This window comes from Talpa occidentalis, unplaced genomic scaffold (genome assembly GCF_014898055.3).
Source record: "Talpa occidentalis isolate TD23 unplaced genomic scaffold, MPIMG_talOcc4v2.1 talOcc4.8, whole genome shotgun sequence".
Classification (NCBI taxonomy): Eukaryota; Metazoa; Chordata; class Mammalia; order Eulipotyphla; family Talpidae; genus Talpa; species Talpa occidentalis.
This window is the reverse complement of record NW_023605194.1, coordinates 240,147-370,231: the sequence shown is the minus strand read 5'-3', so window position 1 is coordinate 370,231 and position 130,085 is coordinate 240,147. Positions and strand designations below refer to the sequence as shown.

The following is a 130,085-nucleotide window of genomic DNA, read 5'->3' as shown; positions in this document are numbered from 1 at the left end:
CGCGGACAGACTCCCGCCCGCGAGCCGTGCGCAGCCAGGGCCGGGCGCCTGCGCCGCACCTGCGGGTCTGCGGGGCTGTTCCCAGCCCGGGGGCAGCTGCTGCCCGCACGTCCGGGCCCGGGGGGCTCCGGCCGCCCCTGCACGGCCCCCCGGCCAGCTCTGCTCCAGGGGCAACAGGCGGCCGCGGCGCCGGGGCGGGGGTGCCGGGGAGCCTGCTGGCTGGGGCAGCCCTGCCGGGCCCACAGCGCTGGCTTGGCGGGCTGGGGAGCCTGCCCCTGCCCCCACCTGACCCTCCCTCTCTCTGCAGGTGGGCGCCGGAGCGGACTCAGCCTCCCTGAGGCCCGAGGTGCCGGACCCGCCCCCGCCCACCGCTGGGGTGCTGACCTTCTGCATGGCCATGGAGGCTGGCAGTGAGCAGGGTGCAACATAGCTGGCCCCGGGCCCCCCGCCGCTCCCTGCTCATGTCTGCACCTGGGCAGGGCTCATGGTGAGTCCCAGGCGCGCCGGCAGGGAGGGTCAGGGGCCGGCAAGCACGGTCGGGCCCGCCAGGGTGGCCGGGTGGCCGGGTGGCCGGCTTGCGGCTCCTGCGCTGACTGTGGGCCACGCTGACCAGCTGCGGGAGTGCTGCAGCGCTGAGTCACCTCCCGGGGACACAGCGTCCTGGGCCCCCAGCTGGACCACGGCTGCGCCACCGCCCTGAGCCTGTCCCCCGCGCTCCCCGGCCTCCCGCAGCTGCCCTCCCCTCCCCATCGGAAAGTTGGCGGACGCGCAGTGGGACGGCGTGGTCCTCTGGGCGTTGGGCGAGCAGGGGTGGCTGCTTCTCTCGCCAGGAGAGGGGCCCAGCGGCGGGGTCGTCCTGGAGACACCCCGCCTTTTCCTCGTGGCGCTGCCAGCCTGCGTGTGGCCGAGGCGGTCGGCGGAGTCCAGAAGGGTTGTGCGGGCGGGGGTCAGCAGGGTGCGTGCGGGGTGCGGGCGAGTTCAGGTAGGGGTAGGTGCGGGCTCGGGCAGGAGTGCTGCTGGCCCAGTGGCTGCGTCCCGTGGCGGTCTGCCCGCGGGGCCTCTGGGGCCAGGCCAGGACTGGAGGTGTCTGCCGTCCACCAGCCCGGGATCGGGCACCTCAGCCCCCGGCCAGTCGTGCCCCTGAGGGCCACCAGCAGGGCCTCCTCGGCGTCCGCATTCCACGCGCAGACCCAGGTGTTGTTTGCCACGCGGGAGCCGTGGCAGAGGGAGGGGAGCAGGGTGGGGGGGCGATGGGCGAGGGGCGGGTCAGCTCGCCCCATGTGCCGGGCTGGAAGGGGCCCCCAGGGAGAGGCAGCATCTCTGCTGACCCCCACAATGGGGAGGCCACGGGCCACGCTGGGGCCGCCGTGGCATCAGCATCTTGAGGTGTTTCATTCTAACAAAACACTTCTGACTGGAGACACGTGACCCGGCGGGAAGAACCTGCGGGGGCTGCTGGCCCTCGTGCCTGGGCCTGGGGGGGCCTGGCCGGCCCACCCACCCCACTGGCCACACACACAGGAGCCGCCCGCCCACCGAGGCGGTGAGGATGGTGACCCTGGAGGCGGCTCTGCCAGGTTTGCTGCCCTCTCGCCCGGCGCCCGGCCACCCTGGGGCACGCCTCCACATGGGGGCTGCCCCCGTTTCGCTGTCAGCAGGGCTGGGGACCCGGGGTTTCCTTGGCCTCACAGCTCGGGGCTGTTCCTCAGCGGACAAAGTGACAGGCCGGGAATTAAAGATTGTCCAGGACACCCTGCTGGCTACGAAGAGGAGGCCACTGGCCCTGGGGAGCTGCAGCCCAGAACCTGGCCCCGAGGCCTCCACGCTGATCCCTGGGGCCACCGCGCAGGCAGGCCGGAGGCACTCAGCGGCTGGCGTCCAGGGCCAGGGGCGCCAAGCCCCGCGGCACCCCAGCTCCGGCGACCCACACGACCTCATGAGGCCCTGGCTGGGGGGTGACGGCAGAGCAGTCCCTCGGAGGAGCATGGACACAGGCCAGCTTTCAAAGAGGAGATATTGCTCTGCTTTGAATTTTAAGCGTCGGCTCTAGAGACGCAGACGTGCCAGGCTGGCATACCCAGAGCAGGCAGGGGCAGTGGTCTGTGGCACCTTGGGCATGCACGCAGCTGTGCCCCGGTCGGGGGCCAGCTCTGACGGCTCCGCTGGGCTCACGTCCAGGCGTTTGTTGGTGTGAACAGGCCCCACGGAGAAGACACATCTGGACATGAGCCCTGCCTCAGCTGGGGCTGGCCCCCCGGGCAGCAGGGCCCACTGCTGTCCTCGCCAGCCCCCCACGGGATCTGAGATCAAGGCCCCAAACCCACGCTCCCCCACCAGTGAGAGTCCAGAAGGGCTCCGGGGTCCCTCCATCAGGATTCCAGCAACCTGCTGACGAGGACACCGGTCCCGGAGGGCCAGAGAAAGCGCTGGACACAGACACTGGACACAGACGCTGGGCACCATGTGCAGCCACGGTCCCACGGGGGCTGAGCTCGGGACAACCGCATGGCTCCCACGGGCAGCGGGGCTGTCCAGGTCCCACGAGGGTCATGGGCCTCACACGCGAGGGTCAGGGCCCAGGGCCCGGGGTGCCCCATCGGGAGCCACGGCCGCCACTCCAGAAGGAGCCCGTGGAAAGCCCCCGACAGGCCTGAACAACATGTGCCTCCAGCTGAGCTGGGCCTGGACTTCCCAGGCTTTGAGGAGCCCGCGGGTTCAGGGTGCCCAGGAGGGCATGGGGTGATCCCACACTCCAGGTGGGTTCACGACTTCTGCTCCCCTTCCCTGCAGACCTCTGCACGTCACCAAGAGGTGACCCCACTGTTCAAGAAAACATCCTTACACTGCAAGCTGGAGGGGCCGCAGGCCTGAGCCCCAGACCCGGGAGGGCCGGGCCGGCAGACCCTCCCCAGGACCCCGGGGCCCAGCCCAGTGTGCGCAGCCCTTCCGCCAGGCTGGCGTGGGCCGGACCTCAGCAGCCGTGAGGGGCCGTCACCTGGGCGGGCCTTGGCCAACACTCCGAGTTCAGGATCCAAGGCTCCTGGGCCATGTGTGTCCTGCTGAAACCCATGTCGTCCGGCCAGGCCGCTGTAGCCCATGTGTCCACAGCTGTCCTTGAGTCTCTGGCCGTGAGTCAGGCCTGGGGTGGGGGCCGAGCGGGTGCCGAACTGCTCTAGTCACGTCAGCCGCCTGCTTGCCCTGGGCCAGCGCCCAGCTCCTGGCCTCCTCTTGCTCCCCCCGGGCTCAGCGCCTTCCCGGGAGCGGCTTCCACCCATGTTGCTGGACCACTCACAAAAGCAGGCAAAGTCGGGGTGCAGAGGCTGAGGGGCACAGGCGCCCCACTCTGGCTGAGCCACACGGAGCACCATTGCCTGGCTTGCCCCAGCCTTGCCCTGCTGGACAGGGGCGGTCCTGCAGGAGCTCAATGCCCTCCCCTGGGTCGCCGCGGCCACCTTCTGCCCACCTGCCTCAGGGGGGCAAGCACCCCCCCACGCGGGAGGCCCCGGATGGCAAGGCCGTCTCCCGAGGCCCCGCACCCTGGTGTCCACGGGGGCTGGCTGCACACGAGGCCTTCAGCCCACGCGGAGCACCTGAGCCGTGCGGCCAGACGGAGCCCAGCGGTGGGGCCAGAGGGGCACGGGGCCACCGAGGCCCAGGCCTGGCTGCAGTGGGTGCGGGGCCACGGCCCTGCTCCTCGTCTCCCTGCCCCGCGGCGCACCTGGGCTAGCAGCTCCCGGCAGGTGAGCTTTGGGGCTGCCCCCAGGGGCCTTCGCCACTGCGTGCCCCACGGTGGCTCCGTCCTTCCAGTCCCGCCTCTGGGGCCGCGCGGCGCACGGGGCTGGAGGGGAAGCTGGGGGAGGCTCGGCGGGCACCACTGCCCCACGGTAGCAGACCGGAGCTTCCACGGAGCCCCTCCCGGCTGAGGCTCTGGGGCGCGGGCCTGCGGTGGTCCAACTCCTGCTGCTCACGCACCCCTGTCTCCGCAGGATCTGAAGACTGAGCTGGCCCGGCCCCAGCACCCAGGGGAGCTCCTGCACCCCGTGGTGTACGCCTGCACCGCGGTCATGCTGCTCTGCCTGCTGGCCTCAGCCGTCACCTACCTCGTGCACCGCAGGTGAGGCCCGCCGCCCGCCGCCCTGTCCTGCCCGCCCGCACCCCGTGGCCACCCCGTCCCGCCCAGCCCAGTGGGGTCTCCTCGCAGCCCCAGCTCCCAGCAGAGCCGGTGAGGGGCCCAGACAGGCCCAGTCAGCGCGGGCGCCCGTGAGCTGCCTCCTGCCGCCTCAGCAGGAGTCGGGCTGCCTTGGAGACACACTGGGCACTGTGAGGAAGGTCCTGGCCACGGTCAGTGCAGGCCCAGGATCAAGGGCATGGCCAGGGCTAGTGCTTTGGACACGTCCAAGGCCACTGAGCTGCTGTGGCCAGCACAGCGAGCGGCGGGAGCAGCAGACTCAGCAGCAGCCACATCCAGGGCAGGGGCGGGCAGGAGCGCGGGGAGGGCAGGAGTGGGGAGGGTCAGGGAGGGCTGGGGAGGCCAGGGGAGGCCGGGAGGCCCACCCCCACGAGTGGCCCTGCCAGCGGGCTCGGGGCTGTCATGCTCGGCCGGGTCGCAGCCCCCGCTCCAGGTGCCCGGCCGGCCTGGGCTCCGGGGCTGAGCGGTGCTGTCCGGCCCCCACCTGCAGCGCCATCCGGATCAGCAGGAAGGGCCGGCACGCGCTGCTGAACCTCTGCCTGCACGCGGCGCTGACCTTCACGGTGTTTGCCGGCGGCGTCAACCGCACCAAGTACCCGACCCTGTGCCAGGCGGTGAGTGCTGCGGTTGGGCCCTGGGAGTCCATGGTCAGCCCCCCAGGCCAAGGGTGCAGGCGCCGCCCGCGGAGACGTGGGGACGGCCCTCCGGCCAGGGCCGCACCCTGGGGGGAGGCTGGTGCACCACCTTGAGAACAGGCCCCGGGGCCTCCATCCCGCCCACGACTGCACTGGCCTTTCCTTGACAAGCTGCAAAGTGTGAGTGACCTGGGCCATGACAGTCGGGGAGCCCGCAGCAGTGACCCCCAGGCCAGACCCCTCCCTGCCCACTCTCTCAGGCCCCCGCCCAGCTGCCTGCCCTGGCCTCACCCAGCCGTTCAGAGTCACTCAGGTGGGCAGTAAGCCCGGGGGGTGGTGACCGTGGGTGGGTGGTGACCGTGGGTGGGCGGTGACCTTGGTGAGCAGTGACCTTGGGGGTCGGCAGTGACCCCAGATGGGTGGTGACCCCGGGTGGGCAGTGACCCCACGTGGGTGGTGACCATGGTGGCCACCTCCATGCCCAGGCACAGGTGGGTGGAGCTGCTTACAGAGCAGATCCCTGGCCAGCACCAGCCCTGGGCTGGCACTCGCAGGGTGTCCCGGCCGCCCTCTCCCTTTGCTGCTGTGAGTTGGGATGTTGACTGGGCCTCACTCCCGCGTGCCTGGGCCGGCGCGGCCTGCATGGCGCTGTCCATGGGGCCTTCCTCCTGCCCAAGTGGCGGCTGGCCTCGTGTGCTGGGACGGGGCGGGGCAGACATGCTGGGCTGCTTCACCGACGCCCACCCCTGCCGCCTCCGCAGGGAGCCAGGAGCCAGGCTGGCCTCCCCGCCCGGCCTGCGGCAGCCACTGTCAGAGCCAGCAGGACGTAGCCCCGACAAGTGGAGGGGACTTGCTTCCTTGAGCCGTGGGGGCGTGAGGGCCACCCAAGGGCCGGAGGGCAACTGTTGTGGTGCCCGTGGGCACGCAGGGCCGGCAGCAGACAGACCGAGCCTCAGTGTCCTGTTGCCCAGATGCTGGTGCTGGGGAGCCTCACACCCCCAAGCCTGGCACTGCCCCTGTCTGCAGCCCAGACACAAGCTCCTGGGGCCGGACCCTTGAGGCCAGCTCAGCGGGTGGACGTGGTGTGGGGGGAGGGTCGGCCCCGCGGCGCCTGCACACGTGGCTGGGCAGCGGCTGGGCCAAGGCCCTGGGTCCCAGGAGGGGCGAGCCCCACCGCCCGAGAAGAGACCCTGGCAGGCAGGCACAGACCTAGCGAGCACGTGGGGGTGGCTGGCCTGCCCTTCGAGCTGACTGGCCTCCACCCAGCGTTTGGTCGGATATGATTCCGGGGCATCCAAGGGTGTTCAGAGGTCCCAGCAACCCCATGGGTCTCTGCGAGCAATGAGGGCTGGGCCCCCAGGCCGCGTGGGGAGGAACCCCGGGGTCACGTGGGGAGGAACCCCACCCATCTGGCGCCAGCGTCCACCTGCGCCTGGACCAACCCCCGGCGCACCACAGGGGCCAGCGCCCCAGGTGACCGCGTCCTGCTCGCCTCCACCTGGCATCTGCGCCCCGCAGCCCCCCAGGGCCCCTCGGCCTGGCTGTGAAGGCCCGGGGCTGGCGCCAGCTGATGGTCATAATGACAACAGTGAAAAGATGACTGCGCCCCGCGAAAGTGCGCAGTGACATGGGGGCACCGGCATGTGACTCATGCATGGGCGCTGCTCTACCACCACCACTCTGGGTCTGCAGAGGACATGAGCGGCAGGGCCCACCCTGGCCCCCGTCCTGGCCACTGCAGCCCACCCCTCGGGCTGGCCGGGCCAGGCCAGTGCCCCTGGGGGTCTGAGGGCCGGGCTGGTGCCACGCTGAGCCCCACCCGGGCCGCGGGCTATCCTGCATGGGCGCCCCCACCCCCAGAGTGCCCCGGGCCGCAGCACCTCCCCCAGGCAGGAACTGCGCTGGGGACTGGGCAGCCGCCCCGGATGCGGGTCAGGCGGCTCTGCCCCTCCTCACTTGCGTCTGCAGGTCTCTCTGGCTCCAGCGTACCTGCCCCCTCTGTGGGCGTCCCCTGCCCCCTCTGTGGGTGCCCCGTGCCCCCACTGTGGGCGCCCCCTCCCTGTGCTCGCCCTGCAGGCTCATCCCGGAGCTGCGGCCCTGGGGGGGAGGGGGCCGCTGGGCCCTGCCCGCCGGGTGCAGCAGGCTCTCCCGCAGGTGGGCGTGGCGCTGCACTACTGCACGCTCTGCACCCTGCTCTGGATCGCCGTGGCCGCCAGGAACGTCTACCAGCAGGTCGCCAGGAAGGCCCCCCCGGCTCCGGGTGCAGGCCAGCCCCCGGCCCCCAGGCAGCCCTTGCTCAGGTAGGGGCGCGTCTGGGGCGCGGGGTGAGCTCGCCTGGCCCTGCAGGTGGCTGGGCTGGCGCCAAGAGCAGAGGGTCTGGGGGGCAGGGGAAGGGGCTGTCCAGTGGGGTGCCGGGAAGCACCTCCGCTGGGGAGCCGGGCGGGTGTGGGAGTCAGGTGTGGAGGGCAGGGTGTCAGGAGTAGTGTCCAGGTTGGGGTACAGGGGCAGGGTGCCCCGCTGCTGCTGCGGTGGGGCCGCCCTTTCTCCCTCCTTCCTGCCAGGTGTGCCCCCAAGTGTGTGGGACCCTGCGCCCACCCCTAGGTGCTCTCTCGCGCTCTCCAGTGGGTGGGGACGATCCCAGTGGGGGGGGGGCTCTTGCTGAGCCACGGCTGGCACCCCCACGCCAGAACCCCGCCGGCCGCCGCTGCCCTCCTGGGAGAAGTGTGTGGCCCAGGGGGCTCCGCCTGTCTGTGCGTGGGCCGTGGGGGCCGTCACGTGTCCCGGACACTAGGTATGGTCCAGACGGGAGACCTGAAGATGCCGTGTCTGTGGGTGCGTGACCGTGTCACCCTCTTGGGAACGCCCCCGACACGAGCCGTCGGTGAGGCTGACGCAGTTTTCTCCTTGGTGACTTCAGTGCCACCTCGGACACCTTGGCCCGTCCCCAGGCCGTGATGCCGCCAGCTCCAGGGCTGACCCGCTGGGGTTTCTGTTTTAGTTCAGACACAGGCCGCAGGCCCCGACATGAGGCGTGAGGCAGGGGTCCAGCCCCCCCTCTTCTCTGTGGACTGTCAGTGGGTCCAGCTGAGCGCCCCTGGCCAGCGGTCTTGGGCCCCCTGCTGAGAATGGCCTGGCCACACATTGTTGGGCTCCCCTGACCCCCAGGTCAAGTGCTACCTCTCCTTGGTCACCATGGCTTTGGGCTGAACCCTGAAACTGGAAAGGGTGGCCCCTCCTGGGGCAGCACCCACCCAGCCCACCTCCTCAAGGGCCACGGGGGCCAGGCAGGGTGCCCAGGCCAGGACCCGTTGACTTTTGTCATGCGGCTGTCCACAAGGACGGCTCGGGCAGTTCCTCAGCTGCCCTGGATGTGGGCCCCTCAGCCCCACCCCAGCGGCGGGCAGGGCTGGCCACCCCCTCCTGTCCTCGCTCCAGGGCTCCTCCCGTGCTGGGAGAGGGAGACCCCACAGGCCAGCTGGACCTCTGAGTCCTGCACGGCAAATGCAGAGAGGCTGTGGCCGTGGACAGCAGCGTTAGAGGTCCACGGGGGCCATGGGGCAGGGAGGGCTTGCTGGTCACTAGCTAGAGACACACAGACAAAGCCCCTCTGGCATGGTGCAGCTGCGGTGGGGGGACAGTGCTGTCTGGAGCTAGATGGCCCCTTGGCCCGGCCTCTGTCCATCAAAGGCCGGGCCGCAGCCCCCCTCGCGGTGTTCGAGCCTTTGCCGGCTAAACTGCTCCCACAGCCGCGCCCCCGCCCGGGCCTCCTGAAGGCCACACTGACCCGCCGCCCGCCCTGGCACATCGGTGGCCTTCAGCCTGTCGCCATGTACATTTAGAACAAGTTTGTTCACTAAAAAAGCAATCTGCTGGCTTTATGTCATTGCAGATGGCTTTCTGGTTGTCTAGTGCTTTCTGCTAGTGGACAGAAACATAACTGGCTGGCTCAGGAGGCCGGCAGCCCCGCACGGCGGGTGCTCCCCTTGGCTCCTGGTGCCCCGGGGCCGCGGGGCCGCCTGCTGGTCGACACACGTCCGTCCACTTCGTGGTGCCTCTCTCTTTGCTCGCTGGTGCCCCAGGACACGTCCACGGTGCTGGGGCCACCCCATCTGGTCCTGACCCGCCATCGGTGCCACTGCCGGAGGCTCCAGAGCCTCTTAGCAGCTTGTGGGGGCCCTTCTGCTCCAGTTTGTTGGGGCTTTTTTTTTTTTTAATTTATTTATTTTTATGCAAGAGCTGGGGTACAGGCCAGAGGTGCGGGGGTGAGAGGATTCACCAGAGACAGAGCGGGGAACGGAACAGGTGGATTGACCAAAGTACACGGCCGAGGGGGGCAGCGGGGAGGCAGGAGAGTCTGCCGCGCCTTGTGGGAATCTCCCTGGCTGGCCGGGAATCGAACCCGCGCTGCAGAGGCTGCGGACAGCTTCACAGCGCTGCCCTCAACCCGCTGAGCCACCGGGAAGGCCCTGCTGGGGCTTTTTATGGGGAAAGTGTCGCATTTTGTCAGAAGCTTCTGCTGTGTCTGTCACGCGACCACGTCGCGGGTGCTCCCGGCTGCAGGGTCGGTTTTCAGGGAGACTGTTCCTGGCTGGGATCTTCCTTCCCACAAGCCTGGCTCGCGCTGCAGACGTGCTGGAGGTGCTGGGCCGGGGTCCCAGGGCACGTTGTGAGGCAGCGTGGCCTGGTGCAGTCAGCGGGGCCCCTCAGCGCCCCCGACACAGCCCTGCCACCCCCTTAGACAGGCGACTCACTGGCGAGTCGCGGGGCCTGGAATTCTCTGTTGCGTGTTTGTAAACAGGGAATTCGATTCCTGATCAGGTACGGGGTGTCCAGGTTTCCCGATTCCTCTCGCGCCAGGTCTGGTCACTTCTTTCCTGGAGACCTGCTGCATCTAAGCTGCCCGGCGTCAGACCTGCCGTCGCTGGTGACGTGCTCTTGCGCTTGTACCGGCGGTGGGGGCGATCCTGGCAATTTGCGGCGCTCTCTCGTCCTAGTCTAGCTAGAAGGTTATAGTTTGGTTGATTTTTCAGAAAATTAACTTTTGGCTAGGTAATTTTCACTGCTTTTTTGCTTTCTCCTTCTGCCCTTGTCTTTATGATCTCCTTCCCAGTTACTCTCCTCCCCGTTTCCTTTGTCATTTTGATTTTGTGCCTTTGTGAAGGGGGATCACACCCCTTCCAGGTTTTCTCATGGAAGCATCTACGGCTATGGGTGTCCCTCTGACGCAGCATTAGCTGCAGCGCACACGCGTCACGAGTGTTTTCTTTCCCGTTCTGCTGTAAATATTCCCCAGACTCCCTGGGATGTCTCCTTGGGTCCATGATTGTTTAGAAATCGGTTGTTTCATTGCCAGACACGCGGGCTCTCCTAGCTGTCGTCTTAGTAGTTCGTTTCCCTGCGGGCAGAGACCTTCGCTCCTCTGAACGCGTGGGGACTTGCTTCACGGGGCCTCGGCTCAGCCAGGCAGGCGAGCAGAGGGGCGCGGACGCGCGGCGTGACGGCCCGTGACCCGCAGGCAGGGCACGAGAGGCTCTGGGTGCTCAGACCTTGACCTCACGGCCTTTCCCTTCCCCGCTCGCGGCTGGGAGCAGCGGGTCTCGCCCCCCGGGCCCGGCTCCGGGCTGCCGTCCTCCCGAGGGCGCGCTCGCCCTGCTTCCTCGCAGAGCCCGTCTCGCCGGGGTGCAGGCGGCCGCTGGGCCCGCTCGGCTCAGGGCTCGTGCGGAAGCTTCAGCCACCCAGTTAGTCTCCACAGCGCGTCCCTCTATTTCGGGCGTTGCTCCGTGGCCGTGACCGCTGCCTTCGCGGCGTCTTTCCTGGCAGCTTCTCCCGGAGTTGCAGCGTTGGGTCCCTTCAAATGTAACAGATTTTTGTTTGGTGGAATTTAGGTCTTTTCGCTCTTGCTTCCTGCTTCGTTTCTCCTGTTCCCTCTTTCCTCTTGTTTCCTTCTTTTGAATTATTTTAACATTTTTGAATCCACTTTAACGTATCCTCGTGACTGCCTTCAGGACCACATGAACAGCCTCTCCACCGTCTGCTAGGGTAGAGACCGCGCGACGTGATGTAAGCACTTCTCAGAGCCTCGCGCGCAGACGGCCGCTCCCCTCCCTCCTCGGGGCGCAGGTGCCGGCCCCCCCATCTGCTCTGCAGCCAGAGCGCCGCCCCCAGGGCTGCTTGAAAAGCCGGGCGCCACGAGATCATACATGTTGTCCCCCTTCATCCTTCAAGGGCGTGTTCTCTGGCGTAGAATTCTGGGGACCAGAGTCCCAGGGCCACTGCCCGTGACGGCCAGCACGGTCACTGCCGTCCATGAGCCGGGCCTGCTCCCCCGGCCGGGCGTGACGCTCTCTGGGCGCCCTGGACTGTGGCTGGAGCCGGGTCTGGGGCTGGGCAAGCCCCTCTGTGGGGAGGGCAGAGGCGGGCAGGGGAGGTGGGGAGGGGCAGGGGAGGGGAGGTGGGGGAGGGGGAGAGCTGGGGGCTGTTGGGGGGGCAGGGGAGGTGGGGAGGGGCAGGGGAGGTGGGGAGGGAGGCAGGGAGGGGGAGGGGCAGAGGAGGTGGGGGAGGTAGGGAAGGCGGGAGAGGGGTGGGGAGGGGAGGTGGGGGAGGGGGAGAGCTGGGGGGGCTGTGGGGAGGCGGCAGGGGGCCTCCCGGGCCTGGGTGGTGAGGAGTCCGCCCTCCCACAGGTTCTACCTCGTCAGTGGAGGGGTCCCCTTCATCATCTGTGGGGTCACTGCTGCCACAAACATCCGGAATTATGGGAGGGAGGACGAGAACTCGGGGTAGTGAGTACAGGGCCCGGGGTGGGCGGCCCAGCCCTTCCCGCCCACGGGGGGCCCAGCTCCCCCCACCCACTCAGCGGACCAGAGGCTGAGCCGGCCCCTCCAAGAGCGCTGACCCCTCCTCGCACCACCCACGTCCACGCAGCGACGCACACGCAGCTCGGCCCGCGGCCCCAAAGGCGCCCTCACCCCGGCCCGGCCTGGCAGCCCTCCCTGCTCCCTGTGGTGGGGCTGGGGGTGGCTCTCTGGAGGTGGGAGGGTCACACACAGGGCAGCTGGGGTGGCCCAGCGTCCCCAGGCTCCCCTCCTAGCAGAGCCCTCCCTCCTGGGTCCTTCTCCTCCTCCTTTGTGCCTGCAGGAGAAAAGGGCAGCCCGGTGGGGGGCGCAGACCCGGGCACAGGCCTGCCCCCTCCCCCTCCCCGGAAGCCTCTGGCCACGGGACTGGATGGGCCCCTGACCGCGCTGACGCCAGCCCCTCCTGCGCCCCTGACCTGCTGTCCCCCACAGCTGCTGGATGGCCTGGGAGCCCAGCCTGGGCGCCTTTTACGGGCCAGCGGCCTTCATCGCCCTGGTCACCTGCCTGTACCTCCTGGGCACCTACGTGCAGCTGCGCCGCCACCCGGAACGCAGGTACGAGCTCGGGGAGCGGCCGGAGCAGCCCCCGCGCCTGGCGGGCCGGGGCGACGGGGCCCTGCCGCGCTCACCCCCCTCCTGCGAGGCGGCAGGCGCCTCGCTGCTGCAGAACGAGCACTCTTTCAAGGCGCAGCTGCGCGCGGCCGCCTTCACGCTCTTCCTGTTCACGGCCACCTGGGCCTTCGGGGCGCTGGCCGTGTCGCAGGGACACTTCCTGGACATGGTCTTCAGCTGCCTGTACGGGGCCTTCTGTGTGACCCTGGGGCTGTTTGTGCTCATCCACCACTGTGCCAAGCGCGAGGACGTGTGGCACTGCTGGTGGTCCTGCTGCCCGGCCCGCGGGGATGCCCCCGCCCGGCGCTCTGCCCCCACCCGCTGCTGGACGCCAACGGGGAGGCCCTGGGACACCCCGCCTGCCTGCAAGACTCTCCCTGCCCCGGCCCGCCCCGGGGCTTCGGCCACTCGCCCGCCGGCCACTGCAAGATGGCCGAGCTGCGGGCCTCCCAGAGCCGCGTCAGCTGCCTGGCGCCCACCGCGCCCTGCTGCCCCGGCCGCCGCTGCGAGCAGCTGCTGGAGGAGGACGCCTTCGCGCCCGACCTGCACCTGCACAGGTGCCCGCAAGCCAGGACTAAGCTGCACTACTTTGGCCGCCCCCTGGCAGAGCCCGAGTGCGCCTACCACATCCCGGCCAGCCTGGACGGCAGCCCCCTCAGCTCGCGCTCGGACAGCGCCCGCAGCTCGCTGGAGGGCCCGGCGGGGGTGCCCCCGCTGGCCTGCTGCACCCAGGGCGACCCCTTCCCCGGGGCGGTGCCTGAGGGGGGCAGCCCCAGCCCCCGGCACTACGGCTGCGTTCCCGCCCACTTTGAGATGCTGCGGAGGACACAGTCCCTGCCCTTCGGGGCCCCGGGCCAGAGTGGGCTGCCCGAGAGCCTGGCCTTTGGCGCCGACAGCGCGGGGAACATCCGAACTGGGCTCTGGAGGAACGAGACCACCGTGTAGCCCCTGTTGCGCCGCGCCGCGCCCCTCCTGTGAGGGCCCGAGGCGGGACCCTGTCCCTCACGCCCCGCCGTAGCCGGCATTCACTATGCGGCCGGGTCTTGTCCAGTCCAGAGCCCCCGCTGGCCGGTCCAGACCCCCGCGACCCCCTATCTGACTGCAGCCCTGTCCTGCAGGCGCCTGCCAAGGCCAGCGGGTGTCTGGGGACCCTGTGCCTTTGGCACAGCCGCGGGTCCTGAGCCTGGGACTCGACCGCGGGGCTAGCGCTGTCGGGACAGGGCCGCGTCAGGCCGCCTCCGCGAGTGCCTGGACTCACGGCCCGACCAGGCTGGTGTCCGTTCCAGGCCCGCCCTCTGTGGGGTCTGGGGCACCCGGGCAGGGGGAGGCGTGCGTGTGAGCCCCTGCCCGCGCCCAGGTGTGTGCCCCCCATGCGCTGTCCCGTGCTGCCCCCGCCTGGGGCCCGGGTCCGCGCCCACTGCTGGGCTGAGGCTCCACGACTGCCGGGAGCGAGCTCCGCGTGGGCAGGGGGCGCTGCGCGTGCTGGGCTGCGGGGCAGAAATACAACGGAGGCCGTTTCCCTAGGTTATTAATGGTGTCGTTTGTGGGGTGCGCAGCCTGCTAGGCCCCGAGGGTGGGGACAGGGCATCCACAAGCCACCCCCCCAGGCCCGGGGCATGGGCAGCACCGGGATGGGTGGACAGGACAGAGCTGGCCCTGGCGTTGGGTCTGGACCCGCCGGAGGGCCCTGGGCCTGGGGCTTCCCTTCTGGGCACCGGACGAGGGAGCAAGCTCAGGCCCACCAGCGGGTCCCAGCAGCCTCTGCACCTCCTGCCCCGCATGCACACACATGTGCTTGTCTGCTGTGTGGCGCGTGCGGGTGTGCACCAAGCCATGAGGCTGTGTGCACATGAGCATGCATGTGCAGTGTGCGAGGGTGAGCTGTGCGTGGGGGTGCACCGGGTGCGTGTGCACGCGTGTGTGCATGTGTGTGCACATGTGGGCATGCACAGTGGACATGGGTGCAGGTGGTGCATGGGTGTGAGTGCACGCATGTGCAATGGGCATGGTGGGGTACATGTGCACGGGTGTGAGTGCATGGGTGTGTGCACAGTGGGCATCGGGTGCGAGTGCATGGGTGTGAGTGCACAGGTGTGTGTGTAGTAGTGGGTGTGGGTGAGGGGGTGTGTGTGCATGGATGTGAGTGCATGGGTGTGTGTGCAATGGGTATGGTGGGGTACGTGTACACAGGTGTGAGTGCACAGGTGTGTGTGCTGTGGGTGTGGTGGGGTACATGTGCACGGGTGTGAGTGCACGGGTGTGTGCACAGTGGGTGCAGTGGGTGTGTGCACGGGTGTGGGTGCGGGGGGTGCGTGTGTGTGTGTGTGTACCTGCGTGGGAGACGCCATCCTGAGGCATCCATTGCAGGGTGGGGTGCCGGCCCAGGGCCACTTGGCTGTTGGCAGGGCGCTGGGAGCCACAGCCTTGCCATCCCCGCGAGCCCAGAAGCTGGCCGTGGCCTTGGGCACCACCGCCAGCGTTGGGCACTGGCCCCCTGATCGGGGCGCTGCCGCCATCCCTAAGCCCTTCAGGCCGGGACTGTCTCCAAATTGCCCCCGAGCCATCTGGCTGGGCAGCCCCAGTCAAGGCTTCTGTGGGATGCAAGGTCCAGCCTGGGGCCCACCCCTACCTCCCCTGGCCACCTCCATCCGGCCTTCCTGGCTGGGGCCCTGAAGGGATCCGGGGGGGCGAGGCCAGTGCATGGCTGCCCCCTCCACCGTGCCCGCAGCTCTGCCCCCACCACGGCACTGGTGTCCCCAGCAGCCGGCCAGCCCCCCCCAGATCTACTGTGTGCCCACTGAGCTGGACCTTCACATCCCCATTTGGGCTCCTGGTGCCCTTGGGCCTCCCAGGAGCTACAGACACCATTTAAGGGGGACTCGGGGCCACGGCGCCCACAGACTGGGCAGCGGCTGGGACTGGACTCCACCCATTGCCTGGACCCCGGGTCCCAGAGGCTCATGCTCTGGGGACCTGCCTCACAGCAGCCTGGGAACCCGGGCCTTCCAGACCTTTACATGCCCTGGACCGGCCACGGGTGGGATGGTGGGGGAGGAGGCCACAGATGACTGGGAGGACCAGGGCCTGGAGGGACAGGTGAAGGGACCCCAGCAGCCAGGACCTGGGGCCGCAGCCCCTGGAGCTGAGCACTTACCTGCGTCACAGGAGACACCTGCCCGGCCACGCTGGCAGCAGAATGGGGGCTCCCAGCTGGCTTGGGGGACCTGTGGGGCCAAAAGGCACCCTAAAGCATGGTCAGCGCTGGGCAGACCCAACCCCCAGCTGTAGCCAGGGGCATCACGTGCAGGGGCTGGGCCACCCTCCCCCAGAGCCAGGATTCAGGCCACAGAAAGGTCCAGCTGCACCCACGCTCCGGCCAGCTCCAGGCAGCAGCCCCACTGCCCTCCCTGCCGCCTGTGACAGGGGCCCGTGCCACACCGGGGACACACAGGCGGGGCAGCCAGGGCCATGGACCCAACAGGAGGCCACTAACTGCTGGCGCTGGCCCCAGGCCCCTGCTGCGTCCCTCCCAGCCTGAGCACAGCTGGGCCGGCGCCGCCCTCTGCTGGCTGCAGTCCGGGAGGAGCCCCCTGTCTCCCGCCCCCCCAGAATGTGGCCTGTGGCCTCAGCGGACACCAGGGAAGCTCAGTGACCAAAAAAGTGGTCAGCAGCCTCTCGACGCAGCCCCAGTGCATTCTGGGCATGCGGCTTCCCTGGGCAGTGCGGGGCCAAACCTTGGGGCCTGGGGGGCTGAAGCCCACGCCCTCCAGGAGTGGCCAGAGAGATGCTCGGGGCCACCACAGGGACAGCAGGGGCTGCAGACAAGGCGCATCCCACGCGGGAGGTGGGGGGGGCAGCAGGCCCACCTGTGTGTGCCCCTGTAAACTCAGCTTAAGCAGAACCCCCAGTCGCCCCCAATATCCGAGTATACTTCCCGGCTGGGTGCCCCTGGCCCACTGGGCCTCCACCCCAGCCCCATCACCACCCTCCCCACTGCAGGGGGGCTGGGCCCAGCCCCTGCCCCAGCCCAGCCCCGCCCCCAGCCCAGCCCCCCCAGGCCTGCTCCCTGCCCAGCCCCTGCCTCTCCGCCCATGGGTGACGGGGCCACCCGGAGCCCAGAGGTCAGGCCAGGGGGTCCTTAGGGTCCTGAGTGTCACCTGCTCGGGAGGGGCCTGTCGCCCCAAGCCCCGGCCCGCAGACACGCAGAGACCGGTCCTGTGAATCAGGGGCTTGACGTTCTTGTCAGGAATGTTTGCCTCGAGTCTGATCTTCTGAAACTGCCTGCCGAGCGCCGGCCCCGGACGACGGCCTGGCCCGCAGGCGACCCGCTCGGCCCTGCCGGGAGCCCCACTGGCCTGCGCTCGCGGCTGCACCACTCGGCCAGCACCCCAGGCCCAGGCCCAGGCCCAGGCTCCAGCGGGCGGGCGGCGTCCTGGGCTGCGGCTCCCCACTCTGGGGGCGACTCTCGCTGGAGCTCCCCGCACCTCTCTGCTGGGGTCCCCACACAGGGAGCGTCTGGACAGGACACCTGGGGCAGGGGCGCAGGGGCGCAGGGGCGGGGCCCCAGGACTCAGCTGTGTGTGGGGTGTGCATGCGCCCGCGTCCACCCGTGTGTCTGTGTGTCCATGTGTGTCTCTGTGTGTCCGTGTGTGTCTGAGTGTCCGTGTGTCCGTGTGTGTCCGTGTGTGTCCGTGTGTCCGTGTGTGTCCGTGTGTGTCTGTGTGTGTCCGTGTGTGTCCGTGTGTGTCTGTGTATCCGTGTGTGCCCGTGTGTTGTGTGTCCGGGCCCCGCTCCTGTCTGCCATGACTGCCCATGAGTCTCTCCCGCTCGCTCCATCTTGGGGAGAGGCCGTGGCCGCCCTTCTGGGGGCTGCCCAGTGCTGGGGCGGGTCCCCGCGGCTTCCCTGCCCCCTCCATCGTGGCGGCCCCAGGCTCGGTGCTGGCAAGGGGCACTGCCTGCTCTCGGCCGAGGTGCCCCAGCAGCCCTAACTTCCCATCCGTGCCCCTTGGCACCTCCCCCCAATGGCTGCGGGGGGTGCAGCAGGGCCCCCTCACCCCTCATCAGGGCAACAGCAGCCTTTTCCCACTGCGCCCTGGCCCTGGGGTGCCCCGCTGCAGGGCGCTGTCCGTGCTGCTGCCCATCGGCTGGCCGGGTCCTGCTCAGCTGTTGGGGCGCACGAGCCTCTCCCTGTGCCGCGCGTGTTGGTCCTGTGGCCGGACACGTGAGCGAGAGTCTTCTGGGGGCGCCCACGGGACGTGTTTTCTCCTGCTGGGAGAGCGGCTCGCGGGGCGCCCCTTGCCTGTGTTCAAGGCCACCCCCCCCCCCCGCCCCCACAGCGCAGTCGGCCCAGGGCGGGCCAGGTGCCCCTTCTCCGGGCCTTTGCGGCGGCGGGGGGCTCGGCCCTCGGACCGGACCCGCAGTTACCCCGAGTGCCCCGTGACCCTGGCGCCCCGGCCGCGGCCTCCGCGGGGACAGCCGCGCCGGCCTCTGCTGCGGGCGGGCGGTGCCCCGGGCCCGACGGACAGCCCCGACCCCCGGCCGCAGGCCCGCAGACCGGGGGGGACGCTCTCCTGGAGGCGCGGACCTGCCCTCCCTGCCCCAGGAGCGGCGGGTCGGCGGCGGCCGCGGGCCAGGTGGGGCGACTGCGGGCTGACCCCGCCCCGCCCCGCAGCCCGCGGAGCCCGCGGGGGCCCTCGGGGCCCCGACCTCTGTGGCCGTCCTGGGCCCGGGCCGCCCGGAGGCTGCGGCGGGCGAGGCCTGGGCGCTGCAGGGCGGAGACCGGAGGGGGCTGGGGCGCCCCGCGGCCCCGCCGACCCGGGCTGCGGCCCCGCCCCCCCCGCGGGGATTACGGCTGCGCGGGTCGGGTCGGGGGGACCCGCGGACGCCCAGGGGGCCCCTCGCGGGGCCCGGGCGCTGCCTGCCCGGGCGGGGCGCACACACGGCGCCGCCCGCCCCATCGGAGCCCGCCGGCCCCCACGTCCCCCACGCCCGGCCCCCCGCGCCCCCGCAGGCCCGCCCCCCCGCCCCCCCAGGCCCGGCCCCCCCCCAGGCCGGCCCCCCCGCCCCCCCGCCGGGCCCCTCGGCCCGCCCCCCCGGCCCCCCCTCGGCCCGGCCCCCCCGCGCCCCCGCCCGGCCCCCGCGCCCCCCGCCCCCCGCCCCGGCCCCCCCCTCGGCCCCCCGCCCGGCCCCCCCCTCGGCCCGCCCCGCCCCCCGGCCCCCCCCTCGGCCCGCCCCGCCCCGCCCCCCGGCCCGCCCCGGGCGACACTGCGGCAGCGCGGGGGGGGGGGGGCGGAGCGCGGGGGGGGGCGGGGCGCGGGGGGCGGCGTTGCCATGGCGGCGGGGCGCGCGTAGCCGGCCGGGGAGCCCAGCCCGCGCCGCTCCAGGGGCGCGGCCGCCGCAGGACGAGCGCGGGGCGCGGGGCGCGGCCGGGCGGCGGGATGCAGGCCCCGGGCCCCGGCGCGGCCGCCCTCCGCGAGGGGGACGCCGCGGACCTGGCCCTCTACGACTTCGAGCCGCTGCCCACGCTGCCCGAGGACGAGGTGAGCGCGCCCCGCGCCCGGCTCCCCGCTCCCCGCTCCCCGGCCGCGGGCTCCCGGCTCCCCGCTCCCCGCTCCCCGCTCCCCGGCCGCGGGCTCCCGGCTCCCCGCTCCCCGCTCCCCGGCTCCCCGGCCGCGGGCTCCCCGGCTCCCCCTCCCCGGCCGCGGGCTCCGCAGGCGCAGCGCCCGGGAAGGCGCGGGGGCGGGGGGGGGGGGGGGGGGGGCGGGGGGCTGCGGCTGCTGCGCGGGCGCCCGCCCTGCGGGGCTCGACCTCCACCTCAGGGGGGCGCGGGGGCGCGGGGGCGCGGGGGGCGCGGGGGGCATGTTTCTCCGCACCCGGGAGGTCAGCGGGCGCGGCCGCGGAGCCGGTCAGACCGCGGTCGGGAGGTGGGGGAACCCCCCCCCCCACGGAGGGCCGCTTCCTGCTCACAGGGCCTTGGGGTTCTCCATGGGGGTCCCGCGCAGCCCCCGGGCCCAGAGGGCCTGCACCACATGGGGCTCCTGCTCTCCCACGGGGCCGGGGCCCTGCCAGGACACCCTGGTCCCTCGAGGCGCAGGGCCCCGGCCCAGAGCCCGAGTCTCCTGCGGGCAAATGCCCGCACCGGCGGCCCTGCCCTGGAAGGGCCAGCGCTGGAGCACGGCCTCTGCCCCCTCCTGAAGAGCTGACCCTTCAGAGAGAGGGAGGGAGGGCGGGGGAGGCCGCTGGAGGAGGGCTGGGGCGGGGTGGCCGGAGGGCAGTGCTTCAGGGCCTCCCTGTCCCCCCAGTGCCTGCAGAGAGGGGAGCCAGGCGGAGGGAGCAAGCCTGTTGGCGGCTCCCTCACTGGTGGGGGGACACAGCCCACAGCCTCCAGACTCCCAGGCGTGCCTTTGGGGGTGTGTGCTGGAAGGCTCGCCTGGCGCCATCCAGAACAGCCCCTGCGTCAGCCTCAGGGCCTCCCGGGTGCCCTGCGAGGCAGCGAGGCCAGCGCCGCGAGCAGAGCCGCAGCCCCTGGATGGGCACCAGAGCTCGTCCCCGCCCAAGCCGCCCCGGCTGGGCCCGCGGCCTCTGGTGGTGGCGTGACCCCAGCCCCCCGCTGAGCTAGAGCAGCCCCAGCTGCACAGGTGTCTGGGGTGGGGGCGGCCGGACACTACCCTCCTGGTTGCTCCCAGCTGGAAGTTCAGGTGCACCCTGCAGACCCCACCACTCTGGAGGAGCTGCCGGGCTTGGGGGGCTTGACCCTGTTTGCCTGTCCCAGGCCGGTGCCTCGGGCCGGACCCACGCCTGTAGCTGAGGGCCTTAAGCCACGCCAGGGACGCTGCCCGCACAGGTCAGGGAGCCGTCCTGTGGGCGAGCAGGCCGGGCTGCAGCTGCACCCGATGGGCAGGCCAGAGGAGGGGCCCTGGAGCCTGGCGGTGCAGGGTGCGCTGAGTGGGAGGTAGGGCGAGCCCCTGTCAGACAGCCGCTCGCGGGCCGTGTGGGGGTGTCTGGAGGACTCTCTGGAATGCCCCCCGTGTGGCCCCGGAGAAAACCCCACACAGCCTGTGAACAGACGCGTCTGACGGCGGCGATGGGGAGCCAGAGGCCGCTGGGAGCGCTGGTTAGGGCCCCCTGCCAAGGGACCGCTGAGGCCCGTGGGGCCAGCAGGTGGGGGCCCCACCCCTGACCCTGAGGTGGCGGAGCCAGGGGCGCGGCCTGGGGGCCGGCGCGGGGGAGGCGGGTGGGGCGCCGGCAGGGGTGAGAGCAGGGCAGGCGTGGAGCTGCCGGCGACTCCGGGGTGGGCGCCGAGGTCAGGGCGCATGGGTCCCCCCACGCCCCGGCACAGGCGGCTTTCGGGGACACCGCCAGGTTGGGGATGGCGGCCGGGGCCCGAGGCCTGCGGCCTGGCCGTCTGCTGAGCCGCCGCGGGGCAGAGCCGGGGCCGGAGCAGCCTCTCGGGCGGGCGGGTGGGCGGGCGGCGCGGGCCTCGGCTGCCAGCGGTGGCTGGGCTGGCCGGGAGGCGGCGGGGTCCTCTGCTCGAGGCGGCCGGGACTGCGCCTCAGCGCCTTTCTCGGCAGGAGAACGTGTCCCTGGCGGACATCCTGTCCCTGCGGGACGGCGGCCTCAGCGAGCAGGAGGCCTGGGCCGTGTGCCTGGAGTGCAGCCTGGCCCTGCGCAGCGTGGCGCCCGCAGCCATCTTCCAGACCCTCTGCATCACGCCTGACACCCTGGCCTTCAACACCAGCGGCAGCGTGTGCTTCATGGAGCAGCTCAGCGGTGAGGCCCTCGGGGCGGGCGGTGGCCCGGGGAGGGCAGGGTGGGCAAGGCAGCTGCCGGAGATCAGGACCTGCTGTGCGCCCCGCGCCTGCTCGGGCCAGCCCCTCCCGCGCCAGAGGGCACCCCGGCCTGGCCAGCACTCAGCCAGCCCCGACTTGTGCTGGGTCCAGCTGCCCTGTGGTGAGCGGACCGGTCAGGGAGGCCCTGGAGGCTGCTGCTGGCCCAAGGGAAGCTTGAGGGGCCAGGCCTGGCCCCCTGACGGGGCACCTCTGCCCTGCTGCTCTGGGGAGCCGGTCAAGCCCTTCCTCTCCGAGCCGACTTCCCACGCCCACCATCAAGTAGTGGCCTCCCCTTCGCGCCCGCCCTGGGGTGGAGGTGAGCGGCCCCAGCACGGGGACCCGAGTCCTGGCCCTGCTCACTGGGCCTGTGGTCAGCGCCTTCTCTTTCCCTCCCGCAGATGACCCTGAGGGCGTCTTTGTCCCCCCAGAGTTTGATGACACTGGGAACACCTTTGAGGTGAGTGTGGCAGGTGGCCAGGCCACAGGCCGGCCACTCCCCAGGACCCCTTCTTGGCAGCAGAGGGTGGGCGGGTCACAGTGGTGCAGGCGCACTGGCCTCTGGGCACCGGCCAGGGAGCAAGCGTGGCGGCTGTGCCCACCCCGTCTGGAGCCCCACTCAGCAGAGTCGACTGCTTTGCACCCCGAGTGCCCAGCGTGGGGCTCCCCACACAGGGGCCGCCCCCCAGCGGCATCTTCCCAGAGAAGCCCTGAGCCTCGCGTCAGTCGGCTGAGTGTTTGTGGGAGGAAGCGTCTGTGACTGGGCCTCGGTCTGCTGTGAACAGCAGGGCTGGATCCCTCGGCTCTCGGGGCGGCCCGCGGAGGCCTGCAGAGGCTGGGGCCCCGTGGGGTTTGGGGACCCCGGGACCCCAGATTCCGTGTCCTGCAGTCCACACTCCCAGTCTTCACGGTGCCTTGAATCCAGAATCAGGTACCCCAGCACCGCCCCCAGATAGTCCATGTCCCTGTGCCCCGCATCCCCACTTGGGGGCCAGCGCCCAGCCCGCCCTGGTTCCACCCACCCGGGCTAGGCTGGGGCGGGGCCTGGGCCTGGGGGCGGGGCCTGGGGCAGGGGCGGGGCCCAGAGGCAGGGGTGGGGCCCGGAGCCGGGGCGGGGCCTGGAGCCGGGGGCGGGGCCCGGAGCCGGGGCGGGGCCTGGAGCCGGGGGCGGGGCCCGGAGCCGGGGGCGGGGCGCGGCGGGCCCACCGGGCGGGGGGCGCGCTCACGGGTGCACCCCCCTCCGCGCAGGCGCACATCTACTCCTTGGGGGCCACGCTGAAGGCGGCCCTGGAGTACCCCGCGGGGCCCGAGCCGGGGCCCGAGCTGAGCCGCGACCTGGAGGCCCTGCTGAGCCGGATGCAGGCGGAGGACCCCGGGGAGCGGCCCGAGCTGCAGGTAGCCCCCCGGCGCGCCCCCCGCCCCCCCGAGGAGCCGCCCGCCGTGCTGGGCGAGGCTGGGGGGGCGCCGGGCGAGGCGCGCGCTGAGGCCGCCCGGTCCGCAGAGCGTCATCGCGCTGTGCGAGCAGAAGCTGCAGCTGGCCTCCCCCTGCCGCCTGTGCCGGAGCCTGTCGGCCGCGGGACGGCGGGTGCTGTCCCTCGAGTCCTTCGGGGCCTTTCAAGGTGAGCGCCCCCCGCGGGGGCCCGCGGTGCACGCCAGCACCTTGCGCACCAGCCCTGCCCCGCACGCAGGCGCCCCACCCCCCCACCCCCTAACACAGGCACCCCCGCACACAGGCGCCCCACCCCCCCACCCCCGCACGCAGGCACCCCCACCCCCCCACCCCGCACGCAGGCACCCCCGCACACAGGCACCCCCACCCCCCACCCCCGCACACAGGCACCCCCGCACACAGGCACCCCCACCCCCCCACCCCTGCACACAGGCACCCCCGCACACAGGCACCCCCACCACCCCCCCACCCACCCCCGCACACAGGCACCCCCACCCCCCCACCCCGCACGCAGGCAACCCCGCCCCCCCACCCCCGCACGCAGGCAACCCCGCACACAGCACACCCCGCCCCCCCCACACAGGCACCCCCGCACATAGGCACACCCCGCACACAGGCACCCCCACCCCCCCACCCCCGCACGCAGGCACCCCTGCACACAGGCACCCCCACCCCCCCACCCCCGCACACAGGCACCCCCACCCCCCACCCCCGCACGCAGGCACCCCTGCACACAGGCCCCCCCCCCCACACACACACAGGCACCGCCGCACACAGGCACACCCCACACGCTGACACCAGGCAGCAGCTCGGAGATCCTGGGTGGGGCGTCAGGCTCGGCCTGTGGGGGGCAGTGGGCGCCCCAACTCCTCTCCGGCCAGCCTGGGACTCAGCAGGCACTCGCTGACTGCCTGGGGCTTCCGGGCTCCCTGGGACTCCAGCGCAACCGCCTGGGGCACCCCTGGGAGGGGCACTGCCGCTGGCGGAGTGCACAGCAGGCACCTCCTCGCGGGGCCTCCAGAGGGGCTCACGGGCACGGGTGTGCACGCGTGTGGCGTGCGTGTGTGACTGTGTACGTGTGGCTGTGTGTGCCTGCGCACGTGGGCCCCGACCGGGCAGGCCGGCAGGCCCGCTACCCCTGCGGGGTGCAGCCCTCAGGAGCTCCAGCCGCTGGCTTGGCTGGTCCGGCAGGAGTGGGACAGGCAAGGACATTTCTGGACTGAGGGAGGGGCAGGGCCTGAGTGCAGAGGACCCAGCCAGTGAGGCCCTGAGGGCGGGGTCCCTGGTGTGGGTCCCCCTTCCTGAACCACGGCGCCTGGCAGTGACCACCCTGCTTTTGCACAGAGGTCAGCGAGAGTGCCTGGCGGGGGAGACCCAGGAGGCCGCCCGGGGACCCTGGGGACCTGCCCACCACAGAGGGCCCACCCCAAGCCTCCCTCCCCCGGGGCCCGGAGCACCCCGGGACCCCGCCCACCAAGCCTCTGCTGTCGGCCCCCATGAGGAACGGTGAGAGCCACGGCCTGGATGAGCTGGCCAGCCTCCTGGATGAGCTGGACACCCCGCGTGCCAGGGGGGCCCTGGAGCCCGACTTTCTGGAGCGGGGCCACCTGCGTAAAGTGCAGACATTCCCCCGGCTCCTGCCCGAGGGGCCCGAGGCCAGTGGCCTCTGCCTGCCACTGACCAGCGCCAAAAACTTGCTGCCCGCCTCGGAATCCCCTACTGCAGACGCCGGGAAGGGCCCCTGGGACGGGAGAAGGGGGCTCTCCAGTGTGAAGGCACCACCCAAGTCCGGACTGTGGCCAGAGCAGGGCCCAGAGCCCCAGCCGGACGGGGCCCAGGCGGCGTCGCAGCCCAGCCAGGGCCCTGCAGAGGAAAGCCCCCCAACCCACTCCCAGGACCCCGGTGAGGTGGGTCCCGCTGCCTGGACTCTCAAGACCGAGGGGACTCTGGATGCAGCTGGACAGCCAGGAAGTACAGCCGCGGAGCAGGTGAGAGCTGGGGGCTCCCCGTGGCTGGAGGGCCCCTGCACAGGCATGTGCCCCTCCACCCCCACACGCACCACCTCGGCCTCCCTTGCCCAGCCCTTACCCAGCTTTGCCCCAGCTGCCCTGTGCACGCAGCCCAGACCCGGCCCTGGGCCAGGACCCTCCCTGTTTCCGTGGATTGTGAAGGACTTGTGTAGGGGCAGCCCCCCACTAGGACCACCACACCCCCAGGGGTTATCTCCGGAGCTCTGGCGTCTTCAGGCTGCTGGTGCTGTCCCCATATCAGCTGTGAGGACCTGGGAGGTCCAGGGAGGCCCAGGGAGGCCGGGGGTGTTCAGCCTCACTGCAGGTGCTCGGAGTGGCCTGGGCTGCAGCCTCCGAGGCTGGTCAACCCAGCCCCCAGCAGGCTGCTTCCCGAGCTCTGGCTCGTGACCGGACAGGAGGGGCACAGCTGGTGCTTGCACACCCTGGGCTCTCAGGCTGACATCACGTCCCTCACCTCAAACTATCACCTGCCCCATGGGCGCCACAGGTGCCCCTGGCCGACAGCGGCTCCCAGCACCCAGGTACATGACCTCACCACGGCCCCCTTCTAGATGGTAAACAGGCACGGGCAGCCCTCCCCAGCACTCGCCAATCATCTTAAGGCCTTCTGGGGTCAGTCCAGTCCAGCGGGGGGCCTGAGTCCTGGTGTCCTCAGGCGTGGGTGTAGCCGGGGTCAGCATCTCCCTTTTATCTCTTTCTTTAATTATCTCTATTCTATATTATCACGTATAGACATTAACATGTATGATATGTAAGTGTTTTTATTTGTAGTGAAGCAATGTCACAGCCCATCCTATAAACCCCCGGCCTGTGGCATTGTAACCGAACATGTCACGCTGGGCCCCCCCCCCAAAGTCCAGATCCCTCCCTCGCCACACCCTTGTCCCCTCGCCCACTCTCCTTCCCTCCTAGTGCCGCCAATTGGTCTCGTCCTCTGACAGCTTGTCGGTTTCTTTGTTTCTCTACACACTGCACAAGTGAGGTCACGTCTTTGTCTTTCTCCCCTCGACTTATGTCCCCAGGCATCATCCAACGGCGAGGCTCCACCTTTTTCATGACTGAGTAGTACTCCACTGTGTTGTAGCCCACATCTCTCTGTCCACTCATCCGTCTGTGGTCGTGCGCTTAGGCTGTTTCCAGTTCTAATCCTGCAATGAAATGGGGGTGCACCTATACTTCAAAATAACGTTTTTGCATTTTTCGGGTAAATGCCCAGCAGTGTGATAACTGGAACGTGTGGCACTTGGTTTTGATTGTTTGAGGCATCTTCATGCTGCTTCCCGTGATGGCTGCGCCCTCGCCCCACAGCAGGGCGCAAGCCCTTGGCCTCCTACCACCTGCTGCTTGTCTTGGGTGCACAGCTGTCCCCGCAGGGTGAGGTGACAGCACGAGGCTCAGACCTGGGTTTCCCTGGTGCCAGGGATGAGCTCCATCCTGGCCTGCTGGCCGTCTGTGTCTTCTTGGAGAAGGCCTGTCCTCTCCAGGCCAGCTCCTGGGCCTGTGTGGGAGATCTCAGTTTGCTGCTGTCCTTGCTGACTTGCGCTGCTTTGCGGCCGAGTCCCAGCAGCCCCGGCCGGTGGGTGTCCAGGAGGTGTCGCCGTGCTGGCCGGTGTGTTGTGGTTCCAGGTCTCACAGCCAAGCTTTAACCCACGTGGTGTGAGGGCCCCACTCCAGTCCTGTGTGTGGCTGGCGGGTTTTCCAGCTCCAGGGCCCGCGGGGCGCTCTCTCCATCGTGAGGCACCCGTTCCTGGTGTCGAGGAGCTGCCCACGTGAGCTTGGGCTCTTCTGGGCGCTCCTTTCTGGTGCTGGTCGTTATTCCCGTGCCATGTTGTTTTGCTTCCTGGTGCTTCGAAGTGAGTTTGAAGTCAGCGAGTGCAGCCCTTCATGTTTGTTCTTTTCTCTCAGGATTGTTTTTGCTCTTCAGGGTCTTTTGTTTTCCAAATAAACGCTGTCACTTGTTCTCCTGTGAGGAAGGCCGCTGGCATCTTGATGGAGGCTGCGCCAAGCTGGGCTTGGCTCTGGCTGGCACGGCCACATGACTGCTTCCCCGCCGGCGTGTCTCCCCGATGGCCGTCGCAAACAGGCTGTCACCTCTCGGGTGGCGAGCATCCCCAGGGGCTCCTCTTGGTGCGGCTGGCCCCGGCCCCGGCTTTCTCCTCTGCTTGTTCGCAGGAGCAGAGAAAGGCAGGGGTTCCTGCGGTCGGCTCTGTAACCTGCCGCTGCACTGCCAGTGTTTACTATTCCTGGTAGCTCTTCACTCTGGGAGTCAGGGTTTTGATTGAGGTTTGCATCTTTCTGGGTATATTATCAGGTTTTCTGCAAATGGTGAGTTTTCCTTCTTCCTCTCCGGTCTGGGTGCCTCTCCCCTCCTGCGCCCTGCCGGAGGCTGCGCTGGGCCCCTGTGTGGGGCTGAATGCGGGGCGCTGCGGGCAGGCGCCGGGCGCGGCTGGGGTCCTGAGCGGCCTCCAGCGGCGCTGCGGGCCGGGGGCGCCGCCCGAGTCCCCGCCCTCGGCCCAGGGTCAGCTCCCGGCACGGGAAGGCCCGGCGGCCGGCCGGGGCCTCCAGCTGCCTGCCCGGCACGGCCCCGCGTACCCCCCGCCGTCCCGGGATAGGGGCTCCCCTGTGCCTGCGGGGCTCTCCCCGACCTCTCAGCAGCCGGCGGGCCCGGGCTGGGCCCCGGGAGCCGCGAGCGGCTGGGCTGAGCCGGCTGCCCCGCAGGACGTCGGGCTGCGGGACCTGCTGCGCCAGCTGGGCCGGCCCTTCAGGGAGTACGAGCTGTGGGCGCTCGCCCTCGCCTGCCTCCGCGCCCTGCGCGCGCAGCGCCAGCGCCCAGGTGAGGACCCGCGCCCGCCCCGCGCCCCGACCCCCGCCCCGCGCCCCGACCCCCGCCCTGCGCCGCGCCCCACCCCCGCCCCGCGCCCCGCGCCCCGCGCCCCACCCCCACGCCCCGACCCCACCCCCGCGCCCGACCCCCGCCCTGCGCCGCGCCCCACCCCCGCCCCGCGCCCCGCGCCCCGCGCCCCGACCCCACGCCCCGCGCCCCGACCCCGCCGCGCGCCCCGCCCCGCGCCCCCGGCGCCCCGCCAGCAGGCCCGGCGCCCTGACCCGCCGTCGCCGCAGCCTACCTGAGCCCCGACTCCGTGCTGGTGGCCGAGGACGGGGCCGTGCGCCTCGCGCCGCCCCCCGCGCACGGTGCGTACGGCCGGGTGGCCCCGGGGTGGCCCCGGGTTGCGGGGCGCCCTCCCCGCGCAGCTCAGCGGGCTCGCGTCTCCTCGCAGGTGCCCCCGACGCCTTCTTTCTGGCTCCCGAGGCTGCGGAGCAGAAGCCGGTGACCGAGAAGGTAACGCCGCCGGCCGGGCCGGGGGTCCTGCGAGCCGCCTGGCGGCCCGGGGTGGGGGGTGGTCGCTGAGCGGGGGCGCACTGGGCTAAGCGCCCCAACTGGCAATGAGTCACTTAGGTTCAGAATCCCCGGGGCGCTGGGGCTGCCTGGAAGGTGGGAGAGCCTAACGGGCGCCCCGAGGCGCGCACCCGAGCACCCCGCACTCTCCCCGGTGGGGAGGCCCAGGGGGGCTGCTGCGGGGCTTCTGGAGCCGGCGCCTCGGCCCGGGAGGCCCAAAGAGCCCAGGGCCCGCAGCCCCCGAGGCCAGCGGTCAGCAATGAGGTGCCCTGCCAACTGGGGGTGTCTGCGAGGCCTGAGAGAGTCGGACCTCCCCGTGGCCGGGGTACCAGGCGAGGGTCCCCCACGCCCGCCGTGGGCACCTCTGGAGACTGAGCCCCGCCCCTGCTGCAAAGAGCCGAGGTGCCTTGCCTGGGGGTCTCCCCAGCCGAAAGAGGCACTGGGGGGGCGGGAAGCCACCCAGAAGAAGGGGGGAGCTTGCTGGAAAGGAGGCGAAGCCACAGTCATCTAAGCTGCACCCAAAAGCTGAGGGCAAGAGCAGGGGAAGTGGGGGGCAGCAGAGAGGGTACGAGGTGGAGGCCGATCCCCAGGCAAGGCCAGCAGGACACGCTGCCCCCAAAACAACAAAACCAGGAGATGGCGCCACAGCAAGGACACCCCTCGCCCACGGGCACAGCCCAGGCGGCCGGGCGCCCAGCGGCCCTCACCCGGCAGGCCCGGCGGGCGAGCAAGCTGAGCTCGTTCCCGGCAGAGCCTAAGCCTCCAGGCGCGACGGCCTCGGCGTCTGCGGACAGGCCCGCGGGACTCCGCCCCGCTCCTGTCACGAAGCCAGTATTCCCCCGGCCCCCAGCCAGAGGCCGTGGGGCCCGCCAGGGCCTCGGCAAGCCCCTGGGGCGGGGCCAGCACAGGGCCGCTCCCCAGGCCCAGGACGGCCTATGTCGAAGCCAGCGGGGTGCCCAGCACACTCGCCCCCTCCCCCCAAGATCCTGGTGACCCGGAGAGATGATGCAGAAAAAAACATTGGGCAAAACTCAACTCCCACCCGATACTACAAAGAAAAGTGGGAAGAGAAGAAACCAGGATGGGGAACAAAGCAGGGGCGTCCGTCCCCAACCTGGTCCTCGCAGAGCGGGGCGCTGCCGCTGCTGGGGGGACGGGGCCGAGCAGGCTGCAGACAGCCCACGTCGCCACAGAAAATTCCAAGGTGTCGACAGGAGACCACGCGCACACCAAGACCCTGAACATGGCGCCTTCACGACCCTCAGAAACACGGGCGCTGGGTGTGACCTCACAGACACGCACAGACGCCAACGCGCCAGCGACCAAAGAGGGCTGCCGGGAGAGCCAGCGGGGCGGGGGCTGGACTCCAGACGCTCTGTCCAGAACTCCGTCCACTACAGGAAAGACAGACATTGAGCTTCATCGAAATTAAAAATGGACCAAGTGGGATTTGTTCCTTGGAGGCAAGAATCCGAGGACTCACACGTGGATCCACGTGATACGGCACGTCAGTCGATTAAAGAAGAAAAATTACGTTTATGTGATTGTAGATGTTGAGCTTTTTTTTTTTTTAAAGATTTATTTATTTATGCACATAAGAGCTGGGGAGCAGGCCAGAGGTGCGCAGGGTGAGAGGATCCACCAGAGACAGAGCGGGGAGCAGAACAGGCAGACGGACTGAAATCCACCGCTGAGGGGAGCAGCGGGGAGACAGGAGGGGTCTGCTGCGCCCTGTGGGTAGCCCCCTGGCCAGCCGGGGATCGAACTCATGCTGCTGAGGCTGTGGATTGCGTCATAGTGCGGTGCTTAACCCCTTGCGCCACCAGGGAGGCCCTGTAGATGTCGAACTTCTAACAAAATGTAGCGGCAGTTGGATAAACACTCAGCGAGCGAGGGCCAGGGGAGATCTTCCTCACCTCGGGGACAAAGCCCCTCCCCAACCACCGCAGCGTCATCCTTACTACGGGAAACGAGCCGAGCGACCCGAGGAGCAGGCGGCCGGGGCCGGCCACTGCCCCTCTCAGCACCAGGCGGGGGTCCCGGCCTGTGCCAAAGGCGAAGAAGGGAGGGAGGAAGCAGAGCGTGCCCAGGTGTAACATGCACAGAACCCCAGAGAACCAGCAAAGCCTGGGCTGCTCACGGCCACAAGCGCGCAGCTCGCCTGTCTGCCCTCAGTGGACGAGCACGACTTCAAATTAAAAACACGCCCCATTGACACGCGTGCCAAAAAGCCACTCTCGTGCCCAGCAAGACTGCACGGGCGTGGGAGGAGGCGCCGAATCCGGGAAGGGAGCGCGGGTGGACGCGGGTGTGGGGGCCACGCCCCTCCCGCTGACCCAGGCCGGGCAGCAGTCAGCCCGCGGGCCGCGGCGTGGGCACCAGCAAGCCGAGCCCCGTGTGTGGAGTGAGGACAGGCCCAGGACGCCAGTTCCGCCCAGAAGGTGAGGTCGCTGGCGGGCGCCTGGGCTCACACACCCGTGCCCTGAACCCCAGGACAGAGCAGGGGGCCCGGGGCCCGCAGAAGCGACTCAGTGGGAAACACGGTCTCTTCAACCCACGCTGTCGGGAGTCTCAACACGCAGAAAAGTAGCTCCTGGCGCAGGTCTGCAGGCCACAGAGTTCACGTGCCCGGTCGGGCGCAGCTGTGCAGTGAGAGCCGGAAGCTTCCAGAAGAGCTGATGACGCAGACCTGAGGCTTACATGATGGCAGGGAGCTGTTACTTCAGTTTTTAAAAATGACCCTAAAAAAGGTCTGCTCCATGAGGACACCGCAGGCGGGCAGTTTTCCGAGGTGTGGCCTGAAAACTGAGCCACGAGAGGGAAAACTCGCGTCAGCCTCTTGGTTCCAGGGTTTCGGCTCCCAGGAGACGCTGCCGAGGAAGAGCCAGCCCGGGGCGGGGACGGCTGCAGCCCAGACGCACAAGGAGCTCCTGAAACTCACACGAAGGAGGCGAACAATCGGAACGTGGGCACGAGGCCTGGAGAGACCCCCGGGAAGAAGCCCCGAGGGCAGTGACCCAGAGACACGGTCCCCAGGGCCCGGGGGCTCGCTGGGGGCGGCCCACCTGCTGGAACAGCCCAGCGGGGCGCAGGGCACAGCATAGCACCCCACAGGGGGCGCCCGGCAGCTCCCGAAACAGCCCCAAGCTGGAAACCACGGGCTCCTGCTGGCGAGGTCCCCGCACCTGCCACACCAGGGGCGCCTGCTGCCGGGCGGCTCTCCTGGGGCTGCTGAGGGGTGCCAGTCCCGCGGGGCTGTGTGCTGCGGCCACCAGGCAGGGAGGGCCGGTCTCCTGCCCGTGCTGCTGTCCGGCTGCACCGCGGTCACGAGAGAGCTGCTCGGGGGACGGGGCGAGGGCGCGCGGTCTGCTCGTGACCTCCGTGTGGATCGACGGTTTTCTCGGCGCTGGATGTGTAAGCTCAGGGAACGAACCATTTCCTGTGAGGGCAGCATTGCCGCCTGCCCCGCGTGGGAGCCCCCGTGACACATGCCGCCTGCGCCCTCCCCCCTCCCCCGCCCCAGCGCCCCGCTGTGGGGCATTGGCTCGGAAAGTCAACAATCTACAAGCAGGGCCTGCAAGGCTGTCGTCGTTCACAGGTGCTACGGTGATGTCCGTAGAGAACCCCAAGGACTCCGTGGAAAAACTAATTAAAACAACAGACCAGGGCCTCCCCGGGGGCGCGGCGGGTGAGCGCTGGGCTGCGAAGCTGCCCACGGCCTCTGCAGCGCCGGTTCGATCCCCAGCTGCTCCCCGGCCACCGGAGGAGGGTCCCCCATGGCGCGCAGACCTCTCCTGCCGCCCGCTGCTCCCCTCAGCAGTGTCCTTCGGTCCTTCTGCCTGCTCTGCTCCCCGCTCTGGCTCTGGTGAATTCTCTCGCCCTCCCGCGCTTCTGACTGTGCCCAGTGCTTGTATGTATGTATGTATAAATCAATCAATCAATAAATAAATCTTTAAAAAAAAACCAAACAGACCAGTTCAGCGCAGTGGCACAGAGATCAGCTGCCACGCTGTACACCGATGATGAAGCAGAGGAAATCACAAAAGCGGCCCCATTTACAATCCCACCAAGAAACACCACCAGAGAATAAACCTAGCCAAGGAGTGAGAAACTCCTAGAGGAAAACTACGAAACACTGTTAAGAGAAACCGAAGACGCAAAGACATTCCCTGCTCCTGGATCGGAAGAATCAACCCTGTCAAAGGGGCCGTCCTGCCCAAAGCACTTTGTAGATTCACTGCAACCCAATAAAAATCCGAATCGAATTCTTCAAAGAAATGGAACAAATACTGATGCAGTCCATGTGGAACCACAAAGTAGCCCGAATAGCCACAGCTTCTGCCTAAAAGGGGGGACGTGGGGGTTTCACAGTTGCAGACTGGAGCTGCACTATGAAGTCACTCATCATCACTCAAGCAGCCTGGTCCTGGGGCCAGACAGACACACGGCCGTGGAATGGAATCGAGAGCCCAGAAATACAAGCACCTTCGTGGGCGACCGTCCCGTGGCTGAGGAGGGAGACGCGCTGGGCAGGGACGCCTCTTCAGTGAGCAGCTGGGAGCTGCAGGGCCGCGGGCAAAGGCGCGCACCTGGACTGCACGCTCACGCCTCACAGGAAAATCACCTCAAAATGAAGCAGAGACTTGGGTGGAAGATGTGAGGCCGTGACAGACACCGAACGTGGGCACATCACCCCGTGGCAGGGCCCTCGGACGCGTCGTGGTGGACTCGCCTCTGGAAGCAAGGCAGGCAGAGGAGAGCGCGAGCAGCCGGGACGGCAGCAAATGAAAGTTCCTGTAAGGGGCTGACAGCAAAGATGACACGGGGCTCCCGGGACCCAAGAGAACGCACAAGCCACCAAGTCCAGACGTGGGCAGCAGCAGCCAACAGCCCCTTCTCCAAACGCAGACGCATGGAGAGTGCCCTTTCCTCATCAGGGAGGCGCTGCCTGGCCCTGGGGGCGCGGCCCAGTGATGCCCCAGGAGCCAGAGCCGGTGGGGGTGGCGGGGAGCCTCCCCCTGGCGGGGTGTATGCACGGCCTGCCCTGTGGGAAGCTGGAGGCTGCTCAAAATGTGGCACGTGGCCCAGCGATTCCACTCCTGGGAGCCTGCCCACCGATCACACAACTGCAAACTCCAAGGGAGACCTGCCCACTGCTCGCTGCAGCACCCTTCGCAACAGCCAGGCCGTGGACACAGCTCCCACGCCCGGAACAGGCCAGTGGGTCAAGACGTCGTCTGTGCTCTGGTGGAATACTACACAGCCATCAAAAAGGCAAACTCGCGCCATGGGCAGCGGGAGGGAGGGCGCTGGGTGAAGCGAGCAGAGAACATGGGCCCCGGGGGTGTCGCTTCTACTCCAGATCCAGAGAGAACGGGACAAAGGCCAAGCTTAAAACTGACCCCTGAAAGCTGACCACAGCGCTGAGGCCTCCGGAGGGGGAGGGGCAGGAGAGGAGAGAGTAGAAAGTGGGGGAGCCCCATGGACTGCGGTGGGGGGCCAGGGGTGCCCTGGAAAGCCACAGCGGCCGCACCTGAGGGGGAGACGGGGAGCTGTGGAAGCCCAGGCAAGGGCGCACCGCGGCGCGTCCTGCTAACCAGCCGCGGCCCGAGGGTGCCCCTGCTGTGGGCGCGCGGGGGGCTCCGCGGGGTGGCCGCTGAGCACACGTCCCCCTCAGGCCTCTGTGTACTGCGTGGCCGCGGTGCTGTGGGCGGCCGCCAAGTTCGGTGTCCCCCGCGGCCGCAAGCTGGCCCTGCCGCACCGGCTCAAGACGCTCCTGCTGGACATGGCGCGCCGCCGCGCCCCGGAGCGGCCCTCCGTGGCCGAGGCCACCAAGGTACCGGCGCCCCCTCCGCCCGCCCGGCACCGTCTGCGCAGCGCGGCCGCGTCACCCAGACCAGGCGGCCCGGCCCGCGGAGGGGTTGGGGGGGTTGGAGTGGCTGGGAGGACAGGCCCTGGGGCAGGGGCGGCCGGCGCTGGGGCAGCCCTGGCCTGGGGTGCTGGCGGGAAGCCTGGGGGCGGGCCCTTGTAGCGGGGCGCGGCTGCTCGGCCTGCAGGCTGCACCCCGACACCCGACACCCTCCCGCGGCCCGAGGGCAGCACAGGAAGAGGTCCCCCCCCCCCCAGGCCGGGCGGGCTTGGCCTCAGCCCTCAGGGGCTCCTGTGGGGCACTGACCGCTGAGGCTCCAGTGGGAGCTGTCCCAGCCTCAGGCCTGCCCCGGCCACCTCTGCTGGTGTTGACTCCCCCGCGGGACAGCCGGGGAGGCCGCCGCGCCCCTGGACGGACCCTGGGCCTGCCGGCCGGTTCTCGCCCCCAGATGTGCAGCGCCTACCTCCTGCAGCGAGGCATGGACAGCAGGAAGATTCTAGCCCACCTGAGGGCGTCCACCTGCCAGGTGCGCGGCTCTGGGGCAGACCCAGGCCTCTTGCTGCCCCTGGGGGGGGTGCCCTGTGGCTTGCGCGGCTGCCCAGAGCGCGGGACAGGGGCTCCCCCTCGAAGGCCATCATGGGGAGCTGGCCCTGCAGGGGTGTGGCGCCTGGGGAAAGTACATGTTGGGCCCACACCCCCTCAGGGACATACCTCACTGCTCCGGGGTGTGCTGGCCGGCAGCGGGGGAGCCTGAGGCGGCAGCCAGGAACCCCACATCACTAGGTGGTTTGGGTCGGGGTGGCCAGGGGCCTGGACGAGCCACACCAGACCCAGAGATAGGGGCCGTCTGCGGCTAGGGAGGTGTCCCTGTATCCAGGCTGGACAGGCCCGGCTCAGAGCCGGGGCCCGGGGCCGCGGTACCCCGTTCTGCAGGGGTCCCATCACCCCAACCGCCCCTTCCTGTTCTGTGCCAGGCTGACCAGGAAGAAGAGACCATCGGTCTCCAGAAGGCCTGCCCTGTGGCCGGTCTGAGCCCTCGCCCAGTGGCCGCCACCCAGCTGGGCCCAGGTGGGCGACCCCCCTGTGGCCCCACAGCCCTGCCTGAGTGGACACTGGTGCCAGATGTCCAGCCTCACTCCTGTCCCCTGTCTATCCTGCCCAGGCTCAGGCTGGGCCCCAAACTCCCTCTTATCTCACCACCAGGTGCCCCCACTCCCACACCCAGGCCCCGTGCTGTCCTGCCGACCCCTCCACACAGCCCTGCAGCGTCGGGAGGGGCGCTGACCACCCCCGCAAGTGAAAATGACCCCCACCCCAGCGGGCATGGGGCGTGGGCCTCTGGCCCGCGCTCACCCCAGCCCACCCCAGCCCCCTCCTGAGCTCCTCCCCCTCCTGCAAGGAAAAGGAGCGGGTGGGAGGGGGTGGTGCCCACAGGCTGGAGGACCCCCCAGCCCCCCACTGCTCAGGGCACAAACACAGCCATGCTCACCCCATCTCTGTCCCCAGGCTTCCTGCAGGTCAGCGGGGACACGTGGCTGGCGGCTGTGCGGGAGCCTGTGCCCAGCCAGCCCCCCAGCCGCGGGGGGGCCCTGGAGCTGCCGCCCGCATTCACTTCTGCTGCCACCCACTTCACCCCCATCGAGCTCCCACCCCGCGCAGGAGTGGCCAGGTGGGTGCCCCCCAGGTGCTCTTGCACAGGCGCCCCGCGAGGGCCCTCCTGAGCGCTCTCCCCTCTCCCGCAGGGACACCCTGGCCCTGCCCTCGGGCCCCAGGTCTGAGCAGCCAGGTCCAGCTCCGGAGCCCCTGGAGGGGTCTGCGCTGAGAGAGCCCGCCCAGGGGCACGCCCCGCCCTCAGCCCCAGCCAGCCCGCCCAGTGGGGCCTCCTCCAGGTTGCTCGCCTCTCCTGCCCCGAGCCAGGCCCTGAAGGCACAGGTGCCGCCCCAGGGACAAGGGCCAGAGGAGCAGGTGCTCCCAGGAGCCTCTGCCGGAGGCCACAGGCTCCTCGCCCCAGGGCCCGCTGCAGCCCCGGGCTCTCGTCACCCAGCCAAGCCGCCCAGGGCTCCGGCCATTGAGCCCCGGGGTCAGGAGCCCAGGAGCACCCAGTCAGCCTCATGGGGCCCCGCCCTGGCTGCAGCAGGTCCAGAGAGTCCTGGGGGCACAGCTACCTCGGAGCAGGGAGACCAGACCCCGGACGGTCACCCTGAGAGGCCCCGGCCAGCAGACCCCAAGTCCTGTCCATCTGGTGTGGACGCCCCGCCTCTCCCAGGGAGAGCGGCCTGCCCCTCGCTGCAGGAGGCCATGCGCCTCATCCAGGAGGAGTTTGCCTTCGACGGTTACCTGGACAACGGCCTGGAGGCTCTGATCATGGGTATGGGGGGGGCAGAGCCCGGGATGGGGAGGCCTGGGGGCCACATGTGGGAATGGGGAGATTCAACTGCCACAAGGAGGGCCCCACTAGGTATCTGCAGAAGAGCTGGGCAGACTGGGCCCCAGGACCCCCCAGCCCCGGCCTGCGCCCCCAGCCTGGCCTGCTGACCCGCCCACGCAGGGGAGCACATCCTCGGCCTGAGGGACCTGACCTTTGCCACCTTCTGTGGCGCCGTGTCCGAGAAGTTCAGCGACCTGTACTGGGGCGAGAAGTTGCTGTGCGACCTGTTCGCCGCCGTCAACAGGAGGGGCTCGTCCCCAGAGGGGTGAGCGTTGCCCTGCCAGCTCACAGCCCCCCCCCCACGCCCCCGCCGCAGGTGCTGCTCCCTAAGGGCTCTCCTCCCCGCTTGGGCAGCAGCTCCTCATCCCCGGGGAGCCTGCCATCCAGCCCTGGTGCGACAGCCACCCTCGTGGTAGACTGTTGCTGGAGGGGGGCCCTGCTGCAGGCCAGGCGAGTCCTCGGAGCTGGGCCTGCCCCCAGGCTGAGACAGGGTCCTGCAGCCTGACCTGCAGTGGCTGCCCGGGGAGCAGGTCTGAATCCTGGGGACCCCGGCCCTGAGGGCCCCACTTCTGCCCCAGAGGGTTTGCACAGGAGGAAACCTGGGGTAGCCCCAAAGGCTCTTCAGGGTTGGGGGACAGCCCAGGCGAGGCCAGAGCTGAGGGGCGGGGGCCAGCTGCGTGTCCCCACTGATGGCAGGGCTTCGGAGGAGGCTGCGCCCCAGCGTGAGGGTGGTGGCTGGACCGGCCAGCCCGGCGGCTGCTCCCCAGCCAGCAGGAGAGCCTCCCTGCGCGGAGCTGGTAAGGGGTGGGCCTGGGGCACTGGGCACAGGGCTGTGGGCAAAGGGGGCCTCGCCTCTGGACCCCACGGCGGCCTGCGGTGGGAGCATCTGCCCCGGAGGGGACCCCACTTAAGCCTGATTTGGCCAGGCTCCCCCGGGCTGCGCAGGTGTGGTGTCAGGGAGGGGACCTGTATACTTTCCTGGCGGGGGTCAGGGCCTCCCCCTGCGCCCGCGCACCTGTGCTCCAGAGTAGAGATGGCCAGAGCCCCCGCCCCGGGGAGCCCCCCTTCTGCACCTGTTCCCTCAGCAGCAGTTCCAAGCCCCACCCCTGGCTCTGCACCACGCGATAGCATGTTTTGGGGGCCGGGAGCAGGAGCCAGCCCCGCCCTGGTGGTGACCCCACCGTCCACGTGGGCCGTCCCTCTGGGCGGCGCTGAGCGTCTGACCCTCTGTCCAGGGAAGGAGAAACTGCCCGCAGCAGGCGGCAGCCGAGCCCCCTGCCCGGGCCCCGCTCGATCGGACAGCGACACTGAGGAGCTGTCGGGGGGCAACCTGGAGGTGGGGTTCCGGCCGCAGACGTCCCTGAGAGCCAGGCGGGAGCCGCAGGCTGAGGCCGCGGAGGCCCCGCGGCAGGCGGGCCCGGGCTCGGAGGCCGGGGCGCGGCCGGCCCGGCGGGAGGAGGGCCGCGGGGCCGGGGTCCCGAGCGGCAGCCCGGGCTGGGGCAGCGCCTTCTACGAGGAGGCCTGCTTCGGGGCGGACGTGCACCGCTGCGCGCAGCAGCTGGCCGGGCAGCAGGCCCTGGACGCCGACACCCGCCACCCGGTGAGTCCCGGCCGCGTCCTTGGGGGCGGGGGCGGCTGCTCCGCCAGCCGGGCCTGTGGCCGCGGGGACAGCCGCCCCGGGTGGGCGTCCAGCGGCCGAGCAGCTCCCGGAGAGGCAGAGCCCCGAGAGGCTCCCTGCTCGCGCGGGGGCGACCTCCGCCTCCCAGACCCCAGGACAGCGGGGAGGGATGGCCCCGCAGCGCCCCGCTCCACCCGCCCCCCGCCCCTCCGCCAGGGCAGGCAGGGCGCGGCCACCCACCGCGGGCCCCGAGGGCGGCGTCGGGGCGCCCCGGGGGGGGCGGGCGGGCGGGCGCTGGACGCTGCCGGCCTCGGGCGGTCTCGCTCCGCGCGCCTGCGGCCGGGTGTCCGCGCTCGGGGCGCGCCGGCCTGGCCTCCCGGCCCGGGCGCGAGAGGAGCCCCGGGGCCGGCCCGCGGCCCCGCCGCCCGCTCCTGGGAGCCTGCTGGGCTGCCCGCAGGCGCTGGAGCAGCAGCTCGTGATGGAGAAGCGCAGCTACCGCAAGACCCTCAAGTTCTACCAGAAGCTCCTGCAGAAGGAGAAGCGGCACAAAGGTGGGCCGGGCCGGGCCGGCGGGCCGGCGGGCGGGCGGGCGGGCGGGCGGGGGACCCGCGCGGGCGGCCAGCGCTGACCCGCCGGCGCGCAGGCTCCGAGGTGAAGACCATGCTGGCCAAGCTGCGGGGGCAGCTGGAGGAGACGCAGGGCAGGGTGCAGCAGCTGGGGCTGGTCCGGAGGTACCTGCAGGCAAGTGGCCGCCCCGCCCGCCCCGCCCCGCCCCGCCCGGCCCGCCCCGCCCCGCCCCCCCCCGCCCCGCCGCAACAGCCGCGCCCCCCCAGGTCCTGTACGCCGAGCGCTGGGGCCTGGAGCCCTGCGCGCTGCCGGACATCGTGAACGTGGCGGCGGCCCAGTGCGGCGCGCCGGCCTTCAGCCCCCTGGACGAGTCCTCCTCCCTCATCTTCTACAACGTCAGCAAGCCGGCGCGCGGCGGCCGCCCGCGGAGGGGGCGCGTCCTGCAGGCGGGCACGCCGCTGGGGCTCATGGCCTACCTGTACTCCAGGTGCCGGCGCGGGGGCGGGGCGGGCCGGGGGCGGGGCGAGCGCGGAGGGGCGGGGCCGGGTGAGCCGGTGGGCGGGGCGAGCGCGGAGGGGCGGGGCCGGGAGAGTCTGTGGGCGGGGCGAGCGCGGAGGGGCGGGGTCGGGAGAGTCGGTGGGGCGAGCGCCGAGGGGCGGGGCCGGGAGTCTGTGGGCGGGGCGAGCGCGGAGGGGCGGGGTCGGGAGTCCGTGGGCGGAGTCGGGGAGTCTGTGGGCGGGGCGAGCGCGGAGAGGCGGGGTCGGGAGTCTGTGGGCGGGGCGAGCGCGGGGGGCGGGGTCAACGCGGAGGGCGGGGCCGGACTAGGATGTGGGCGGGGCTGACGCGGAGGGGCGGGGCCGGCGCCCGCGCTGAGCCGCCCCGCCCGCAGCGACGCCTTCCGGGAGGGCTACGTGCAGCAGTTCCTGTACACCTTCCGCTACTTCTGCACGCCCCAGGACTTCCTGCGCTTCCTGCTGGACCGCATCAGCGGCGCCCTGTCCAGGTGGGTGCCGCGGCCGCTGTGGGCCGGGCGCGCCGCGGGGGAGGGCGCCGTCTCCGAGCTGCCTCGCCCGACCTTACCCCACCCGGGCCCCCCTCACTGCTCACCTGCACACACAGGTGCAGGCGGGCAGCCCCGGGGAGCAGCCGGCGCCCTCCTCGTGGGGAGGGGTCACGGGAACCCTTTCCTCTGCGCAAGGAGAGCCAGCCCGGCAAGCAGGGGCTGGCACACGAGGGCAAAGCTGCCCTCAGAGCCTGGGCCAGCCCCCCTTGGCTGCAGTCCCCCCCTTCGGCACGTGCCAGCCTCCCGGCTGGCAGGGACCCCACCTTCAGCCTCCTTCCTCCACCAGGGCTCCCCAGGACCCCACCTCCACCAAGATCTACAAGCGCAGCTTCTGCCTGCTGCAGGCCTGGGTGGAGGACTGCCTGTCCGTGGACTTCGCCCGCAACGCCGGGCTGCTGGGCAGGCTTGAGGACTTCATCTCCACCAAGGTGACCGCGGGGCGCCCCCCAGCCCACAGGGGCCCCCAGAGCAGCCATGACCCCCACGCCCCTGCCCAGATCCTGCCCCTGGACGGTGCGGCGGAGCAGCTGCTGGGCCTGCTGGAGGTGGGTGCTGACCGGCGAGCGGAGGGCGCCCCCTGCAGCGCAGACCTGGAGGACCCCAGGGTGGAGGAGGAGGCCAGACCCCTCAGCGCCCTCTGTAAGCGGCTCTCAGAGGACGGCATCTCTCGGAAGGTGGGGGCCTCTCCTGGGAGGGGCTCCCTGGACAGCAGGGCCTGCTGCCCAGGCCCAGCCAGGGGCCCAGCACACACAAGCACCCGTGCACTCTGTCCCTGCAGCGAGAACCCCCGCTGTGCACCCTTTGTGTCTCAAACACACGTGTGTACACCAGCCTGTGCTGCCCCACGGGGCTGGCACCTCCTACCCCCCAGCTTGGGCAGCACCACAGGAGAACTGGCCGGCCACTCAGGGGCCTGCTCTCAGGCCAGAGGCCCAGGCCAAGCCAGTGGGGGGAAGCTGGGGGCAGCCTGGCTGGAGCGGCCGCATGGGGACACTGCCCGCTGAGTGCGCTGGTCCCACCCGCAGAGCTTCCCCTGGCGGCTGTCCCGGGGTACCGGGCTGGCCCTGCCTCAGGCCAAGGAGCGCCAGTACAGCATTGCGGCCGCGCTGCCCCGCCCCTGCTTCCTGGAGGACGTGCATGGACCCCTGAGCAAGGCCAGCGAGAAGGGGCCCTACTTCCTGACCGAGCACAGCGCCCACCAGCTCTTCACCCAGCTGACGCTGCTGCAGCAGGTGAGGCCTGGCCGGGGTGGGTGGGGGAAGGGGGGGTGCGCCTGGCCACCCACTCTGTACGTGGCCCCCGTGTCACAGAGACACAGATGGGCTGAGGCCCCGGCAGGAGTGGGGGAGCCCCTCACCTCGCCCATGGTCCCCACCCCCACCTCCCCATCACTCACAGGCCCCCAGGGCCCCCCCCCGCCCCGTGGCCTCTGGCTCAGTTCCCCAGGCCAACTCACCCAGCCCAGACTCAGGCCACCCTGTCCTGTCCCCGCATCGCTCGGCTGGTGCCCCAGGGAGCATGTGCTGTGGTTACAGCCAGGCCCCCCAGACCCGGCCTCGCTGAGCCCAGACAGGGCTCTTGCGCATGAGCTGGGACCCCTGACCCACTCCCTCCTCGTCTCCCCAGGAGCTGTTTCAAAAGTGCCATCCCGTCCACTTCCTAAACTCTCGGGCCCTGGGTGTGATGGACAGGAGCGCAGCCCTGCCCTGGTGAGTGTCCCCGCGAACGGGAGGGGCGGGCACACGAAGACGGGGTCCCCGCGGCCTGGCCCTGCCGCCTGGCAGCAACCATCTGTGTCTTGCAGCTCTGGCTCTGCCGAGGGCCCGGCCACCCGCTCCTGCAGCCTCTTTCTGCCCAGCTACGTGCAGGACAGGTACCTGCTGCAGCTGCTGCGCAGCGCGGACGATGTCAGCACCTGGGTGGCCGCTGAGATTGTCAGCAGCCCCAATGCCAAGGTCAGCACCGAGGGCCGGCCACCCCGGGGCCACAGTCCTGGGGGCCCCACGGGCACCGGGTCCACCTGAGGCCCAGGCCAAGCACGCCTCAGCCTGTCAGCAGTGGAGTCCACAGCTCTGGAGCACGCTCCTGGGCATGTCCCCCGCACGTACCCACTCCTGGCGCCCCGTCTAGGGGGTGTCCCGGGGCCAGCACCTGCGCGCAGGCAGCGTGCCGTCGCATTCCCACGCAGGCGCGCTCACACCTGCCGCAGTCACACCTGTGCACTCACAGCTGTGCTCACAACTGCATGCTCACACCTGTGCACTCACAAGCAGGGCCCGGCACACCCCGCTGGAGCCGTGGCCCAGCCTCCTCAGAGGAGACAGATGTCCCAGCCCTGCAGGAGCCCTCTGTCCCCAGCCAGCCCGTGAATCAAGGCGCAGGCCAGCGTCCACTCTGGGTCCAGCTCCCGCTGCCCGAGCATGGGCCGTAGGCAGGGCTGCAGTGGCTCGGCCCAAACAGCCGGGTGCTGCAGACCACAGGACGGCCACCCGCCTGCTCTGGGTCTCCCCCTGCTCAAGAGGGCCCGGCAGTGAGGGACCCCCAGACCCCGGGGCCGCAGGTCTGCCAGTGAACACCCCAACCCGAGTGGCGGAGCGGGCGCCAGGCTCCTCCCAACACGTCCATGTGGGCTTCAGAGCCAGGTCAGGACCAGGTCTCCACCCTGGGCAGCCGCCCCCTCAGCAAATTGGAGCCCCAAAGCAGGTTTTCCTAGCAGAGGCCCCAGCACCACACCCTAAGGTCAGAGCGTGCCCAGAGAGCTTGCCGGGGACACACTGTGCTCCCCAGAGCCCCTTAGACGCCCTCCCCAGCTTTAACAGGCGCCACCATTAGGCTTTCCTGGTCCCATATGTCCCAGAGTCCCAGGCAGTCCCCAAGCCTTTTGGGAACATGGGGGGCAACTTCCTTTCCCAAGGCTGGGGTGTGGGGCCCTCGCTGCTGGGCGCTCACCCTGTGTCACAAGAGTGAGCCCCAGAACCAGGGGTCTGCAGACCCCAGGGGATGGGCACCAGGACCCCCAGCCTGAGAGTGGGGTCCTCCCGGAGGCCAGCAGGAACCCCAGCGAGTGGGCTTTCAGCTGTGGCCGGCCTGGAGCTCGTCCCACCCCCCCACGGCCTGGCCCAGCAGCCACAGTGGGAAGGGCTGTGGGGGGTGGGGTGGGGGTGGGGTGGGGGGGAGGGAACCCCACGGATGCAGCTCAGTGAGGGGCTTGTCAAAGCCACACAGGGCGGTGTCCCCAGGAGAGGCGTGTGGATCAAGATGGCCCTTCGGCCCTTCCCAAGCAGCCAGGCCAGACAGCAGGGCCTGCCTGGAAGCTGGGGTGCAGCTGAGGGACAGGGCTGAGCTCTCAGAACCTTTGTCCTGGCCCCAGGACTCTATCGGAACCCGCCAGCCTGGCCTGGCAGCGGGTCCGGGCTTTCAGCAGACAGGCCCCCAATCTGGCTCTTCTCCGAGTGGGCCCAGGAGCCCTCTGGAGATAGGGACGGACTGGCCAGAGGCGCTGACCGCGTGCCGCCAGCTGCCTGGACAGCAGCCTTCCCACGGGGCCCTCTCTTGAGAAGAGGGGCCGTTCCCGCATCTCCAGGGCCGGGGACCACCTCAGGTGCGGGCGGGGCTGACTGGGCTCCGCTCCAGCTGCAGGTGACCCTGCTCTCCAAGTTCCTGCTGACCGCGAAGGCCTGCTGCGAGCACAGGAACTTTGCCACAGCCATGCAGATCCTGGGGGGCCTGGAGCACCTGGCCGTGAGGCAGTCCCCCGTGAGTGTCCCTGGGTGGCGGGGGGCGGGGGGGACCAGCCTGAGGGCTCACTGTGCGCTTGCTCTAGGCCTGGAAGATCTTACCCGCCAAGATGGCCGAGGCCCTGGAGGAGCTGAAAGCTGTAGAGGTGCTGGGCGCTGACAGGGCTCACCTGCACCCACCCCCAACCGGTCATTCCCAGACCTGGCCCCAGACACGCCCCCCGGGCCTCCGCTGGTCCTCTGCCACCCAGGCCAGGCTGAGCGGGGGTCCCCCGGACCCAGGGGAGGTGGGTGGCTGGCACTGGGCAGCCTTGGCTGTCGGCCCTGGGTCTCCCCACGGCCGCCTGGGTCACCTGCTCTTTCCTGGCGCCCTCCTGAGAGCAGGGTCGGGGAGACCCCGGAGCCCGGCTCCCCACGGCCCCAGCCGCCCCGCCCCGCCCAGGTCTTCCTGAAGAGCGACAGCCTGTGTCTGATGGAAGGGCGGCGCTCCCGGGCCCAGCCCACCCTGCCCTCAGCCCGCCTCCTGGCCATGCACGTCCAGCAGCTGGAGACCGGGGGCTTCACCATGACCAACGGGGCCCACAGGTGGAGCAAGCTCAGGTGAGGGCCCCTGACGCACCCGCCCCAGGCCTGCCCTCCCAGCCCCACACGACCTTCGGCCCCAAGACGTGGGACCAAAGCTGCAAGGACCTCGTTAGGAGACCCGGGCCCGCCCTGCGCCTCCACGCAGCCGCCTCCCACGCGGGGCTGTCTTCCCTCTCCGTGTGCCGCCCGAGCCCACTGAGACCCACCGCGGTCCCCAGGCAGCTCCCGCGGGCCCACCTGGGGACCCACCAGGAGGCGAGGCCGGGGGGCGGCTATGGAACCAGCACTGAGACCCACAGGGCCTCAAGCCCGTCTGCTTCTGCGTGGGCAGCCCCGGCCCCCACCTGCATCTCACGGGACCCAAACCTCACCCTCCACCCTCTCCCCGCCGCTGCATCTCCGAGCAGGCACCGCGAGGCTGGTCGGGCCCACGGCGGGGCCCGCGGGGCCCACCTGCCAGGGAGCCCTTTCAGCCACCAGTTTAAACAGATGCCGCCGTCGCCTCGTAGTAGGGGCCGGGCCAGGCTGCCGGGGGCAGATGACAGTGGGCAGGCGGCCCCCAGACCTCACGGGCAGCCCCGCCAGACCCAGGCCCACCCCGGGAGCCCCGGCCGCCCTCAGGGCCCGGCCGTCAGTTCTGGGTAAACTGGGGGATTCGGAGGGGCTGGGCGGGCGACAAGGGCAGAGGGACGGGCGGGGAAGGAAGGGGCACCTGTGGGAACTGCGGCCCAGGCTGCCAGAGCTCGCCCTGCCCCTCAGGAACATTGCCAGGGTGGTGAGCCAGGTGCCCGCCTTCCAGGAGAGCCCGTACACCTTCCCCCCGACCCCAAGCTGCAGGCGCACCTCAGGCGGAGGATCGCCCGCTTCAGCGGGGCCGACGTCGCCCTCCTGGCGGCCGACAGCAGGCCCGAGGGCCCCGGGGCGGCAGCGGGAAGCCCTCGCGGAAGCTCCAGGACAAGCTGCGCAGGATGAGGGCCACCTTTCAGTAGGCGGCCCGCAGGCAGCCCAGGAGCGCCCACAGCCCCGGGCCCAGGCGGGCGCAGTGAAGGGCGGCGTTTCGCGGGAACTTGGAATTAAACTCAAAAACAAAAAACGAGTCCCCACGCTGCAGGCCCCCGATTCCTGGGGGCTCGGCCACCATCGGGCTGGTTGGGGACCTCGGCGTCTGTCCAGCTGCAAGGGACCTGCTCGGCCCCCGCCCCGCGCACCGGCCCCTAAGGGCCCAAAGCCCCCCCCCCACCGCCCGCAGCTTCTGGGGGAGCAGCCACAGCCCCCTCAACCTCGCCCACCCACACGCCCTCCAGGCCTCTCCCCTCCCACCCAGCCCTGCAGCCCTTCCCGCCCACAGGCACGGCCCTGTCCCCTCAGGCCCTGCTGCTGCCCCACCCTGAGATCCTGCAACTGCCGCCCCGCCCACCCCACCCCAGGCTGCGGCAGAGTAGGGCTGAGGGCTGCGCCCCCAGCAGCCTCCAGGCCAGGCTCAGCCCTCCAGGAGGACCAGAGCTGCTCCCTGGGTGGCACAGACCCCTCCATTTCCAGCCGGCGGGCAGGACGCGGGCCCCACACAGCATCCAGGTGCAGTGGCCACTGGCCCAGGGCTGTTCCTTGCGGCCCCCCAGAGCGTGGCAGGAGACACTGAGACCTGCTCCCCACCGGCTCTGGCCGGGCAGGCCTGGGGGGTTGTCACCACATGCCAGTGACCTTGATGAGGAGTCCCTGCCCCCCCCCATGCACGACTGCAGGGGCACCCCACTAAGCACCGAGCATGTGGCTCTGCCCCTCATTTCTCAATAAAGGCCTTTCTATGGACACGGCTGGCTGGCTGCCGGGCAGACACCCTAGTGTGGGGGGGTGGGGTCTCAGCCTGGCAGGGGCGAGCCCAGTCAGTGCCCCGCAGAGGGGCAGGAGACACTCCTGGGTGGCAGACACTGGCTGCCCAAGCAGCAGACCCACTGGCTGTGCCCACTGCCAGCTGCACGCCCTCCCTCAGGCTGGCCAAGGCCTCGCCAGGGTGCCACGCTTTTTGGGGAGGGGCTGAGCGTGCCTTGGGGTTTGGCCTCCCCTGGGGAGGTCAGGATGATGGACACCACAAAGGGAGGGGCGGAGGCCAGGGCCCAGAGCTTGGGCATCACCGCCTACGGGTGCGTGCAGCTTGGCAGCTGTGGAAGGCTCCGGAGGAGTGCGGATTTGCGGAGCGGGCACTGCCCCAGCGGCGGCTGGCCCGGGGGCGTCCACGCAGCAGCGGCGGGCGGGTCCTGACCCTGGCCCCCCAAGCTTCTGAAAGCCTGTCCTCTCCCGCGAGCCGGGCTGGGGCCGCCCCGCCCGGGACCCACAGCGAGCTCTGCCGCGTGGTAGTGGGGCTCCTGGGGGTCCCCGCAGCCCACGGGCCAGGGCACAGCGCTGGCAAGTGCTCCCAGAGGGGTGCTCGGAGACAGCAGCTGTCCCCAGCCCGGCCCCGGGAGGACCCACAGCGCACAGCTCCCCGGGAGGGGCGTCCGCCACACGGCCCTGCCCCCCCAGTCCCCGGAGAGGCGGGAGCTGACCCCAAAGGCGCCAGGGGCTGAGGGCGCCCGAGAGTCCGCCCTGCGCAGCGCGAGCTGGGCTCCGAGCTCTGTGGGCCCAAGTGCTGCTGGGGCCTGAGAAAATGGGGGCCTCAGGGTGCTGCACCCCATCCCTGCTTCCCTCGCCCCCTTCCTGACTGCTGCACAAACGCCTCTGGGAGCACACGGGACGCGGTGTCCCCAAGGGCGCAGGGCAGCGGTGTCCACCCGCCCGGCACCTGACCGCCCCGGCGAGGCCCCCACCGCCCTGCTGTCCAGGGTCTACGCGTGGACTGGCGTGTGCGGCTGTCCCGCCTGCCCCTCTCTCCAAGGGACGCGGTACCCCATTCCTTCCATGGCTGCGAGGCAGGCCCGGTGCCCGTGGCCAGGCGCCCCAGCAGCCGCCCCACCCACGGCCAGGGGCTGTTTCCGGCGTGGGCCCTCCCGAGAGCTCCTGTGACCCTGCCCTGTGTGGCCGTGAGGCCCACCCACCCCCTCAGGAGCAGGAGGGCTGGGGGCAGGTCAGGCCCCAGATGCCCCACCAGCAACACTGGCCGCCCCAAACGCCGCCCAGACCCGCGTGGGCTGCTGCTCCTGCTTTGTGATCCCGGCCAGTGCGGGCGGTGGCTGGCGGGGGTGGCGGCCAGTCCCTGACTGTTGGCGTCCGCCGTCTCCTCGGCCAAGGCGGGTCCCACTGCCCCGGCGGAAGGCGGCTCTGGGCGCTGCCACCCCGCCCCGCGGGCCCGCATCACCATGGGCTTCGGCGGGAGGCCGCAGAGAGGGCCCTGGCTGGGCCGGGCAGGGTGCCCCAGCCCCCCCCCGGCTGACTCACTTCCAGAGAAGAGGGCCGTGGACGGGGCTCCCTGGGGGCGCAGGGGTTAGTCTCAGGGCTGCCAAGCTTCCCAGCCACGGCAGCCCGAGTTCCATCCCCGGCCAGGGAGCGGCCCCCATGGCGCAGACCCCTCCTGTCTCCGCTGCCCGCGCAGCAGGGCATTTCAGGGCAGGGGAAGCGGTGCCAGAGGCGCTGCCTGGCCGCGGAGGCGCGCGGGGCGGCCTGTGCACCCTCCCCGCAGGAGGGGCCCCCAGGGGCGCGTGGGGTGCCAGCAGCACCCCTGGCCTCTGCCCAAGGGACAACGGGAGCACCCCAAGTTGTGACAACCAGCGCCCAGAAGGCACCAGGTGAGTGCTGGGGGCAAAGCCACCCCACTGGCCAGAGCAGCGACCCGCTGCGGAGGGAGCCCACGCCCCGGCGAGGGGGCGACCTGGCGAGGCCCCCACAGGCCCGTTCGCGGGTCTGCCTCGAGCGCCCGAAGGAGCCCGACGTCTTCACAGCGGCCGCCCGGAGCCGGGACCGCGGGCGCCCGGGCGTCCAGTCTCGGGGCGCCGGCCAGCGCCCCCCCCCCCGCCCCCGCCCCCGCGGCGAGTCCGCCGGGCCCCGCGCAGGGCCGGAGCGCCGCGGCCCGGGGGGGCGGGGGGCGCGGGGCCCGGGGAGGGGCGGGGGGCGGGGCGGGGGGCGGTCCCGCGCCCCGCGCGCGGTCAAAGGGCACGGCACATGCGCAGCGCGCGGCCCGCCCCCCGCGCCCAGCCCGCCGCCCGAGGGGCCCGGGGCCGCCCACGGCCGTCGCGGGCCGGGCCGCGCCGCGGGGAGGGGCGGCGCCGAGGCTCGCGGCCCGGGGTCCAGGCCGGCGGGAGGCCCGGCGCGCGCGGCCCCCGGGGCCCCCGGGGCGCGGGCCGGGGGCGGGGCGGGGCGGGGCGGGGCGGGGCGGGCCGCGTAGACCCGGCCCGACGGCGGCGGACGCGCGCCCGGCTCAGACCCCCGCGCGCCCGCCCGGCCCCGGGATGCTGCTCCGGCCCCGGCGGCCGCCCCCGCCCGCGCCGCCGTCGCCCGCCAGCCCGGACCCCGAGCGCGACCCGGACGCGCCGGCCTCGCGGCCCGCCTCGCCCGGCGCGCTGGCGGCGCCCGCGCCCCCCGGCTCCCCGGGCTCGCCGGTGTCCCCGGGCTCGGCGCAGCGCACGCCCTGGAGCGCGCGCGAGACGGAGCTGCTGCTGGGCACGCTGCTGCAGCCGGCCGTGTGGCGCGCGCTGCTGCTCGACCGGCGCCGCGCGCTGCCCACCTACCGCCGCGTGTCGGCCGCGCTGGCCCGCCAGCAGGTGCGCCGCACGCCCTCGCAGTGCCGCCGCCGCTACAAGTTCCTCAAGGACAAGCTCCGCGACGCGCGCGACCAGCCGCCCGGGCCCTTCGACGCGCAGATCCGCGAGCTCATGGCGCTGCTGGGCGAGACCGGGGGCCCGCGCGGCCGCCGCCGCGCCTCCGGGCGCCCCCAGCGCGGCCGCCGCCCGGCGCCCAGCGCGCCCCCCGAGCCGGGTAGGGGCGGGGGCCGGCGGGGGGGCGGGGAGGGCGCGGGGCCCGGCCTGACCCCGCCCGCCCGCTCGCTTTGCAGACGCCGCGCCGCCGCCGGCCGCCCGCGACCCCGGCGCGGACCGCGCCTGGACGCTGGGCCTCGGCCCGTCGCCGCCCAAGCCCGCCGACGCGCCGCGCGCCCCGGCTCCCCGACGGCGCCCGGCCGCCCCGAGTGCCCCGCGCCCTTCCGCGGCCCCGGCTCGCCGCCGGCGCCCGACCGCGCGCGGGAGGACCCCGGCTCGCCGCCGCGCAGCCCCGAGGACCGCCCGCCGCCCGCGCCGCCGTCGCTGAACGCCGCGCTGCTGCAGACGCTGAGCCACCTAGGCGACATCGTGGCCGTGCTGGGCCCGCTGCGCGACCAGCTGCTGACGCTGAACCAGCACGTGGAGCAGCTGCGCGGCGCCTTCGACCAGACCGTGTCCCTGGCCGTGGGCTTCATTCTGGGCAGCGCGGCCGCCGAGCGGGGCGTCCTGGTGGACCCGCGCCCGTGAGGGGCCGCGCCCCGCCCGGCCCGCGCCCCGGTCCCCGCCCCCGCCCGCCCCCGGCCCCGTCCGTTCAATAAAGATGGTTCGCCCCGACTTGAGCCTGCGGCGCGGCTCCTTCGCCGGCAGCGGCTCGTCCCGCCGGGAGGCGCGCGCGGACCCGGGCCAGGTGCGGGGGCTCCGGCCCGGGGGGTGCCTGGGGGGGCTGCGGGGACGCCCGTCTCCACGGAGGGGCCGCGGGCCGCCGGGAACGCGGGCGGGGCGGGGCGGGGCGCGGGAGCCGGCTGGGGCCGGAGCGCGGCCGCGAGGACCTGGCCCGGGGGAGGGGCGGGCGCGCGCCCAGGTGCGCGGAGGAAGTGGCCCCAGGCGGCGCCCGCATGACAAAGCCCGACGGGGCGCATCCCGGGGGCGGGAGCCGGCCGGCCGCGGGGCTGAATGGGGCCCGCCGCGCCCTCCCCCCGCCGCCGCAGGCGCCCCGCCCCGCCCGCGGCCTCCCTGGGGCGGCGCCCGGCCCGCCCGGAGCGCCCCCTCCCAGCCCGAGGGGAGCCCGGGTGTCGCGGGGCCCCTCCAGCGTCTCCCCGCTCGGCTCCGCCCCTGGGCGGGGCGGGGGCCTCCCCTTTACCCTGGAACCCCGTTACTCCGCGCCTCCCCCGGGGGGAGCCCTGGCCGCGCCCCTCCTGGCGGCGGCGGGAGGCGGGCGGGAGTGGGGTCCGCCCGGCCCGCAGCTGGCCCGGCCCCTCGGCCTCCAGGCCGCGCGCCCGCCCGGGCCGGCCCAGGCGCGCGGGGGGCGCGTCCTCCCGTCTGCGGGGTCCGGCCGTGGCGCGGGGGTTCGCGCGCAGGCGCCTCGCGCCCCCGGGACCCCGCGGCCGCCCTTTCCTCGCCGCGGCCGTGACTGGCAAAGGCCGGCGGCGATTTCCAGCCCAGCCCGGGGCGCGGGCGGGCCCCGCGGAGTGTCCCGGACGGGCCGCGCCTCCTGGCTCTGGCCGGGCCCGGGGCGCCCTGACTGGGGAGTCCTGCTGAGCCGTGGCGGGGGCCCCAGCCCTGGTCCTGGAGCCACGGGGGCGGCCGTGAGGCCCGCGCCCCCAGACTCCTTGGGCCCCGAGCCCACGGCTGCCTCGGCCCTCTGCGCGCCACAGTGGCCGCCGCCGCCATGACCCCCGCCCGGCGCGGCTCTCGCTTCCCCTCGGCCTGGCCCGACCGAGCCGGGGCTCCGCCCCTCGCCGTCCAGAGGACGGGGCTGAGGCCTGGGGGGCTGGGTCCAGCCCGCCCTCTGCTTTTCTCCCTCGGGGGGAGGGGACTGCGTCCCCCGCATCCCCCCCCTCAGGCGTCCGAGGTCAGAACTGCGGGGCCCGTGGGGCTCGGCCAAGTCAACAGCGGCTGCCACCCCCGCACCTGGGGCGCCTCCCTGCCCGGGGGCCCCGCCCCCTCCCCCTCGCCCTGTGGGGCCCCTTCTCCCGCGCGCGCCGCTGAGGCGCAGCCGGAGACCGAGAGGCTGCTGGCCGCGGGGTCAGCTCCGGCCGGCCGGGGTCTGGTTGGTGCTGCAGCGGCCGCGGCAGCTCCGCGGCCCGGGGGGGCCTCCCCTCGCGGTGAGATCCCGCTGCAAAGTCCGTCCGCTTCAAGGTGGAGGCCGCCCTGCAGGCCCAGCACGCAGGGGCAGCGGGGGCCTGGGCCCTGACCGCTGGGCAGTGACTCCTGGCGCTCCCCGGGGTCTGCAGCCGGGGGCCTTCCCAGGACAGAGGACACAGTGGCCAGGACACCCCCGCACAGGGGCCTCCTGCACATGGACAGCCGAGCAGGGCCGGGGCCCCAGAGGGACCTGAGGGGTCCCGCCCCGTCGCCCACACGCCCTGCCCTGCCTGGCTGGCCCCAGAGCTGAGGGTCCAAGGGGAAGCGGGGGTTGGCAGGACTTGGGGTGGGGGACTGGGGGCACCCAGGTGAGGTGCTGCGCGGGCCTGTCCAGCCCTTCGTTCTACCCTAGAATCCCAGGCTCCGTCTCCCTGCACCGCCTCCACCCCCACCCCCAGCTGGGGCTGCAGGGGCCTCTCCCCAGGGCGCTCCCTGCCCCCTCCCAGGCCCCACCCTGGGCCCAGAGCCCCAGGGGGCGGGGCCTTCCCGGAGGGCCACACCTGTCCTCCCCCAGCCCATCCCCCCCTCCCTTGCCCTGAGCCAGTGCTGCCTGGGGGCAATGGTGATGGGTGGGGAGCAGCACCCCCTTTCCTGGGCTTTCTAGCAGCAAAGGAAAAGGGGCGGGGGTCCTACTTCCTCTGGCCCTCGGAAAGGGGGGGTGAGGGCAGACCCGCAGTGGACAGAGGACCAGGCCCCTCCCCACAGCCCTTCCCAGCTTGGGGCTGCGGCTCCTCATCACTCCTGCCCCGGAGCCCAGCGGGGTGGTCTCTCCCAGAGGAGCCCCTGCAGCCGCGGCCCTGGGCCACACCCCCAGGCTCTGCTCGGCCTCACTGGGGCCCCTGGAGAGGCTGGGGTCTGCGTGCAGGTGTGGAGGGGCCCTGCTCTGCCGGCCGCTCCCAGGGAAGCGCCCCCCACCCCCCAGCCGGGCAGCCCCAAGCTGATGGCTCTCTCCCAGGGGCGCAGGCTGCAGGTGCGGGGTTCACCGGCGCAGGGGCTCCTGTCCTGCACCCCGGGACCAGAGCCCCTCCAGGCGGGTGGGGGGGGGGGAGTCACCACTTCCCTAACCGGGACCCTGCCTGGCGCTGCAGGCGCAGTCCTCGGCCTCTGAGTGGGCGGTGGGTGCGGCTCCTCAGAGATCCGAGCCGCACACCCCCACCCCACCCACCCGCAGCCCAGCAGGCGGGGGGACCCTCCGTGTGGACAGAGAGAGGCGCCGGCGGCCCCCCACACAGACAAGCATCACCAGTGGGTTTGCAGGCTTCCTTTATTGACATTTCCCTCGGAAAATCGGCTCTTGCGGTGGTCACAGGGGCGTGGCGCGGGTGGAGGAAGCAGTGGCGGGGAACATATCGAGCCCCCCTTCCCCGCACGGAGCCCCCAAGCCCCCCAGACCTGGACCCCGCCGGCCGGGCCTTCCTCCAGGCGGTGCGGCGCCGCGCGGTGGTGGACCTCGCCGCCCCACCTTCCCATGCCCGACACCTCTTCAGGCCGGACCCTCGAAGAAGTATGTGCATAGGAAGGCGGGGCGCGAGAGGCGCGTCGGGGGTCCTCCTGGCGGGCCGGCCGAGATCTGCGGGGCGAGCGCGCTGGGCTCGGGGGGCGGGGCCGGGGATGGACCTGGAGCCGAGCCGGAGGAGCGGAGGGAGGGCCGGGGCCGTCGGGAGCGCAGCCGGGGAGCCGGGGAGCCGGGGAGCCCGTCGGGAGCGCAGCGGGTCCCTGCAGAGTCCGCGCTGGCCCGAGCTCTGCCGCGCCGCCGGCGAGCGCCCCTTTATGGGCCGCAGGGACCTTGGCGGGCGCGGGCAGCCGCGGTCACATGGGGCCGCAGGCCGCCAAGGCCCGTCCACCCCCGCACCTGCGAGGTCGGGGCACAAAGACCCGCTGTGAGCAGAGCGGGCCGGGCCGGGGCTCCAGGCCCGGCGCCCTCGGCCTCCCCCGCCCTTATCTCGGGCCTCTGCTGGCGTCAGGAGCGGGGAAGGCACGGGGGAGCCGGCCTGAGAAGGGGTGCGGCCCCGCCCTCCGGACGTGCCCCCACCCCCGCCCCAGGCCCCGAGGTGCCCCAGCACTGCCCACTGCGCTGGGCACTGCGCTCTCCGCCCCACCACACCCCCCTGGGGGCTGCCCAGGGGTCCGGAGGAAGGGGGGAGCCCTCCCTGGCGGGACACCCGTCCACCCTCCATCCCCAGCTCTGGAGAAGGTTGGGGCGCTGAGGGCTTGGGGGTCAGAGTGCAGGGGGAGCTGGGCAAAGACCAAAGCTGCTCACGCAGAGATTTCCCCTCCCCCAGAACCTAGAGCCCCCCAAGCCTCTGCATCCCTCCCGCCCCTACTTGGAGGGCAGGTCTGGGGGTGGAGGGCCGGTGTCTCCTCCCCATTTGGGAGCAGCTTGTCCGCAGGGGCTGGAGGGACAAGCCGTCCTGACCCCTTTGGGGTGGAAGCCAGGACCTGGGTCAAGATCCTCAGTCCCACCCTGCCTGTGGGGTCCAGCGGGTCAGCCCCCAGACACACACAGATGAGCCCCAAGTCTCAGACATGCATGACCCAGGCTCAGCTGCTCCTGCACCTCAGTGGCCACCATTCTCCATTAAACCCCAGGCCTGCCGCCCACCCCGGGTGCCATCGCCCCCCGCATTCTGCCACCCACACAGGGCCTTTCCCACCCTGAACCTCCATCTCGCGTTGCCCCCCCTTCTAGCTGCCCCCCAGGCCTGCAGGGAGCGCAGTCACCCTAGACGTCAGGGGGGGGAGGGAGGAGGCCAGGAGCGGAAGGAGAGATGAGCAGCAGCGGCCCGGGCGGGAGGGCCAAGGCTCGAGGGCTGCTCCTGGCAGGCGCCTGAGGCTGGGCTCGCCCGGTGTACGCCCCAGGGGCCCTGAGCACCCCTGAGACTGGGAACCCGCGGCCTTGGGGCTCCCGGCGGAGCCTGTACCTTGGGCAGCCACGTGGGGGCGCGCGTGCCACGAGTCCGCAGGTGCCAGCGGGCAGGTGATCCCCGCCGGCCGTGCCCACGCGCCCCCTGCGTCCCTGTCGCGTCGCTCTCCACAGCCGCCCTGCGGCCCGGAAGTCACCGTCTCCTCTGGTGGCGAAATCAACCCGGCTCACTCTGAAGCAGAGGCCCGGGCAGGTGTGGAGATGACCGGGTCTCCGTGGGGCCCGGGCCTTGCCATCCTGCCTGCGCCCCCCGTGGACGCTGATTGCCAGCCCTGTGAGCCGGCTCAAGGCCAGGCTCTGCCCAGGGCCTTGCCCAGCCACCAGGGCAGGTCAGAGACAAGGGGTCAGGGGCACCGTCCCAGCCAGCCCTTCTGGCTGCACCCCAGGGACTCAGCCCCTCAGACACATCTGTGTTCCTGGAGCAGGGGTGGCATGGGGTAAGGGCCGCCTGCTGTTTGCAGGCACTGGGGCCGCTGCCCCACTGCCTGGGCACTGTGGACCCTGCATTTCCTGCAAAGGGCCTGCCCAGGAGCAGAGCGGGCAGGTCCGCTGGGGACAGTGTGGTGAGGACCCACAGGCGGGAGCCAGGCTGAGCGCCAGGAAGCCCCTCGTGGACCAGGCCACTGGGTACAGACAAGCCCTGGGCACGGGGCCTCAGCGGTGGCCCCCGCAGCTTCCCCTAGTGGGCCCCTACCCTGGACACAGTCTCCCCCACCCTGGACGACTTGGCTCGGGTGCCCGCACGGTGATAAGGAGTGGCCTTCAGGGCTCCTCCCTGCCTGCCTCCCTCCCTCCGCTCCATCCTGGGGCCCTCACAGCTGCTCCCCAGGCTGCAGGGCCAACTCCCAGGGCCTACTCTTAACCCTTGAGTTCCTGACACTCCCAGAGGGGCCACTGGTGTGGGCCCCACGCCCCCCAGCCTGCCCCGCATTCCGCCTGCACCCCCAGCCTGCCCGCGCCCTTCCCCACCTCCCGGCCGGCCGCTGCTCCACCAGGTTTGGGAGTGCAGAGTCCCTGGCGCCCTCAGGCCGGCAAGTCACCCCTGATGCAGTTCACCCCTAGGAGAGACAGACACGGGTCCCCAAACAGGCTGGACAGAAACGTCCCCCAACGCCTGCCCACAGAGCCCAGCCGGGGTGTGTTTACACTAAAAACTGTTCGTTGTTACAGGCCTCCCCGGTGGCGCAGCGGGCTGAGCGCAGCGCTGTGAGGCTGTCCGCAGCCTCTGCAGCGCCAGTTTGATCCCCGCCGGCCTCAGAGTAGCCCACATCGCGAGCAGACCCCTCCGGTCTCCCCGCTGCCCCCCTCAGCAGTGGGTTTCAGTGGCTCTGCCTGTTCTGCTCCCCACTCTGTCTCTGGTGGGTCCTCTCACCCTCCCGCACATCTGGCCTGCACCCCTGCTCTTGTATAAATAAACCTTAAAAACAAAAACAACTATTCGTTGTTGAAACCAGGTGTCCTGAGCTGTGTTTGCTGAGTGGGGCAGCCCCACACCCCACCCCTGGAGAGGATTTGGAGGGCCAGGGCTCACAGATCTGGGGGGGCAGGGCTGAGACCCCCCCACCCTGGGGCTGGGACAGTGGGGCCAGTGCCTGTGGTGAAGTGCTGGGCCCCTCCGCCCTGTGGCCAGGCTGGCTGAGCCCCAAGGCCCCCAGGCAGAACCTGGGCCCCACCAGGCCATGGTGGGGGGGCAAGTTGAGCAGCGGCCTGGGCAGGGTTTCAAGGCTCCGGGGAAGATAACCCTCCCATGTCTCCTCTCTGGCTCTATCAGGAAGCCTCCGGGCGCGGGAACCTCCGTCCCTCCAAGGCCACGGACGGCCGCTCCACCTTCCCAGGATCCCCCGCCCCAGGAGGAACAGGGCGCTCTGCCCGCCGGCTCCCTGCCCCTGCCGGCTCCCCACCCCCGCCGGCCCCGACACCAGGCCCAGCCCTGGTCTTCACCGTCCACGCTGAGGGACCAGGCAGGGCTCAGGCCCTGGGGGGGAGGGGCAGGGCCCCAGATGTGGGAGGCCCCATCAACTCCAGGCCCAGCAGCCACCTCCAGCCTGGACCCCACGGCCCCTAGACCAGGGTGCCCGTCCTCAGGCCCTGCTCAGTGTCCTGCTCCGAGGCCAGGGTCCCCACGAGCCTCGGCAGACTCCTGGGCCAACAGGGCTGCTCCCCACGCCTGCGGAGAGTGTGGGTCCCACAGGGTAGGCACAGCAGCGCGAGCCTGAGGCACCATCAAGGACAGCAAGGAGCAGGCTGGGGGGACCAGGGTGCAGGCAGAACCCCGAGGTGCTGGCCCTGCCCTTGCTTGGGGTGGGGGAGAGTGGGGGAGACCCTGCTGGGTGCCCACCCAGGCCACTCCACCAGGACCACCTCTCCTCCCGCGGCCCCCAGCTGCCGCTCCTGCCGGACAGGTGGGGGCCCCAAGAGGTGGTGCTGGCCTGGAAGAGGTGGTGCCCTCCTGCCCTCGCCTCAGAGTCTCTGCAGGGGACTAGCTCACTTGCTGGGGGTGGATTTAAAAAAGCAAGTGCCCCCCAGGCACTGGTGTGCGAGGTCTGATGTGCAAGGCCCAGCAGGTGCCGCCCCCCCAGTAGCCCTGGTCCCGTGAAGCCCCTCAGCCACCCGAGGGGAAGCGCTTGCACCCCTGTGGGCAGCTCACACCCGGGGGCACCTACCTGGGCGCCCTCTGGGCTCTCGCCTGCCTGCACCCTCTGCTCCCCAGCACCCCCCGACCCCTCCGACCCCAAAGGCGCCAGCGGAAGTGTTGGTGGGAAAAGCAGCCTCAGGTGGGGACACCGCCCTCGCCCCAGCTCGACTGTCTGGGCCAGGGACCAGGCCCTGGGCTCTCACTCCCCGCCACCCCACCCCAGCAAGCCCTGGCCTGGCTTCGGGCCCTGCAGCCTTTGTACCAGCCCCCTCCTCCGGCCACCAAGCCCCCACTTCCTCCACACCTTGGCCCGAGTTCACCTGGGGGCCCCTCGCTCCCCTGAGCAGGCGGCAGGGACAGGTCGTGCCCTCAGGAGCCCAGGCCGGGGCGAGGCCGAGATTTCACATCAGCCGCGTGGGGTCCCCCTTGGCCAGCCTGCAGGGCTCCCAGGGGCCACCCCGCACCCCGATCATAACTTGTGGGAGGCAGCACTTGTGGGAACCAGGCCCAGGCCTCATGGTCTCAGGGGATGGGGAAGTGGCCAGAGAGGCGATGAGGCAACAGGCGCTTCACCAGCTCAGCTCCAGCCTCCAAGGCGGCCTGACACGGGGCAGAGTCACTGCAGCCGCTGCTTCCTGGGCGGGGCCGCGGGGTCCCGGCAGACACAGGTCAGCTGTATCCTCTCCAGGAGGCCGGCCATGGGGCCATGCTGCCTCATCTGGACGGCCAGGGTCCAGCCTGGCGCGGGCGCAGGTACGGGGCAGGGTCGGCCCTGCAGCCTAGAGTCCTCGCCCGGGGGAGGCCGGGCCTGCCAGCCAGGGCCTGCCTTTGGGGTGTGCTTGGGGCGTGGCCCCCTGACTGGCTGTGGCCAAGCCCCACCTTGCCTGCATCTGAGCCCCAGCCTGTGGAGGAGGCCGTGCAGTCTGAGCAGGACCCCCGCTGCCTGCCCGCCCCGCTCTCCACCACCTACCCTGCTGCCCACCTAGGGCCAGGGCCTGCACACCCCAAGGCACCTCCAGCTCCTGGCCAGCTGCGGCCCCGCGCCGGCAGGGAGGCTACTGGGCAGGGGTCTAGACCCCTAGAACCAAGGCTGGAAACCCTGAGGCCTGTGCCCCACACTGGAAGCCTTTCTGACCCAGGAGTCTAAAGGTGAACCCCAGTTCTCTCAAGATGGACGGGGTCCCACCCTTGCAACGTCCAGGCCTCTGTGCTCTGCTGGTGTTGGGGGGGCGCAGGCCCCACCCAGACCCCACAGGCCTCAGCCGGGCGTCCCCCTCTTGTCCTGGGGACCCAGAGAATGGGGGGGCTGTTCCGAGGAGAGGGTGCAGTCAGGCGGGCCCTGACCCCTAACCTCTGGGGCAAAGCGGTGACTGGCCACTCCACGCTGCCCCAGGAAGGGCGCAGGCGCACTTCCCCCACGGCGCCCCTGCACAGGACGGACACGCTACCCAGTCAGCCGTTTCTACGGTGTCTTCTGAGGACTCCAGGCAGCCGGGATCCAAGTGCTGCAAACAGCCAGCACCCCCCGAGACCCGCCCCCGAGACAGCAGGACGCCTCCAGGGCTCGAGTCTCATGTCAAAGCCGCAGTCCCCCAGGGACACGCGTGGGGACCTGGCCCCCCACAGCAGGCGCCCCGCTCTGAGCCCGCCGGGCAGTCCGCACCCATGTCTGTGTGGCCGCAGGTCTGGGGGGCTCGAGGTCCATGGTCAGGGTCCAGGTGCCGGGAGGGGCCTGGCCCCCATCTGGTCAGCTCTGCAATGCGCCGGCCCCGCAGCTCCAGCAGCAGCTCCAGCCTGTGCACCTTCATCTGCAGGAGCTGCGGAGGACATGCGCCTGAGGGCTCGGGGCCCAGGGCGCCCCAGCTGGCCGCCGGGCCCCAGCGGCGCCGGACGTGGGGCCCTGCGGGGAGGTCCTGGGCACGGAGCCAGGGGGTCGGGGGTCAGGGCTCCAGCTCACAGCAGCTCTGCGGGTGGGGAGCGGGCCTTGGGGGCTGCACGTGTGGCGTTGAGCAGCGGGCAGGGTCCTTCTGAGGGCGGAGACGGAGGCCACAGGTCAGCAGGAAGCCCTGCTGTGGACTCTGAGCCTCTCCAAGGCCGGCCATGCTCCGGCAGGGGAGGAACACAAGTGTCCGCAGACGCCACCAGCCCAGCCGTGCCCGGCCCCGCTCTGGCCTCAGCAGGGAGCCTTTGCCCGGGCCCTTCAGGTCAATCGGTCAGGCCACCGCTGGCCGGGGCCCCCCCACACAGTGACCTCCCGCCCTTCCTCCTCATGAAGGTGGCATACAGGGGCTCCCACAGTCCCTAAGGCCAGAGCAGGGCTTCGCACCTGCTCCCCAACTGCCCCCTCCATGTCTCAGGGAAAATAGTCCTGGGGTGCCAGACTGGGGGACTCGAGGTCCGTGGTCAGGGTCCAGGTGCCGGAAGGGGCCTGTCCCTGGGGCTGGCTACAGCAGGCTCACTGGGGGCTCCCGCCGGTGCCTGCACTGACCCAGGGATGGGCCTGGGGGCGGGGCACGGCTGGCAGGGCCAGTCACTATCCTCCCTGCCCTGGGCATATTTCAGCGCCCAGGGTTAGCTCTGGGCCCCCCGACCCCGCTGACCCCGGGCTCGTCGGGGAGTGGCCCCTACCCTGACCGCCTCCTGCAGCAGAGCCAGCGCCTGCTCCTTTTCTTCCAGCTGCGGCGGCAGCACGGGTTCCGGGCGTCTGGAGGGCCAGCAGCCGTCAGCAGGCACGCGGGGCGGGGGGACAGGGGACAGCCCCCCTTGTGCAGTAGCGAGTGTCTGGAGGTGGCTCATTCCCGAGGGTCTTTGTGCCAGAGGGCGTGGGGGGTCCTGCCGGCCTGCCAGACAGTGAGACGGGACCAGGCCCTGGGGCTCCGCGGCCCCCCCCCCAGCTGCCAACCACGCCCTGGCAGGACCCTGCCTGCTGGCAGCCCCAGGCCCGTGGGGAAGCCCACTCAGGAGGCTGGAGTGGGGTCCCCTGTGCCCCGGAGGAGCTACCCGCTTGGGGTCTGCTTGGCCACTGGGCCCCAAGTGCTCAGAGTCCTTGGGGCACTGGGCCCCAAGTGCCCTCCTGGGGGCCGGGCTGGGAAGGGCTTCATGTGGGGGCTCCCACACAGGGGCTTGGATACTACCTGTGTGTGCTGGGGGGGGCGAACCCCCCCGGGGCCTGTCGGCGTCGCCAGTGGAGCGTCGTGGGCCCTGCAAAGGTTCCCAAGGGGGCACAGTGAGGGGACCAGGGCAGCCCTGTCCTCCTCTGGGGGTGGCTGGGGTGGCCAGGAGGCCCAGGCCCGCCGGCCAGGCAGGGGCACCTACGGCTGTGCCCGGCCGGTCCCGGGTGCTGGCCTCCACCTTCTCCCTCAGGACACACAGGATGGGCTCGATGGCCCCGGGCGTGTTGGCCACCACCTTCCGGATATCCGCCTCCGAGACGCAGAAACGGAGCTTGTGAAAGACTTTCCTGCAAGGGAAGGGGCTGCCCCCAGCCTCAGCCAGGTGTCCTGCGCGGGACCAGGACGGGGCAGCAGTGCTGGCGGGTGGCCTCGCCCGTGGGCGTGGGGACCAGGCTGCGCCATCCTCCCGCTGGCTGGCCTGGGTCTGCGGGGTGTCCCGCCGGTCCCTGCGACCCCTCATTTCCTCCCCAGGGCAGGGCAGCTCCGTCCCCGGCCGTGGGGCCCCAGTTTCCTCTCCCTTGGTAACCCTGAAATGAGCCCCATGGGGACCCTCCCGGCCCGGCCCGGGCCCCCAGCCCCAGGGTAGCAGCCAGCTCCTCCTTGGCGGCCGCCAGTGGCTGCCCAGCTGCGCCCTCGCCCTCGCAGGGACTGGACCCCACGCCAACCTTCGCCGCAGCCTCCCTGGCGCCACCCTCCGGCCGCCCAACTGCCGGCCGTCCCCGCGGCCGCGTGTCCCGCTGTCACCGCGCGGGCGGGGCGGGGCGGGGCGGGGCCTGCCTGCTGAGGATGCTCCGGCTGCTGAGCTTGCAGGTGGGCACGTAGTTGTGCAGGTCCGCGAGCCGGGGCGGAGGAGCTTCACGATCTCCGCCAGCATCACTGCGGGCGGGCGGGGCTCGCGGGGCGGCGCGGGCCGAGGCGCCGGGAGGGCCCAGTGCCCGGGCGGGGCTCCCGGGGACGGGGCCAGCCCAGCGGCTGCAGACGCCCCAGGGAAAGGGGCTGAGGCCGGGCCTGGGGTCAGAGGCGCGCCGGGGCCAGGCGCCCCCCGCCCCGGGGAAGCCGGGAGGATCCGCGTGGGCGCCGCCGCTCCCACCCACGTGGGCGCCCCCGCCCGGGGCTGCAGCCCCCCGCCGCGGCCCGCGCTCACCGCCGTCGCTGAAGTCCCGGGCCAGGCGGCGGCGCTGCGGCGGCCGAGCGGGAGCGCGTCCAGCCAGGCGTGGAGGCCGCGCAGCGCGCCGCGGGGCAGCGGCGGGGCCGGCGGGATCGGCGTGGCGGCGCCCGGCATGGCGGCAGGCCGCGTCGGGGCGTTGCCGGGAGACGGCGCGGGGGCGGGGCCGGCAGCGCGGGGGCGGGGCCGGCAGCGCGGGGGCGGGGCCGTGAGGGTTGGGGCGGGGCCAGGGGTTGGGGGCGGGGCGGGCGCGCTCCGGGGTAACGGGCAGCGCCCGAGCGCCCGGCCCCGAACCCCGCGTTGGCGTCGCCCGCTCCGCCCCCGGAGAAGCCTCCCGCCGGCCCCCGGGGGCGCAGGGGTGAAGCCCCGCGCCGTGCAGCGCTCCGCAGCCTCTGCGGCCTGAGTTCGATCCCCGGCCGGGAGCTTCCCGGGGCGCGGCAGGCCCCGCCCCCCCGCGGCCCCAGCGGCGGGCTTCGGGGGAGCCGCCTGCTCCGCGCCCCACTGTCCCTGGGGAGCCCCCGCCCCCCTCGTGCGTGCAGGAATAAACAAACATTTTTTTAAGAAAAGGATCCCGTCGTTTAGAACTTCATCAATAATTTAATCGTGAGCCCCGAGTTCCGAGGAACGTCTGGGCGCCGCCGCGAGCCCCCGGGCGGGGGGCGGGGGGGGGGTGAGCCCGGAGACGCCCCCGGCGGGGCCGGCCGGAGCCCTCGGGACACGACACCAGGCCGGCCTGGCTGCCCCTGGCGGCGGGAGGCAGGCATGGGGGCGCCCGGGGGCGCGGGGTGGCGCGGGGGGGGGGGGGGGCGGGGGGGCTCGGGGTGGCCCGGGGGCGCGGGGGTGCGGGGGCGCGGGGAGGCTGGAGGGGGGCACGGGGTGGCCCAGGGGCGCGGGGTGGCCCCGGGGGGCGCGGGGTGGGGGGGGAGGCGCGGGGTGGCAGGGGCCGGGGGCCAGGCGCGGGCGCAGCTCCCCCGGCCGCCGCAGACGCTCGCTGGGCGGGAGCCGCAGGGCAGAGCCTCCCGGGGTGCACCGGCCCCCCCCAGCTGTGCCGGCCACCGGGGGTGCTGAAGCGGCTCGACGGGATGGACGCGGCCCGGCGGGGCTCACGCAGCGGGCGGGGAGGCGCGCCCCCACCCCAGGGTGCGCGGCCTCGTCACCTCCGCAGGGCGGGGGGCTTCAGCGCACCCCTGGCGCCTGCGGGGCCCTTGGGGAGGGAGGGGAAGTGACGTCAGAGCCACCCGGAAGCCGCAGGAGGCCCGAGAGGGTTGGGGGATGGGGGGCGGCAGTGGGGGGATGGGGAGGTGGGGTGGGGGTAGGAGGGGGTGGGGTGAGAAGGGGGGTGGGGGGTGGGCAGGTGGGGTGGGGGGATGGGGTGGGCGCTGCCACTTAGGGGCGCTGCGGAAAGGCCCTGCTGGCGGAGCCTCGGGCCAGGCGGCTGTTAGGGTCACCCCACTGCAGCGCTGGCTCTTTTCTCAGACCAGTCGGGCCAAGGGCCGGCCCCTGGGGCTGCGGGCCAGCGGCCTGGGGAGCCCCGCAGCCCGGGTGGGCTCACCTGAGCAGGCCCAGGATGGGCCTCTCCAGGCCTGGGCTTCACGGGCGGCATCGGGGGTGCGCAGGTGGGCTTGACAACCTGGGGAGGCAGGAGCCCGGGCTGCACCGCTGAGAACCCCCCAGCCAGGCCCCTCAGCAGCCTGAGGGAAGGGACGGCGGCCAGGGCCTGGGAAGGGCGCCAGGGAAGGCCCTCCGCTGGGGAGCCATGCCGGCGGCGGAACCCCAACACTGCAGGGGCCCTGGGCCTGGGAACTGAGTGCACCTTGACTGGCCCCCATGGCCCACATTCGGGAGAGAGCTTTCCGAACACCCAAAGCCTCGCCCCAGGGAGCCCAGGTCTCGAGGCGGATAGGGAGGGTGGAGAGGGGGCACAGGTGCTGGAGGGGGCTCACCTGCTTGGGCTTCAGCTGCGGGAGCGACTTGGTTGGGGGTGCGGGTCTGAGCTGGAGGGAGGAGCAGCGGGTCAGCCCAGGACCCGCCCCGACGGCCCCTCCCAGGCAGCCTGGGGCTCTGGCCGCAGCCCCCACCTACCTGGTTTGGGGCCTGCCACGTGTACACAGGTACCGGGAAGGGGGTGCTGGACAGGGCGGCCGGAGGCTGCGGGAGCAGGGCTGTGAGCCCGAGAGCTGCCCTCGCCCCCGGCGCCTGGCGGGGCCACGCCTCGCTGGAGAGCCTGCACCGCGGCCGAGTGCGAGTGTCTGTCCTGAGCGGACGTGTGACCCACGTTCCCACCCCTCCGTGTGTGGACGCGTGTCCCCTGCTGGGCGGCGGGGCCTCCGAGCCCCCAGATGGACCGGCAGAGGCCAGCGCCACCATAGGCTCAAGCCCCGAGCCCCTCCCTGGGCCTCTTCCTCGGAGCCGGGAGCAGGGGCCACGGGCTGGCACGGGTGGGGCGGCCCGGCTGCTTCACTTACCGCCGGCGGTGGCCGCTTAGGGGCCACTGCAGAAGCTGCGGGTTGGGAGGGCTGGAGGGGGTGGGTGGTGGGGGCCAGCTCTGGGACTTGGGCGACCGTGGATGGTGCGCTGCCCCCTGCGTGGAACAGGGGGTTGGAGAGCCCCACGGCCGCCTTGGGCTCCGGGCTCCTGGGGAGAAACCGGCCTGGGTCCGAGAGTGGCCGGGCTCGCGCTGAGCCGCAGCCACCCGAGACGGGACCCTCTGAGTGGGGCGAGGCAGCCTCTGGTCCGGGCCCTCGGCTCTGGAGCCCGCTTGGCCAGGCGGAGGCCCGTGGAGGCCACTGGGAGGCATGTCCTGTTGGGCCAGCAGAGCCCCCAGACTCCGCTGCCGGGGCCACGGCACCCAAGGGCCAGGTCACCAAGTCACCAGCAGTGCTTGCCAGGAGGGTGCGGGGGTTGGCGACGACGGTGCTGCCCGCGCCCCCTCTGCCTGGGGCCGCCAAGGCCTCACCTCCTCCGGAGCTTGCGGTGGATGAGCACGCCTGCCAGGGACAGCGCCAGGGTCGCCAGGAGCAGCCCGGGCACCAGCACACCCAGCGGGAAGCTTCCGGATGCTGCAGACACACGAGGCCACAGTCAAGGGACCAGGAGGGTCAAGGGACCAGGAGGCTCAGCCCCAGGCCAAAGTGGGGACACTTTCTCAGGCCCCGCCCTGGCTGCACAGAAACCAGTGCCCAGAGCTCTGGGCCCCTCCCTAAAGGAACAAGACAGGCCACAGATCGGGGGCTTGGTGGTCGAGACCCCGGACCCACAGAGACGGGTCGCAACGCGCCAACGCAGTGGGCAGCCACACGGTCAGTAGCCCCAGGCCCCAGGCCTGAGAAGGCTGCCATTGCCCAGCCCGATGGGCTGACTGCAGACACAGGTCCTGGGCCGTCGAGTCCTGGGGTGGGCACGCAGGGACCGCAGACCCCTCAGTGAGGCGCCAGGGTGGGTGAAGCCGCCCCCTCACGTCCACCCAGGTGGGCAGGACAGGGCAGCCTCTGGAGGACCGCAAGCTGGGGGAGCCGGGAGCCCTACCTGGACGTGTGTGGGTCAGCTGCTGGGCACAGTCAGGTGGGGCCCAGCCTGGCTGGCAGTGGCACTGGCCCTTGTGGTTGCAGACCTGGGGACAGGCAGGGGCACTCAGGCACTGGGCCTGGACAGAGCCTGCTGAGACTCTCCTGGCCGTGGACACCTGGGCATGGGGGTGGCGCTGCCAAGGACTGGCCGGGCATGCTGTCCTCACCCGGGCCTGTGACCCGGCCTTGCCCAGACAGGTAGGGGTGCTGACCACACAGCCCAGGCCGGCCGGGAGGGGCCCGCAGGGGCAGGGAGGGGCTTCCTGGGAAGCAGGCCATTGCGGGTGCAGCGCCAGCCAGGGTCTCTCCCACAGCCCTGCACCCAGGCCTCAGTGGGCTGGTGGCAGCACGTGGGCCCACGTACCCCATGGTGGCTGCACCCAGAGGAGCAGCTTCTCCTGTACACCTGGAGGTCCCGACACTGCCCCCTCCAGCACACCTGGGAGAGAGGGGGGCATTCAGGAGGCCGGTCCAGACCCTAGCCCCTCCCTTACAAGCCAAACACCCTGAAACTGGCGGTGAGCTCCAGGGTGGGGCAGCTGACGGCTGCAGCCACCAGGCCCCACCCCGGGCATCTGCGACCCTTGGGGCAGCCACATCAATGGCACCCCAACCCCTCTGGGTGCGGCTGAGAATGAGGGGTCACAGCACGGCCCTCCTGGACTGGGCCTGCCCGATGGACCCGGCCAGGCATGAGGGGTACCAGACCCGGGCTGCACAGCCCTGGCCTGGGGGCACGTCTGGCAGAGCCGGGACACTCACCTTGTCCTCACCACACCTGGTGCCTTCGGGCACCGGCTCGTAGGCAGCGTCATCCAGGCCCAGAGCCTGGCAGGAGTCCGAGGCGACAGTGAGGGTGCAGGAGCTGCGCCCCTGGGGCCTCTGCCCCCCCTCACAGAACAGGACCCCGCACCTGCCAGCACTGCGGACAGGGGGCGTGTGGGCCAGCCTGCCCGGCACTGCCCCGCCGCCCACTAAGGACACGGGGGGCTGTGGAGGAGACCCAGCGCCCTGGACAAGCTGTGGGGTTGCTGATGGGGCCGCGCTCCCAGGACGCCAGGGCCGCCCACGCCGCAGGACCCGCCGGGCAGCCCAGGCCCAAGGCCCGGGAAGGCAGGGGCCAGACCCCTCTGTGTGGAGGGCCCCGGGGGCCCCGCACCGTCATCCCGCACCCCGAGCCCAGGGGCTCAGCCGGGGGACCCTCACCCTCCGGAGCTGGTCCCGCCACTGCAGCCGGGCAAGATGCTGTAACGGTAGCAGCTCTCCGCGGCGGCCCGGGCGCCTGTGGGCGCAGCTGGTCAGGCCGAGCCCGCCCCAGCCCGCGCCGCCCTGCCGCTCAGGGCTGCCGCCTCACCTGGCCCCCACAGGTCCCGGCAGCGCCCGGCCAGCGTGGGGCAGCCACCCTCGTAGCAGTAGCTGCCCGGGCAGGGCTTGCCGTTCTCCTGGAAGACGTCCTCGGGGCACGCGGGCTGCTGGCCGTCGCAGAACTCCTCCAGGTCGCATGTGTCCCTGGCCGCACGGCACGGCTCCCCAGGCGGCTTCACCTGGCCCGGCAGAGGAGGCCGGCGTGGGCACGGGGGCACCCGGGGTGGGGGGGCATGCAGGAGGCGGGGGCACCCGGGCCCCACCTTGCAGTGCTGGCAACAGGCCCCTTGTGCGCACTCAGCCCCCTCGGCCAGCTGGCAGGTGGTGGCGTTGCAGCAGGGGTTCCGACATTCCTGGGGGCACCACGCAGAGACGGCGGAAAGCGGGGCTCCCGGGGGCCCATGCCAGCGCCCCAACCCTCCAGCGCGGCTGAGCCCTCCGGGGCCACGGCCACTCCCTCCCCGGGCTCGCCTCGGGGTCAGGGAGCTGGAGGGTGCACGGCCCGCGGCGGTGACCGCAGAGCGCTGGTCCGCGGCCGGGGGGGCGCCCGTGCTGCCGGAGAGGGGGCGGCCTGTACCTGGGGTGTCCCGCAGTCGCACTGCTCCCCCCGCTCCAGGAACTGGTTCCCGCACACGGGGCCGCCCACCAGCCGGCCGGGGTCCGGGGGGTTTCCCAGGCAGCTCGCAGGGCTCTTCTCCACGAAGGTCTCCAGGTCGGCCCGGCTGCAGTGGCTGAACCTCCTGGGGAACTTGGGGCTGCAGAGGGGCCGTCAGGGCGCTGCGCGGCCGGGCAGGCGGGGCCCTCACTGGACGGCGCCCTCACCTGAGTGTGGCCGACATGACGCAGCCGCCGTCCTCGGTGGGCACCGGGCAGTAGCAGCCCTGCACGTTCTGGTCGTGGTCCATGCCCAGGTTGTGGCCCATCTCGTGGGCCATGGTGGACGCCACGCCCATGGGGTGCCGGTGGTGGTCCTGCAGGCAGAGGCCGTGCTCACTGCCCCTGGCGGGGACGAGGGGCGGCTTGTCCTGCCAAACACACCTCAGCGGCACGGCAGCAGCCCGCCAGCAGGTGCGCTGGGCCCCGGCTCTGCTGGCCTCGCCCCCCGCCCAGCCCCCAGCAGTGGACTCCAGCCTGTGTGGAAAACCCGGGTGGGGGTCCCTTCACACCTGGTTCACAGCCCCGGAGGCCCCCGAGCACATGGTGGACACCCTGGCCAGCCCCACGGTGCTTCCTTCAAAGTCGATCCCGCTGGAAAGGACCAGTGTCAAGGGCACCCCTCCCGACCCGGCCGGCCTGTCCCTGCCACCCTCAGCGCCGGGGCCGGCCCTGCCTCCGTCAGCCGGCCAGGTCCGGCTCTGCGCCAGCCCCGCCGCCCCCCAGGGCCCCTCACGTGACGAGCTGCACGTTGTCGTGCTGGTGCCGCCCCACCAGGTCCCTCGCCCGCCAGGCCAGGAAGTTGTCCAGGGTGGCGCTGGGGTCGGGGCTGACGTCGATCCTGTTCCTGTCGTTCCAGATCTCCAGGCCCACCAGGACCACGCGGAGGTTGAGCTCCCGGTACAGCTGGGAAAGGACAAGGAGTCCGGGCCGGGCCGAGGACCCCGCTGACAGGGCCCAGGGCCGCCTTGCCCAGCGAGCCGCTCCGTCCCTCCGCGGCTGATGGCGGCACCTGCGCCCCGGGTCCCCTGCCCCCGGCGCCCCCATAACCAGGGTCTGTAGTGGGCAGGGTGCTGCCCATCCCAGAAGGACCCCTGTGCCCCGGGCTCCCGGAGCCTGCTGGAGGCGCCCCGCGCAGTCCCTGGAGGGACCCCACCTTGTCCACGTGGTTGACCACGTCCAGCACCCGCTGGCGCACCGCCGCCCTGCTTCCTGACACCTGGAACTGAAGACGGGAGGCCCTCGGGTTGGAGCGGCCGCCGCCCCACGGGCCCCACCCTCGCCCCAGCCCTGCCCACCCAGCATCCACCCTGCTCCTCACCGCTGCCTTGTCCACGACCACGTACAGCTCCACGTAGCCGGTCTCTCGGGGCGGCGGCCAGTTCTGGGGAGCAGTGACAGAGTGGGTCGGCTGTCTGGCTCGGCCGGTCTCCACGTGCTCACCGCCCCTGGCCCCCCGTCTTAGAGCTGCTGCTGGGGCTGGGCCCACGGGCAGGGGACACAGCACCCGCACTTTGCTGAGACATGGGGTCTGGACACGTGACCCAGAGGGCAGTGACAGGACTGAGTGCCCACGGGAACAAGGTGGTCAGCCTCCTCACCCGCGGCCTCAGGGCGGCCGAGATGCGTGGCCCCAGGACGTGCTCCAGGCTGGCGTCGCTGACCCCGCAGGTGCCCAGTGTGGGCGGCAGCTGCTCCGCTTCGTACAGCGCGTGCGGCCCCGCTTCGCCCGCCCCGTCCAGGGGCTCAATCAGGTGAGCGGCCGGGCCTGCCTGGAAGAAGCCCCTGAGACCCAGGGTGCTGGATTAGTGCCCCGCCAGCCCTGCCCCCTTGGGGCCAGGGGCCCTGGCAGGCCGGGAGGCTCAGCTCGGACGGGACGGGCGGCTCCAGGCGCCCGGCCTCTTGCCTGAGGAGTAAGGTGAGGGGACACTGGGGACTGGGATCCCCACCCCCATCTGCGCCCCACCTGAGGCCAGCGCAGGTGCTCATGCTGGCGGCAGAGTGTGGGTGCCCCTCCACGTGGCCCTGGTAGAAGCAGTGGTCCTGCGGGAGGAGGGAGAAGGGTGGGGCTGCGCACTGCCCCCTCCACTCCCCAGAGCCCCCCCAACACTGCCCCCATGCCGCAGCCCCTCCCCGCATGTGCCCCCAGCCCCACTCCCCACTGTGCTCCCTGCGCCCCACCCCTGCCCTGTGCCCTCCCCTGCGCCCTCCCCACCCTGTGTGGCCGCCCGGGGCCAGCCTGCTGGCCACAGACCTGCAAGGGTGGCTGCTCTGCCACCTGGGAGCCGTTGGCAGCTGTGTAGGTCTCCACGTAGCCGGAGCCGAGCAGGTCCCTGGAAAAGAGCCCTTGAGGAAACTGGGGTGCCACCTGCCCCCAGAAGCTTGGTCACCCCGAGGGCCTGGGCTGATCTGGCCAGAAAGAGCTGGGGTGGGGCCCATGCCCAGGGCACGGGTGTGCTGGGGGGGCAGGCCCTGTGGGCCCAGCCAGGAGGGACCGGCCCCCTCACCTGTTCTTCCTCAGGTGCAGGGTGAAGTTGTGCCCGCGAGCCCCCAGGACATAGCTCACACTTTCTGGGTACAGGCCCTGAACAGGGGAAAGGGGGGAGTCCAAAATGAGGGACCCTGTCCCAGCCTCAGAGGGCCCCGGGTGGCGCAGTGGCAAGCGAGAAAGCCCCGGGTCTCCTGGGCGGCCCGAGGGAGGCGGGAGCCCCATGCGAGCACGAGGTCTCCTCAGGCCTGGCTCCAGCCTCCTGCCTGGGCAGCAGCAGGGAGAAGCCCCACGGACAGGCCAACGGCCGGGCAGCCAGGCGTGAGGGGGGCGGCTTGTGGGACTCAGCCCAGGGGGCAGAGCAGGGCCGGGCGGGTGGAGAGCCCCGGCAGTGGCGGGCTCTCCCTGGGTCGGAGGGCAGGACGTGAGTGGCCCCTAGACACTCACCGCACACACACATGTGCACACACCTGCCGTACGTGGCCCACACCGCGCAGGTCACCCGCACACACCACCCGGCACGGCCGCCGCAGGGCTGCCCCAGGCCAGCACCCCGCTCTGGGTTCGCTGCCCACCCGCTGGCCCGGAAGGGTGTGCAGAGGAATCCGCTCTGCGCCCCAGGGCGTGGGGTGTGGCTGGGCGGGGAAGGCGGCTTCTGGCTGAGGCCTGGCACCGAGGCAGCCCCCCGGCACCAGGGGGGCTCTGGCTCGGGCAGAAGCCGGGTGGGGGCAAGGACTCACCGCGTGGGACGGCAGGGCCCGGCGGGCTCGGGGCTCGGGCAGGCGCAGGGGCCGAACCACCTGGAACTGCTGTCCCGGGGGCAGGGCAGTGCTGGGGGCGGTGACTGTGGGGAAGAGGGGTTCAGCCAGCGCCCAGGGCCCTGCTGGCTGGGAGCCCCTCCTTCTCAGGGGCACTGCCCTGGCGTGGCGGGCAGGACCCGGTCCCAGTGGGGGGTCTGGGCCCCACAGGCCCCCCAACCGGCTCCCTCCAGCCCTGGTCTGTGCCTTCTCGTCTCAGCTGATCACAGCTGAACCTCTGGGGAGCGACGGCCCGCAGGCAGCTCCCTCAGCCCAGATCCCAGACTCCTGTGTCCACCCAGACGGCGGCCAGCGCCCGACGGCTCTGCCCGCACTGAGCACCCCCAGGTATGTCCCCCACAAACTCCAGGGGCGAGGCGGGAGGACCAGCCGGCACCACCTGCCTGGGGCTGAGCGTGGTGGGTGCCAGCCTCCGCTCAGGACCCTCTCGGGGCGGGGGGCGGGGTGGGCGCTGGCCTCCCCTCCCCCGCTCCGGGCGACTCCAAGGGGCAGGTCCTCCACGATTGGTTGGCCCCAGGCCTGTCCCCACCGAGAGCTCAGGAAACACCCAGGGCGCGGCTCTCCCAGTTCCCCTTTGAAGGTTCCCATCTCCGCGCTGCTGGCGCCCCTCCCCCCGTCACCAGCCGGCACCGTGCCACAGCGCCGGGCACAGGAGACCAGGCGAGCGCCCAGGGAGGCCGGGTGAGCGCCCAGGGCGGCGAGGATGGGCGGCCCCCTGCCCTCCGCACTCACCCTGCAGCCACAGCGCGCCCAGCAGCCAGAGCCCAGGGCCGCGCATGCCGGGCTGAGTGACCGCCGCGGTGGGGTGAGGATGGAGCCGGAGGCGCTCGGGGTCCAGGCGTGCGGTGGTGGCGGGCACTGGGCGGCTGGACACCGCGGGCTCCTGCCCCGGCCCCGCCCCAGAGACCTGCCCCTGGGCCCTGGCCAATGACGACGGGAGGCGGAGGCAGAGGGTGGCAGCCGAGGGCGGGTCTGCCCCGTGAGCCCGGACTTGGGGTGTGGGAACAGCTTCCCCAAGACACAGGCCAGAGCCCCCACGCCGAGACGCCCCTGCCGGAACTGGGGCCCCGCGGGCAGGAGGTGAGGGGCAGGTGGGGAGCAGCGCCAGGAAGCTGCCCCGCGGGGCCCAGCAGTGGGCTGTGCGGGACTCAGGGCCACTCGAAGCTCCAGGAACGGGGTCAGCCCGCGGGCGACCATCAGGCCCGGCCCTGTGTTGGGGGACAGCCGCTCCTCTGGGGGTCACGGGCCCAATGAGGGGCAACCTGCCCACAGGGGTGCCCTGAGGTCTGTGGTGAGCTCGGCTTGTGCCGCTGGGTGCCCCCGCGCCTTGGGGTGCCGCCGAGGCCCAGCCAGGAGGGTCTGCGCCCGCTCCCAGCCTGGGGACTCCTGCCCGTCTGCAGCTGAGGTGCTCACGGCAGCAGGGGGCACAGGGACAGGCGGGTCCCGTGGCCGCCAAGCAGAGGCCTCGGCCAACCCCTCGGCCCTCCCCGCAGAGCAGCCCCCCAGGTCACGCTGGTCGCCATCTCCATGTTGCTCAAATGGGGTTTTTCACTGTCTTTATTTGAGGTAAAAATACAAGCGAGAGGACGCGCCGCTGCGCGTGGACGGCGGGCGGGCGCCGGGGCCGCAGGCAGGCAGGGCGGCTGGCGTCTCACTGCGCTGGGACCGCGACCCTGGGCGCCGGGGCAGGGGCCCCCCGGGGGCCGGGGGCGGGAGGGGCGGCCTTCTGGCTGCGCTCTGCGGACAGGCGCTCCAGGCGCCGGGTGTAGAAGCCGTTGAAGTCCAGCCTGCAGGGAGCGAGGGCACTGCTGAGCCTGGCGGCCCGGGCCGAGCTAGCCCCGCTGCCCGCAGACGCCCACGGGCTCCTGCCCGCAGCCCGTGCTGGTTCACCCTGATCCAGGCCCTGGACGTGGGGCTCCCAGCACCCCAGCCCCACTGGGGGCCCAGGCTGAGCTGGGCTCCACGGGCCCCAGCACCCGAGCGCAGAAGCGCCACCGGTGGGCCTGCTGCCCCCACCTGTGCCCCGGCTGCTCCTCAAGGGCCCCCATCACACTCCCCGACTCCCACACCCCGTGGGACCCGCACGCCGCTCCCGGGATGCCCAGGGGCCCCAGGGGGAGGCCCGTCAGGGGCTGGCGCAGGCGGGCTGGGCGTCCTGCCCGTCAGGCCGTGACCTGAGCAGGTTCGCGTGGCAGCAGCGGGGTGCCTGGGGTCCGCCCGGCGAGGGCCCACCTGGAGATGACGCTGGCCATGCCGTGCTCACAGTCGCTGGTGCTGTAGATGCTCAGCCGGGCCAGGAGGTCCAGCAGGTGGGCTGAGAAGTTCTTGTCAAATTTGCTGATGGTGGCCTCGAAGCCGGAGGCCAGCTGGGGCGCGTCTGCATGCTGGGCCAGGTGCTGGAAGGCGGAGTGAGTTCCCACCCCTTGGCGCCCCGGCAGCCGCCTCTTCCTCCCGACCCCTCCCCGCGTTTAAGAAAGTGGTTTCAGGCGACTCCGTCACAGGGAAGGGGTGGAGCAGCAGCCTCGTGGGGGACAGGGAGGTGCAGGCATGTACCCCCCCCAACACGTGGGCTGCTTACCACAGGGAGGCTGTCGGGGGGCGCTGGGCCCCTGCACCCCCCACAAAGGCCTCGGGGCTGGCACCTGCCGGCACATGGCCCTCCCCACACCCCGACCCCAGGCACCCGTAGCCAGTGAACCTCTGGGCTTGCAATTGGGGCCAAGCAAAGGTGGGCATGAAGGGCGGGGGTGTGGCTCTGGGGCGGCAGCTCTGGGGTCCCCAGCCCAGCGCAGGGCGCACCTTCCGGGCCAGCTCCTTCCGGGCGCGCTCCTCTGCCAGCTCGGGCTCCGTGGGCGGCCCCAGCATCGTGCCGTGCTCCAGCGTCAGCCGGCCCAGCTCGGCGTCCAGCTTCATGCTCTGTGTGAACCTCTGGTGTTGGGGAGAGAAGGGCCTGCTGGGGACAGGTGCCTGCTGGCTCTGCGACCCCATGTGAGCCCCTGCTCTCCTCGGGGGTGGCGGGCGGGCGCCGGTGACACTGCCCCAAGTCCCCGCCCGAACTCAGGAGTAGTTTTGTCTGCGCGGCTGTTTCCCGACCCCGAGGAGCTGGGTGCCCACTCTCCTGCTCGCGCAGCCCTCTGCCTGCCGTGCTAGCTTCAGGCGCTGCCCCTGCTGGGCAAGCACTGGCCACAGGGCGAAGAGACCAGTCAGTAGGCCCCATGGCTCAAGTCCTGACGCGGGGGCGGAGTGGGGGAAGCCAGGGGGGCGCGGGGTGGGGCACGGGCACCTGCATGCAGTTGGTGAACATGACGCACACGGACATGAGCTTGGAGAAGACCCGGAGCAGCTCGGGGTTGGTGAGCATGCAGTCCTTGAGGCAGGAGTCCAGGAAACCCGTGTGGTGGCCCAGCACGTCGTCGATGTTGGAGGCCTGTGGGGAGCCGGCTCAGTGCCCCCGAGGTGGTCACCCTCCACCCCCGACTGCACCACCCTGTGGCCTGTGGGGCCTGATCATTCTCAACATGCCCGGGGCGGCCCCCACCCTGGTCGCGGGTGAAAGCGGGAGAGACACTTCCCACGGGGATGGGTCCCAGCAGGCCTGGGAGGAGCTGGGGGGGACCCCGAGGGCTCCCCGCACACACCCACACGCACTGACCAGAACCCGAGGCCCTGGCACAGGCCCCACACGCGCCCCCGGAGTCACGGTGGCGCCCTGGCTCGGCGGACTCACGCCTCTCAGGTTCTCCTCCAGGACATGCCAGGTGGGCTCCGTGACCTCAAACATCATGTAGTACTGGATGTTCTGCACGAAGTTGAGCATTCGCTGGCGCAGCGTGAAGGCCCCGGCAAACCTGAGGGCACATGGGGAGTATTGGGGAGCATCAGGAGGCGCTGCCCCCTCGGTCCACATTCCAGCCCTGGGGGTGCCAGTCTTGGAACCGGCTCCTGACCACACTGCCCAGCTGGCCGCGGGGCCAGAGGCCTGTCCCGTGCACGTGCACAGGCGCGACCTGGAGTTCGCGGGCGGTGTTGGCAGGTTCTCGGCCCAGCACAGCTCCTGAGGCGGGACGTACCACTTGGCCGAGTGCAGCGAGCTCTGCTTGGCGGCCTTGTTGCTGACCCACACGCTGCACAGCTGCCGCTCCACATGCTTGCAGTAGAACATGTGCCGGAAGAGCATCTGGTAGCGCGTCAGGGCTTTCCTGGGGCGGGAGGGAGGCAACGGCTTGGGACAGGCCCCAGTGGCCAGGTTGGCCGGGAGCTCTGGGCAAGGCGGGCTGAGCGCAGGTCTGCAGCTGGCCAGCAGGTGGCCGTGGCCCGAGCCGGGAGGGAGGCGGGCCCGGCGGCATGGAGCTCACAGTCCATCCCGCTCACCTGTTGATGATAAGCGACAGCGGCCACTTAACGACGTAGTCGAAGGAGAAGGCCTCCAGGCCGCTCAGCGTGAGCTCGGTGGGGTCGGCCTGGGCCATGGCTTTCTCCTGCTTGGTCTCGATGGCCAGCACCCGCAGCAGCTGGGTGATGAGGTCGTGAGGCATCAGATCAATCTGCGGGGAGACACAGCATCAGTTCCGGCCCCACCCACGGCAGCAGCTGCCAAGGGCAAACTCAGGCGCGCGGGAAGCCCCGGGCACACAGCCGCACCCTGCTCAGCCATGATTCAAAAGCTTGGCCGCTCCCGTCTGCACACAGAGAGAAGAGGAATTCGGGAGATGCCAGTGAGTAAGCGAGAAACCACCACTGCGTCAGACAAGCCAGGACCCCCTGGTGACCGGGGCGGGGGTGCCACGGGGGCGCCACCTGCCTCAGCAGCTGTGGTGTCCTCTCGCCCCAGGCGAGCCAGACGCCACCCCAAAAGCAGAAGCACCGCTGTGAGGATCACAGGCTTGAGACTGGTCAAAGGGGAAGTGAAGGGAGATCAGAAACCCCCGGGGCCACACGTCCCGGGCCAGGGCACCCATGAAGCAGGCCCCTCCCCCACCTCAGTGTTGGCACAAAAAGTGGCGACAGCACCCGAGGCTCTCGGAAACAAGACGCAGACAAGACGAAAACCGGATCTGAGAGGCCACAGGCAGCCGCCACCGCAAGGGGAGACGCCATGAACCAAACGAGACGTGGAGGCCGGGTGTGGCCGTCAACCTCGCGGACAGAGGCTCGAGCACTGGCTCCCCCACACCCTAGCGCATGAATCCTGAGACCATTGGGGATAGCCCAGCACCGACCAGGACACCCCTGGGCCCAGCGCCACCCACGGCTTGTGGGAGCCCTGTCCGCAGGGGAGCCCCCAGGCTCGTGGTGACCCCGAGCACGAAGCCAAACCAGTGCCAGCAGCAGGGGGCCAGCCCTTATCGGGGACCCTGCGGATGGGGCGGGGCCTGCCCTGGAGGGCGGAGGGCGCGGCAGGGACAGGCAGAGGGCGCGGCGGGCCGGCCCACCTTGAGGTCATCCTTGAAGGGGTCGGTGTTGGCGGTGCTCATGCGCAAGGCCAGCTCCAGCAGCGCCTCCAGGCGCGTAGGTGTGATGTCGTCCACCGGCTTCTTCAGCTCCTCCTCCGTGAGATCCATGAAGTGCACGAAGAAGTCCCCCTGGTCCATCAGGAAGTAGCGCTTGATGGACCTGCCAGGTGGGGCAGGATGCATCAGTGGGGAGAGCAGGCGCGGGCAGAGGGCGCCCACCGGAGGGTGGGGGTGGGGCGGGATACTACCTGCCCCAACGGGGCCCCAACAAGGGTCAGGTGATAAGCAGGTGAACAGGGGCCAGCTCCAGGCAGGCTCTGGAGGGACTCTGCAGAGGCCAGGCAGGGGGGACGAGGCGGGAGGGTGCGTGACCGTGGGGCCCACCTCAGGTGCGCCAGCAGCTCCTGCTCCTGCAGCAGAAAGTCCAGCAGCACCTTGCTGGCATAATTGAAGGCCTTTTCGATCTGCTCCACATACGCCCGCTCCTTCAGCGTGTAGACGATCTCCTTGGCCACGGGGCAGGTGACGTCATGACCGCACTCCCGGACCACGTTCAGGTACTTTCCTGGAAGGGGACAGCAGGTCACGAGCTCCGCAGAAAACTGGCTGGGCCCGGCTGCTGCAGCCTCGAACCCTGAGGTCGGGGACATGGCCAGTGGGCTCTGCCTGCCACCATGGGCACTGAGGACAGAGTGGAGACGCTGGCGCCCGCTGTGGTCCTTTGTGTCGGGACTTTCTGACCGAGAGCACAGAAGTGGCCTCCAGAGGCCCCCGTGAGGACCAGGCTCGCACACGCCCGCCCCCCCACCCCCCACAGCTAGGCGTCAGGGCTCGGACCTGGCACGAGGCCCTCAGCCAGGTGTCTGCAAGCGCCTGTAAGTCAGCTTCCTGGCCAGCGGTGGTCACTGCTGGAACAATGCCCACTTCTCTTGGCGTGTGAGAGACTGCGACAGGGTCTGTCCCTGGGGTCAAGATCCCGAAACCCTGGGAACTCTGCTCCCACAAGCACCACGACCACGGAGCCCTGGGACTGAGGTGACCGCAGAGCTGGGGCTGCACCTGTCACTGAAGCCACCGTCCTATCCCCCCGGGGCCACTAGAAAGACCCTAACAATGGGGTTGCAGAGCTTCCACCTACCAGGAGGGCGCACCCCACTCCACAGACACAGGAGCCCCTGCACCGGGACCCTTCGTCTCCCCAGGGGGACCCCACCTGTGTCCTCGTGACCACCCCCAGACCCTGAGGGTCACTGGCCTGACTGGCCACAGGTGGGGCAGGGTGAGGTGTGGGGCGGCCTGACCCTCGTGGACAGCTCTGCAAAGGTGCTGGCCAGGTGGGGCTCCCTCCGGGGGCATCTGGGAGACGAAGGCTCAGGTGACCCCGCACCTGGCCAGGGCATGGAGCGCAGAGGATAGGCTTTGGGTGGGGACAGCCTTCTACAGGCGAAGTGGCCAGGGCAGGAGGCCCTGCAGCGCCGCACCTGTGCTGAGCACCTTGCCCGCCATCTTCTGCAGGAAGGAAGGCACCTGCCGCTGCGCCACCGTGTACCGCTGGTCCCAGTACTTGTCGTTGTAGTCCTCCTGGATCTTCTCCTTGCGCAACTCGTGCTCCTCCACCATGAATTCACTGCGGGCACCGCCGGGAGGCCGTCAGGGCGCCGGGAGCCCGCGCTGGAGCTGACCGCTGGGTGCTCTGGGGGCCGGCGGTGGAGCCGCCTCTAGGACCACCTGGGTTTTCATGGCTCCCCCACAAGCACCTCGACAGGCACTCCCCACGGGCCAGAGGTCTCATCGTGGGCGTGACACACGCATGCTGGGTGCAAGGGCAAGGTGGAGCCCCCTCCCCACAGCACCAGCCCCACCTGTACGGGTCGTTGATGATGCCCCTGTAGATCCACCGCTCCAGCATCTCAAAGTAGGGCGCGCTGGCAGCCTTGGTGAGGAACAGGCACAGCTCCTGGGCCTGGCTGTCGCCCGTATAGCTCAGGCTGCGGTCGTGCAGGAGGCTGAGGGTCGCACCACCCCCACACTCACCCTTGTCCACGGCTGTGGCTGTGGGGGGAGGGTCGCTCAGGAGGCGAGTGCAGCCGCCCCAGCTCCCCTGGCCCCTCCCTCTCCCATCCTGGAGAGATGCACAACTGCAAAGCTGCAGCTGCTAATTAGCCCGCCAGTTTCCAGTTCCCCTGCCTGTCAACCGATAGAGCACGGGCCTCTGAATCCCAGGTGAGAGACAGTGCCCCAGCCTGGGGGGTCCTCTGCCCGCCACCCGGGTCCTACCTCCAGGGGCCCCACCTCAGGTTGGCGCATGCCCTTGGCCCCCCAAGGTGCTACGAAAGACATACCCAGGGAGGCCAGGATGTCCATGGTACGCATGGCCGGCTGGACGTAGAACCAGAGCTTCTGCAGGGACAGCAGACCCTGCCTCTGCAGCTGCTCCAGCTGGGTGACCAGGATCAAGTACTCCTTCACCAGTGTCCTCATGGCGGCCGCCAGGGCATGGTTCACCTGCCCGTACTCAAAGGAAGACTTCTCCTCGATGAACCTGTGCAGAGGTGGGCATGGCTCATGATGAAAGGCCCGCGGCCCAGGGCACCACCCTCAGAAGGGAGCAACGGCCCCTCAGGAGCTTTTCCCAAAGGAACCGTGCACCAGAGGGGACGAGTCAGAACACAGGGCCCTGACCATTCACACATGCCTGGAGGGAGCTGGGAGCAAACGTGCAGCTCCCCCAAGGGAGGACGGGACGACAGACACAGCATGCCCCCAGCAGGCCCATGGCCTGTGTCCCCTGGGTCCCGGCTGCGCCTACCTGGTCACAGTGGAGTAACTGGCGGCCACCGGGAGGATCCTGCTCACCAGCTCCCTGATGGACAGGTCGAGGTTGGGGTCCACCAGGAAGGTCCGGCCCTGCCTCCCAGTGAGGGGCTGGGCAGTGACATAGCGGCCGTCCACACCCACCAGCACGTAGAGCAGGTCCTCCACCAGGGCCGACTCCTGTGCAGCCAGGGGCAGCGAGCCTGTGGGCACAGACAGCTGGGGCCACCGCCACACACTCCCCGCCTCCCTGGCTCGCGGGTGCACCAGGCCCTTCATCCGCCCAGGCCGGCCCCACAGGGTACACAGGCCAAGATGCCAAAGCGCCAGCCGGGCTATGGAGCCCGTGGGGGAGGGCGCACGCACCTATGGGCACCGCTGTGTCCTCCGGGCCTGCGCCCGCCAGGAAGTCCCCAAGCAGCGCTGGCCTCTCGTACACCCATGCCGGGAAGACCGGCAGGTGCAGGCCCGAGTTCTTCTTGCTCTGCTTGTCTCGGAGCGCCTTCCTCGTGAGCGCCAAGGACTGAAGAGACGTGTGGAGATGGGGAGAGAGGAGAGAGGCGCCGCCTGTCAGGCGCCGCACGGGGTGGGGGAGTGTTGGTGTGCACGGGGCCTGCGCGGGGCGCAGCTACCTGCTGCAGAGTGGAGCTGGTGGCCACGCTGCCCAGCTGCTTCCTCAATTCCTCCAGCTCCTGCGCGGAGATCTTAGAGGCTGTTGCGGGGGCACCGAAACTAGGGGTGCTGTTGGCGGCAGCCGTGGCTGCAAGCTCCGCCCTCTCCTTGGCATTCTGCTGCAAGTACTGCAGAGTCTGCAAGCACACGGGGCCCCATGGCTCAACTGCAGCCCGCACACCCCGGCTTTCCTGGCCCTACACAGCGCAAGCGGCAGCTCCTACGGGCAGCCTGTCTGGGCGCTTCATGCCACAAGCACCATGTCCCCGAGGCAAGTGGGGAGGGGCCCACGGCACAGCCTCTGCGGCAGGGAGACCACGCCTCACCTGCCTCCAGCCTGGGGTCACCAGGGGCCAAGGTCCCTCCTTGCCTGCCCGCTGCTGCCCTCAGCACCACGGCAACAGTGAGACAGATGGGCAGCAGGGCTAGGCTCCCTGGAGCGCAACGACCAGCAGCCCTCAGCACCCATGAGGCCCAGGGAACACAGCCCACATGACCTCAGGTCAGGGCTGAGGCAGGGAACGTGTCGCCATGTGAGGGAAGCAGGTCCCGTGATGTGACAGTGTCAAGGCAGCCGCTCTGCAAGGTGTTGCCCCAGCTGAGGGGACCACATACGTCAGGCCAGGGACAGGCTGCTAGGACCCTGCACCCCATGAGCCACCCCAGATACAGTGGCCCTTTCTGGCGCCCAGCGAACTTGCCTCTTTGTCTTCCGTAAGCTTGGACAACAGGTAGACCAAGGAGTCAAGGTTCCGGGTATTTTTTAACTTTAGTTCATCGTATTTCTTCAAAAAGTCTTCGGGAGTACGCGAAAACTCTGCTATTTTAACCTGAAAAGCATAAATGTGTCCGGTCAGTGACAATCAAGCACTTGAAAAATACCCCGTTGGGCTTCCCTGGTGGTGCAAGGGGTTAAGCACTGCACTATGAAGCAATCCGCAGCCTCTGCAGAACAAGTTCAATCCCCAGGCTGGCCAGGGAGCTACCTACATGGCGCAGCAGACCTCTCCTGTCTCGCCCGCTGCTCCCCTCAGCAGTGTTTTCAGTCTTCCGCCTGTTCTGCTCCCCACTCTGTCTCTGGTGAATCCTCTCCCCCCTCCCCCGCATCTCTGGCCTGTACCCCAGCTCTTGAATGCATAAATAAATAATACTTAAAAAAAAAACACCCCAGGGCCTCCCCTGGTGGTGCAGCAGTTGAGCGCTGGGCTGCAAGGCTGCCCGCAGCCTCTGCAGCGCTGGTTCGTTCCCTGGCCACCGGCGAGGGTCCCACAAAAAATAAAAAACAAAAAACAAAACGCATTGAGTCCTGCACATTTTTTCTCTCCACACGAGCTGCCTGAGCCCCAGGGCCATCCCCACCCAGTCCGGCACCCCAGACCCTCCATGGTGGTGCAGAGATTAAGTTAAAGCACTATCGAGCTATCGCCAGCCACTGCAGCCTGAGTTCGATCGCCAGCCAGAGACCTGACCCACAGGGTGCAGCAGATCTCTCTGCTGCTCCCCTCAGCAGTGGATTTCAGTGGATCCGCCTGTTCTTCTCCGCCTGTTCTATCTCTGGTGAATCCTCTCACCTCTCCCCATCTCTGGCCTACGCCTCAGCTATTGCGTGCTTAAATAATAAATCTTCTAAAAAGAAAAGACGTCAAAGCTCTCTCTTAAAGAAGGCTTATGAAGGCTGGCCTGACACTTACAGATATGCTGATGCACAGCAGCTTTAACCGAAAAACACACTAAACTATCTCAGTGTGGACAAGGGGCGTCAGCTGGAGCGACTCCCCATCCCAGGCCCACCTGTGCCACCAGGCCCTCCCATCGGGGCTGAGGGGCAGACCCGGTGTGGACAGAACTACTGAGTGCGGCCCGCTCACCTTGGCACCATGTGCTGACACAGAGGTGGTGACGTAGGGGGTGCGGTTCCTCTGCAGCAGGTCGATGTAGACCTCGGCCCCGTCGCCACCCGGGACGCGCAGCAGGCTCAGCAGCTCGTTGACGTCGTGGTGGATCCGGAACTCGCTCATGGTCCTGGCTGGATGATGTCAGTGTCACTCGTCCTCCGGGGGCAACAGATGGCTGCTTACAGGACAGGTGTGAACCCCAAGACGCTGCCCGGCGACAGCCGGATTCACCCTAAAGAGCTCGGCGCAGGTGCCCCAGCAGGCCAGGCCCAAGGCTGCCTGGGAGGGGAGCAGACACGGCCGCACCACCTCAGTAGAAAGATGGAGAAAAGCAGCCACTTCCATGAAAACAGAGGGCGTCTGAGCACGTGGGCAGCGCAGCAAGGCTGAGGCTCTAGGATGGGGGGACAAGGCAGGGGAAAGATTTCACAAAACCCTGAAAATTTATTAAAAAACAAAGGCTCATGCCTCAGCTCAGGGAGTTGACACATCCAGTGTGGACCTGACCCTCCAGGCCCAGCCTCCTTCCCACGGGTGGCCTGGCCCACAGGGCCCTGGGCAAGGGGAAGCCCCCTGCAGGGCCTGGGTCTCCAGAGCATAGGCACCCCTGCCCAACCCCCCAGCACGGATTTCAAGCCCCAGCTCCCACCCTGTGGCCCAGGCCTGTCTCTGGCCCAGCTGCACTCACGCCCGGCTGAGCAGCCTTCTCACTTGGCCAGCTCAGAGGGCCTTCCTGGGCTGGCCTGGCTCTGCACGAAGATGCGCTTGCGAAGCTGCTGTTTGCCTAGCATGGGGGCCGGGGCCCTGCAGCTTGGCCTGCTCTGTGGGGCAGGGGTCCAAGAATCACCCCACAGAGCACAGAACCCTCTGGGTGCAAGCCCGAGATCCCACTGCGCAGACATCAGTGCCCCCCAGCCGCAGCAGGTCTAGGTTCAGCGCCAAGGACTGCCCAGCAGACAGATGGGCGAGGAGGTCGACATGCCACAGCACGCGCTTCTCACCTGGCGTCCACAGGGCTCCTGACCAGAACCCGTGGACCACAGCGCCCCCGGTGGGGGGGCAGTCACAGGCCAAGTCCTCTGTGTAGACTTTGGGACACACTCAAAGGCTCTGCGGCCCCAGAACGGTTATGACTCCTAGCTAAGTTGCCCCACAGCTGGCAACGTGTCCAGCGCAACGGATGCAGCATGCCCAACACTGCGCTATGCGCGTGCTGACTCGAGAGGAAGCATGTCCACCCTGTGTGGCCCAGGACACCCCTCTTGTGTCCACGCGGTCCAGGTTATGGAAGCACCAAACACTGGCCTGACACCCCTGCTTCCGGGCCAGGAAGTGCTGGGCGGCCTGGGCTGGACCCCTGGCACTTGGGGCTGGGGGGCTGCGGGGGCTGGAGCGAGGCTTTCTGTGCCAAAGGGGTGCAAGGCCGTCGCTCAGGCCTGGGCGGGCTGTGCAGCGGAGTGGCCTCAAGCCCGGGCCATGGGGGGCAGTGGGGGTGCGCTGCAGCTGGAGAAGGGGGAGCAAGCCTGGCGCCCGCCCGTCACAGGCCAGCCGCCTGGAGGCAGCAGTCCCGGCAGGGAGAAGCGGTTCCTTTCTCAAGAGCCAGCCAGGGCGCCACCGACAGCACCCCGAGCCCCGGGCTGCCTCCCAGCGGCTTTGAGTCCCCACCAGGTGCCCCGCGGGCAGCAGAACAAACGCCCGCCCGGCCGCCCCCGCCACACCCCGGCCCGCCGGGTGCGGGGCTGGACAGACGCTGCTCAGGACACGCGAAGGGGCGCGCACCCCCGGACGAAGCTCCCCCGCGTGCAGCGGGCAGGGCGCCCGTGAAGAGCGCTCCTTTGAGCGGGGTTCACAGCTGCACCCCGCGGCGGGGAGGGACGCCAGACGCCCGCGACACAAGGGAACCCCAGGGTCGGCGCCCCACAGACCTGGGGGTCCCTGCGGGAACCCGCCCGCAGCCGCAGCGGCACCCCCGGGGCTGGAGGCGGGGAGGGGCCCTCCGGCTGCCACGGAGACCGAGGGGCGCCCGCGGCAGCGGCGGGCGGGAGGCCGAGGCCGGGACCCGCACGGAAGCGCCGTCAGCCGGCGCCCAGGCCGCTCCGCACGGGCCGGGCCCCGGGAAAGCGCAGCGCGAGGCGAGGCGGCCCGACCGCGCCGCCGGCTCCGAGGGGGGGGCGGGGGGCCCCGCGGGCGGGGGCGGGGGGCAGGGGCGGGCGGGGGGCCCCGAGCCCACTCACCCAGGCGCCGCCGGCCCGGCCCGCCGAGCGCCGACGTCGCGGGACGCGGCGCGTCACTTCCGGCGCGACGGGCGACGGGGGCCGGCAGGGGGCCGCGGGCGCGATGCAGCTGCCGCCCGCGCTGCGCGCCCGCCTGGCCGGGGCCCCCGGGGCGGCCGAGCCGCTGCCCGTGGAGCGGGTCCCCGCGGCCGGGGCCGCGCCCTTCGGCTTCGCGGCGCGCCTGGTGCGCTTCCCGCGGGAGCACGCGTTCTTCGAGGTGCGTCGGCGCGGGGCCGGGGGGCCGGGGGCCGGGGGCCGGGGGGCGGGAGGCCGAGGCGCGGGGGCCGAGGGGCGGGAGGCCGAGGGGCGGGGGCCGAGGGCGCGGGGGCCGGGGGGCCGGGGCGGGAGGCCGAGGGCGCGGGGGCCGGGGGCCGGGACCCGTGCGCGGCGGGCCGGGGTATGGCTCGGGGGCGGGGCCGGGCTGTGCGGCACCTGGAGCCCAGCCCCCCCCACGGCGCGCCTCTCCTGCAGGATGGGGACGTTCAGCGGCACCTGTACCTCCAGGACATGCTCACGCAGGTGGCCGGGGCGCCGGAGAGACCCAGGTGAGCCTTCCCGCCGTCCTGACCCCTCCCGGTGCTCCGGTGCTCCATCCGCAGCCGCCTGTGCGCAGCAGGCCGCCGCCCCACAGCTGGCCCGCGGGAAGGGGCCTTACAAGGAGGAGAGGGGGTCGCAAAAGGGGCTGCCGAGGCCCCGCCGGGGCCGGGGACAGCGACCTCACTGGGTTCCCTTGCCAGGGTTCCCGCGTTCACCTGCCAGGTGGCGGGCTGCTGCCAGGTGTTCGACGCTCTGCAGGACTACGAGCACCACTATCACTCGCTGCACGGGAGCGTCTGCTCCTTCTGCAAGCGCGCCTTTCCCTCCGGGCACCTGCTGGACACCCACCTTCTGGAGTGGCACGACTCGCTGTTCCAGGTCCTGTCTGAAAGGCAGGCCATGGTGGGTGATCTGTTTGCTTCCCCGGACCCAGCCCTGGATAGGGCTGGGTGCGGTGTTGCCTCTCCCTGGACACCAGAGCTGGGGTTCGGGACTGGGGTTCAGGGCAGGGCCTCTGGGGGCCTTGAGGGCGACCCGTTTCTGTTTCAGTATCAGTGTTTGGTGGAAGGCTGCACGGAGAAGTTCAAGAGCAGCAGAGACAGGAAGGAGCACCTGGTGAGCCAGCACCTGTACCCCACGGACTTCCGCTTTGACAAGCCCCGGAAGAACAAGGGGTAGGTGAGGCCCTGGGGGCGGCGGCCTCCACACAGGGGGCGTTATGTTAGTGGGGGCTGCGTTGACTTCAGCCTTCACAGGGGCCCTGACAGATGAGGGGCTGCGACCCAGTGGGGTTCAGCGGATGGGGATGGTGGCCCCCACTCCCCCTCTCCTGGCCCTGGGGTCGTCCCCCTTCGCGCAGGGCCCCCCGGCCAGAGCGCATCTAAACTGGCTGCTGCCAGCCAGCTCCGTGGGAAGGGCCCAGCACGCCCGCCGAAAAGTTCCACTGGCCGAAGCCTCTCTTGGTTTGCCCGGGACTGCACGTGGTCGTTAAAGTGAAGTGGCCGCGGCATGGCGGGCTCCTCTTCTGCCAGGCAGCCGCAGGTGGGGACGCGGCAGCAGGGGGAGGAGCCCCGACTGCGGGTCTCAGCTGGCCCTGCGCCTCCTCCGCGGGGCGCTCTCTAGCAGGCGGGGCAGCTGCCTGTGGGCTGGAGCTGGCAAAGTGGTGATGGGCGCCCTGGGTGGGGCTTGGCCACGTGACTCCACCTGTGCGAGGTGGGAGTGTCCTTGTGCCCGAATGTGGAAGGGGGACCTACTGCGTGTTCCCCACGGCCTGGCGGAGCCATTCTCCTTTCCCCAAAAGCTGCGCTCTGAAAACAGCAAAAAGGCCTTTCTGGGAAAGGCGCTTCCGCCTCAGGAGCTGTTTCCAGGACACGGAGGATGCTCCCCTGTCCCCACAGCCCAGTCTCGGCCCCATGCCAGCAGAAGCCTCGCCGGGGCTGGGGAGCCCCTGGAAGGAGACGCCATGGAGGTCTGCTCGGAGCCAGCGGCAGCCCCCCCAGGGCCTGCGGGCCGCAGGTGGGTGTGTGGCCTCCCCAGGGGCAGATGTGGGCCCAGCCCTGGGGGCACAAGGCCATCGGGGCACTGGCTGCAGGGGCCACAGCCTGCTCCAGTTCCTCTTGCTCTGTTTCTGGAGCCCGGTCCTGTTGGTGCCCACACTGGGGTGGGTGGGCCCTCCTGGGCACTGCTGCCCGCTGCAGGTAGCCTGGGTTTCTAGTACTAACTGTGCTTTTATTGGGTGAAGCTGAAGTAGCCAATTTGGGGAAAAACATTGAACAAATGGGGAAAAGCCACCAAGGAACCCAGAGAATGCGGTGACATCTGCACTCCCCTTCGGGGGTGGGGCAGGTCCGGGCAGGATGCCTTCCTCTGCCGGGCGGCGGGAGCCAGCGCAGCGTCGGGCAGCTGCGGGCGGGGCCGCCCCAGCGCCCGGAGCCGGCCGGGCAGGCCTCCCGGGGCCAGCGAGAAGGGCGCGTCGGGGCCAAGGAGGCACGTGGCGAGCCCGCGGGCCGAGCCCTGTTGCGGGGGTGGCGGCTCAGGGCGCCTCCTCCGTCCCTTTCAGGATCCCCGCCGCCATCTGCTTTGGCCAGGGGGCCTCGAGGGGCTTCAGAAGCAGCAGGACGAGAAGCCGACGGCAGTGACGCCGCGGGAGGCCGCGGCGGGCGGGGTGTTCGCGGCCCTGACTCGGCGCCGCGGCCAGGGCCCGTCAGGAGCTGCGGGAGCCCCGGGGTGTGAGCGGCCCGCGCCCGCCCCTGCGAGGGCCCCGGGGGGCGCTGGGCCCCGACATAAAGCGGCGTTTCTCGGGATCTGGGGTCGTCTGTGCTGCCGCCCCGGGGTGCGGTGTGCGCGGAGGCCGCCCGCACGTCTGGGGCCGGGGTCGGGGTTCAGAGGGTGGGGGCCGGGGGCGGCCTCCGGATTTGGTGTGCGCCCCCCCACCCCCCGGCCCCGTCCACGCCGCTGCCCCGCTCCCGGCCCTGCCCCCGACGCTGCCCCCTCGCCGGTGGGGGCGTCGGGGCCAGGCGGGCGGGGCGCCCCCTGGTGGCGGCGGAGGACGGGGCCTGAGGGGGCGGGAGCCGCGAGGAGCCGCCCCGACGCCACGGACTCGGTGCGGGGGCGACGGGCCCGCGAGACCGGCTCCCTCCCGTCGGGGCGGCCCGGCCCGGCCCGGCCCACAGGCGCCCGGGGAGTCTCCCGTGACGCGCCCGCCGCCCTCTCGCGGGCCGGGCCGCCGGGGCGCGCCGACGTGGCGGGACGTCGTGGGTTCTGGGCCGAGGGCGCCCGGACCCCGCGGCCCTCGCCAGGGTGGCGGCGCCCACGGCCCATCCCCCGGCGGGAGCGGGGCGAGGCGGGCCCGGGAGGGGGAGGCGCGGGGCGGCGGGGCCGCGCGACGAGGGGACCGGGCCCGCCTCCCGCACGCGCAGGGCAGGTTCCCGCAGCGGACACCGCCCACAGCCCCGACCCTGGACGCGGCGGCGGTCACGTGTCTGGGCGGGGACACGCGACTCCCTCCCCAAGCGCGGTCTGGGCGCCAGGTGATGGCGGCCCATGACCAGTCACGTGCACTGAGGCAACAGACACGTGCCCACCATGTCACGTGTACTCGGGCGCGGGTGCCACGAGAGGTCACGTGTGCTCCGTGTGAGCGACACGTGACCGTCGTCTGGCCCCAGCGTGGGCCGAGCGGCGCCAGCGCACGTGCAGCACCGCGTGTCTCGAGCTCAGGAAACAAGTGCCGGGGAGCGGCTGAAGCCAGCGCAGTCCCTCCGCGACGCCCGGGGGCGCCCTCAGCGCGGCACCGGGTCTGACCCAACCGACCGGCTCCCGGCGACGCCGGGCTGCGGCTCTCGGGTGGGCAGTTTCCCGCGGCCGCGGCCGCAGGCCTGGGTCTGGCATCGCCCCGCCGCCATCTCGGGGGACGGGCTCCCGGGGGCGGGTGTCGCGCGTGGTCTCGGCGGGGCCTCCGCGTCCCGCGGGCCTGTCCCGGCAGCCGGCGCAGCCCCCCCCGCCCGCGCAGCCTTCGGCCCCCGGGAAGGGCGCCCCGCCGGCCCTCCGAGACCCGCGCGGGAGGGGGGGCGCTGGCGCCGGTGTTGGGGTCCCCCGCCCGAGGGAGCCCGTGGGCCGCGGCCTCTTCCCGCGCGGACCGGGCGCCGTCGGACGTCCTGCCCGGAGCGCCGCGCTGGCCGGCGCTTTGCTTTAAAGCCCGCCGCGGCCTGCGGGGCCGCCGGGGGCCGCGTGCAGCCTCTGCGGGGCCGGGCTCGGCTGCGCGTCCCGGGGAGGCCGGTCAGCCCGAGCCGGCGGGGAACCGCGGACGCCGCGGGGAGCCGGTGACCGGGAGGCGCCGGGACGCCGGGCCGGGCGGGGGGCGAGGGCCCGTCGGGGCTGGTCTGCTGCGGGCCGGGCTCTCCCCGCCCCCCGCGCCTCTCCGCTTCCCTCGGGGCCTCCCGGGCGCGGCTCTCCCCGCGCCCCGCGCCTGTGCCCGGCTGTGGTCCCTGCCCGGGTCAGCGCCCCCCGCCCCCGCCCCGCTGCGGAGCAACCCTGGCGGCCGAGGCGAGGCGCCCGCGTGCGTGAGGAAGAGGCGCCTCCGCGGGACGCGCGTCCGACCCAAGCCGCGGCCGCTCGCGGCCCGGGGGCCCGGCAGGGGACTCGCGCGTGGCGGACGGGCCGCAGCTGCCGCGCGTGGGCTGGACGGGCGGGCAGGGCGGGGGGGGGAGGCGCCTCCGCGCGCGGGAGACCCCCGGGCACCGCGGCCCGCGCAGGCCTTGCTGGCGCCGCCCGGGGAGCCCCGCGGGCCGAGCCGAGACCGGCCCCGCGACCGCGCAGCGCCTCGGCGCGTCTCCAGGAGCCGGCGGCCGCCCGGGGCTGCTCCAGGCGCGGGTCCGCGGCCTCCCGGGCGCCCCGGGGCTCCCTGTTTGGAGGAGACGTGGGCCCAGGGGCCCCGGGTGGGAGTGGGGGGGGCTCGTGGCTGGACGTGGCCACCGGGGCCGAGGGAGGGGCGCCCCTGGGCAGGCGGCCGGCCCCATGGGGGGGCGTCGTGGGGGTTCACCCGGGGGCCTCTGGCGCCCCTTCCGGACGCGTCTGGGGTGGGCGTTTGTTTTTTTCAAGATTATTTATGTATTTACAGAAGCCCTGGGCACAGGCCAGAGGCGCGGGAGGGTGAGAGGATCCCCCAGAGCCAGAGCGGGGGGCAGAGCAGGCAGAGGGACCGAAGGACACTGCTGAGGGGAGCAGCGGGCGGCAGGAGAGGTCTGCGCGCCATGTGGGACCCTCCTCCGGGGCCAGGGAGCAGCCGGGGATCGAACCGGCGCCGCAGAGGCCGCGGGCAGCTTCGCCACCCGGCGCTCACCCGCGGCGCCCGGGAGGCCCAGGCGGGGGCGTGTCTTCCACCGTCCGTGTCCGCGCGGCGGGCAGGCGGGTGCACCTGGGGCTGCCCGGCTCCGCCCGGGCAGGTGCGCGCCTCCCCATCGGGGGTGCGGGGTGCCTGCGCCCCGGTCGGGGTGGGGGTCTGGGCGTTTCCCGGCCGCGGGCGCGGCCACCGTCCGCCTGCGGCTGGGGGGTTTCCCCACAGTGACTCGGGCCCTGCCCGCGGAGTGTTGGGGCTCACGCTGCCCCTGGGGGGCGAGTGCGCGGGGTGTGGAGCGACGCCGCGCCAGGTGGGCGCGCGGGTGCTCGTCTTTGAGGGGACGCGGGTGTCGGGGCGCTCGGGCTCTGCTGTCTGCCCGGGGCTCCCGCCGCCGCGGTCGCGGGCCGCGCCCCCCTGCGCGGGGATCAGGCTCGGCCTCGGTTTCCTTCCCCGGGGAGGGAGGCGGAGCTGGGAGGACGGGCTGCGGGGTGCACCGAGAAGGGCGCCCCCGTGTCCGCGCACCCTGTCCTGCTCTTGGGCCGCGGCCGGGGCGTGCAGGCGCGAGAGTAAAAGGGGGAGACAGGCGAGGGTCGGCCGGGGGCTGCTCGGAGGGTCCCGCGAGTCCCGGGGATGCAGGAGCTGGCGATGGGGGGAGGCCGGGGGGCGTGTGCGCCCCGCTCTGCTTGGAGCCCCCCCATCTCGGGCCGCGGGCGGCGCCGCCTCTGCTGGGGGCGGGCAGGGGGAGAGGCCCCGGCGGGGGCGGCGCCGGGACGGGCCACAGCCGCTGCCGCGCGGGGGGCGCCGGGGGTCAGGAGCCGCCGCGAGTCCTGGGCCGGAGGACGCCGCGCGGGGCTCCGTCTCCCCGTCGTGGTCCTCGTGGCGGCGACTTTCCTCCCGCAGCGCAGGTCGTGCCCGGCTTCCCGGGAGGGCTGGGGGCCGTTCCCGGTCCTGACGCGGGCCCCCTGGGAGGCAGGGGTGCAGACGGCGCGCCCCAGCTCGGGCAGCCCCTGCAGGGCGAGTCCCCCCGCGGGCCAGGAGCAGCCCCGTGGGCGCAGCGGGCCTCCCCGTGTCCCCGCTGCCCCCTCAGCCGTGGGCTTCAGTCCAGCCGCCTGTCTGCTCCCCGCTCTGGTGACCCCCCCGCACCCCCGGCCCGCGCCCAGCTCGTGTGCGTGGAGAAGGAGATCTGAAAGAATGGAGGAGGCGGCGTGTGGCTAAAGCAGCGTCTTCGGGGGGCGCTGCGGGCGCGTCCATGCCGCTGCCGGGGCGGGTCCGCAGGGAGGGGCGCGCGGTGGGCTCCCCCTCGGCCGTCCCCCCGAGTGACGGCCGCGTCTTCGCCCTTCCCGGGGCCGCGGGAAGCGGCCTGGCGCTCGCCCATCGGGGCCCCCCGCCCCCCGTTTCCCCTTCGCAGGAAGCCCCCGCCCCGGCCCGAGCGGGCGTCGGGCGTGGCCTCTGCCCGCGGGCGCGTCCGCGGGTCCAGCCCCGACCGCCCCCGGGCTCGGTCTCCGCGCGCGCGGCCGGCGGCTGACCCGGCCCCAGGGACGCGGGGCCCGCGCCGCCCCCGGCCCCCGGACGGCGCCGCCCTCGCGCCCCTGCTGGCGGCGGGCGCGGCCCGGGAGCCCTGGCGGCGGCCGGGGAGGGGTCTCCGCCCCGGGGTCGGGGTGTCGCCGCGGCCGCTCCGCCCCAAGCCCGGCCCCGCGGCGTCTCTCCCGGCCGCGCCGCCAAGGGGCGCCCGCGGCTCCTGCTCCCGAGGCCGCGCGGCGGGGCCGTGGCCCGGGGCGCCGGGGACCCCGCAGGGCCCGGCCTCGGGTGCGGGGCGGGCGCCCAGCGGGCAAAGAGGCGCCCGAGCCGAGGACGCGCGTGGAAGAGCCGCGCGGGGATGCGGCGGGCGCGGGGCGGGACGGCGGGTGCGGCCCGGGCAGGGCGGGGCGCGCGGCGGCGCGAGAGGACACGGCGCTCCGGGCAACGCCGCCTTGGAGTCTTCGCTCTGGTTCTTTTTCCTCTAAATGAACTTTTTTTTTGATTATTTGTGCCCACAAGAGCCGGGGTGCAGCCAGAGGTGGGGGGTGAGGGGACTCCCCAGAGACAGAGCGGGGAGCAGAGCGGGCGGATCACTGGAACACGCTGCTGAGGGGCGGCGGGAGACGGGAGGGTCTGCCGCACCGTGGCGGTAGCTCCCTGGCTGGGGCTGGAACTCGTGCCGCAGAGGCTGTGGACAGCTTCACACTGCTGAGGCTGGCCCCTGCGCCCCCAGGGAGGCCCGTGCCCCTTCTTGTCTGTCATGTAAGTCCCTCCAAACACCCCCAGCACCTAAAGCAGGACAAATGTCCCCAGGCTGCCCAGACAGGTGACGCTGCACAGGTGTGCTCCTGACGGGCTGCTTTTCCTCGGCGCATCCGTGACGGCCTGTTCCGCTAGGAGGCCTGTCCAGCCGGAGGGGTGCCGGGCGGTGTCCCTTGTGCCCTGGCGTGGGAAGGGGGGTGGGCATCTGGGGCAGTTCCGGGACTGTCCTCTGCACTGACAGACATGGCCGTGGGGTGCAGTAGCCCCCACTCAACGGCACCGTGGATTGGGCACGGCCCTCTTCAAGGGAGCCAGCTCTGCAGTCAGCCTGACCCCAGGCTAGCCGGCGGGAACTTGGACGCACGCAGGAGCTTCTGACAGGAGACCCACAGAGCCGCTGCCCCGGGGGCCCGGGCCTCCACACGGGGGCCTCGGAGTGGCCCCACTCGCGGACTCGCGCCGCCAGGGTGCCGCGCATCCTCAGCATGTCCGGCAGGGGCGCACCCCGCAGAGCAGAGGACGCGGGCCGACAGTGCCCCGGCAGCAGCGGGCGCTCTCACTGGGGCTTTGGGTCCGGTGTACCCCACCCTGGGGGCCCGTGGGGGAACGCATGCCCCAACAGCTCCGCACCTTGCTGGCTACTCACGCAGCGGGGGAGGGGCACCTGCGGGTGGTCAGGCCTCCTGGGCGCGTCCTGGGCCGAGGGGTGGGGTACGGGCGCAGGCGCCGGCTGGGCCCTGGGTCTGCGCTGCAACCGGCCCAGCTCCACGTCGCGTCCCAGGTCCCCTCCGCCCGTGGGGACAGCGGGCAGGGCCGGTGGCAGGCAGAGGGCGCGCCCTCGGGGCGGCAGGGGCCGCAGGAAGGCCCGCCCGGGCGCTTGCAGCAGCCCCACGGGAGAATAAATCATCACCTCAAGGGCCAAGGGCTGCAGAAGGGGGGGCAGCTGGCTGCCCGGTGGGCAGGGGTCCGGCACCCCACCTTTCTCCCCAGTGCTGGGGGGGAGGCGGCTGCAGGGGCGGCAGCCAGGTGTCAAGGGTGGGGAGCTGGAGTCCCCCAGGCCCAGATGGGGTGGCGGGACTGGCAGGGGGTGCCCGCCCCCACACCCGGCCTCAGGGCAGCTTCTGCCCCAGCAGGGCCCGAGTCCACCAGCCTCGGTGGGGCCTGGGGGGGTCTGCCGCCCCCCAGGGGCCACCCGAGGAAGGGGTCCTGTGCAGCCCCGGCCCAGGCGCCGCGATGGGGGAGAAGCAGAGCCGGGCGGGGTGGGGGCCCAGCGGGTAACGACAGCGCATCAGCTCTCGCCAGCCTCTGCGCGCGGGCTCGGGCCGGGCCGGCCAGGGCGCCCCCGCAGGCCCCTCCTGCTCCCCGCTGCTCCCCCGCAGGGTGTTCAGTGGATCCGCCCGCTCTGGCCCTCGGGGGGTCCTTCACGCACACCCCGCGCCCCTGCTGCACCCCAGCTCCTGTACGCGTCACTAACTGTTTAACAAAGCAAGCGGAGCGGCGGGAGGCGCCGCAAGGCCGGCTCCCTCGGGGCACCCCGGGGCGTCCCGTCACTCGGGCCTCGGAAGCAGCGGCCGGCGGCGCGGAAGGTGGGCGGGGCGGCTGGAGAAGGGGGGCAGCTCCGCTGGCCCGCGCCCCGCGGTGGAGGGGCGCCCGAGCCCCGCCCTTTTCTAACCCGAGAAGCCCTCGGCGCTCCCGACCCCCGCCCGGGGCCGTCCCAGATGCAGGGGTGTCCCCGGGCCCCCCCGCCCCCCAGCCCGCGGACAGAGGCGCGGGAGGCCGGGCGCGGGGAGAGACCTTTACTGGGGGCGGCACAGGGCGGGCGCGGCGGCGCCAGGGGGCGGGGGGGGCGGGGGGCGCGGCGGGCACGGGAGGGGCGGCGAGCGCGCGCCCCCCGGCCAGACCCCCGGCCGGGCGGGGCGGGGCTGCCCAGGCGCGGGCGCCGTCACTGGGGGGTGGGGGGCGGCGCGCTCCCCGCCTCGGGGGCCGCCTCCGCCGCGGGCTTCGCGGGGCGCTCGGTGGCCGCCGCGCCCGCGGGGCGGGGGGCGCCTTGGGCCCCTCCTTGGCGGCGCGGGCGCGGGGCCCCGGGGCGGGGGCGAGCCGCGCCTGCGGCCCAGCGGGTAGGCGCCGACGGCCGCCAGGATGCTGCGGTGGCGCTCGGGGTCCAGCTCCGCGTAGTACAGCTCCAGGGTGGGCGGCGCGCACACCTTGCGCTGCTGCGGGGGGAGCGGCGGTGAGCGGGGCGCGGGGGGCCGCCCCCAGCCCCGGGCGTCCCAGGACCCGCCCGCGGCCCCGCCCTGCCCCCCAGCCGGGCCTCCCCAGGCCAGGGCGCGGGGCCTTCCCTCCCGCACCGTGGCGGCCGCGCCACTGCAGGGGAAAACTGCACACAGCCCCCCAAAATGGCCGAGAGAAAGTTGGAGAGAGCATCTGCCAAATGGGCAGGAGCCGCTCACGTCCTCCCAGGGACCCTCCAGCCCAGGAGGGGCAGATGACCCCACCCGGAGGCGACCCAGTGGCCTCGGCAGGAGCCCCCCAGCCCCCTCCGAGCACAGGGGAGCGGCCCCTCCCCAGCACCTCGGGCTCCCTGGGAGGCGCCGGGGGCAGCGCGGGCAGCGGGTGTCTGCGGGGCGCAGAGGCAGGGGTCCCGCCGCCCCGCCCGGCCAGTGTCTTACCCGCAGCAGGAAGCCATCGGGGCAGGAGAGCTGGTCGTACCAGATGGCCTTGTACATGACCAGGACGCAGCCCAGGAGCGCCATGGCGAAGGCCACCATCCGAGCCGTGGGCATCTGCTGCGGGGCAGGCAGCCGCTGGGGGCAGGGCCCAGCAGGCTCCCAGGCCACCCCCCCACCCCGACTGAGGCCTCTCGGACTGGAGGGCTTTAAAAGGAGCACCCCAGGAGGAGGGGCGCCTCAGGAGAGTGAAACCCTGACAGGACGGGGGTGGGGCAGGGAAGGGAGAGAAACCCGCGGACGCGCAGGGAGAGGCATGGCGCGCGGTGCGTGGGCAGGGAGGGGTGGTGCAGGCAGCAGGCGGGGCAGGCACGGGCACCTGGGTACCTTGCGCGCCTCCTCCGAGTGGCCACAACTCAGCTTCTGGGCCTCCAGGTCAGACAGGGCCTTGGTGGCGCCGGCAGAGCACAGCTGGTACTCCGTCTGCATCTTAATGGCCACCTGCGGGGGGGCACCCCGTGCTGGCCACCAGGACTGTCCGGGGCTGTGAGCTGAGGCTGCTGGTAGGCAGCCCTGGGCGCAGACCAAGGCCAGAGCGGGCCGGGGGCCGGCAGCCGGGGCACCAGCTCTCCCACGGGACCCCTCCACTCCCTCTGTCCAGGAGGTTCCCGACATTTTCTCTGGGCCCAATCTTGAGCTCCCACTGAGGGGTCAGCCTGAGGGGCCATGACTGGGCTCTGCCATGATGTCCACGGGGACCCAGGCCTGGAATTGCAGCAGGTGCCTGGAGAACCGCCCTCAGGCAGCGAGAGGGCACACCTGGCGACGCCTGGGAGACCCTCCCTGTCCCCGACACCAGCCAACTGACCTGGGTCCTGGCGGCCACCCTGGGGCCAGTCCTGGTGCTACTGGCACTGGACCCTACTTTCTGCAAATCTCTGCCTCAGGCCCCGTCTCGGTCTGACCCCAGACGGAAAGGTAAGGATGGTCGCCTGTCAGGCCCCATCGCCCGCCGCCCTGCAGGCCACAGGCACAGCCGATTCCCCGGGTCCACAGGTGGGGAAGGGCCTGGAGTGTGGGGAGCTGGCCGGCCGGCGATGAAGGCCGCTGCTCTTCTGCATCCTGGAAGCAGCCATGTTGGGTAGCCCTTGCCCCACTCTGTTCCCTGGGGAGATGGAGAAGGCCCCTCACCTGGTCAGCAAAGGGTGGCTGGAGCTGGCTGACGTCCAGGGGGCTGATCAGAGGGACGCTGTCCGTGGTCACCCCATCCTGGCCTCCAGGGTCTTTGCCTGGCTTCCCCGAGAAGCTGCAGCCCAGCTTCACCATGGCGACGGGCGCTTGTCCTGCTGGACAGACCAGGGTGACTGCCTGCAGGCCACGCCCCTGAATCTGGCGCACCAGGACCTCAGGCGGGCAGAGTGCGCCTCACCAGAGCCAGGAGGGCACAGGAGCCAGACAATCCCCCCCCCCACCTCGGCGAGCCTTGCGCGAGTCCAGCCCGAAGCCATGGGCGCACAGGAGGCTGCACTGCGGGCCCTCCCACCCTCCAGACTTCAGGAGGAGCTGGGGACGGTGCTGGTCAGCAGGGCCCCGGCAGCTCCAGGCCTGGAGCACGGGGGCAGGCGTAGGAGTAAAGACACAGGATGCCCATTAGTCCCGAATTCCAAGAAGCGGGGTGTTGGTCAGCCCCCCAAAAACACCCAGAAGTGCGCCCATGACAGTGATGGTGGCCTGCCCCAGACGCAGCTTGGGGGGTCCTGCTTGATCGGTGCCCACTGGGGACGCAGGCGTCAACGCCGCAGAGAGGACGGCGGTGGCTCCCTGACCGCACAGGGCCCGGGCCCCGGGCGCGCGAGTGTGGGGAGCGGGTGCGCCCGTGTGCGCGCCTGGGGAGCTGTGCGGGGAGCCGGCACGCGCGCACAGCCGGCCGTCGGCCACCCCAGGGCCAGTCACGGCGAGTGGAGGCGCAGAGGCCCAGGAGGGGGGTGAAGGCCCCCAAGGGAGGTCGGGGCCGCCCCGTCCCCCCCAGCCCCGCCCCGCCGGCCTCTGCAGATGGGGCGCCACGATGCCCTGGGTGTGGGCGCCGCGGCCCGCGCAGACGAGGCGCAGCGGTTCTCCGGCTCTTCCCGTCGCGGCACCGGGGGAGGCCGGGGTCCTGCCCGGCCCTGAGGGCCCCGCGCCGGCCACTCAGCCCCGGCCGCGGCTCCTCCGCCCGGCAACCGCCCTTCACAGCCGCCGCGGGCCCGCCCGGCCCAGTCGGGCGCAGCGAGGCGCTCGCTGATCGGTGCTGCTGGCCCGGCCGAGGCGGGGCTGGGCCCGCGGGAGGGGTGGGCGGCGGGCCGCGCGGACGGGGAGGGGGTCCAGCCCTCAGCCCGGGGCCTGCGGACACGGCGCCTCGGAGCCTCGGGCCGGCGGTCAAGGGGCCGCTCGTGGTCGGGTCGCCCGGCCGCCCCCGCCCCCCGCGGACAGGGGCGTCCTGACGCCGCCTTTGGGGCCAGTGGTGGCCGGCGCTGCCCGGCCCTGCTGCCCGCGGCCGTCTGGGTCGGGCTCCGCCCGCGTCTCCCGCCGGCCGCGGCCCCGCAGGCGCGAGCGCGGGGGACCCACGCCCCGCTGTCCCCCGGGGGCTGCAGGCGCTCCGGGGCCCCGGCTCTCGGGGTCCTGCCCCCCGGGCTGCCGCCCTGCTGGACGCGCCTCAGCACCGGGACGCGCTGGCGAAGGGCCGCAGGTCGGCCGTGGGGGCGCCCCCCGACCCCGCCCGTGTGGAGGGGGCGCTGCGACGGCGCCGGCGGCCCCGGGGTGTCCGCGCCGCCCTCCCGGGAGCCAGGCCGGCCCCCCCCAGGGGCCTCCGGGGCGGGGCGCCTCCGGCCCACGTCACCCGGCCGCGGTGACGCCACGGACGCCCGCTCGCGTCATCGCCGCCCGCTCGCGTCATCGCCGCGCGGGTGGGTCTCGGCCCCGGCCCCGCCCCGGCGGAGGTTGGGGCGCGCGGGGCGCGGGCTCCTCCCGCGGGGCTCCCGGCTCCCGCCCGAATGGGGCCCGCGGGCAGGGCGCCCGGCGCGGCCTGGAGCTGGGGGGTCGCGCCCTCTGCGAGCGTCTCCTCCCGGGGTCGCCCGCTCCGCGGCGGCTGCGCGCGGCTGGGGGGGCAGGGCCCCCCCGTCCCTCTCCAGGCTGTGCGCACGGACGGGGGCCCCGGGGGCCCGGAGGCGCGGCTGCGGGTCGCGCGCCGCCTGCCGGTCACGCTCGGGTGCGCCACACGGAGGGGCGCCCACACGGAGGGGTGCGCCACACGGAGGGGTGCGCCACACGGAGGGGTGCGCCACACGGAGGGGTGCGCCACACGGAGGGGCGCCCACACGGAGGGGCGCCCACACGGAGGGGCGTCCACACGGAGGGGCGCCCACACGGAGGGGCGCCCACACGGAGGGGCGCCCACACGGAGGGGCGTCCACACGGAGGGGCGTCCACACGGAGGGGCGCCCACACGGAGGGGCGCCCACACGGAGGGGCGTCCACACGGAGGGGCGCCCACACGGAGGGGCGTCCACACGGAGGGGCGCCCACACGGAGGGGCGCCCACACGGAGGGGTGCGCCACACGGAGGGGTGCGCCACACGGAGGGGTGCGCCACACGGAGGGGCGCCCACACGGAGGGGCGCCCACACGGAGGAGCGCCCACACGGAGGGGTGCGCCATGCGCGGGCTCCCGCCGCGTCACACGCGCCCCCGCATCGCCGGCCCCCGCGCCCGCCCCCCGCGGGCACACGGCGGCCTTTGCGCGGGCGCCGGGCGGGGTCGTGGGGCCCGGCCCGGCGAGCAGGGGCGGGGGGCCCGCCTGGCCCCCGCTTCCCGGCCCCGCGGCCCCGCGCCCCGCCGCGGCAGGGGGCTCCGCAGAAGCGCCCCTTCCCGGCTCCCGGCACCCCGACCCGCGCGGGCAGCCGCCCCAGGCTCCGGGGGTGCGACCCCTCGCCGGCCCCCTGCTCCCCCTTCGCCCCAACCTCACCCAGACAGAGCCCGGAACCGGCCCCCGCCCCGGCAATGCCCGGCTCCCGCGGCTCTCCCGGACCCGCGGGGCGCAGCCGGCCCGCGGGGGCCCCGCCCCCCCGCCCGCGCCCCCCCCCGCCCCCGCCCCCCGAGAGCAGCGCGTCGCGGCCGCCCCGGCGGGACCCCGCGGCCTTCCTGGAGGGCCCGGCCGTCTCGCCCTCGAGGCGCCCCCGCCCCCCTCTGCCCCGGCGAGGCCGGCCTGGCGCTGCGCGGGCCCCCGGGAGGGGCCTCGGCTGCCGCCGCCCCCTGGTCAGCCAGGCCCGCCGCGCCGCCCCGCGCCCCGCCCCGCCCCCGGGCCCCGCGCCCTCCGCGCCCCGGCCCCCGCGCCCCCGGCCCCGCGCCCCCGGCCCCCGCGCCCCGCGCCCCCGGTCCCCGCGCCCCCGGTCCCCGAGCCCCCGCGCCCCCGGTCCCCGCGCCCCCGGTCCCCGAGCCCCCGCGCCCCGGTCCCCGAGCCCCGCGCCCCCCGAGCCCCCGCGCCCCCGGTCCCCGCGCCCCGGTCCCCGCGCCCCGGTCCCCGAGCCCCCGCGCCCCGGCCCCGCGCCCCCGGCCCCCGCGCTCCCGGCCCCGCGCCCCCGCGCCCCCGGCCCCCGCGCCCCCGCCCCGCGCCCCCGGCCCCGCGCCCCCGGCCCCGCGCCCCCGGCCACTCCGCAGGAGAAGCGCGTTAATAGCTCACGGGCGGCTCCGCGGGCAGGACCCGGGCGCGGGCAGAACCGGGGCGCGGGCAGAACCGGGGCGCGGGCAGAACCGGGGCGCGGGCAGGATGCGCTTCCAGACGCTTCGCCGCCGCAGCCGGGCGGGGCGGGGGAGGGGCCGGGCCCAGACCGAGGCTGCGGTTGCCGCGGAGACGGGGCGGGGGACTGCGGCGCGCGCCCACCCTCCGCCGCCGGGCCCGGCTCTGCGCCCCGCGCCCGCGCCCGCGCCCCGCGCCCTCCGGGAGGCGCCGGCCCGGCTGGGGGGCGCGCCCGGGGCTCCAGGCCTCGCTGGCCTCGCGCCGCCCCCCCCCCCCGCTGGCGGCGCCCCGCTCCGGGCACACGGGGCCTGGGGGGCGCCGTGTGGCCGCGTTGGGGGCAGGTCAGTGAGCCGCTGGGCAGCGCAGAACGGCCCTCAGAGGGGCGCGGGGTCACAGCCCCACGGGCAGCGTCTGAGCCTCGCTCTGCAGCCTCACGCGTGGGCCCCGGCCTCCCCTCGCTGCCCCCGCGGCGGGGCGTGGGCAGGTGGCTGTGGACCGACGCCCCGTCCCGGGTTCTGCGTGGGCGGCTCCCCGCCGCGTCTCCCCGCAGGGGCTGGGCCGAGGACGCTCGCTGGACATGTCAGTCCCTGTGGCAACCGCGGGTCATTGTTTCTCATCTGGACTGTCCAGGGGCTGCTGGCAGACCCCTGGGGTCCACTCAGGGTGCCTAAGGGGCCCCCGTGCGTATGGTCCTCTCACCTGCGACCCGAGCTGCTTCCAGAGGGCGTGGCGGGCAGGAGCAGACCCTGGTGGCCACAGAGCACCCCCCACACCCCCACTGGCCTCTCCGGCCCGGGGCCTCAGGCCCCCCACTCTGTGCCACTGCTGGAGTTGGCGCCTCAACTCTGTCCGGGGTTCCCAAAAACTACGCGGAGCCGGAGATGCAAAAGCAAAAAGGCTTGATGGCCAGCGCAAGCCAGGGCCCGGCTCTGCCTGATGCGGACACAGCACCTCCCCCGGCTGAGAGGGGGACCCCGCTAGGGGTGACAGGCTGTTTTTTCTACTCTGTTAACGGCGGGAAAAGGGGACCCTTCACAACAGGGCCCAAGTTCAGTCTGACCGTGGGCCTCTCTTTGGCAGCCTTTAAGTTTCGGTCACCCCGGCCTTGTGGTTCTCGTGGGCCACCCCGCAACGGAGCGGACGGCTGTGCTCTGCGAAATGGGCGTCTTCCTCAAACGGCTGCTGTCTTGCCATGCTGCGTCCTTCAGTGTCTTACACCACCAGTGGCCTGGGTGGTGTCGGGGCCTCCACGTGAGGCCTTGGGGTCCTGACACCACAAGGTGGCGAGCCAGCTGCCCCCACGGCCGGCACCCACTGGGCTCCGTGCTGCACCCCTGGGCCCACAGTGCTGCAGATACTTGGGGCTACCTGCCCCTGAGGGTCAAGGCCCAGAGCCTGGACGTGGGGTTGGGGGGTCCTCCAGGGTCGGCCCAAGCACATGGCTTTGCGCAAACCCCTCCTGGGGCCCCGGCCAGCCCACCAAGCCTTGGGATCCGACGCCCCAGGGCACAGAGTTGAGGGCCTGCAGGACACTGGCCAAGGGAACAGAGGGGCCGGCACAGCAGTCAGGCCTGCGCCGAGGTCGTGGCAAGGCTGCGAGGTGGCAGCCGGCCCCTGCCCCGGCCACTGTCTGACACGCCCAGGGAGCCATAAAGCCGGCTTCCGGGCACGCCCCAGGGCCGGCGTTTGCGCACAGCTGCCCGGTGCACGGCTGCGGGTCCCTGCAGTCCCTGCTGTGCAGACGTGGACCCCAACATGGGGAGGTAGGGCTGATTCCCCCTGAACCCCGATTCACCTCCCAGACGGGTGACTCTACTCCACGTGGCTCGGGCCCAGCCGCGAGCCAGGCTCCCAGGGAGGTCTGGTCCCGGAGACTGGGGGGCTTAGGCTGGCCGCGGCTGCTGCTCCGGCCGTCCCCGATCTCCGGAGTGTGGGGCCTCGGGCGGTGGCCTCCCTCCTGTTCCCCTGCATCTGCCTCCACGTCCACCTGGGGCCTCCATGCGAGAGAGCCCATCCCTGCCCGGGCCCAGGGGCCCCCTGAGGCGGGGCTGGGAGGCCCCCAGGAGGCGGGTCTGACTGCCCTGGTCGCGGGGCACCGAGCGGCTGGCAGGGCGGCCGGGCCCAGGGTCTGTGCTGGAAAGGCCTTGAGGCCCAGAGGAACATGGGCTCCTGCTGGGCCCATCTTTCCCCACAGGGGTGTCTCCTGTCCACGCCAGAGCCCCCCGGCCCTCCTCTCCCGGGTTTCTCCCTAGGACCCGAGCTTGGACCAGAGGCTGGGCCCCCCTTTTAGAGAGGAGGGTCACCGGGTGACTTGGAAACCTCTTGATGTCCAGAACCCGGAGACAGCTGCAGGGGACCCGGCCAGGCTGCCCGTGCCCAGGTCCCCTCCCAGCTCCCGGGGCCCGCGGGCGGGGGTGCTGGGCCTTCCTGGGGTGGTGGGCAGACTGGTGCTGTGGTGGGTCCCCCTTCTGCCTCGCCACCCCAGAGCTGACCTTGGTTTGGGGTTTGATGCCCAAGGGAGGCGGCCAGCGGCACGTGACCAGGCCTGCACCCTGAGCTCCGGGGCGCCTGTGCCCTTTGCCTGGAGTGCAGGGGAGCCCCGCTCTGAAGTGCTGCGTCACCCAGCGGAGCAAAGGTCTTTGTGGGGCTGGAGCCGGGGCCTCCTGGGCCCCTGCTGACCCCTGTGGGGAAAGGCGCTCCCCACCTCCTGGGACCCTCGCCCGGCCGGGCCTCAGGCAGGGGCCGCCGTGGCGGTAGCCGAGGCTCATGGACGTTTCGAGACTTTATTTGAGCAGAAGTCAATCCGCAGGGCCGCAGGGCCGGGCAGGGCGGGGCGGGGCTGCAGGACGAGTCTCCAGGCCGCGGGGCGCCCACCCGCCTCCCTCCCGCTTTCCTGGCCTGGAGGCCGCTGCGCTGCGGTCACCTCCCCCCTCGCCTCTCCTCCTGGCCAGGCCGGGGGCGCCCACCCCCGCCCTCCCCCAGGGGCGCCGCCTCAGGCAGCCGCCCAGCCAGAGCCCCGTCCTCCCGCCTCCTCGGGGCTTCCCCGTCGGACACCCGCAGTCTGGGACGGAGCGAGAGGCTGGCCTGGTGGGGGACCCAGGGGCCGCCCGCGGCCTTGTGGGGCAGCCGCACACGGGGCCGTGAGAAACGGGGGGGCGCTGGCGTCCAGAGTGTGGGCCGCTCCAGGCCGCCGGGGTGGGGGGACGCGACACGGTCACACGGCTTGTCCCCCCACCCCTCTGCCGGCCCAGCGGGGTTGCTGGCATGGGGCTGCCCTTGCCCTGCGGGAGCGGCGCAGCAGGGGCGCCCCTCACCTGACCACCCCCCCAGGCTCCTCCTGCTGACCGGCCTGGCGGCCCTGCTGCTGCTGGAGGCGTCCAGGGCTGCCCCCCAGGTAGATCTGGCTCCTTTCTGGGCTGCGCCCACCTCTCCCTGGGCCCAGGAGGGGGGAGGGGAAGACACAGCCGAACTGTGGCCCCACCCCCGGGCCCTCTGCAGGCGTGGTGGGGTCCCCTGTCCCCCAGCCAGCTGAGCCCGCACCGCCTCCCTCTGCAGGGGCCCTCCAAGACCAGAGAGGACGGGCCCCCTGAGCAGGACACGGAGGGGTGAGTGTCCCGGAGGTCACCACGCCCCTGCTGTCCTTCCCTGAGCTGGGGGTGCCGGGTGGAGGGAGCTCTGGGGGGCCCCATGCGGGGGAGCAGAGCCGCCAGCCCAGCAGGGGCCCAGCAGGGGCTCCGCCCCCCTCCCTGCCACTGTGCCCTCGCGGGTGAAGCAGGACGGCAGTGAAGCCTGAGGACCTGAGCCTGGGGTCCAGGGGTCGCACAGCCGCTGCCCTTGGGGGCGCTGCTGGGGCGGGTCCCATCTTCCCTGGCTGGTGCGGGGCCGGGCTCCACCCCGCTCAGCCTGGGGCCTGGGCTGCTGTGTTTGCAGGGCCTGGGGCGCCCGCGGGGAGGCGCACCCGGCAGGCCTGCTGCTCCCGGAGGACGACAGCCCGCTCCTGCAGCTGCTCCCGGGGCTGAGGCTCTTGGCTGCCGGCCAGGCGGGGCAGGAAGGTCGGTGGCACCCCGGTGCGGCCCCGTGGGCGGGCGGGCGGGCGGGGTGCCGCGGCCGCATCTCCCTCTGCCCTGTCCCTAGGCGCCAGCGCTCTGGAGGAGGCCAAGGACATCCTGGCCCACCTCCGGAGCCCCGTGCTGGGCCCTGAGCCGGACCTGGACCACCGGTACCACCCCGCGTCCCCCGAGGCCCAGGAGCAGGAGGACCCCCGGCCTCAGGAGCTGCTGGTCCGGCAGGTGCTCCAGGGGCCAGAGGAAGACCGGGACCACATCTACCACGCGAGCGAGGGCTCCCCGTTCTCCCAGGGGGAGCAATAAACCCTGTTGTGAGGGGCACGCGTGTCCTCAGTGGTGACTGGGTGGGCGCCGTCTGCAGGAGGGGCCCCGGGCACAGCCCTGCCCCCCCCCCGCCCCCCCCGCCAAGGATGCAAAACCTGGGGCGGCAGCGGGTGGGGGGCGGCGCAGAGGGACCTGGAGGAGGCCAGGATCTGGGCAGGAGCACAGGCAGCCTGGTGATGCCCAAGGCGGTGCCCTGGGACCTGGCTCGAGCTGAGGACAGGGGTGCATGCTGGGGTCATGCAGGGCTTCTTTGCACCCCTGCACCCAACTGGGGACTCTGTCCCCACAGACCCTGGGTCGGGTCAAGGACGCGGTGGGGACAGGCCCCATGACACAGGCAGGTGGTGGCCTGGGCTGCCCCAGGGGCGCTGGGTCCTCTGGCCCCGCAGGACCAGCCCCCAGGGGCAGGGCCACGCGGCCAGCTGCGTGGGCAGTGGCGGGCCTTGGGCTGCCGCCCCGTGTACAGCCTCCCCAGCAGGGGACGGGCTGACGGGAAGCCCAGGCTTGGCTCCCAGAAGTAGGGGAGGCCCAGCTCTCTGGTTCTTTCCCTGCACCCCCAACTCCCGCGGGCATGTTCCCACCCACTTGTGCACATCAACGAGGGCGAGGACCCCTGGACAGTGGTGGGCTTGGGCGCCCCAGCCGCCAGTCCCCGGGCCAGCCTGCTGTGCAGTGGCTGCGGATGGCTGGGGGTGCTGGGGGGGAGGGCACCACGGCCGGTGCCCCGTGCGGCAGCCCCAGCAGGCACCCTGGTGCACCGCACGCAGAGCTGAGCCCAGATGCTGGCTCGGGGCACGGGACCCTAGCTGGGAGGCTCCCGTCCCGCCTCTTCCTGGGCAGCCCCACTTTAGAGACCCCTGCTGCTCAGTGCGCCTGGCCCCCGGGGCTGCTGCCCTGCACACGGGGTGCTGAGCCAGCCCCGGGACTAGGGACTAGGCCGGTCCCTCCCCCCAGGACCCTCTCCGACCCTCCCAGGGCGGCCAGGCCGGCCAGCCGGCTGCTCTCTGCCTTGGGGCTGAAGCCAAAGTCCCAACCCACCGAGGGCCACCTGGTAGCCCCACGCCCCCACCCCACCCAGCCAGGGGTCTCCACCTGTGGCGCTCCCCAACAGGGCCCCCCATTGGTGGCCCCCGGCGACAAGTGGGCAGCGAGTGGACAGGCCAAGCTGATGCCGCAGGAACCTCGGGAGCTTTTCCACTGTATTCATGAGCAGGGAGCAAGCCCGCCCTCCACCTGACGCCCCGGGTCTTCGTCAGGCCTAGCACAGGGCTTCGGGGGCCAGCACCCCCTTCTTGAGGATGAGGTTCCCGTAGAGGGCCGTCTCCCTGCACAGAGGGCGGGGGTGAGTGTGGGCAGGAACCCCGCCCCACCCACCTGCCGCCCCCACTGCCGAGACTCGGCGCCCCCTTCCCCTGCAGGACCTCGGAGCGGGGAGGGGCCCAGCAGCCCAGCGGGACCCACACCGGGCCTGGCCGGGACTCACCCTGTTGCCACAACAGCAAAGGCCTTCTTGGCCCGTTCGTAAAACGCAAACCTCTCGATCTTGGCCAGCTGGCTCTGGAAGGCAAAACGGCCAGTGGGGCCCTGGCCAGGGACGTGGCGGCCAGTCCCCCCACCTTCAGGGAGACCCCTCCACGTGTCATTTCTCTGCTCCCGGGGGCCTCCCAGGGCTCAGCCTCTGGCCCCTGAGCAGGGGCCTATGGCCAGGAGCCTGCCGGGCTGAGCCCCAGGACGGGAGCCCGTGTGGTCCCCTGGTGGGGTGGGGCTGGCGGCAGCCTCGGTCAGACCTCAGGCCACAGCCACACGGGCTGGCACCTACTGGCTGCACCTGGCCCACTGGCAGGGAGAGGTCCGGTCCTGGAGCAGGGCTTCTCTGCCAGCGGCCAGCCGGCCCCGCTGGTCTGGCCAGGCAGAACCTGAGCCTCAGGGCAGACCGGGGAGCCCCAGCTGGGCCCTTCGCCCCTTCCCAGTGAGGGCCTCCGACTCACCGTACAGCCCGCCTTGCAGAGGATGGACCGGTAGCTCCCCCACACGGGGGTCTGGAGGCCCCTCTCCTGGTCGGTGGGCACCAGCTCCATGACAGCAGCCTGGGGGCAGGGAGCCAGCTCTGCCTGTGGTCAGGTCAGGGCCCTCTGGGACACGTATCCCCTGCCCCGCCCCGAAGCAAGGGAGGCCCGAGGACCAGAGCGAGCGATGGGGGTGGCAGGGGTCTCGGGCCTCACCGGGCTCTCCACGTAGCTGTCCAGGGGCAGCAGCTGCAGCACAGCCTCCAGGAGCTGGGGGATGCCCAGGCCTGTGGGGTGGAGGGCAGTTCAGCTCCCTCCCGCCCCGCCCCTCCTAGCAAAGCCCCCCCCAGCCCCGCCCCTCCCCACCCCACCCTGCAGCCCCCATCCCCCCACCCATCCCCGCCCACCCTGCCTTGTCCCCCAAGGCCGGCCCCGCCCTGCCGCACCTGCACACAGCCTGGCAACTGCGGGCGAGGGTGGACTTGGCCCGGGCCAGAGAGGAGCCGCACGCACGGAGGACTGCGCAGCGACACTTAGGAAGGTGGACTCAGCGTCCTGCCCTGGCCACGCCCTGCCCCCTCACATGAGGTGTCGGCCCCGAAGTCTGTCCCTTGGCGCAGGGAGGGCCTGGCGGCCCTGTGCACCTGCTAGGCTGGGCACAGGTCTGCAGGTGCGCCGCCCGGCCATCCCCCTGACCCAGAGGTCCCAGGGGTCTGGACCAGACCACGGGCCCAACCCCCACCGGGCTCGGAGGCCCAGTAAAGCGGGTTCTGAGCATTGAGGCGCCCTGCGGCTGCCTGACCAAGCCAGAGGCGCTGCCTCCCGCCTCCTCTGGGAGCTTGGCCCAGAGTCCCACAGCGGCGGCTCCTCACCCCGGGGCATTCCGGCCCAGCGGGGCATGCTGCCCTCCGTGAGCGGGGAGGGGTGGGGGCGCTGGGCCGTATGGGAACGAGGCTGAGTGGCCAGTGGGCAGCTCCATCCAGAGGGGCTGGTCACCCCATGTGGTGCATCCCTGTGCCTCAGGGGTCTACCTCTGCAGGGTCCTGGTCCTTCCTCATGCATCGTGGGGTGGCCTGGGGTGCAGGCACTATCCTGGGCCCAGGGCCAGCCGGGGCAGGATGGGACTGGTCACCCACTGGAGCCCCCCTCCAGGTTCCCAAGCCCCTCACAACAGCTAAGCCCTCCTAGGGCTGCCTCGGAGGTGGGCCCAGGGGGGCTCGGTGAGAGGCGTGGTCTCCCCAGCCAGGAGGGGCCAAGGAGTGGCATTTGGGGGCACCACTGCTCGGTCAAGGGGGTGCTTGCTCCCCCAGGGGCATCTGAGCAGCAGCACAAGGCCCGGTGCTCACGGGGGGCTGGGCCGTGTCAAGGGTCTTGGCGCTGGTTCTGCGGGGTCACTGGTGGGGACCTGGGAGCCGTGGGGCCGGGACCCCGCCGGCCGCGGGAGGCCACTCACCGTCCGCGCGGATCTCCTGGGGGCCGCCCCGGCAGACGGAGGCCGTGGGGAAGTTCGCATCTGCGAGCACTGGGGGGGACACGCTTAGGGCGGGCGCTGGAGGGGCCCCTCCCTCCCGCATCGGCCCCGCGGCCAGGTGGGTCGGGTCGGGCCTTGGGCCACACCGCGGCCTCCGCCCCGGGGGCCAGCGAGGCGCCAGGTAAACCCGGGCGAGCACCGAGTGGCGCCCCGCGGGGGGTGTGGGGGTGTGGGGGTGGGGTGTGGGGGGCGGGGGAGGCCCCGGGACACGGCGCCCCGCGGGTCCCGCGTCCGCCCGGGAGCCTGGGAGGGGTCCAAGGGCGCGCAGCCGCGGGGGGCGACCCGGGCGCGCGCGGCGGGCGGGGCTGGGGGGCGGCGGGCGCGGGGCTGGGGGGCGGCGGGAGGGGGGCGCGGGTCGGGGGGGCGGGGGGGGTCGGGGGGCCGGGGGGGTCGGGGGGGCGGGGCGGCGGTGGGGGGCCCGGGGGGCGGGGGCCGGGGGGCGGGGTTTGCCACCGCGCCCCGCGCCCACGCAGAACCCCGCTCTACCTGGGGACGCGGCGCCGCCCGGGCGGGGTCCCCGAGGCCCTGCCCCGCCCGCGCACTCACCGATCTCGTCCCCGTGCCCCATGCGCGCCAGCGCGTAGAGCAGCTCGGGGGACAGCAGCGCGGGGACACCCTTCAGCGCCACCATGGTCGCGGCCGCGGCGGGGCGGGGCGGGCCGGGGAGGGCGGGGCCTCGGCGGGGGGCGGGACACGGCGGGCGGGGCCTCGGCGGGAGGGCGGGACACGGTGGGCGGGGCCTCAGCGGGGGGCGGGACCCCGGCGGGTGGGCGGGGTCTCGGCGGGGGGCGGGACACGGCGGGCGGGGCCTCGGCGGGCGGGACCCCGGCCGGTGGGCGGGGCCTCAGCGGGCGGGCGGGACCCCGGCGGGTGGGCGGGGCCTCGGCGGGGGCGGTACACGGCGGGCGGGGCCTCGGCGGGCGGGACCCCGGCCGGTGGGCGGGGCCTCGGCGGGAGGCGGGACACGGTGGGCGGGGTCTGGGCGGGACCCCGGCGGGTGGGCGGGGCTTCGGCGGGGCGGGGCCCCTCCGGCGGGAAGCGGCGGCGGGGTCCGGAGTCGCGGACCCCGGGCCTCCTCCCTGCGCCGAGGAGCGGGGCGCCTCGGGGACGGCCGGCCTCGCAGCCCTAACCAGGTCCAAGAGCGGATGCGGGGCCTGCCTGTGTTCGTCGTCCGGGGGTCCCCAGCGCCCCCCCGCGGACGGCGTTGACGCCCCTCCACCTGCGCCGCCCCAGCCCGGCCGGCAGGTCCCCGCTGAGCCGCCGCGGGGCGCTCGCCTCTCGCCGGGTCTCCCGGGGCTCGGCTGCTGCGGCCACCCAGCACCTGGCTCGGTCCAGCACCGCCACTCGGGACAGCAGTGCTCTGACCTTTGACCAGGGGCCCCGGTTCCTCGCCATCCCCCCACACCCGCTGTCCGGATGTAGATGGGGTGTGGGAGTGCAGTCCCCCTCCTGACTCCCCCGCCTTGCCCGGCCGGCGCCCCTGGAGGCCTGGAATCGGGAGCGGCTCGGGCTTGGCCCTCAGAGCAACCTGCCCCGAGGAGTGGGCTCCTCCCGCCCAGCGCTCCGCAGCGCACCGGCCCTCGAGGGCCCCGCATGCACGCCCGGGCAGAGTCCAGGCGGTGGCGCCGGCCAGTCCCGCCTGCCTCTCTGGGGCCTGCCCCCTCCTTGGAGCCGGAGAGCCTCATCGTGCCTCCAGCAGGCCCCCCGTCCAGCTGGCCTCCTGGGGAGGTCTGAGGCGCTGACTCCCTGACTCTTCTGGCCACTCCTGGCCCTACAGGGGCCCTGGGGATCCTGGAGCACTGGCCACTCTGCTGCCCCTGGCCTTCAGCCCTGCTGCTCTCCCCACTCCTCCCCTGAGGCAGACACGTGACCCCTGAGGCAGAACCCACCACCCAGTCCCATGGCCAGTCCCAGGGGCCCCGCCCTGGCCCTCCGGCCTCACCTTAGGGCAGGGGTGGGGGGGGCAATCCCTGCCAAGTACTTGGCCCACCCAGTGGGAGGTGGCTGACCTGGTCCAGCCCACCCAGGCCCGGCCTCGCCCTTCAGAGCTGAGGCCCAGCACCTGCCTTCCAGCCAGACCCTGGGCCGTGCCCAGAGCTGTCCCCAAAACTTGATGCCCAGAGGCCCATTGGGGGGAGCTCTGGATGTGACAGCCCCAGGCACCCTGTCTTGCCAGTGACCTCGCAGGCCCAAGGGGCCTAGGTCAGGCACCCAACCTGGTGTCCTCAGCACAGTAACAGGGTCTGGACTCAGCAGGACAGTCCTGCCTGTACCCCTATGGCCTTGCAGCCCCCGCCCCCCCCAGGCCCAGCGCTAAGCCTGAAGGTCCTGCCGGGCCCAGGGGGCTGTGGCTGTCAAGCTGTGGAGCCCAACTGGCCATGGAGACGGGCCTTCAGGAGTGTGGATACCCACGTGGCTGTGCTCGGCCTGGCTGGGCACGTCCCGGTCCCAGGTGGCCCCACTGCCCAGGGGCTGCAATGACTGGACCTGCCCCACTTTAAGGCTCTCCCCTTGGCTCTGGACCCTGGCAGGAGCCTCTCACTCCTGCTGCCTCGGACTCCTGCCCTGCCCCAGGTCCTTCAGCTCGGCTGGCCCGAGCCAGGTCCCCTTGCACCTACTTCTTGGCAGGCACACCCATGCTCAAGGCCTGGGGCTTGCCCAAGGTCACCGTGTCCTGATGGTGGCAGAGTTAGGCTCACACCAGCGGACCCAGCGCCTCTGCTGCCCCATGGGGCCACACTGGCCGGGAGCGGCCGCCAGGACAGGCCAGCCCTTACAGGGCCCCCCCCTTGCTGTGTCACCAAACCTAACCTGATGAGACCTGCGGGTGCACAGCCCACCCCCCCGGATGGCCCCAATCCCTTCACCCCAGAAACGGCCCCAGGCCACCTGCCCTGCCCAGCTGCAGGGCGAGGGGGACACACTGGCAAGCAGGGGCGACACTGAGCCACAGGACAGTGGGTGCGGGGTGGTCTCAGCTCCCAGCCAGCCTGGCCCCCTAGGCAGTGCTCTGCCCCCTGGTGGGTGGAGTCACCCCCACGGGGGCCTTCTCCCCCAAGCCCCGAGCTTGTGGCTTTGTGTGCTCAGAACCAGCAGGCCCTACTGTCCAGGCCCCGACCAGGCCAGCAATGTCCTCTTCCTCGGGAGGCTCCGTGCCCCAGGGGACCCCCTTCTGGACTGCCTGTGGCGCGGGTAGCCGACTCTGGGCTGGTGCGAGGCCAGAACGGGGCAGGGGCGCTTCTTGTGCAGCCACTGCGTCACAGGTGTTCCGCCAAGCTCCCGGCACTGCGCAGAGGACGCGGCCGGCTGTCCTCAGCCCGAGCTGCCGGGGACCTTGGCACCTGTGTTTTGCCTCCCAGGGTGTACCCGCTGCCCATCCATGCCACCCTGCCCTGGCCCTTGCAGCTGCAGTCTCACAGCAGGACCCCAACGCCATGAGGACTGGGCTCCAGGCTGCCCCCAGGCTCTGGGGTCCAGAGCACCGGAGCAGGAGTGGGGAGACCGAGCCGTGGGACAGGGGCCTGAAGGGGCTGGCCCCACCTGTCCTGATGACCAGGAGCCACACAGGCCCCAAGCCCGGGCCACGGGGGTCAGGGAGGGGCCGCCGGCCGCCTCTGTTGGGAAGGCCAGACCACCCAGGCCGTCTCGCCACCGTGCCCGAAGGCGGCAGAAGTGACTCCTCAGTCTTGCTCATTTCACCCCAACAAGAAGGACGCCAGGCGGCAAGGAGGAGATATTTATGGGGCGCCGTGTGTGCAGCCCTTGATACGCCCCACTCCAGGTTTACAAAAGCAGCAGAACGTCCACCCTCGCAGCTGACCAAGGAAGGCAGATGGTGACCTGAGACGGCCCCGGCGCACCGTGGCCCTGGCGGAGCCCACACTGACCCGGCGCTGAGAGACCCCGAAGCCCGAGGGGCGGCGGGTCTTTCCTGGAGAGCGGCCGGGCCCTACTGGTCCTTGAAGTTGGCCTTTCTCTTCTCCACAAATGCGGTCATGCCCTCCTTCCGGTCCGCCTGCAGGAAGGGGAATGGGGCTCACTCGCCGGCGCCGCACCTCCCGCCCTGGGCTCTGCTGGGGGACCTGGCCCGGCCCAGCCCTGGACCCTGCCCATGGGGCGGGGGGGGGGTGGGTGGGGGTCGGAGGGCGTCTCAGCAGCATCCTCGCGGGGGGTTAGGCAGCTGGTGTGTGGGGACGCGCTGCTCGCCCGCAGTGGTCGACCCCTGTCCTCACGGCCTACCTCTTACAGGACACCTGTGGGCTCTGAGGGCCGGGGCAGTGCCAGGACGGCTTCCGCGCAGATGCCCCAGGAGCCCTGGCCCCGAGGCCCCAGCTTCCCAACTCTATGGAACCTGCGTCCGGCAGCCGGCCCGGGAGCCAGGCTGCGCCTGTGGTCAGCCAAGGCCGCGCCTCCAGGCCACACACCAACCAGGGAGGCGCGGGGCAGGGCAGGCCTGGCCAAGGGGCAGGGACTCAGCTACTCACGGTGGCAAAGGTTGAATAGAAGAGCTTCTTCTCCAGCTTATTTCCCTCTGTCAGCGTCATCTCAAAAGCTGAAAAAGAAAACTGGGAGTTTGGCCAGCGCCCAGTGCCCTGACCCAGCTCCGGCTCCCTCCTCCACACACCAGGCCTGTGTGCATGGCCTCGTGGCTCCACGTCTTGCTGCCGCTGCCTTGGCAGACGCGCCCAACACGAGGGCCTCCAGGAGTCCCGCAGCTAGAGAAACGCGGGCCGCGGGTGGGCGCAGTGTCCTGAGGTGCGTGTGCAGCTGGGGGTGTGGCTGGCCAGGGGGCTCCCGGGGCTCACACCGCCTCAGTGCACGCCGCTGAGCATGCACCCTCCAAGCGCGGGAACAAGGCTGCAGCCGATGCCGGCGCCCCAGAGGGTTAGGGTTTGCCTGGTGGAAAAGGGCAGGACCCGCATGACTGCTGACCTCTGGCTGCCGCTGGTCACTGCCTGCCTGGCCCCATGCTGATGCCCTGGGGCTCAGGACACTCTGCCGGGGTCTGCGGGAGCCACTACAGCCATGGCCCTACACAGGGACGCCGCGGGGGTCACCTGCATTCACGGATTCTTTGGCCATCGCTGTGATGATTTTTGAGTTACTGGCGATCTTTTCTGCACACCTGACAGCTTCCTCGACCAGAGTCTCCACTGGGAAGATCCTACTCACAAGACCTGAGGCGCAAGACAGAGAACAGCGCGGTGGCCCCCCAGGACGGCAAGGGGCCCTCAGGACAGAGCGGAAGCCCTCCAGGATGGAGCAGGGCCCTGGAGTGCCCCTCCCATGGCCAGCAGGGGTGTGCCTGCTGACTCTGACCCGCGACCGTGCAGCTGCATCCCAGGTTGGCTCTGGTACACCGGCCACCAGTCCCCAGGTCCTCAGGACCCCCAAAGGCGCCCGGACCTGGCACAGCCCCTGTCCACTCAGCTTCCCAGAGCGCGGCCGCAGGTGCCTTGGCTCTTACCTGCCTGCTTGGCGTCCTGGGCTGAGATCCGATCACCAGTGAGGACCATCTCCATGGCCAGCGACTTTCCGACAGCACGGGTCAGCCTCTGAGTGCCCCCTGCGCCTAGAGGGAGGGGGTTAAAGGTCACAGCTGGCTCTGGCAGGTGAGGCAAGAAGGTGCCAGATGTGCTGCCGGTGAGTTCTGAGGGGCTGGAAACGGCTGTGCAGGAAGGGCCAAGGACCCATGGGGCATCTCCAGTCCACTTCCACGTGACCCTCCACCCAGCAGCTGCACCTGGAGCCAGCACAGTGCCCATAGGCCCGCCCCCCCGTGGGGCTTCCGAGCCCTGGCAGCAGCCCCGCTCAGGTCAGGTCTCACATCCTGACGGGGCCATGGGTGAGGGTGTTCCTCCTAGCCCTCTGTACCCTGAGCCCATGGAGCCCAGCCCCACGCGCCAGCAGCACCGCCACTGGCCCTGAGCGAGCCTGGGCCACAGGGAGCTGTGGGGACAGCCTGGAGATGCCCACGGGCTTGGGCTGACCAGGCCTCCTGCCCACTTGCGCCCCCACTGCCTGCTGCACCTGTCGGGTCAGGAGCCCCTGCAGTCCCTGCTCTAGGCGTTGGGCAGACACTCACCCATGGGGCCAGGAGCGGAGGGCCCTCGGCGGGGGGCTGGTGAGGGGGATGGTGGTTGAGGCCGGTCTGCCCTGGGAGTGTGTGGCATGGGCTAGGGGTGCCGCTGGCAGAGGCCATGGTGGCCAGGGCCCTCTGCCTTTACCTGGGATGGTGCCCAGCAGGATTTCTGGCTGCGCAAACTGGGCTTTCTCTCCGGCGTAGATGATGTCGCACATCATGGCAAGCTCGCAGCCCCCGCCCAGCTGCAGGACGAGAGGGAGCCCCTTGGAAAGTCAGCACAGTGCTAACTGGGCTTCTGCAAACACAAATGTGGCCCAGTAGAGACGACAGAGGGCCAGCTCGGGGAGCATCAGGTCAGCGGCTGCCGCGAGGTCAGAGCTGGCACATCCCTCCTGCGAAGGGCCACATCCCAGCACAGGGGCCAGTTTCGTGGACCCTCCACCCTGGGTGGGGCTCACCGCGCCAGAAAGCGCCCGGGCGAGCAGGGGCCAGCCTCCGTGCCTCTCAAGCTACCAGCAGCTGGGCCCACAGGGCGCCCGCACGCTGACGGCCTGAGGTGCTGCAGGGGCGTGAGAACGGCCAGGAGGGTCGCAGGTGTGGCCTTCGCCCTGTGGTGGTGGGAGAGGAGCCTCCGGGTGGCAGGGCACGGGCACGCTGGGGGCTTTCTTAACAGAGGGCAGAGGGAGGGCAGCTGAATGCCACTGTCAGCAGCTGAGGCGGGAACCCTTCTCTCCAGCTCCCCTCAGTAGGAAAGGCCAGCTGACCCTGAAACCAGACAGCAGGCCCCTCCAAACAAGAACCTTCTCATTTGCAAATAATGCCCAGGGGCCCAAAGGGGCTAGGCTGTACTCACAGCGAAGCCGTTGACGGCGGCCACGATGGGCTTCCTGACGCGGGCCAGGCGGTCCCAGTGGCCCAGGAATGTACCGGAGTAGCAGTCCTGGAAGGTCCGGCTCTGCATTTCCTTGATGTCTGCCCCAGCTGGGGACGGAGCAAGGTTCCGGTCACTAGAGACCCCCAGCCAACGGGAAGCACGGGACCGCCTGGGCCTGTAGGGACGCTGCGCGGGTGCTCTGGGGCCACAGTGCCCGGACATGCAGCTGGGCGGTGACACGGGCCCGCAGACGAGCAGGTGGCTGGCTTGGTCTGTCTCGGGACATGCGTGTCCAACGCAGACTCTCCTGGCCAAGGCAACCCTGCCAGGCCTCGCACCCCAACATGCAAGCAGGACAGAACTTGCCTGTCAGCTCTCAACAAAGTTCCCTGGCTCCTGCGACAGGTCAGTTAGGGGAGGGGCTGGGGACAGATGGTAGGCTGGGCTGCAGGCCCAGCACCAAGCCCCTGTGCCTCCTGCTGTCCTGACTGCCACGGGCTCGGAGAGTCTGTCCTCAGAGCAGACTTGGGGTGCTCCCTGGGGAAGCCTGCGCCACTCAGTGCCCCCGCACCTGCAAATGCCTTTTCCCCGCCCGTGAGGACGATGGCTCCCACGGCTGGGTCCACCTCGAAGGCGTCCAGGGCCTGGTTGAGCTCAGTGATCAGGCCGTCGCAGAGGGCGTTGAGGGACTTGGGGCGGTTCAGCCGGATCAGGCCCACGCTGCCGCCCTTCCCCGTCTTCTCCGAGATGATGTACTCAAAGCCGGCACCTGGGACCAGGAGGCAGACAGGCATTTCCACTGGGGTCGGCATCCAACTAGGGGAGCCGCCCCACCCAGGGACAGACCCCAGCCTTCCCGAGGGGCCCTGGCTGGCCTGCAGGCGGTAGCAGAACTCCACCTGAGTGGCCTTTGTGCCACCTGCTCTCCCAGGTTCAAAGACCTGCTTAAGTTGGAGCAACCCTGGTGACAGCAGCTGCCTCGCCTGCCTGGGCGCTCCACAGCCTCCGGGGCCGTCAGCACCTGCTGACCAGGTGGGGGGCTCTGGCCTGGGCTGTGGGCGGCCTCAGGGGAGACACAGGTTCCAGGGACCGCCACTGCCCGGGGATGCTGCTGCCAGGGGACGAGGCGGCCACCCGGAGGTTAGCCTGGGATGCGGCCCGTCCAGCAGGTGTGTGAACCGGGGAACACCTGGGCCGGCGGGCCTCCTGGGCAGGCTGGTGAATGTGACTGGGCAGCCAAGGCAGAGGGCAGCAGGGTCTCCCCAGCTGGTGGGGGCAGGGCCCCGGGGCTTGGCGGAGCGGCCGGGGGGAGCCGAGGGCGCGGGCAGGCGGGACGGCGGGCCCGGGGCACGCAGGCCCCACTTCCAGCCCCGCTGCCCGCGCAGCTGCCTCCGGGCGCGGCCCAGGGGGCGCAGAGCTGCGCGGGCGCCGGTGGGGCACACGGACCCCAACCCTGCAGGCCCGGCCACGTGGGGTCCTGGGGGTCGGCCCTGGCAAGAGGGGTCCCGGCGAGGCCGGGGGTCAGGCGCGGGGTCCTGGGAAGCGGGGTCCGGCGAGGTTAGGGGTCCCGCAGGGACAGCGGCGCCAGAGCCCCGCCCGGCCCTCCCCCCTCGGCCCGCCCCTACCCGAGGCGAAGGGGCGCCGCGCGGGGCAGCCGGGGCGCGGGCGCAGCGCGCGGCGGACGGGCAGCAGCAGGGCGCGCAGGGCGGCCATGGCGTCGGGGACGACTCGCCCCGCCCCGCGGAGCCGCCCCCGGCCGAGCCACTCAGCGCCGGCCCGGCCCCCAGGCGGCCTCGCGAGACCGCGCAGCACCGCGAGACCGCGCGGCGGCGGGGCGGGGCCGGGAGGACGAGGAGGGGGCGGGGCCGGGGCGGGAGGACGAGGAGGGGGCGGGGCCGGGAGGACGGGGCGGGAGGGCGAGGGGCCGGGCGGACGGGGCGGGGCCGGCCGGGCGGAACCTGGCCCGGTTCTGGGCGCCGCCGACCCACCTGCTTTAGGCGGGAGAGCAGGGCGGAGGGCGAGTAGAGGGGCCTCGAGGGGAAGCTGGGGTTCCAGCGAGGGGCTGGGGCGCTCCCCGTCGCCCCCTCCGCCCACCCCGCCGGCCCGAGCTGCAGGGTCAGCCCGGGGGGCCCCAGGGCGGCCCCCGCTCGGGGCCTCGCTGCAGCGCCCTCGGGCGCGCCGCTGCTCCCGGGCCGGCGCCCCGAGCCGAGCCGGGGTCTGAGCGCCCGCGGATCGGGCGGGCAGCAGCGGCGCCCCCTCCCCAGCGCGGCGGCGCGGGGGGACGAGCGGAGGAGCCCGCAGCCGCGAGCAGGCCGGGGCCGGGGCCGGGGCCGGGGCGCCGGACAGCTCTGCCGAGGCCGCCCGCGGCGCCTCCGTCTCCGCCGGGCCGGTCGCGTGGCCTTCGGCCCTGCCCGGGTCAGCCGCGTGGCCTGCGCGCGGACAGGCTTCCCCGCTCCCCGGGCCACGGGGCCGCGGCTCCGACTGGGTCCCCGGACCTCGGAGTCCGACTGTCCACGGGGCTGTGAGGCCAGCGGAGGGCGGCGTGAGCCCGGGGGCCCCGCGCAGCAGGACCCGCCTGACGCCGCCGGGGCGGCCCGCCCCGCGCCGCCTCCTGCCTCCTCCGCGGGAGCGCTGCGGCCCCGGCCCGGAGTCGGAGGAAAATCCAAGCAGCCCGGAAAGGAGCCGAGGGGCAGAGGCGCTCAGGCGCGGCAGGCCCGCCCGCCCCTCCCTGGGTGAGGCTGCCCACACCTGCGCGCACACCTGCGCGCACACCTGCGCGCACACCTGCGCGCACACCTGCGCGCCCCGCCCCCGCGCACGGGCCACTCGCCAGGTGGTGACTCTTGCCCTGGAAAGCTGAGATTTTACTGCATTTTGGCAACGGGAAGATTAATTAATTTACATGTTAACGTTTTCATTTTTCAGTATCTGGACGCGTATCAGCAGGTCTCCATTTGTGCGCCGGCCCAGCGGTGTGCACATCAGCGCGGAGAAGACTCCACTGTGAAACGCCACTAAACTGGCATTTTCTTTCTTTCTTTTTTTTTTTTAAGATTTATTTATTTATGCATACGAGAACTGGGGTACAGGTCAGAGGTGCGGAGGTGAGAGAATTCATCAGAGACAGAGTGGGGAGCAGAACAGCGGATCAACTGAAATCCACTGCTGAGGGGGCAGGGGGGAGACAGATGAGGTCTGGGGCACCCTGTGGGTCAGCTCCCTGGTTGGGGATCGAACTCAGGCCGCAGTGGCTGCGGACAGCTTCACAGTGCTGAGACAATCCCTGCACCCCTAAGGAGGCCCTAAACTGGGGTTTTCAAGAAAAAACTTTAAGCCAGAATTGAATAGTCATCAAAATTTTATTTCAAGGCTGACAGTAAAAACATTTTCCTGCACAGAGAAACAGATCGCCAACAACCGCTGGCCTGGGGAGGCCAACTCACCCACCGGGAGAGGCACCCGAATTGGAAATGCCTGAAACAGAAGCTGGCGACTCCAGGGTGGCCGTGACGCCAGGTAGCCGCTGTCCTTCATCATATGATTTTGGAAGAAAAGCACAAGGGACCCTCTCCCCCCATACACACACATACTGTGCTTCACCAAAATGAAAGGGGTTTGTGTTTGAAAGGACACCATGATGCCGCAGACCAGCCCAGCGGCGGCGGGAGGTCGAGACAGTCTCAGGGTTGAGTGAGAACGAGCAGAAGGTGGTCGAAGGAATTAGGGCGGGGGACAAGAAAGAATGACACACAGACACACTCAAGGGAGAGTGAAAATCTGAGTGTAGTTTGCTCAAATCATTACGCATATTTATACATTTTCAAAAGGCATTAGGTCACACAAAATCTATTTTCCCAGCATAACAATGTTTCTTGTTACCTAGGCATAGAATACAATTTTCTAGCTAATAGTTTACAAGTTGCTAAGCATATGTGGTTACATTTCCTGAAACTGATTTTTACATATATAGAAAAAGTCAGGTAAGAAAATTAATTATGGACAAGTTGCTAAGTTACTACTTATTCAGAAACAATGATTAACTGGTTAATGGTTAAACTGCTTTGTAGGTAATTCCATCAGGCTTGTTTGTAGGCAACACTCTCAGCAGCCTTGTTTTCAAGCAAAGAAGGGGTTTTTTACTGCAGGCTTATTGCCTAGATTGGGCTTATAGGCTTATAGGCCTTGTTTGATCTGAACGCCAAAGTTTATCATGATGAAGCCCCTCGGGGACTGCGCCTGTCTTAGGTCGTCAGGAGTCACAGACATGAGGCTGGCCAGTGCCTTCTTTAGTCTGCCCCCGATCTTACCCGTCCTTGACTGTCCAGTCCAGCGCACAGGGGAAGAGGGTCTTACGTACTCTATTTGTGAGCATCCACAGTACAGCCACTCTTTATTTCATCCAATTACTGGCGAGCAATGGTGGCAACAGTGGCATTGCCAACCATGGAGGCAGGAGCTGCCACACCATGAACTCAGTGCAAAGCCTCCACAGAGTGCAGACAGGTGACGTCTACCCAGCGGGGCTTAGCCTGGCTGCACGGGGAGAGCTGCAGCTCAGGGGCACAGGAGGGCCTCCCTAGTGGTGCAAAGGGTCACGATGCAACCTATGAAGCTGTCCACAGCCACCATCGCGCTTCCCAGAGCCTCCCTGGTTGCGGGGGACAAGGAGGCCAGCCCAGGCGTGGGGAGAGGTCTGCTGCCTGGAACCTGTGTCCCGCAAAGCACAGCCAAGTGTGAGGGCACAGGAAGCGCCTCCGCTGGCAGTGCCCTCTGAGAGTCCATTGCACAGAGCGACCCCCAGCTTCACAACACTTGGAGTGCATCGGAGGAGAATGGACAGCAGGAAGGCCAGCTTGGGGAGGCCCAGCCACCTGCCCGTGTGAGGGAAAATCCCGGATGGAAAGTGCCTGTCCAGGCGGGAGCAAGCATGTGTGTGGCTGTGGCCTGCAGGGTGGCACCCTCACCCAGAGGGCCAGGTGGCCACAGGAGGCCCACAAAGCGCCCACTCTGGTGGTCTGCTGCGGCTGGGAAGCGAGGGCTGCCTGTGCAGCTGCCCAGGGAAGCCCGATGACCTCTGGACAGCCCCTGTTGTGTGGCGGGGAAGGGCGCTGAGCCTCGGGGCTTCCCAGAAGAGCAGTACAGGTGCTGGCCTGTGAGGGGCAGGGGCTTTCTGCACTGACCCTTTGCCTTGACCCCTGTGCTCTATGTGGCCGACTGCTGCCTGGGCCAGGTGAGCCCCGCGCACCCCTGCACGCACCACCTGCACGCAGGCGGGTGCACAGGCCACACAGGAGGGACCAGTGGGCCCTGGAGTTGCCCTCACAGCCCGCCCTGATGCCTGGTCCAGCTGACTCTCCGCCTGCCGCCCCTGGGGCTGCCCTCCCTGGGCTCCCAAAGGCCACCGGCTTATAGGGGCCTGGAGTGGAGCCTGCACGGGGCCCCTCTGCCTCCCTCTCGCTCGTGGCCTCCCTGCGCGGGGACACGCGTGCTCCCGGCGGCGGCCCTCGGGGGGGGGGCACATTCGGGCTCCCTGGCCCCGGGGTGGCTGCCCTCCTTCCTCAGCCGCTTCCGGGCGCGGCCCCGCCCCCGGCCCGCCCCGCCCGCCCCGCCCGCCCCGCCCGCCCCGGCTGCCGGCACTTGGGGTGCGCGGCCCGGCCGAGTGCGCGCGATGGAGCCCCGGGGCGGCGGCGCGGAGGGCCCGGCCCGCGGCCCGCGGGTGCTGGTGGTGGGCGGCGGCATCGCGGGGCTGGGCGCGGCGCAGCGGCTGTGCGGCCGCCCGGCCCGCCCCAGCCTGCGGGTCCTGGAGGCCACGGCCCGGGCCGGGGGCCGCATCCGCTCGGAGCGCGGCTGGGGTAACCGCCTCTCCCGAAGGGCCTCCCCGAACGCCCTCCCGGCCCGCGCGCCGCCGCGGGCCCCCCGGGCTCCGGGCCTGGGCTGCGCCCCGCAGCGATCCCGGAGCCTCCTCCGCCCCCTGAGCCACTCCTGGCCCTGCCGGCTCTCCCAGCCAAAGGTCGCCGGTCCCGGAGGCCCAGCGGCCGGCAGTCAGGGCGGCGCCCCGGGCGCTACACGGCTGCCCCTTGTCCCCGCACGCAGCTGCCCCTCTGGCCCCTGGGTGGCTCCCTGGCCCCTTCAGCCCCCAAGGGCCTTCTCAGGGCCTCCCCAGCATGGCAGGTGCAGGCCAGCACCCCCTGGCTCCCCGAGCCCAGCTGGGAGGCCCTGCCAGGACCCGGGCTCGGGACCACCCTGGGTGTGGGTCTTAGGCGGCCTCTCCTGTCCCCCAGGCGGTGTGGTGGAGGTGGGCGCCCACTGGATCCACGGCCCCTCGCCGGGCAACCCCGTCTTCCAGCTGGCGGTTGAGTACGGGCTGCTGGGGGAGAGGGAGCTGTCGGAGGAGAACCAGCGGGTGGACACGGGGGGCCACGTGGGGCTGCCCTCGGTGTCCTACACCAGCTCCGGGGGCAGGGTGAGCCTGGAGCTGGTGGCAGAGGTTGCCGGTCTGTTCTACGGCCTCATGGACCAGGCCCGGGAGTTCCTGCACGCGGCGGAGGCCCCCGCAGCCAGCGTCGGGGAGTTCCTCAAGAAGGAGATCAGCCGGCACATGGCTGGCTGGACAGAGGACCAGGAGACCAAGGAGCTCAAGCTGGCCGTCCTGAAGAGCCTTTTCAACCTGGAGTGCAGTGTGAGCGGCACGCACAGCATGGACCTGGTGGCCCTCAAGCCCTTCGGCGAATACACCGTGCTGCCCGGGCTGGACTGCACCTTCTCTGGGTGAGTGCCCGCTGCGCCCCGCAGTCTGCACGCTGCGTGCACCCCAGCCGCCTCACAGCCCCACCCCCCTCGTCCTGCTGTCTCAGGTGAAGCCCCAGCCTCAGGCTTCACAGACTTTGTCTTGCCCAGTTTAAGGGGAAACACACCTGGACGGTGGGCACAAGCCCCCCCACTGTGGCCGCATTCCCCACGTGCACAGGCGCATGGCAGGCCCAGGCTCAGGTGTGCTTGCGCGCGCACACACACACACACACACACACACACACACGCATGCACACAGGCCGCCCCGCCCCTCGGTGGCGCCAGCTGGAGCGGGGCGCAGCAGAGGCCCCATGTTCCCCTGGTTGCCTGGCTGGCCTTTCACTCCTCACCGGGGTTGGCTGCGTCAGCTCTCCTGGGGCTCCAGACTCACCTCCCGCCTGCTGAGGGCTCCATGCGCGGCATGTCGGTCCCAGGGCTGTGGCCCCGGGGTCATCTGGCACCTCCGCGTGAGGCCTGCACGCCCACCCGTCTCTCCTAGGGGCTACCAGGGGCTCACGGACCGCCTCGCCGCCTCGCTGCCCGCAGACGCGCTGGCCCTTAACAAGCCGGTGAAGACCATCCACTGGCAGGGGACCTTCCGGGAGCCCGAGTCTCCGGGGGACACCTTCCCGGTGCTGGTGGAGTGCGAGGACGGGGACCGCTTCCTGGCACACCACGTCGTGGTCACCGTGCCCCTGGGTGAGGCGCGGTGACCTTTTGTGAGCTCAGCCCCTCAGATTCTGAAGGGGCTCGTGCCTCTCACCGGGAGGTTGGCCACTCTGGAGGGAGACCTAGAGGACGCGGTGGTCACATGTGACTCCCGAGTCAGTGCAGGCCCTTTAGCCCGAGCCTTGTGGGGCGCAGCGAGAGAACAGGCGTGGGGGGCCAAACTGCCCCCTCTCCCCCCCACCGCCCTGCTCCCTGCCTGTCGCCAAGTGCCTGCTCTGGCAGCTGCCTGCATGGGCGGCACGGGGAGCTGGGCTCGGTGAGGGAGGTGCACCCGCCCTGGGCGCCGGCCCGTCACCCCCACGGAGCCGCGCAGATGCTGCGACCCTGCTCTGTGCTGCCCGAAGTTGCCGCAGGGCTCCTGCCTGTCAGTGGGCGCGTTTCTCTCTGCTCCTCTGTGCGCCCCAGCGACTGCTGATGGCGCTGGCCCCTGGGTGGCTGCTGTGGCGGCCAGGCCCCTTTGTTCTCAGGGGCCCCTCCTCCCATGGAGGGCCCTCGTTAATGCCACCGGCTCCACAGAAGTCAGGCTGTTTCACACTCCCCCCGCCCCCGCGAGGTTGGAGGGGCGCCTGCCCTCCTGTGGGTGTTTCCTGGGGGAGTCCAGGTGCGAGAAGCAGCAGGTGGTTGGGGGGCCTCTGGCGGCCTGGCTCTCCCTCTTCCCGCCCACCTGGGGTCATCTGTCTTCGGGACACTGGCCGGCGCCGCAATTTCATCCCCCGCTGTTTGACTATGGGCAGCGCTGTCGCGCCCTGCAGAGCAATGCTTTGGTACCTCTGGGCGAGGCTGGCGGAGGGGCAGAGGCTCAGACCGAAGCTTCCTGGCAGGGTGGGGCGGTGGGCTTGCCGGGTCTGGCCTGCAGGGGTGAGGCTGTGGCCTGGGGGGTCTCCATGCCATGCTCCCGCCTGGAGAGGCTCTGGGGGATGCTGTGTGTGGGCCTCCCGGGGGGGTCAGGCGGGGTCCGGTTGGGAAGTGTTTGTGCTGCAAGTCAAGTCTGATTTTGAATTCCAGGCTTTCTCAAGGAGCATCTGGACACCTTCTTCCAGCCCCCGCTGCCCCCCGAGAAGGCAGATGCCATCAGGAGACTTGGCTTCGGGACCAACAACAAGATCTTCCTGGAGTTCGAGGAGCCTTTCTGGGACCCCGGCTGCGAGCACATCCAGGTGGTGTGGGAGGGCTCCTCGCCCCTGCAGGACGCGGCTGCCCCGCTGCAGGACGCCTGGGTCAAGAAGCTCATTGGCTTCCTGGTCCTGCCTTCCTTCGAGTATGTGCTGCCCAGCCGGGGCGGGCGCGGCGGCGAGGGCGGTCATGGCCGTGTCCACGTCTGGTGTTTCTGGCACCTCTGGGTAGCAGTCCCGAGCCCCTGGCACCTGCAGACCCCGGGACCCCCGCAGGGACAGAAGCCACCTCCTGTGCACAGCTTGTCTGCGCCTCAGGCCAAGGGCATGCAGGGGCCGCGCAGGCAGACTGTCTGGAGATTCCTGGGAGCGGGGGCTTGAGGGCAGCAGAAGGGAGTGGGACATGGTATGTGTGCAGCTGGGGAGATGGCAGAGGCCGAGGCAATAAGCAGACACCTCTCCCAGTGGTGCAGCGGCCCCGGCTCCAGAGCTGGACTGTGGGGCCCAGCGGTGCCAGGGGCAGGAGAGGCGACCGGGCGCTAACGCAGGGAGGACATGGCCTCATGGCAGGGCTGGGGCACTCTTCAGCCCAGAGGACTCAGGAGAAAGAGGTAGTGTGGGCACACTATTCCCAGACACCCACGCGGCCCCAGCCATCCCGTCTGTGCGTCCAGGCTGGGCTGGCCCTTCCAGTGCTCTTCGCATGAGGCAGAACTGACACCAGGGTTTGGGATGAGCCGGGTCAGGTGTGGATGGGACGGGCTGGCAGCCACACCACTGACCAGGGCCAGCCTGCGCCAGCATGCGGGGGTGCCCGTAACCCCATCTCCCTCCACTGCACCCCATCAGGGGACACGGCCAGGCCCAGGAGTAGTACAGCTGGCACCCGTCTCTGCCCCGCAGGGACACCCCGGGGGGTTCAGCATCCTCCTGCAGGCCTGACAACGGGTGAGCTAGGGCCAGGGCTGGCAGGTCCTGCCCCGTGGGCTCTGGCAGGGCGGGAGCAGCCACCTGGCGGGACAGAGGCATGGCCTGGCGACTCAGAGTGCCATCCCCCAGGTGCTGGCTCTGGGCCCCCTGCGCTGCCGAGCGGCTAGTGGCTCTGGCCTCAGGATCCGTTTGCCTACAGGTCTGCCCACGTCCTCTGTGGCTTCATTCCTGGGCTGGAGTCAGAGTTCATGGAGACACTGACCGACGAGGAGGTGCTGCAGGCCCTGACCAACATGCTTCGCAGAGTGACAGGTACCAGCCATGCTCATGTCCCTCCTGTCGGTTCCCCGCAGACCCAGACCCCAAGCCCTTCCGCCCGCAGTGCCCTCGTCTCTGAGGAGCTGCAGGGATGGTTTCTGACGCAAAGGTCGTCTTTCATGGCGTCCCAGCCGTGGAGGCCACCACCCAGGTGGATGGCAAGGCCCTCGCATCAGGGCCCAAGCCCATCAGTGACCGGCTTTTCAGGCCTCTGAGTGGAGTCCTGTGGGGAGACGGCCTCTTCCTTCAGGTGCTGTGCTGGTACCCCCAGTGCATCTTGCTGGCCCAGCCCCAGCCCAGACTCAGACCTAGACCAGCCCAGACCCAGCCCAGGCCCAGCCCCAGCCCGGCCCCAGGACCAGCCCAATCCCAGCCCCAGCCCAGCCCCAGCCCAGCCCCAGACCCTGCCCAGCCTAGCCCCAGCCCAGCCCAGCCCAAACCCAGACCCAGACCCAGCCCAGACCTGGCCCAGCCCCAGCCCAGACCCGGCCCGGATCTAGCCCAGACCCAGACCTGGCCCAGACCCGGCCCAGACCTGGCCCAGACCTGGCCCAGATCCAGCCCAGACCTGGCTCAGACCCAGACTCGGCCCAGACCTAGCCCAGACCCAGCCCAGACCCAGCCCTGGCCCAGCCCTGGCCCAGACCTGGTCCAGCCCCAGGCCCAGCCCAGACCCGGCCCAGCCCAGCCCCAGCCCAGCCCCAGTCCAGACCTAGACCTGGCCCAGACCCAGCACAGACCCTGCACAGACCCAGACCCAGCCCAGTCCAGACCCAGCCTAGGCCCAACCTAGCCCCGGCCCAGACCTAGCCCAGACTCGGCCCAGCCCCGGCCCAGACCTAGCCCAGACCCGGCCCAGATCCAGACTCGGCCCAGACCCAGCCCTGGCCCAGACCCAGACCCGGTCCAGACCCAGCCCAGACCAGACCTGGCCCAGACCTGGCCCAGACCCAGACCTGGCCCAGACCCGCGCTATGGGCTGGCTGACCCGAGGCCTCTCTGCAGGAAACCCGCAGCTCCCGGCGCCCAGGAGCATTCGGAGGTCCCGCTGGCACAGCGCCCCCTACACTAGGGGCTCCTACAGCTACGTGGCCGTGGGCAGCACCGGGGATGACATTGACCTGTTGGCTCAGCCCCTCCCCGAGGACGGCAAGGGGTCCCAGGTAGGCGGCAATGGTGGGTGGGCCCCTGGTCCCTGAACCAGCCCAGCTCCCTGGGGGTGCTCTTTGGGGGGCACTCCTGTGGGGGTGCTCTGTGGGGAGTGCTGAGCGCACAGGAAGGCAGGGCCCTTGACTCAGGACTGCCCAGCTCTGCCTTCCTCTAGGTTTAAGGCCTAATCTGAGCACCCGGTCCCTGGGATGGAGGACTGGCCCGGCCTTGCGCCGGGAGCTGCAGAGCCAAGCCAGTCTTCCTCTTCCGTGTGTCCTCTGACCCCTGCCTCCTTGATAGCTCACAGCCCTGCCCACTCCTGGCACAGCTGCCCTGCCCGCCTCCCCCCCAGCTGCTCCCCCTGGGCGTGTGCTCAGCAGGGAAATCCACTCGAATTCTCTCGCCTCCCTGTGATTTCCCCTGGGCCTTCTGCTGCTTGGAGTTTGGCCTTCTGGACCGGGCCTCAGCCGTCCCGTCCGCTCCCTTCCCGAGTGCCTGTTCTCACCTGGCCCTTCTCTGTAGCTGCAGGTGCTGTTTGCCGGGGAAGCGACACACCGGACGTTTTACTCCACCACGCACGGGGCGCTGCTGTCCGGCTGGAGGGAGGCTGATCGGCTCATCGCACTGTGGGACTCACAGGCACAGCCGGCAGGGCCGGGGCGCTGAGCCTCCCCACTTGCCATGAGCTGGCTCTGCTCCTCCCAGGGGGCTGGCCCTTCCCTCCTCTGGCCGGGGATGCTCAGCCTGGGTTCAGATTTGGGGGTCTTAATGGCCCCTCCCGCTGGTAACCGAAGGTCAGCTCTCTGCTCTGCCTACCTGTTGCTGGCGTGCAGCCAGGGCCGACCTTGAGCTGAGCAGCGTGTCTGGGGGGTGCTGCTGGCATGACATAAAGGTGTCTCAGCCCTGAGTCCACTGTCCTGTGTCATTTCGCCTCAGGCGAGGGCTTCTGTTCTCTGTTCCTGTGGCCCGAGGCCCAGGCTATTGCAGACCCTGTGTGTGGCTCCTGTCCCTCACTCCTGGGGCTGCAGGCTATCCTGCTCCAGCTGGGGGCTCTGGCCCCCTGGGGCTTGGAGGCGGGCAGGGCCTGTTGGGCTATGCCCCAGGTTTGGTGGCCCTGCAGCCTTGGTGCCCCCGTGGGCAGCCCTGGGCCCTTCAGAGCTGTGCTGGTGTGTTTGACACTGTTGGGGCTGTTGGGGCCATCAGGGCCACGGTGGTGGGTGGTGGTAGTTTTGTGCTGAGAACCTAAGTGCGCCTTGTGGGGTGCACTGGGGAGTGAAGAGCCTTGTGTTAATAAGTTTTGCTTAGTAGGACTGTCACTTTTTGGGAAGCGTTTTTTTTTTTTTTTTTTTTTTTTTTTTAAGATTTATTTGTGCATGCAAGAGCTGGGGCGCAGGCCAGAGGTGCAGGGGGTGAGAGAATCCACCAGAGACAGAGTGGGGAGCAGAACAGGCAGATCCACTGAAACCCACTGCTGAGGGGAGCAGTGGGGAGACAGGAGGGGTCTGCTGTGCTGTGTGGGTAGCTCCTGGCCGGGGATCCAACTCAGGCCGCAGTGGCTGCCAGTAGCTCCGCACAGGGCTGTGTCTTAGTCCCCGCACCACCGGCGGGGTCCTGGGAAACGCTTGTTACATTAAAACCTGGAGTAGTTGAAAAAGAAAAGCAATACATCAATAAGCTAAATTAAAAAAAAATTTTTTTAGGGGGGCTGGTTCGTGGCGCAAGGGGTTCAGACGCAGCGCTGTGAAGCAGCCGCAGCCTCTGCAGCGCGAGTTCGGTCCCCGGCCGGGAGCTGCCCCAGGCGCGGCAGGCTCTCCGGGCTCCCGCCGCCCCCAGCAGAGTCCAGTGGTCCGCCGGCTCTGCTCCCCGCTCTGTCTCTGGGGAGTTCCCCCCCCCCCCCCGCTGCACCCCGGCTCTCGTTTGCATAAATAAATCTTTAAAAACTTTTTGAAAAATTTTAGCCAGGCTTGTGAAAAGGCACCGAACATTGACAGGAGACTGGATGTGGTTACATTTCTCTACACCCTGGAACGGGGAGTTTTTAATTTAACGAATGTTACCGGGTCCGGGAAGCGCCGAGAAGCCCCAGAGTCAGGACCCCAGAACTTCCGGCCTCGAGCTCGAGGCCCCGCCCCGCCCGCAGGGCGGCCGGCGCCGAGGCCCCTCGTGCGCACGCGCGGCCCGCGCCACGGAACCTTGGGCGCCGGAACCCTCGCGCGGGTCGCGCGCTCGGCGGAAGGGTCCGTTGAGGGGACGGCCCGCCCCCTTCGCGGACGCGGCGCCATGAGGCTGGGCCTGCGCGCGCTGAGCGGGGCCGCCCGGGGCGGCTGGCGCGAGAGCTTCCCCCTGGGCGGCCGCGACGTGGCGCGCTGGTTCCCCGGCCACATGGCCAAGGGTGAGGCCCGGCGGGCGGCGGGCGTGCCTCGGGCCCGGGCGGGGGCGGGGAGCCCGTCTCGGCCGCCGCGCCCGCCGGGCCGCAGCCCGCCCGGCCCGCGCTGGAGCCGGCGCCGCCCCCCGCCGCGCGCTCTGGCCCGGCCGCGCCCGTGCGCCTCCCGGCGGCCGGCCCCGACGGCGAGTCCCGCCCCCGCCCGGCCCCACCCCTCCGACGGCCAGTCCCGCCCCCCCCCCCCCCCCCCCCCCAGCGAGTGCCCCCCTGTGGCGCCCCCCCCCGAAGGCGAGTCCCGACCCCCCCGGCCCCCCCCCCCCCACCTCGCCAGCGAGTCCCCCCTCCCCCGGCGACCCCCCAAGGCCAGTCCCGACCCCCCCCCCCTCCCCCCCCCCCCCGCGCGCCTCCCCCCCCCCCCCCGCGCCCCCCCCCCCCCCCCCCCGCGCGCCTCCCCCCCGCGGCTCCACCCCTCCCAGCCAGCGAGTGCCCCACCCCGCCCCCCGCGGCGCCCCCCCCTCAGACAGCGAATCCCCCTCCCTGGAGCCCTGTTCCAGTGGTCAGCCCAGGACAGGACGGGGACCAGGTGGCGAGCGCTGGAGCACCCAGCGGGGTGGGGGCGCCGCGGGCGGGGCCGTGACCGAGCCCGGTGCTGTGCCTGCTGCGGGGCGGCCAGTTCAGAGCCGGCTGGGGGCCGAGGCTGGCACTGGGGCGTTATCATCTCCGATCAGTGTTGAGGGGCGAGTAGACGCGCTGGTGTCACTTTACAGCGGAGACGAGGCCCACGGGGGTTAAAGGCCTGCCCAGGGCTGCAGGTCTGGTGTCATAGGACTAGCCCAGAGTTATTCAGAGGCCCAGGGGTCTGACCTCTGACCACCACCCCGCTGACCTCTCGCTCCCACAAACGGAGGGATGCTGGGGTGTCTCTGGAGGGGCCTTGGCCCTTCCCACCACGCTCCCCTGTTTTCCAGGACTGAGGAAGATGCAGAGCAGCCTGCGGCTGGTGGACTGTCTCATCGAGGTTCACGATGCCCGGATATCCTTTGGTGACTGATGCCGTGGCTTGTGATAAATAGGCGTTTGGTTTTCATCCCACTTCTGGCACAGAACTTCTGAAATTCTTGGAATTTCTTGTCAGCAGGACTATCAGGGTATCCTGGACGAGGTGCCTTGGGTGGTGCCAACCAGAAGTTGGAGAGATGGAACTTACAAGCCCTGCCCCATCTGTGTCTAGGACTCCTGGTCCAGTCCTGTATCTGTTCACCCCTCTGTTGGGTTTGTCCACCACCACACAGTTTCAGCAGCCTGACCTGTCCAATTCTTGGCCTTTGAAGTCCTCAACCTTCGTTGCACTGAGTTTCCTGGAAGGCATTTAAGACATGCCCTCTGGACTCCTCCAACTCAGTGAGTCAGTTTCTGGTGCCAAGCCCAGGCCCAGGGTCCAGGAGCTCCCTGCTGATAGGAAGGCAGCATTCGCTTCAGATGCCCCCTGGCGCCCGGCCTCAGCCCATCCAGGCAGGTTCTCTAGGTGGGGTGAAAACTTCATTGGATGGGCTCTCCTGGAGGCCTGCGGGCGTTGTGCGGGAGCACGTAGGCACAGCTGGGGCCTGCACTGGAGAGTGACCGGGGGTGTCTGGAGGCGCCTGGTGTTCTGAGGTGACCCAGGATTGTGATTTCTGGGAGGCCCCCTGTTGTGTGGGTGGGACACAGCTGCCTTTCCGCCCTCCTGCCTAGTCTGGGAGGTTCACAGTTTAGCTTGCTGCGGGGCGGGGGGGGGGGGGGGGGGTCGGAGCTCCAGGAGGGGCTTGGCACCCCCCTCTGCTGCTGTTGGGGGGCATAGGCACAGCTGGGTCTGAGCGCCACCGGCCCTGCTCTCGTCTCCTTGGCTGCCAGCAGAGGGTGTGTGAAGCAGACGCTTCCGCTGTGATCTTTGCGCCTTGGCCTAAACGCCTGATACAGAGCCACCTCCTGAGCCTGGGTTTGAGGAGAAAACCCGCCCACCTCCTGTCCGCGTGCAGCGGCCACCACCAGGCAGTGGGCAGGATTGTGCCTCCCCAGCCAGCGGCCGCCCCACGCTGTCCCTGCTGGGGGTGCTGCCAGGCCATCCCCAGGTACGGGGTGAAGCAATCACGGAAGGACTTGCCCTTAACTCTGCCACATCCCGCTCTCTGGCCGCAACCCTCTGTTTCGGGAGACCCTTGGGCTCAAGCCTCATGTGCTCGTCCTCAACAAGATGGACCTGGCGGACCTGCGGGGGCAGCAGGTGGGCCTTTGTGGGCCTTCAGCCTGGCTGTGCCCCCAGCCACCTGCCACCAGCCACCCTCTCATGACTTGCCCCTGGCTTAGTTTGTGACCCCAGTGATGCCAGGGTCCCCGGGGCGGCCGGGCTATGCTGCAGAGCTGAGGCCAGGTGGCCGTGCACCCTGAACGTGGCTTCTGCCTGAGGAAGCAGCGTTCACGTTCAAGCTCGCTTTGCTCAGTTTGTGTTCCGGGGGCTGCCCGGGGCTGGAGGCTCCTATGGGGAGTTGCCCCTGGTGTCCACACTGACTGGGTTCCACGGCCTGCCCTCCCCTGTGGTGGCTACCTCTGTGACCTGGAAGCTGGGGGGCAGGGCCACGCTGATGGAGATTGGAGGATACCATCGACGGCCGTGTCCTGTGTGCCCAAGGAAAGAGACAGGTTCTGTGTGTGCACAGGGGTGCCGGGCTGGCCCCGCCCCCGCCCAGGCTGGAGCTCTGCAGGGCAGGTGTCGAGTGGACTCGGCCCCTCTGGGCTTCACAGTGTTTGGGTGCGGTTGTCTGCTACTCGGTGCCTGGTGTTTGAGTCCTCAGTTGGCCGACAGCCGTCCCACTGCGGGGTTCCCAGGGAAAGGCAGGTCCCAAGCGCCGCATGAGCATGGCCACCCGTGCTGCAGTCTCGTTGGCCCTGTCCTGTCAGCTCTGCCCTGGCGTGCTGGGGCTGCGAGGTGGCTGGAGGGGCCCTTGTTGGCGGGGGCGTGGCAGGACCTCCCGTCCGGAGGCAGCTTCTCGGCTGCCGTCTTTGCGAGTTTTTGGGGAGAACAGGAGAGGAGTGGCCCCGGGTGACCCCGTATCCGCTGCCACGCATGGCTGTGTGTTGGCGGTCCTTGCACCACCCGGGCTCCGCCTGCCTGTTGGGGAGTGCCTGGGGCAGCGCGGGGTTGTCCTACCCGTACGTGAGCTCAGTAGCTGTTGCTTGCTTGGCAGGCCTGGCACTGTCCGGTCAGGCCTCGTTTCGGGCAGCGGCTGGCCTGCCGCAGGGAGATGTGGTGGCCTCGGTGGGACCCAGCAGCGCCATCCAGCGCTGGGCAAGGCCAGGCCTGGCCTTCCACCTGCACTCTGGGCCCCTGTGCTGTCACCCTGCTGCCCACGGCCCCTGCGCCTGCAGCTGGAGGCCGAGCCGGCGAGCACCGTCCTGGCCCCATTTTCACCTGCTCACTAAAGTCTTGTTTCTTTCAGGAAATCACAAGGCGCTTAGAAGCAGAAGGTCTGAGGAACGTTGTTTTTACCGACTGCGTGAAGGACAAGAACATCAGGCAGGTGAGCTGGCCCCAGCGCCAGGGCTTCCGGCCCACCCGTCCGCCCAGCTCTCAGGGAGTGCGGGTTCGTTGTCCTGCGCTGTCAGAAGAAGTGGTTTCCCCATGGCCCGGGGCTCCGGCCTCGCTGATGTGGTCCACTTGGCTACACTTCCCCCGGGCCCCGAGTCGGGGGATCGGACTTGAGAGAGCAGGAGCCAGGCTGGGCACGTGGCCCCGAAGCCAGCAGCTCACTGCTTGCTGGTCTCCCTGGCCAACTCGTGCTGTGGTCCGTGCTGGCTCCTGTCAGAGGGCCCTGGTGGGTCCTGCCTGCCTGGTCGGGGTGGAGGGTGGAGGTGCAGGGCGTGT

General features: G+C 71.3%; 11 protein-coding genes across 13 annotated transcripts in view; 6 read left to right on the top strand and 5 right to left on the bottom strand.

Moving 5' to 3' along the window:
• Nucleotides 1–13,596, top strand: part of ADGRA1 (adhesion G protein-coupled receptor A1) — a 13,897-nt gene extending 301 nt beyond the window's left edge. Inside the window, 7 exon segments of the mRNA XM_037496993.2 lie at nt 308–487; nt 3,987–4,114; nt 4,680–4,803; nt 6,979–7,124; nt 11,505–11,603; nt 12,108–12,600; nt 12,603–13,596. Coding sequence (XP_037352890.1) covers nt 485–487; nt 3,987–4,114; nt 4,680–4,803; nt 6,979–7,124; nt 11,505–11,603; nt 12,108–12,600; nt 12,603–13,232 — 1,623 coding nt within the window. The 5' untranslated portion in view covers nt 308–484 and the 3' untranslated portion in view covers nt 13,233–13,596.
• A 5,128-nt stretch (nt 13,597–18,724) lies between these two features.
• On the top strand, nt 18,725–44,879 carry KNDC1 (kinase non-catalytic C-lobe domain containing 1). The gene is given in 33 exon segments (XM_037496878.1): nt 18,725–18,826; nt 20,858–21,056; nt 21,514–21,572; nt 22,361–22,507; nt 22,614–22,731; nt 23,907–24,971; nt 25,901–25,966; nt 26,062–26,201; nt 26,978–27,425; nt 27,713–27,784; nt 27,871–27,932; nt 33,667–33,825; nt 34,307–34,384; nt 34,833–34,926; nt 35,365–35,527; nt 35,601–36,226; nt 36,407–36,551; nt 36,983–37,886; nt 38,362–38,455; nt 38,548–38,645; nt 38,738–38,958; nt 39,361–39,474; nt 39,821–39,962; nt 40,032–40,208; nt 40,560–40,766; nt 41,161–41,243; nt 41,339–41,489; nt 43,168–43,290; nt 43,358–43,417; nt 43,714–43,871; nt 44,616–44,671; nt 44,674–44,766; nt 44,769–44,879. Coding segments are annotated over 33 exon segments (6,501 nt in total). The 3' UTR covers nt 44,846–44,879.
• A 3,356-nt stretch (nt 44,880–48,235) lies between these two features.
• Nucleotides 48,236–49,288, top strand: UTF1 (undifferentiated embryonic cell transcription factor 1). The gene is given in 3 exon segments (XM_037496875.1): nt 48,236–48,761; nt 48,838–48,927; nt 48,930–49,288. Coding segments are annotated over 3 exon segments (975 nt in total).
• An 8,121-nt stretch (nt 49,289–57,409) lies between these two features.
• Nucleotides 57,410–60,918, bottom strand: LOC119234114 (sperm flagellar protein 1-like). Its single transcript, XM_037496874.1, has 6 exons — nt 60,731–60,918; nt 60,414–60,608; nt 59,779–59,923; nt 59,598–59,664; nt 59,092–59,303; nt 57,410–58,280 (listed from the first exon to the last, which is right to left on the bottom strand). The coding sequence occupies exons 1-6, from the start codon at nt 60,916–60,918 to the stop codon at nt 58,035–58,037; spliced, it is 1,053 nt and encodes a 350-aa protein (XP_037352771.1). The 3' UTR covers nt 57,410–58,034.
• A 1,036-nt stretch (nt 60,919–61,954) lies between these two features.
• Nucleotides 61,955–70,470, bottom strand: ADAM8 (ADAM metallopeptidase domain 8). Its single transcript, XM_054690360.1, has 23 exons — nt 70,425–70,470; nt 69,615–69,718; nt 68,894–68,970; nt 68,641–68,719; nt 68,353–68,429; nt 67,988–68,171; nt 67,708–67,797; nt 67,543–67,611; nt 67,123–67,292; nt 66,899–66,980; nt 66,555–66,703; nt 66,310–66,487; nt 65,996–66,085; nt 65,722–65,911; nt 65,574–65,649; nt 65,130–65,289; nt 64,732–64,806; nt 64,327–64,411; nt 63,758–63,860; nt 63,267–63,435; nt 62,884–62,949; nt 62,354–62,431; nt 61,955–62,005 (listed from the first exon to the last, which is right to left on the bottom strand). The coding sequence occupies exons 1-23, from the start codon at nt 70,468–70,470 to the stop codon at nt 61,955–61,957; spliced, it is 2,448 nt and encodes an 815-aa protein (XP_054546335.1).
• An 846-nt stretch (nt 70,471–71,316) lies between these two features.
• On the bottom strand, nt 71,317–82,799 carry TUBGCP2 (tubulin gamma complex associated protein 2). Of its 3 annotated transcripts, none has more exons than XM_054690725.1 (18): nt 82,761–82,799; nt 80,500–80,920; nt 79,333–79,461; nt 78,592–78,768; nt 78,326–78,482; nt 77,955–78,162; nt 77,488–77,687; nt 77,008–77,197; nt 76,627–76,772; nt 75,530–75,710; nt 75,125–75,305; nt 74,064–74,236; nt 73,763–73,891; nt 73,420–73,540; nt 72,976–73,119; nt 72,492–72,620; nt 71,925–72,088; nt 71,317–71,479 (listed from the first exon to the last, which is right to left on the bottom strand). In XM_054690725.1, the coding sequence occupies exons 2-18, from the start codon at nt 80,647–80,649 to the stop codon at nt 71,344–71,346; spliced, it is 2,715 nt and encodes a 904-aa protein (XP_054546700.1). In that variant the 5' UTR covers nt 80,650–80,920; nt 82,761–82,799; the 3' UTR covers nt 71,317–71,343. The 3 variants fall into 3 exon arrangements, with proteins under 3 accessions (XP_054546700.1, XP_054546701.1, XP_037352345.1); XM_054690726.1 differs by lacking the exon at nt 82,761–82,799 and adding an exon at nt 81,528–82,162; XM_037496448.2 differs by lacking the exon at nt 82,761–82,799 and having other exon boundaries at nt 80,500–82,162.
• Nucleotides 82,800–82,860: 61 nt separating this feature from the next.
• Nucleotides 82,861–87,161, top strand: ZNF511 (zinc finger protein 511). The gene is made up of 7 exons (XM_037496871.2): nt 82,861–83,016; nt 83,271–83,344; nt 83,537–83,738; nt 83,886–84,010; nt 84,734–84,851; nt 85,396–85,538; nt 86,504–87,161. Exons 1-7 carry the CDS (start codon nt 82,864–82,866, stop codon nt 87,159–87,161), a joined length of 1,473 nt encoding a protein of 490 aa, XP_037352768.1. The 5' UTR covers nt 82,861–82,863.
• Nucleotides 87,162–103,409: 16,248 nt separating this feature from the next.
• FUOM (fucose mutarotase) lies at nt 103,410–106,458 on the bottom strand. The gene is made up of 6 exons (XM_037496191.2): nt 106,365–106,458; nt 105,741–105,809; nt 104,504–104,574; nt 104,270–104,368; nt 103,765–103,838; nt 103,410–103,606 (listed from the first exon to the last, which is right to left on the bottom strand). The coding sequence occupies exons 1-6, from the start codon at nt 106,447–106,449 to the stop codon at nt 103,540–103,542; spliced, it is 465 nt and encodes a 154-aa protein (XP_037352088.1). The 5' UTR covers nt 106,450–106,458; the 3' UTR covers nt 103,410–103,539.
• Nucleotides 106,459–109,506: 3,048 nt separating this feature from the next.
• Nucleotides 109,507–114,490, bottom strand: ECHS1 (enoyl-CoA hydratase, short chain 1). The gene is made up of 8 exons (XM_037496964.2): nt 114,403–114,490; nt 113,349–113,546; nt 112,757–112,884; nt 112,046–112,145; nt 111,286–111,390; nt 110,876–110,995; nt 110,303–110,370; nt 109,507–109,833 (listed from the first exon to the last, which is right to left on the bottom strand). Exons 1-8 carry the CDS (start codon nt 114,488–114,490, stop codon nt 109,768–109,770), a joined length of 873 nt encoding a protein of 290 aa, XP_037352861.1. The 3' UTR covers nt 109,507–109,767.
• A 3,955-nt stretch (nt 114,491–118,445) lies between these two features.
• PAOX (polyamine oxidase) lies at nt 118,446–124,848 on the top strand. The gene is made up of 7 exons (XM_037496868.2): nt 118,446–118,629; nt 119,059–119,545; nt 120,066–120,265; nt 121,301–121,553; nt 122,537–122,649; nt 123,661–123,818; nt 124,327–124,848. Exons 1-7 carry the CDS (start codon nt 118,446–118,448, stop codon nt 124,468–124,470), a joined length of 1,539 nt encoding a protein of 512 aa, XP_037352765.1. The 3' UTR covers nt 124,471–124,848.
• A 1,236-nt stretch (nt 124,849–126,084) lies between these two features.
• The window catches only part of MTG1 (mitochondrial ribosome associated GTPase 1), an 8,684-nt gene continuing 4,683 nt past the window's right edge, over nt 126,085–130,085 (top strand). Inside the window, exons 1-4 of the mRNA XM_054690252.1 lie at nt 126,085–126,196; nt 127,156–127,222; nt 128,345–128,447; nt 129,661–129,741. Of these exons, the coding sequence (XP_054546227.1) occupies nt 126,085–126,196; nt 127,156–127,222; nt 128,345–128,447; nt 129,661–129,741 (363 nt within the window). The remainder of the gene's footprint in view (nt 126,197–127,155; nt 127,223–128,344; nt 128,448–129,660; nt 129,742–130,085) is intronic.

What these genes read in the sequence shown, in the direction of transcription:
- LOC119234114 (XM_037496874.1), bottom strand. Translation starts at nt 60,918, where the DNA reads ATGCCGGGCGCCGCCACGCCGATCCCGCCGGCCCCGCCGCTGCCCCGC. An exon ending in CCCCGGGCGGGGGCGCCCAC is followed by an intron (nt 60,609 to 60,730) that starts GTGGGTGGGAGC and finishes GGGCGTCTGCAG; the next exon opens with CCGCTGGGCTGGCCCCGTCC. An exon ending in GCCCCCCCCAGCACACACAG is followed by an intron (nt 59,304 to 59,597) that starts GTAGTATCCAAG and finishes ACTGTCTGGCAG; the next exon opens with GCCGGCAGGACCCCCCACGC.
- ADAM8 (XM_054690360.1), bottom strand. Translation starts at nt 70,470, where the DNA reads ATGCGCGGCCCTGGGCTCTGGCTGCTGGGCGCGCTGTGGCTGCAGG. An exon ending in CCGGGACCTGTGGGGGCCAG is followed by an intron (nt 65,650 to 65,721) that starts GTGAGGCGGCAG and finishes CTGCGCCCACAG; the next exon opens with GCGCCCGGGCCGCCGCGGAG. An exon ending in CCCATCCTGGGCCTGCTCAG is followed by an intron (nt 62,006 to 62,353) that starts GTGAGCCCACCC and finishes TCCCTCCCCAAG; the next exon opens with GGCCCCGCAGGCGCCAGGGG.
- TUBGCP2 (XM_054690725.1), bottom strand. Translation starts at nt 80,649, where the DNA reads ATGAGCGAGTTCCGGATCCACCACGACGTCAACGAGCTGCTGAGCCTG. An exon ending in ATCATCAACGACCCGTACAG is followed by an intron (nt 76,773 to 77,007) that starts GTGGGGCTGGTG and finishes CGGTGCCCGCAG; the next exon opens with TGAATTCATGGTGGAGGAGC. An exon ending in CTGTCGCTTATCATCAACAG is followed by an intron (nt 73,892 to 74,063) that starts GTGAGCGGGATG and finishes CTCCCGCCCCAG; the next exon opens with GAAAGCCCTGACGCGCTACC.
- ZNF511 (XM_037496871.2), top strand. Translation starts at nt 82,864, where the DNA reads ATGCAGCTGCCGCCCGCGCTGCGCGCCCGCCTGGCCGGGGCCCCCGGG. An exon ending in CCAGGGCCTGCGGGCCGCAG is followed by an intron (nt 84,852 to 85,395) that starts GTGGGTGTGTGG and finishes CGTCCCTTTCAG; the next exon opens with GATCCCCGCCGCCATCTGCT. An exon ending in CGGCGCCGCGGCCAGGGCCC is followed by an intron (nt 85,539 to 86,503) that starts GTCAGGAGCTGC and finishes GTCTGGCCCCAG; the next exon opens with CGTGGGCCGAGCGGCGCCAG.
- FUOM (XM_037496191.2), bottom strand. Translation starts at nt 106,449, where the DNA reads ATGGTGGCGCTGAAGGGTGTCCCCGCGCTGCTGTCCCCCGAGCTGCTC. An exon ending in GGGGCACGGGGACGAGATCG is followed by an intron (nt 105,810 to 106,364) that starts GTGAGTGCGCGG and finishes TGTCCCCCCCAG; the next exon opens with TGCTCGCAGATGCGAACTTC. An exon ending in TTTGCTGTTGTGGCAACAGG is followed by an intron (nt 103,607 to 103,764) that starts GTGAGTCCCGGC and finishes CCCTCTGTGCAG; the next exon opens with GGAGACGGCCCTCTACGGGA.
- ECHS1 (XM_037496964.2), bottom strand. Translation starts at nt 114,490, where the DNA reads ATGGCCGCCCTGCGCGCCCTGCTGCTGCCCGTCCGCCGCGCGCTGCGC. An exon ending in CGGGGAAAAGGCATTTGCAG is followed by an intron (nt 112,885 to 113,348) that starts GTGCGGGGGCAC and finishes CTCCGTCCCCAG; the next exon opens with CTGGGGCAGACATCAAGGAA. An exon ending in CCGCCGTCAACGGCTTCGCT is followed by an intron (nt 112,146 to 112,756) that starts GTGAGTACAGCC and finishes CTCGTCCTGCAG; the next exon opens with CTGGGCGGGGGCTGCGAGCT.
- PAOX (XM_037496868.2), top strand. Translation starts at nt 118,446, where the DNA reads ATGGAGCCCCGGGGCGGCGGCGCGGAGGGCCCGGCCCGCGGCCCGCGG. An exon ending in CCGCTCGGAGCGCGGCTGGG is followed by an intron (nt 118,630 to 119,058) that starts GTAACCGCCTCT and finishes CCTGTCCCCCAG; the next exon opens with GCGGTGTGGTGGAGGTGGGC. An exon ending in CATGCTTCGCAGAGTGACAG is followed by an intron (nt 122,650 to 123,660) that starts GTACCAGCCATG and finishes GCCTCTCTGCAG; the next exon opens with GAAACCCGCAGCTCCCGGCG.